The sequence below is a fragment of the Adiantum capillus-veneris genome, chromosome 18 (assembly GCF_014529385.1).
Source record: "Adiantum capillus-veneris isolate H3 chromosome 18, ASM1452938v2, whole genome shotgun sequence".
Taxonomy (NCBI): Eukaryota; Viridiplantae; Streptophyta; class Polypodiopsida; order Polypodiales; family Pteridaceae; genus Adiantum; species Adiantum capillus-veneris.
The window spans coordinates 18,639,148-18,783,326 of NC_140948.1; the positions used below are offsets into that span (position 1 = coordinate 18,639,148).

Below are 144,179 nucleotides of genomic sequence, written 5' to 3' on the forward strand. Positions count from 1 at the left end.
TGGTTTGAAACGAATTTGGCAAGGGGAACGCAATTTCAAGAAATATTAAAATTAACCTTTAAAAGACATCATTAGATGGCCACAATAAAAAGTAAAAACACGATAGGGAGGCAAAGCAACCTTTCTCCGATGGCCACTTGGAACGACTGTGTGTGCACGTGTGCAACGGACGGACGGAGAGAGAGAGAGAGAGAGAGGAGACTGCAGGCAACATGGGAGAGACGGGCTTGGTTTGAGCCTTGGTGCAGTGTGAGTGTGTTCTAAGGGCCAACATGCGAGTGTGTGTGTGTGTGTGAGAGAGAGAGAGAGAGAGAGAGAGGAGACTGAGAAGTCCCAAGGCCGGAGGCTTCTTGAGCCTAACCCATGCCTTCAAGATGCAAGCATATGTCATTGCGTTTGGAGAGATGGCCTCTCTCAGCATATGTTGAAAACAGTCTAACCCTGACCCTTGCCTTCAAAGATGCAAGCGTATGTGAGTGCATCTAGGGAGACACCCTCGCTTTGCATCCTCTCAAAACAACCCACGGCTTCTTGGGCTTGTCCTGCAAAGTTGGGCATATCCTGCACTGCAAATTTGCTAGAGACGACATCCATAACAGAAAGCTCCCGAAGCACTTTTTGTGCTCTATGAAGTGCACCATGGGCATACATGTCGAACAAGGCAGTGCCAAGCACGAAGTTTTCTTTCAACAACCCTTGACTAACAATATCATCGTGTATTCTTTTCTTTCAGAAACCCTTGGCTTACAATATCATCGTGTATTCTTATGCACATATTAGCATCTTGCAATGCCACATGCCTTCAGGTGCAATTGTACGTGATTGCATTTAGAGAGATGCACTCTCTTTGCATCAGCTAAAAACAACTCAGAGCCTAGTGACCCTAACCATGTTGGACATATGTAATCAATGCACTCCACGAGAAAACATTGTGGACATGAACCTTGTCAAGGACCTATTGCACTCTAAGAAGTGCACCGCACTTGACGTACATATTGTCCATCCTGCAATCAATGCACTCCATGAAAAAGCATTGCTGACGGGAAGCTTTTCGAGGATCTGTTGCACTTTGAGAAGTGCACCACCTTCTCTACATCTGTTGAAAACAGTCTAGAGCTTCCCGACCCTAGCCCTATTGGACATATCTTGCAATCAATGCACTCCATGAGGAAACATTGTGGACAGGAAGCTCGACCATGACCTGTCGTTTTGAGAAGAACACCGCGAATGACATACATACTGACTAACGTGTTACCGAAGTATGTGCTCGTATCAAGTAACCCACTATAACAAATATCGGCATGTGTCCTATTGTCTTGGTACAAATCGTTCTTCTTACCACAGGTTTAAGTGAGCTTACAAAAGAAAGACTTATTCTCTTCCCCTCCATGTCTGCTTGTGTGGCGGAATTGCTTCTCTCTCTCTCTCTCTCTCTCTCTCTCTCTCTCTCTCTCTCTCTCTCTCTCTCTCTCTCTCACACACACACACACACACACACACAAAAGAAAGACTTATTATTTTCCCCTCCATGTTTGCTTTGTGTAGCAGACATTGCTACTCTCTCTCTCTCTCTCTCTCTCTCTCTCTCTCTCTCTCTCTCACACACACACACAATGGCTCCACTCATAGTCTACGCAAGAAGTTGGTCTCTCCCATTGAGTAACTCCACTCATACATGACCTGACTCTCTCTCTCTCTCTCTCTCTCTCTCTCTCTCTCTCTCTCTCTCTCTCTCTCTCTCTCTCTCTCTCTCTCTCACACACACACACACACAATGGCTCCACTCATAGTCTACGCAAGAAGTTGGTCTCTCTCATTGAGTAACTCCACTCATACATGACCTGATCTCTCTCTCTCTCTCTCTCTCTCTCTCTCTCTCTCTCTCTCTCTCTCTCTCTCTCTCCGTGTTGTAAGCAAGAACGTCGATATCTCTCTGTTTCCCTCTCAATGTTGCAAGAACCATTCGCATCGACAGGTACTAAGGTATTATCAATTCGAATCTTAGCTCACCTTCAACGTGCAACAGTGAAAAAATATATTCTGATCTTCAGCGTCAAGTTGGCTACCAGTATTCCAACTCTCTCTCTAGTCCTTCCTTCCAAATGTTCGTAACTCCAGTTTCCCCCACAAACAAAGAGACAAAAAATACATATACACCTCGGCTCCACCTCACGCGCATCAAGGCCAAGACAGGTGAGTGTGATAAGGGTGACTGATCTAGACTTGCTGGCAGAATTTCTCGAACTTGCACTTGCTGCAGACCGTGACCTAAGAAAGAGAGAGAGAGAGAGAGAGAGTTAAGCTCCTTCGTCTACTGCCCCCATATGTCGTTGTCGCCTACAACAAACCAACAACATCGCTTCTCAACGTGCTAATCCGATAGCCCAGCCAAGGTAGAGCCAGTTCATGTGAGCACCAGGTTTGCAACCTGTTGGCAAGTTCCTGGGAACGGTTTCCCAAAAAGAATGGGCAATACGTTGCCAACAAGTGCACCCCTTAGAATCTAGGAAAAAGCAAACATTTTTTGACTTTCTCTCTCCTCTCTCACTTACCTTTTCCCTTCAATGCTCTTAAAAAAGAACACTCTCTCATGTGTTGCTAAATTTCCATGGAAACTTGGCATGGCAAGTTGCTAGTTGCCAACCTCATCTCAAGTGAACTGGCTCGTAGTGGGTAGCGGGCCTGAGTTCGTGCCAAGGGCCCAAGGGCCTGAGTTCGTGCCGAAAAGAACCTCTCGAGTTCAAAATCTGGAATCCAAAAAGTGAGGGACCAGGGTCGTCCGCAAATCAAAGCGGAAAAACTATAGTGCAAGCTGCAGTAGAGGAAGGGCTCGATGTGTAGAGGCAGTGGCATGTGTAGTGCAACTCTATCTCAGGCTCGATGTCACACAGGGGGCATGTCCTGGCCTCTATTGGTACTCCGCTGTATCTCCCAGTCTCGATCCGCAGCTGGTGTGAGGATGTGCGTATCTGGACAATAGCACATCGTATCCCATGAGACAAGTGGGTGTCCATGTATCTGGGCCTCGTCACAAAACCATCCTCCGTAAGCTGGGGGAGATGCTCTCTGTAGAAAGCCATCTTCGTGCCCAGCTCCTGTGCTGGCTGTATCCATGTCCTCTTGGTGTCTAGCTGAGTCAAGTCCTGGCGAATGAGCCTGGTGATCTCGGACTGTGTAAGAGTCAGAGAGGGCGCATCCAGTGAGTACTGGAAGGGAGGCAATCTGTCTATGCTGAACCCATGCACCTGAAACCATGATGTCATCTCCCCATACCACCATGTTGTATCTCCCTGCATGGCTAACTGTCGAGAGGACTCAAGTGCAAGGCGTGCATATCTGTCTCTGGGAAGTTCCTACATGCGGTGTATGAAGGAGACAGATCTGGTGAGCGCCTCAACCACTAGTGGGGGGACAGCTAGCTCTGCTCGTACAATAGCACGTGGTACTGAAGCCTTGGCTCTAATGAGCCGCGAGATCATAGAGACCAGAGGCTTCTCCATGTCCCCCCATCCATCACTACGGCCTGTCCTCCCGTGATGATCTAGTGAAGGTCCCCAAATCTCAGCTCCATAAAGCAATGCAGAAGCCACCAAAGTGTCAAAGAGCCAGAGCTTCGTCCGAGGCTCCTGAAATTGAACCTATGAACACATCCTTTCCAATCTACCCAATGCTGCATGGGCTCTGATCAATCTAGTCTCTGTTGCCCTCCTCAATGAAAATGATGGCCCACTAAAAACCACTCCAAGGTAAGTATAAGCATCTGTATACTCCACCTTCTAATGGCCGTATGTGAATGCTGGCGCTGACCTCTTGATCCGTTGTGGGGTGATATTAAATACCATGACCTTGGTTTTACCAAGGTTGACAGACAAACCACTTTCCTGGTCAAACCTATGCAAAGCGTCCAAGTGACGTTGCATCCCCTCCGGAGAGTCGAAGATCAACACAATATCATCAGCATATAACAATACTGGAATCCATGTCCCTGCCAGCTCTGCACCTCTATCACCATCTCTCTCAATGCAGTCAGAAACCTCATCCACATACATACCAAATAGAGTAGGAGAGAGCGGGCAGCCCTGCTTCACCCCAATAGGGAGTAAACCGGTGTGGATAGACCCTCTGGGGTGCGTACATGCCCTACTACTGACCTGTATAATGCCATGACCCCCCAAATGAGCTCTCTGGGTACTCCCATCTGTTGTAATCTGTGCATCAATCTAGCTCTGGGCAATGTCAAATGCTTTGCGGAAATCCACAAAGCTACAATAGATCCGTCTTCCACGCGATCTGCCCTCCTCAATGATGGCTCTGAGTGTCAAGATATGGTCAAGAGTAGAAAAACCCCTCCAAAAACCTGCCTGCCCGGCTGTGTGTATCCCCTCCCTCTCTGCCCATCTACTCAGCTGTTGCTCAAGAATAGATGCGTACAACCGGGCCAATGTGTGTCCAATCATGATAGTGCGATAATTCCCAAGCTCCATAGGGTCTCCCGACTTGAAGATAGGTATAATAGTAGGTAGGCTCCAAGTATCAGGCAAGCCCTCACATATGGCACGGTTAAACATAACTGCTAGAAGCTCTCCTAGTAAATCTCTAGCATGCGTGAAATGCTCAGCCACTAAGCCATCATGATCATATGCTCTCCCAGTCCTCATCCTGTCAATGGCCTTCCTCACCATCTCAGCGGTGAAAAAAGCACATGACTGTCCTCTGGGTGGTACATAAACTGACGTATTCGGGGGAAAGTAGCAAATAGCAATGTAAAGATATCTGCCTGTCTCTCCTCTCAATCTCACCCACATGTACCTAGCTTGCTCATCCCTGCGGACTATATGTACCAATGGCTGCAACTCCTCCCTGAATAACACTGCCACTCCTGAGCCCCGCCCTCTGTGCTCTGATCGTGTCTCCTGTCTACAGGCTGTCTCCCATCTATATCCACTAATGTGAGGCATAGATTGCCCCGGGGCCTGATGTGTCTCAGAGTAGAAGACAATGTCCCTTCCCGTAAAACTATCCTCAAAAGCACCCACATCAAGGCGCATAGATCCATTACAATTCCAGGTGGCAACTTTGAGTGTGGTCCCATAGGTCTCGCACCGTCATGTGGAGCGCCGCTCTACAATCACCACCCGGCCATCTCTGTAGAAGGCCGTCTTTCCCTTCTCCCTTGTCGCTTGAATCTCTGGCATTACCTCCGTCATATGCGCAAGCTGTGTGAGAGTGAGGTCATCTCCAAGGAATAAGCCCATTTTCTTTAGTGTAGGGCGCTTCTTCAAGAAGTCCTTTGCCTCCATGGATGGGAAACGGATGATTAAAGCTCTCCCTTTTGAAGTCTCCCCATTGCCTTGTGTCTTCTTCCCTACCCTCCATGCCTTTGTATAAGTAGCCTCACTACCCATCATGCAGAGAAGTTCTTTGACTTCTCCTTTCCCATCATCTCGGTCTTTTAGACCAGTTACTCTTATATGCAAGGCTCTAGTTTGCTAAAGCCACAAAGGTGTCAAAAAGCCAGAGCTTCGTCCGGGGCTCCTGAAACTGAACCTGCGAACACATCCTCTCCAATCTACCCAATGCTGCGTGCGCTCTAGTAAGTCAGGTCTCTGCTGCTCTTCTGAGTGAGAATGCAGGTTCGCTAAAAACCACTCCAAGGAAAGTGTAAGCGTCTGTGTACTCCACAGTCTCCTGGCCGTATGTGAATGTAGGTGCTGACCTCCTGATCCACTGTGGGGTGGTATTAAACACCATAACCTTGGTTTTACCCAGGTTGACAGACAAACCACTTTCGTGGGCAAACGTATGCAAAGCATCCAATTGACGTTGCATTCCCTCTGGGGATTCGGAGATCAACACTATGTCATCAGCATTTAACAAAAGTGGAATCCATGTCCTTGCCAACTGTGCACCTTTATCCCCATCGCTGTCAATGTAGTCAAAAACCTCATCCACATACATACCGAAAAGAGTAGGAGAGAGAGGGCAGCCCTGCTTCACCCCAATAGTGGAGTGAACCGGTGTAGAAAGTCCCTCCGGGGTGCGTACATGCCCTACTACTGATCTGTACAATGCCATGATCCCCCAAATGAGCTCTGTGGGTACTCCCATTTCCTGTAATCTGCGCATCAGTCTAGCTCTGGGTACTGTGTCGAAAGCTTTGCGGAAGTCCACAAAGCTACAATAGATCTGTCTCCCATGAGATCTGCATTGCTCGATGATGGCCCTGAGTGTCAGGATATGGTCAAGAGTAGAGAAGCCTCTCCTGAATCCTGCCTGCCCAGTTGCACGTATTCCTTCCCCCTCTGCCCATCTACTCAGCTGTTGCTCAAGAATGGATGCATACAACCGTGCCAGTGTGTGCCCAATCATAATAGTGCGATAATTCCAAGGCTCCATGGGGTCTCCTGACTTGATGATAGGTACGATCGTAGATAGGCTCCAAGTGTCGGGTAGGCCCTCACACATGGCACGGTTAAACATAACTGCTAGAAGCTCTGCTAGTAGGTCTTTGGCATGCATGAAGTGCTCAGCGACTAGGCCATCGTGATCATATGCTCTCCCAGTCTTCATCCTGTCAATAGCTTTCTTCACCATCTCAGCGGTGAAAAAAACACATGCGTGTGGGCATGGATCGGGGGGGTTGGGGAGGGGCGGCTGTCCAAGTACTGTGTACAAAGATGATGCGGACTGACCCCAGGCCTCTGTGGAGGAAATAGCAAGGGGGGGGGGGGGGGGACTGCTCATGAAAGAGCCGCCACCTCTCACGCGAGTCCTGACTCAAGAATAGCTGATATAGATCCTGCTCGAGTCGAGCCAAAAAAGACCTCCGCACCCGGCGTCGGAAGTCAATCTGTGACTGTCTGTGAGAGTGACATCCCCCAACAACACCTCCCTCTGAAGTCTGGCTCTAGTCTGGCGGCACTCCTCATCATACCAGCTGTTCTGAGGCATGCTCCCTGATCAGCGGCTCTGCTCAGGCTGGGTGTGTGGGTATGCTTCTGCTGCTGCCTCATGTAATGTTTGTGTCAGTATAGTAGTTAGCTCCTCCAGAGGTCGCCCCGAGTCCTCAGTGCATAGGCGTCTGTAGATCCCGTCCATGTATACAGAATCCGTCTCCCGTGTGAATGTGTAGCAAGTAGGGGCTGCTACCCGTGGCTTGTGTGCTACACTGAACTGGAAGGAGATGGTCATCGACACCAGAGCATGATCCACTGCCACCCAATCGGTCTGGGCCCAACTGTGAGATCCTGGATACTAGAGATGAGATTCGGCTGTGCCATGCAATAAGCACAAAAAGTATTTTGACTTTCCACTTCCATGGGTCTTCTAATCTCACCCGTCACTTATTCCCTTTTGATGTCTTGAAAGGCTGTTTAATTTGTTGAGATTGGGGAGACCTAAAGATTGGGGAGACCTAATGGCTTCAAATAAATATAAATCGATTAACTACCAAGATTCCCCTGGATATCCCCCACCCCTTCCACGTCCCACTAGCATCCGACCAGAGACCTGTGTGCTCCCCCTTGCACCTATCACTCCCTTCCTCCCTCGGCAACACACAAAGAGACAACACTGACCTCGCCCCTGAGCAACAGCATGTTCCTCTCTGTGAGCTACCCCTTCTGCAGCCCTCCCTCACATCCCCTCGCCTTGCCTCGCCTCACCTACCCTACCCTCACACGTCCCCCTACCTCTGAGGTCACCCTGCTGCTGCTCCTCGTTGCAGACAACACACACCCACACACCCATATATATATATATATATATATATATATATATATATATATATATATATATATATATATATATATATATATATATATATATATATATATATATATATATATAGAGAGAGAGAGAGAGAGAGAGAGAGAGAGAGAGCACCCGATCCCATCCCTATACCAGCCACGAGGCTTGGCCTTGCTCCTCCTATGTAGACCCAAGCAAAGGCAGTTGCCAAGGGCCCGGCTAGTTCTAGATTTTTATAGATGAATACCTAAGAATTTGATGTATTGATGCTTATGATCAGCTAAACCATTAATCTCATGCTTGTCTATCACTAAAGCTAAGGGGATCATCTTCCGATGAGACTATATACACAACTGTAAGCTAAGGCCAGTTGGAGTGCCAAACGTATAAGTTATCATACTTGCGTAACCGTTCCCTGAGTCTGCAGAAAGTACCCCAATCATGATATATCCAATTTGGCTTATAGAAGGATAAGCTAGCATACGTTTTACGCTTCTCTGAGTAACGGCAATTAAATTTCCCAATATCATGCTAAAGGTAGCTAATAATCCCACCGCGACATGCCACTCATTAGAGAAGTATGGGTTCCTCTAAAGCAAAGAAAGGAACAGCGCCGCTGTATAGCCCGCGCCGCAAGATTCAATAACCAGAAACAGTTATTTCTGTTTCTGGATTCAGCGGCATGTCTTGCTCAACAAAAACTACTTCTGGAGTCGAAGGCAAGAGCTCAAACAGGGCTTTATACATGTCAATCAAAGGTTGCGCCTGGGAGACTATTTGCGCGGCATAATGCGCTATCACTTCCTGGGAGAAGGGGACCTTCAAGAGGAGTTCTATGCCCTCTTCCGGGGACATGCTTAAAGGGAGAGATACCCCAGAGATGAGCATCAAGCCAGGAATAAGGTCCTTATGGAACGACGTGAACAGACGGGAGTTTGCCCACTTCGTACTTCTGAGATTGGGATTCATTTGTAACAATATCACAGCTACCAAGGTTGCAACATCTCTAATTGGCACGAGGTCCGTGAGCAGGGTAAGTAGCAATGTGCACTACTTACAAAGCAATCAAAGCAATGTCGGTATATCAAAGCAATGATAGACACTGAGGAGTCTCAACTTCTAAGATACAACAGGAAGCAAGCCAACTTGTCTAATAACTATAGCATATTGAGCAATTAATACTGTGTGGGTTCAAGGACATAATGCAAATGAAAAATGGACTTTTTGAACCCAGCCCTCGGTAAAACTATAATTTTGTCCTGACAACTACGTATCAGACCATCCCACCACTCTGCACCTCAAGAGGCATTCTCTGTGAACTTGATTACACAATCAAAAAGCCGTCCTCCTAAAAATTCTGCAACCTCTGGGTGTTTCACCTACACACATTCAATCAACTTTATGATTCAAGTTCATGATGCTGGAAAATTGCTTCGGAATCCAATGGAAAAGATGGCGCCCTTAAAACAGTACTATACCATTCCAATCTTGAGAGAATCGCACTTGAACAAAGCATAAAGGTTTGTTTCAATGGCACGTCCCTGTCAAATGCAATTCCCAATAAATCGACAGACCACAATCCACGTACTCCATTCAAAGGATTTGAAAGCGCAAATGCAAACACAATTGAAGCCTTACCATTCCTTCTAGTATGACCAAGTCTGCATCCGCTGCGATGAATGCAAGCTCAGAAGAGACTCTCGAAAGGTCAATTACCTAGAAGACATTTATTCAGTGGAAAAGAATATGCACTGACATTAACATTCAATCAAGCAATTGCCAAGAATAGCCATCATGCTCAACCATATAGCTTTTGAAAAGAGTATGCACAGTTGGCGAAAAAAAGTACCGGTAAGCCATTTCCAGAATTCACCACCAGCAAATTTTGCGCGTCCACACCATAGAACACCTCCTTTCCATTTTCTATTTCTTTCACCTACAGCAGCTTGACATCATGGGCGTTCACATGGAAGTGAATATTGGACGCATATACAATCTTCTTTTCACACACATTCAAGCACCTTTGTAGGTTGCAAACGACAACAACTCATACACATACTCGAGATATTCTGCTACTTTATTCCCTTACTCCCCTGCTCCTAGCTTTTGTAGTATCACCCATCGTCTGAAACTCTGTATCGCTGGTAGTTTTTCCCCTGTGGTTTATGGTTTTTTTTTTTTTTTTTCGCTATCACATCCATTATATTGTGTGCCTATGGGTTGATGTAATGCCTTCGGGCCTGTAATTTTTAATACATAATATAAAAGGGTACCAAGCACCCCTTCTTTTGCAAAATAAAAGAAAAAAAGAAATGTTGGAGGACAAAATCCTCCTCGCACTTGAGGAAGTAAGTTTTCAATGACATCCCTATCTGATAGAGCTAGCGTGCTGCTCTCATTCTTTAACATGTTATTTCAAGACAACTGACTACAGCATACTTAAGCCCTCATTATGTACTCTATTTGACATCTGTCATAAAATTGGAGACAACATGATAATAACCAATAAATTTACCAATTTGAACAAGTCTCTAATTTTACAGTTGTCCTTACCCATTCAACATCTGTGAACTGTAGACATGCCACTATCAGCATAAGTTGTTGATATTTGATATGTTGCTTTATTAATTGCGGCATGTCATTGAGTATTTAATGAAAGCATGAGAGTCAAATGATTAAAAGATTCTGCATATACTACAGGTCCACACCCAAATGCAAACTACTCACTGCTTGAAGTAACTCTTATGCAACTAACCTTTGAGATAATGTCCACCAGCTCCACGTACGTGATATCATTGAGAGCTGGCAAATCATTGGCAGCTAGTATCACCTGTAGCATAAAGAACTCTCTCTCTCTCTCTCTCTCTCTCTCTCTCTCTCTCTCTCTCTCTCTCTCTCTCTCTCTCTCTCTCTCTCTCTCTCTCTCTCTCTCTCTCTCTCTCGCAGCCCCTCCTCGCTCCCCATCACGCAGCCATCTACGTAGGTCAGCCAGCAAACACCTGCATTATCCTACGCCCAGCACCTGGCAGCCTGCGTTAGGCTCAACTTGTACCAGCATTTGCTGCTCCAGACTTAGAGTTTTCAGCAGGGGCTTCGGCGTGTCAACAGACCAGACATCGCAGAGGTCTCCCTTCCCTCATCGCCATCTCCTGGAGTCAGCAGCCTGCAGTACCCATTCAGTACTCAGCCATCCAGTAGTTTCAACACCAGTTCAGTAGCATCTGCCAGCAGCATCAGCATTCATTCAGCGCGTATTGAGCCCGGTATAGCTTTCAGCGACTATCTTACCTGCATGGATTTATTTGCAAGGAATTTGGAAACTGCAGAGTTCACAGAAATTGCAAATTGACACATACAGAAAGCAAACATATGCCATGTAGGCTGAATGGGGAAACATATGTATGCATAATGCGGTGCGTATAGGTTGCTCTCTCCTCTCTCTCAGAAAGTGAAACAAATAAGGCAAGACAAATGGCGGCGCACTACATGGTCACAAGCAAGAGGATGACAGCCATTGAAAAGGATTTGAAAGAATGCAAAGCCCACATGGATGAGTGGAAGAAAGAGAAGAATTTAATTCTCGAATGGAAAAAGAGGGAGGAACAGGCGAGGGAACTAGAACGCAAGGAGTTCCGGGATGAAATTCAAGCTTTAAAAAGTAGCATCTCAGCCCTTCGGGAGGAACTCGACGAAACCAAAGAGGGAAGACACCTTGAAGATGGGGAAATTCAGCCATCAATGATTGACGAGCTGAATAGTATACGAGCACAAGTCAAAGAAATAAAGGAGGAAGGAGGAACGAAGACCTCATGGGTGGAGGTTCTCTCCAAAACACAAAAGAAAATGGACGAGGCTGAAAAATGGATTGAAGTTGTCAAGAAGGGAAAGGGCAAAGAAATTCCGACTACACCCGACATCATCAACAAAACACTAGAAGAGGAACAACGAAGAAGGGTACGCGCTCTACACGTGAGAGTGACCGGCCTAAAAGATTCAGATAAGGTGGACCAAGAGGTGAAGAGCCTCATGTCCATGATGGGGGTGGAGAAGCCCTCGCACACACAAGCTTGGAGAGTGGGCAAGAAGAGTGAAGGTAATGGGGAGAGTTCAAAAGGACCGGCTCTCATTTTGCGCTTTCCCTCCATGGAAGAAAAGAAAGACTTTTTAAAGAAGAGGCCAACCCTCAAGAAAACAGGCATCTTTTTAGGAGATGATCTTACGCTCTCACAGCTTGCACATATGAGAGAGGTCATGCCAGAGATTATAGCAGCAAGGGAGAAGGGGAAGTTAGCTTTCTACAGAAATGGACGAGTAGTGATTACAGAGCACCGCTCTACATGACGGTGCGAGACCTATGGGACCACTCTCAGGATGGCAGTTTGGAACTGTAATGGTTCGTATAGACTTGATGTGGGGGCCTTTGAGGATAGCTTTAGAGACAGAGACATTGTTTTCTACTCACAGACTCATCAGGCTCCAGGACAGTTGATGCCGCACATATCAGGATACAGATGGGAGACAGCTTGTAGGACATGCACCAGAACTGCACATGGGACTAGAGGATCAGGAGGTGTAGCAGTTCTTTTCAGAGAGGAGCTCCAACCACTATTGCACATAGTTCGGAGAGATGATCAGGCCAGATACTTGTGGGTGAGGCTGAGGGCAGAGACTGGACGTTTCTTGTACATCGCCATATGCTATTTTCCTCCTAGCACTTCAGTATATGCTTCACCCAGAGGACAGTCTCCTTACTCTATACTTGATGATGATATCTGGGAGTTCTCCAGAGATGGAGACATCATACTCCTGGGGGATTTCAATGCCCGTACAGGCAGCTCACAGACAGTCTTCTATGACACATCAGAGGAGATGCTTAGAGAGCTAGAGCCAGAGGAGTTGGGACTTGAGAGATGCTCACACGACAGAGAGCATACAGAGTATGGGAGATACCTGAGAGAGATGACGACTACTCACAGTTTAGCCATACTGAATGGCTTAACGACTTTCCCATTGTCTACAGGTTTTACTTGTTTTCCACATAGACATGGGTCCAGCATTGTAGACTATGTTCTGACACATCCGAGCTTTATCTCTCACATTCAGGATTTCACAGTGGGGCCCAGGCCAGTTGGGATAGCAGTAGATCATGCACTTTTAACATTATCAGTCTCCTTTGAGTACAATACATCTCAGGCCTCACGGGATGGTGGACATACACGCTATACTTTTACACCAGAGACTGACTCAGTCTATGTAGAGGAGATACGTAGGCTTTTATGCACATCAGAGCCAGTATACACAGTGGAGGAGATCACATCTATGCTGACAGTGACATTACATGGGGCAGCGACAGAGGCATATCCACACACTCAACCTGGGCAGAGACGTCGTTCTGGGCACATGCCTCAGAACAACTGGTATGATGAGGAGTGTCGACAGAGGAGAGCTCAGATACAGCGGGACCTTGCATTGGGAGTGATCACCTATAGACAGTCTCGCATTGCTACACGACGACTAGTGCGGCGGAAGAAGCGAGCTTTCTTGGTCCAGATGGAGCAAGATTTATATCAGCTCTTCCTTAGTAGAGATTCAGGAGAGGCTTGGCGTCTATTCCATGAGAAGTCTCCCCCACCAGTGATTACTTCTACAGAGATATGGGGGCAATATGCAACATCTTTATACAATGTACCTGGACAACCACCATTACCAGACCCACCACAACCATGTCCGGCTACGAGCACCTTCTTTACCACTGAGATGGTAAAGGAGGCCATTGACAGGATGAAGACCAGACGGGCACAGGATCATGAGGGTTTGGTAGCAGAGCACATTATACATGCTGGGGATTTGTTGGCAGAGATGCTTGCACGGATATTCAACCGTGTCATGTGTGAGGGTCTCCCTGAGTCTTGGAGATTATCTACTATTGTACCTATCTTCAAGACAGGTGACCCCACAGTGCCGGGGAATTACCGTACTATCATGGTAGGACACACATTGGCACGGTTATATGCATCCATCCTCGAGCATAGGCTGAGCAGTTGGGCAGAGATTATGGGCATACGAGCACCTGGGCAGGCTGGTTTCAGAAGGGGTTTCTCCACACTAGATCATGTCTTTACACTCAGAGCTATCATTGAGGAGGGTCGAGCACATGGTAGACGGATATACTGCAGCTTTGTGGATTTTCGCAAAGCCTTTGACACAGTGCCGAGGGCCAGATTGATGCACCGGCTTATGGAATTGGGGGTACCCACAGAGCTGATGTGGGGGATCATGGCATTGTACAGTTCAGTGATGGCTCATGTACGCACATCAGAGGGGATATCCGACATAGTTCACTCCACCATCGGAGTGAAACAGGGATGCCCACTGTCCTCTACTTTATTTGGTATGTATGTTGATGGGGTCTCTGATTATATTGACAGAGGAGGTGATAGAGGTGCTCAGCTTGCAGGGACATGGATCCCTCTTTTATTGTATGCTGACGATATCGTGTTGATATCAGAATCGCCAGAGGGTATGCAGAGACATTTGGACGCATTGCATAGTTTTGCAGAGGATAGTGGATTGTCTGTCAACCTTGGTAAAACCAAGGTCATGGTATTTAATACCACGCCACAGTGGGTTAGGAGATCAGCACCTACTTTCACATATGGACAGGACAGTATGGAGTACACTGATGCATACACATATCTTGGGGTGGTCTTTAGTGGACCGAGGTTCACACTGAAAGTAGCAGCAGACACTAGATTGACTCGTGCCTATGCAGCCCTAGGTGGTTTAGAGAGGATTTGCTCGCAAGTTCAGTTCCAGGAACCTCGAACAAAGCTCTGGCTTTTCGATACTTTGGTCGCTTCAGTTATGCACTACGCGGTTCAGGTTTGGGGACCGTCTATTGACAGTGCTGGATGGACTAATATGGAGAGACCCCTGATATCTATGATTTCTAGGCTGATTAGAGCCAAGGCCTCAGTCCCACATGACATCATTCAAGCGGAGCTGGCTGCCCCACCTATGGAGGTTGAGGCACTCACCAGATCAGTATCATTTGTACACAGCTTATGGGACACCACCAGGGACAGGTATGCCAGGCTTGCTCTCGAGTCATCCAGACAGCTGGCATTACAGGGAGATACATCATGTTGGTATGCACAGATGAACTCATGGTTTCAGAGGCATGGTTTCAGCATGGACAGGCTGCCCCCTTTCCAGTATTCTCTTGATGCACCATCCTTGGCTCTTACACGGATGGAGACTACTAGACTCATTCGGCAGGATCTTATCCAGCTTGATAGCAAGAGGACATGGATAGAACCAACACGGGAGTTGGGTACGAAGAGGGTTTTCTATAGAGAACATCTTCTTGAACTCACGACAGACGGATTTGTCACACGGCCCAGTTACATGGACACACATCTATCTCATAGGTTACGATGTGCTATTGGCCAGATTTGCACATCTTCACACCAGCTTGGGATTGAGACAGGTAGATTCAAAGGCATACCAGCAGACAGTAGGATATGTCAGTTATGCCATGCAGAGCCAGAGACAGAGTTTCACTACATATGTCGCTGCACAGTCTACTATGAGATACGGGGACGCTTTCATTGTCTATTCAGAGATGGTTTTGACTCGTTAGACAGAGTCATGAGATATCAGGATCAAAGATGTCTCGGATTATTCCTACTTGAGATTCAGAGACATAGAGACGCTCTATTGAATGGGCAAAGACAGAGACAGTCCTAGAGACGCATCTCAGATTTCTTCAGTCTGAGTACCACAGAGTCAGAGGGGACACCACCACCAGAGAGCTCGGTTCCCACCCATACACACATCAGCGGTACTCTCATTGATCGAGCTATAGAGTTAGGGAGATCGAGACGACCGCGACTGAGAAGGGGAGCCACGCAGCACCGGCGGAGATTGCGGCAGAGGATCCACAGGATTCTAGCACGCCACCCAGAATGTCGATCGGGATAGGCTTCATGCTATTGCTATATTGTATCATGGTGACACTTATCCCCACTTTGTACCTTTATGGCATGATACCATTGCTCAGCCTACCAGCCACCCATAGGAGTCGGTAGCACTCCTATCAGTTCTTTGTTTGTAGTTTTCTTGTTTGTACCCAGACTTGGTACTAGACTCATCATTGTAATCAGTTGGTCTCATAGGTCATTTTGGCCTCTTGTAGACGTTAATATATCATTTCATTTCTCTCTCTCTCTCTCTCAAAAGGACAAAGAGGATAGGATGCAACTGCTACGGAAATCTCGACTCCTCAAAGGGACAAAGGTTTGGATTAGCGAGGAGGTGACCACAAATCAACTAAAGATTAAAAAAAGCGAGCTCAAGAAGATGCACGAAGCCCGCAAGCAAGGTAAATAGGCAGTTTATCAAGGTGGTAAAGCCCATCATCAAGGAGTTCCAAGCCCCTAAAAAGGCTCTACCTAACCCTTCTCAGGTCTTGTTTCTTTTTCTTCTCTTTTTCACCCTCCCTAGCTGATATGTATCTGATGGCTTCACTTAGAAGCAGCGAGCCGTCGTAATGTTTTTGTGATGGTCCCATGGGTCATATTTGACTTCCGTGGATGATAATTCAATCTGTTAAAATCTCTCTCTCTCTCTCTCTCTCTCTCTCTCTCTCTCTCTCTCTCTCTCTCTCTCTCTCTCTCTCTCTCTCTCGTCCACCACATTGTAACTTTCTAGTCTCATAGGTCACTTTGGCCTTTTGAAGACGTTAATATAACATTTCATTTCATTTCTCTCTCTCTCTCTCTCTCTCTCTCTCTCTCTCTCTCTCTCTCTCTCTCTCTCTCTCTCTCTCTCTCATCTTCTTCTTCTATTAAAATAAACATCTCAAGAGCACAGCCTCAAAATCCCAAAAAATAAATCCACAAATTTACAATGAATGACCAAGTCAATTTCTTGGTTTTCAAAAAAAAATTCACATTTTCCAACATATACATTCTTCTGTGATGCAAGGGGGGGAAGATTCTCCTCATTGTGTCCCGCGCACAAAGAGGAACATCATCAGGATATATCTCTCCTTCCTCTAACTCAGTTCCAGATGTTCGAGGAAAGTTCAAACACAAGTGAAGAGAAAGAAAAACGACAATTCCTCAAAAGGCCGTGGAAGCATTACCAGGAAACGAATCTTGATCCTATATGATCCAGGCTCAATAGACAACGTCAACACATCCAAGGACAGCTTGATCTTCGGTTTGAGAAGCATGCGATAAAGAATCTTTTCTCCTAGCACCTATTCATGGATGTGATGTCATCCTAGGAATGCCGTGGCATTACAGAATCCAATCCCTGATTATGTAAATAAGATAATGACTTTCCAGTTTCATGTAAAGCGATATAATGTAATTGCAAATGTACATAACTGGCCTATTCCTATGATCAGTCACATATTTGTTAACTGAAAAAATGTATTTTTGCTGACTTGATCTTTGCAAGAGAGCAGGATGTTTGTAATGAAAAGTCTTGGATTAAATCAAGCTAGCTTTTCTTGAGCAATATAAAGATTGCTTCACTGATTCCACTCCTGACATAATACCCGTAGAATTGCCACATAATACTCCTGACATAATACCCGTAGAATTGCCGCAACATCAAAAATATTTTTTTCCTCCGGTTAGCTCTCCTTCGAATCAGCCATGGCAGCCCCCAAAATCTGAGTAACTGGCAAGCAATGGGCGAGGCAGTAAATCCACAACACACACGAACGGAACTGAAAATAGATAATTAACAGGATGGGCACCAGGTGCCAACCAAAAGAACAGACTTTAACAAACGTCAAACACTTCAAAACAACTAAACTAGAAGAAAGAGAGAATCCACACAAGCCACGGAGTGGCGGAGTTCCACTCACAGACTGCAATGGCCCCAAACGATGGCGCCCCTTTCAGAGTTTCTTTTTATTGCTTCAACAAGGTACAACTCTAAGGCTCTGCTCTGCATCTCCCACGGGTAGACTCCACAGAGAGAGCCCACATCATATATTTAAAGACCTAGGCCCATCCAAAAGCAGTTACATAAAAAGCAGCAGGTTCTCAAAGCATCTAGGTCCAAAAGTTAGGCCCTCAGGGGCTGTCCATACAGCACGTCCATGTCAGCAATCATCTGTACAAAACGCGAAAATTCCATACAGCTTCCCACGTCATCAGTTTCTACACAATTTTGGGTATGAGAGTGTGTCCTGCTTTATTTTAGGGTTTTAGGCCCCTCGGTCAGTTCTTGCAAAATTAGCCATCGCACCCAGACCGCGTTGATATGAAGGGGTGTCTCGATGCACTAAAGTTACATACCCATGCAATCTCACCCAATTAGGAATATTCACTGGTTGACACATCACGGTGCAATATAAATGCTTACAAAATGCATGTTACAAGACAGAAATTTGCAAAACAAACAGTGCCGTTGAACACTCCTCCCACACAAACGGTCTTAGGCATGAAGGTATTCAACAACTACCTCCTCACTCACTCCCCAAATAGACTAAAAAGGTCCGGGCCATGAGATTAGACGATTGACACAACCAAACGCTCCCCACACCATAGCCTACTTTCTTGGAGGCTCCACGTACAACTAAAAGTTCCCCAGATCACCGGTCTACGTCGTTCAAATGTTTCCAACTTACAACTAAACGCTCCTCAGATCACCAATCTACCTCCTTCAGAGGTTCTACAACTAACATGAACACTCCTCTCAAGAAAGCCCAAGCCGAAGATATTCAAACATTATTCAAAGTAGCATCAAAACCAAGCAATCTCAAATCAAAACCAAAATAGGTTCAAACCAACTAATTTCTTTTTCGAACAATTTTCCAAACAGTATTGTCAATCAAGGTTCATAGCATAGCCTAATACAAATCAGACTTCAAATCATTTGGAGTTGGTTTCTATCAGTCAAACTTTTAGGGACAACTAGCTTGTCTTTTTGCTACGAAGTGATGGTGCATTTCGAAATCTGGATGGTCGCATCGTTCTTACCGTGCAAAGGCATCCCCAAAAGAGAATCACAATTGCACAACTACATGATGTGAAAATTTGCTTTGCCATGATACCCTTGGATCGCGACCAAAAGAGCACCAATGAGAAGTACAACCTTTTGAGTTTGCCCTGCAGCTAGCTCGGTTTCAAGTTCTCCTGAAAGTTGATCGTACTCGGAGTCCATCTGTTTCACGCATTCTGGATGAATAAATTTCTTGGTGGCTCCTAGCATGAAGCCATTTATCTTTCCATAAGCTGTCATAATCTGATGACGTGGAAAGCTGTACGGATTTTCGGCTTTTATGTTCCCAGCTTTTAGACCTCAAATGTCACAAACTGCTGACGTGTCAAAGCCTAAAGAATGGAGCCAACTTACAGATGTCGGCCGAGGGGCCTAAACCCTAAGAAGAACAAGTAACAGAAGAAGAAATCCTACCAACTTATGGGGACCCCGTCCGATGGGGCCGCAAGTGACATCAAGATTTAAAATAATGCAGGACTCACACACACACACACACACACACACACACACACACACACACACACACACACACACACACGAAAATTGTGTAGCAGCTGATGACGTGGCAGATTTCCAAAAATTGCATTGGCATGATGACGTGGCAGGCCGTACGGATTTCCACGTTTTGCGCTGGCTGATGATATGGTAGGCTATACGGATTTCCGTAAATTACGCTGACACCTTTTTGGCATTGCTTTCGAACCAGATGCTTTTGAGTTTCATTGTAATTGCTTTTTAGACCAAGGGCCTTTAAATATGAGGTTAGGGCTCATTCTCTGGCATGCTTCTTGGAGAAGGTGCAGAGTCTCAAGTACCAGCTTGTATTGTGTTGATGCAATATAAAGAAATACCGAAAGGGGCGCCAAGGTTTGGGGCCAATACTCTTGGGGTGGAATCCCGCGACTCTATGTCACATGTTGTCTCTCTCTCTCTCTCAGTTCAGTTGTTAATGAAGTGCTAAAAGTCTTTTCAATCTGTTCTTTTCTATTGGCACGTGGTTCCCGTCTTGTGACAATGGTATCAGAGCATCGGGCGTGTGCTTTTCTGAAAGCATACCGATCCTACGAAAGAGCAGACAGAGCTATTGGAATTTTATTCGAGGTACCTTCGCCCACCAACCCATTGGAATTTTATTCGAGGTTGATGCAATATAAAGAAATACCGAGAGGGGTGCCAAGGTTTGGGGCTAATACTCTCTAGGGTGGAATTCCGCCACTCCGTGTCGTGTGTTGTCTCTCTCTCTCTCTCTCTCTCAGTTCAGTTGTTCATGAAGTGCTAAAAGTATGTTCAGTCTGTTCTTTTCTATTGGCACGTGGTTCCCGACTTGTTTTCAGAAAGCATACCGGTCCTACAAAAGAGCAGACAGAGCTATTGGAATTTTATTCGAGGTATCCTCGCCCTCCAACCCATTGGGATTTTATTCGAGGTTGATGCAATATAAAGAAATACCGAAAGGGGTGCCAAGGTTTGGGGCCAATACTCTCTGGGGTGGAATTCCGCCACTCCGTGTCGCGTGTTGTCTCTGTCTCTCTCTCAGTTCAGTTGTTAATGAATCCCTGAAGTCTGTTCAATCTATTCTTTTCTATTGGCACATGGTGCCCGTCTTGTGACAGTGGTATCAGAGCATCAGGCGTGTGCTTTTCTGAAAGCATACCGGTCCTACAGAAGAGCAAACAAACCTATTGGTATTTTATTCGAGGTAACTTCGCCCTCCAACCCATTGGAATTTTATTCGAGGTTGATGCAATATATAGAAATACCGAGAGGGACGCCAAGGTTTGGGGCCAATACTCTCTAGGGTGGAATTCCGCCACGTGTTGTCTCTCTCTCTCTCAATTCAGTTGTTAATAAGGTGCTAAAAGTCTGTTCAGTCTCTTCTTTTCTATTGGCGCATGGTGCCCGTCTTGTGACAGTGGTATCAGAGCATCAGGCGTGTTCTTTTCAGAAAGCATATCGGTCCTACAAAAGAGCAAACAGACCTATTTGAATTTATTTCGAGGTATCTTCGCCCTCCAACCCATTGGAATTTTATTCGAGGTTGATGCAATATAAAGAAATAATGAAAGGGGCGCCAAGGTTTGGGGACAATATTCTCAGGGGCCGAATTCCGCCACTCCCTGTCGCGTCTTCTCTCTCTCTTTCTCCGTTCAGTTGTTAATGAAGTGCTAAAAGTCTGTTCAATCTGTTCTTTTCTATTGGCACGTGGTGCCCGGCTTGTGAGAATGGTATCAGAGCATCAAGCGTGTGCTTTTCTGAAAGCATAACGGTCCTACAAAAAGGTAGACAGAGCTATTGGAATTTTATTCGAGGTATCTTCGCCCTCCAACCCATTGAAACTTTATCGAGAAGGTTGATGGAATATAAAGAAATATTGAAAGGGGCGCCAAGGTTTGGGGCCAATACTCTCTAGGGTGGAATTCCGCCACTCTGTCGCGTGTTGTCTCTCTCTCTCTGAGTTCAGTTGTTAATGAGTGCTAAAAGTCTGTTCAATCTGTTCTTTTCTATTGGCACGTGGTGCCCGTCTTGTGATAGTGGTATCAGAGCATCAGGCGTGTGCTTTTCTAAAAGTATAAAGGTCCTACAAAAGAGCAGACAGAGCTATTGGAATTTTATTCAAGGTATCTTCGCCATCCAACCCATTTACATTTTAAAGGACCTTGATGCAATATACAGAAATGCCGAAAGGGGCGCCAAGGTTTGGGGCCAATACTCTCTGAGTGGAATTTTGTCTCTCTCTCTCTCTATTTAGTTGTTAATGAAGTGCTAAAAGTCCGTTCAGTCTATTCTTTTCTATTGGCACACGGTGCCCATCTTGTGACAGTGGTATCAGAGCATCTGGCATGTGCTTTTCTGAAGGCATACCAGTCCTACAAAACAGCAGACCGAGCCATTGGAATTTTATTCGAGGTATCTTCGCCCTCCAATCCATTGGAATTTTAATCGAAGAGGTTGATGCAATATAAAGAAATACCGAAAGGGGCGCCAAGGTTTGGGGCGAATACTCTGTGGGGTGGAATTCCGCCACTCCGTGTCAAGTGTTGTCTCTCTCTCTCTCTCAATTCAGTTGTTAATGAAGTGCTAAAAGTCTGTTCAATCTGCTCTTTTCTATTGGCACGTGGTGCCCGTCTTGTGACAGTGGTATCAGAGCATCAGGTGTGTGATTTTCTGAAAGCATACCCATCCTACAAAAGAGCATACAGAGCTATTGGATTTTTATTCGAGGTATCTTCGCCCTCCAACCCATTGGAAGTTTATTCGAGGTTGATGCAATATAAGAAAATACTGAAAGGGGAGCCAAGGTTTGGGGCCAATACTCTCTGGCGTGGAATTCCGCCACTCCGTGTCGGATGTTCTCTCTCTCTCTCTCTCTCTCTCTCTCTCTCTCTCTCTCTCTCTCTCTCTCTCTCTCTCTCTCTCTCTCTCTCTCTCTCTCTCTCAGTTGTTAATGAAGTGTTAAAAGTCTGTTCAAAGTGTTCTTTTCTATTGGCACCTGGTGCCTGTCTTGTGACACTCGTATCAAAGCATCAAGCCTGTGCTTTTCTGAAAGCATACCAGTCCTACAAAAGAGCAGACAAAGCTATTGGAATTTTATTCGAGGTATGTTCGCCCTCCAACCCATTGGAATTCTATTCGAGGTTGATGCAATATAAAGAAATACCGAAAGGGGCGCCAAGGTTTGGGGCCAATACTCTCTGGGTGGAATTCTGCCACTCCTTGTCGCGTGTTATCTCTCTCTCTCTCTCTCTCTCTCTCTCTCTCTCTCTCTCTCTCTCTCTCTCTCTCTCTCTCTCTCTCTCTCTCTCTCTCTCTCTCAATTCAGTTGTTAATGAAGTGCTAAAAGTCTGTTCAGTCTGTTCTTTTCTATTGGCACGTGGTGCCCGTCTTGTGACAGTGGTATCAGAGCATCAGGCGTGTGCTTTTCTGAAAGCATACAGGTCAAAGAAAACAGCAGACAAAGCTATTGGAATTTTATTCGAGGTATCTTCGCCCTCCAACCCATTGGAATTTTTTTCCAAGAGGTGGATGCAATAAAAAGAATTACCGAAAGGGGCACCAAGGTTTAGGGCCAATACTATCTGGGGTGAAATTCCGCCACTTCGTGTCGCGTGTTCTCGCTCTCTCTCTCTCAGTTCCGTTGTTAATGAAGTGCTAAAAGTCTGTTCAGTCTGTTCTTTTCTATTGGCACGTGGTGCCCGTCTTCTGACAGTGGTATCAAAGCATCAGGCGTGTGCTTTTCTGAAAGCCTACCGGTCCTACAAAAGAGCATACAGAGCTATTGGAATTTTGTTCGAGGTATCTTCGTCCTCCAACCCATTGAAAGTTTATTCCAGGTTGATGCAATATAAAAAAATACCGAAAGGGAAGATAACCTTTGGGGCCAATACACTCTGGGGTGGAATTCCGCCACTTCGTGTCGGGTGTTGTCTCTGTCTCTCTCTCTCTCTCTCTCTCTCTCTCTCTCTCTCTCTCTCTCTCTCTCTCTCTCTCTCTCTCTCTCTCTCTCTCTCTCTCTCTCTCTCTCTCTCTCTCTCAGTTCAGTTGTTAATGCAGTGCTAAAAGTCTGTTCAGTCTGTTCTTTTCTATTGGCACGTGGTGCCCGTCTTGTGACAGTGGTATCAGAGCATCTGGCGTGTGCTCTTCTGAAAGCATACCGGTCCTACAAAAGAGCGCACAGAGCTATTGGAATTTTATCGAGGTATCTTCGCCCTCCAACCCATTGGAATTTTATTCGAGGTTGATGCAATATAAAGAAATACTGAAAGGGGCGCCAAGGTTTGGGGCCAATACTCTCTGGGGTGATATTCCGCAACTCCGTGTCGCGTGTTCTCTCTCTCTCTCTCTCTCTCTCTCTCTCTCTCTCTCTCTCTCTCTCTCTCTCTCTCTCTCTCTCTCTCAGTTCAATTGTTAATGAAGTGCCAAAAGTTTGTTCATTCTGTTCTTTTCTATTGGCACATGGTACCCGTCTTGTGACAGTGGTATCAGAGCATCAGCCGTGTGCTTTTCTGAAAGCATACCAGTCCTACAAAAGAGCAGACAAAGCTATTGGAATTTTATTCGAGGTAATCTTCGCCCTCCAACCCATTGGAATTTTATTCAACGTTGATGCAATATAAAGAAATACCGAAAGGAGCGCCAAGGTTTGGGGCCAATACTCTCTGGGGTGGAATTCCGCCACTCCGTGTCGCGTGTTCTCTCTCTCTCTCTCTCTCTCTCTCTCTCTCTCTCTCTCTCTCTCTCTCTCTCTCTCTCTCTCTCTCTCTCTCTCTCTCTCTCTCTCTCTCTCTCAATTCAGTTGTTAATGAATCCCTAAAGTATGTTCAGTCTCTTCTTTTCTATTGGCGCGTGGTGCCTGTCTTGTGACAGTGGTATCAGAGCATCACGCGTGTGCTTTTCTGAAAGCATACCAGTCCTACAAAAGAGCAGACAGAGCTATTGGAATTTCTATTCGAGGTATCTTTGCCCTCCAACCCATTATTTTATTCGAGGAGGTTGATGCAATATAAAGAAATACCGAAAGGGGCACCAAGATTTGGGGCCAATACTCTCTGGGGTGGAATTCCGCCACTTCGTGTCGCATGTTGTCTCTCTCTCTATTCAGTTGTTAATGAAGTGCTAAAAGTCTGTTCAGTCTGTTCTTTTCTATTGGCACATGGTGCCCTTCTTGTGACAGTGGTATCAGAGCATCAAGCATGTGCTTTTCTAAAAGCATACCGGTCCTACAAAAGAGCAGACAAAGCTATTGGAATTTTATTCGAGGTATCTTCGCCATAGTTACAGGGGACGGGGGGGACGGGCCCTAGGGCCGAGGGACACCCGAAACTAGACCGGGGACTACCGAAGAGAGCCTGGGACGGACGGTTTTTCGGCCGGAGAAAGGGATCATAGGCTGTCGGACCTGGGACGGCAAGAAACGACCATGAACAGAATTTTTCAGGCGAGCTAAAAAATTCAAATTTTGAAAAAATTGATCGTTTAAAACGGCCAGTTGCAGCCAACGACCATATTTTTGGGGGAGGGGGGGGGGGGGGGGGGGGGGGGTTGGCCCTTGGGAGGCTATAAAAGCCTCCTTGGGCCTCTTATTCCCTCAAGCTCTCCTCTCTACTCAAGCTTTACGACTACGCGCCGTACGATCTACGATGTACCTTCTAGAGGCTTCTAAGCCTTCTACACTCTACACTCTACCCTTGAGTCTCCACTCTCTCCCTCTTCTACCCACTTTGAAGCTCTCCTCTACTCTCTCTCCACACAAGCTCTCCTCTAACTTCTAAGCTATTAGCTCCTCCAGCTCCTCTAACTTCTAAGCTCTACTCTCTCAAGTCTCTCCACCATCATGTCATCTCAAGCCAACTCCACTTCTCAAGCCGGCTCTTCTCGAAGGAGGCCCGCCGTGCAAACATGGTCGTGGTGGGATGAAGTCGACTTTAGCACGCGTGGCAAAGGTGGCGGTGCAAGACCATGGACATGCAACCTATACCCGTACAAGAGAACAGGTGGTTCAAACAAAGTGCGAGCCCATCTTCTTCATGAATCCGGTCACGAGGTGAAGTTTTGCCCTCGAAGAAGAGGTTGAATCTTCCTGAGAAGCTCACGGTGTATGAGGTCACGGGAGCAACCAAGAGGGGCCGTTTTGTTGCCGTTGATCCCTCCTCCACGGCGACACCGTGAGAGCGAAGGGAAGCCAACCTTGACGACATCTCTCGAGCCTTCAAGACAAATGCATCTACACCGTCCTCTTCCATTGCGCATCGCCGAAGCACCCTCAACAAAAATTGGAATCCTAAATTGAAGGAAGAGGTGGATAGCTCGGTTGCCCGATTCTTCTTCCACGACCACATTGCCTTCCATGCTTCGCGGTGAGTTTCCCTTGGCATATGCACATTGCAATCTTCCATTTTGTATTCATAATGGGTTCTAACTTCTCGACTCTCGACTCTCCATACTAACACAACATGCTCTATTTTGTTTGGATAGGTCTCCATACTTTCGAACCATGGTTACGAAAATAGGGGAATATGCCTCCTCTTTTGTGCCACCTTCATCGGAGAGGCTTCGCACCACCCTCCTTGACAAAGAGAAGCTTGCCGTGGAGCAAGCGGCCCAGGCAACAAAGGATTTGTGGGAGACCAATGGCGTCTCTCTCCTTGTAGATGGATGGAGTGACATCGCAAGCGGTCCATCCACGGAGTGGTGGCCTACTCTCGGAGGGAGATGTACTTTGTGGAGTCACATGATGCATCCGGTAGTGGCAAGGCCGCGGAGATGCTTGCTGCGGAGTGGACAAGCACCATAGAGATCACTGGCCCGGAGAATGTCCTTTGTATGGTTGCAGATGGAGAGGCGTCAAATAGGGCACCGGGGCTATCATTGAGGGCATGTGTCCCAGCATCAATGTCACATTGTGCATGGCGCATTGCCTTAATAACCTCCTCAAGGACATAGGGAACTTGTCATGGATTTCACCCACCATTGGTGATGCCTCTCGAATTGTCTCCTTTGTGCTCAACCATCAAAAAGTGCGCCAAGAATTCTCAAAGAGGAGCCACTTGTCCTTGCTCAAATATTCAGAGACAAGATTTGCATTCAATTGGCTTATGCTAGGCCACTTGTCTACATGTGGCGGAGCCTTAAGGGGCCTCTTTCTCAGTGATGAGTTCCAGGCCATGCCGGAGTCTACATCAGCAACAGGATTGAAATGCCGAGAATGGGCCGACGACGCAGCTTGGTGGGAGGAGGTTAAGACTCTCGACTCCATGGTCAAGCCTATTCTACACCTACTTCGAGTTGTGGATGGCTTGCAACCATGCATTGGCAAAGTCTACCAAGCCATGGATCGGATGATAGAGGCACTTGAGAAGCTTGTGTCTGACCCTGCTCAGTATGCGGAGATTCATGGCTTGTGTGAGTCGAGGTGGAATGGATACTACTCTCCACTTCATGCGGCAGCTTATGTGCTTGACCCTGAGTTTCAGGGAAGGCGTCAAGAGACCGACAAGGAGGTGAGCAAAGGATGGCGGCTTGCATTGGAGCGCCTTGAGCCTAGCAGTGACACTAGGCGCAAGATTACAGACGAGCTACTCAACTACAGGCAAAAGAAGCGCTCCTATGGATGTGTAGATGCACAGCTTGATCGCAACAAGATTGGCTCGGTTTTGTGGTGGGAGGACTATGGAGGAGATGGCCCACATTTGCAGCGCTTGGTTGTTCGTGTCCTTAGCCAAGCATGTACCACTAGTTGCTTGGAGCAACTATGGAGTGCGTACAACCACATTGCCTCTAAGAAGAGGAATCGCCTTGGGGTCGAGAGGGCCAATAATTTGGTGTTTGTGGGCGCTAACTTGCGCATGCTTGCCAAGAGCGTCACACACAAGGCAGATCCCTTCACTCAATGGGAAATGGCACAAGAGAATCCATCTATGGCCGATACACTTTTAGAGGAGCTAGAGGAGGACTTCGAGCCTCAATGCGAGCCTCCCAAGCCCTCATACGTCGCTGACGACCTCGACTACGACGACGATATGGAGATTCAGCAAGCGAGCACTGCTTGAGTTTGATGATCATTGATCACTCTCGAGTCTAGACTCTTGAGTCTACGACTCTACCGACTACATAGCCCTTTGTACTTTTTGTTATCCTTGAGGCTTGTCCTAAGTCCTTTAGGTTTTTTGACTCTTGAGCCCTTGTTGCATGCACTTCTCATTTTGTCCATCGATGTTTTATTAGCACATTTCCGCCTATATGACTCGTGTTCTTTGGTTTATTTAGTGTAAATTTGTGGTCAAAGTGATGCTCTATGTGTGTGGCATGTGTGTGGGTCAAAAAATGCCAAAAAAACTCTTTTTTTTGCCGTTCCGACCCCCGTCCCCGTTTCCTGACTTTTGTCGTCCCGTCCCCGACCCGCCGTCCCATGTAACTACGATCTTCACCCTCCAACCCATTGGAATTTTATTCGAGGTTGACGCAATATAAAGAAATACCGAAACGGGCGCCAAGTTTTGGGGCCAATACTCTCTGGGGTAGGATTCGGCCACTCCGTGTCCCATGTTGTCTCTATCTCTCAGTGCAATTGTTAATGAATCCCTAAAGTTTGTTCAGTCTATTCTTTTCTATTGGCACGTGGTGCCCGTCTTGTGACAGTGGTATCAGAGCATCAGGGGTGTGCTTTTTCTGAAAGCATACCGGTCCTACAAAGAGCAGACAAAGCTATTTGAATTTTATTCGAGGTATCTTCGCCCTCCAACGCATTGGAATTTTATTCGAGGTTGATGCAATATAAAGAAATACCGAAAGGGGCGCCAACGTTTGGGACCAATACTCTCCAGGGTGGAATTCCACCAGTCCCTGTCGTGTGTTGTCTCTCTCTCTCATTTCAGTTGTTAATGAAGTGCTAAAAGTCTGTTCAGTCTGTTCTTTAATATTGGCACGTGGTGCCCGTCTTGTGACAATGGTATCTGAGCATCAGGCGTGTGCTTTTCTGAAAGCATACTGGTCCGACAAAAGAGAAGACAGACCTATTGGAATTTTATTCGAGGTATCTTTGCCATCCAACCCATTGGAATTTTATTCGAGGAGGTTGATGCAATATAAAGAAATACCGAAAGGAGCACCAAGGTTTGGGGCCAATACTCTCTCGGGTGGAATTCCGCAACTCCGTGTCGCATGTTCTCTCTCTCTCTCTCTCTCTCTCTCTCTCTCTCTCTCTCTCTCTCTCTCTCTCTCTCTCTCTCTCTCTCTCTCTCTCTCTCTCTCTCTCTCTCTCTCTCTCTCTCTCTCTCTCTCTCTCTCTCTCTCTCTCTCTCTCTCTCTCAGTACAGTTGTTAATGAAGTGCTAAAAGTCTATTCAGTCTGTTCTTTTCTATTGGCACGTGGTGCCCGTCTTGTGACAGTGGTATCAAAGCATCATGCATGTGCTTTTCTGAAAGCATGCCGGTCCTACAAAAGAGCAGACAAAGCTATTGGAATTTTATTCGAGGTATCTTAGCCCTCCAACCCATTGGAATTTTATTGAAGGAGGTTGATGCAATATAAAGAAATACCAAAAGGGGCGCCAAGGTTTGGGGCCAATACTCTGTGGGGTGGAATTCCGCCACTCCGTGTCGCGTGTTGTCTCTCTCTCTCTCAGTTCAGTTGTTAATAAGGTGCTAAAAGTCTGTTCAGTCTCTTCTTTTCTATTTGCACGTGGTTCCCGTCTTGTGACAGTGGTATCAGAGCATCAGGCATGTGCTTTTCTGAAAGCATACAGGTCCTACAAAAGAGCAGACAAAGCTATTGGAATTTTATTCGAGGTATTTTTGCCCTCCAAAGCATTGGAATTTTATTGGAGGTTGATGCAATATAAAGAAATACCAAAAGGGGTGCCAAGGTTTGGGGCCAATACTCTCTGGGGTGGAATTCCGCAACTCCGTGTTGCGTGTTGTCTCTCTCTCTCTCTCTTACTTCAATTGTTAATGAATCCCTAAAGTCTGTTAAGTTTGTTCTTTTCTATTGGCACGTGGTGCCCGTCTTGTGACAGTGGTATCAGAGCATCAGGCGTGTGCTTTTCTGAAAGCATACAAAGCTATTGGAATTTTATCCAAGGTATCTTCGCCCTCCAACCCATTGGAATTTTATTCCAAGAGCTTGATGCAATATAAAGAAATACCGAAAGGGACGCCAAGTTTTGGGGCCAATACTCGCTGGGGTGGAATTCCGCCACTCCGTGTCACGTGTTGTCTCTCCCTCTCTCAGTTCAGTTGTTAATGAAGTGCTAAAAGTCTGTTCAGTCTGTTGTTTTCTATTGGCACGTGGTGCCCGTCTTTTCTATTGGCACGTGGTGCCCGGACCTATTAGCCACTCCCACCCTTCCTTCATCACGCATCAGGCGCACTCTCATCTTCATCGTTGTGTTATAGGGCATAAGCCATTAAGAACCCAAGACTTGGAATTCATGGATCAAGTAGAATATTTGCAGTTTCTGCTCAACGAGCTCCACGACATTCTTTTGCGGCATCCTCAAAAATCTTCCGATGCTGCAAAGTTTTTAACAATTTTTGAACTACATGTTACCCCTCTGATGCCCCAGGTGGTACCTCCTCCTACGGCATCAAAACATACGAGAGCTTCCAATGGGCAACCTTCTCAGCCGTGTTTTCCGATCGAGGAGTTTTCAGGAATATGGTGCAGCCATCTGACCTCGATCCTTTGCCACCGCCATTGCCCCTACCTCCACCACCACCACCGCCACCAGGCTACAATGGTTGGAGCCCATATGGATGCCTTTATTATCCTTACCCTAGATATGCGCCTAACCAAGCCAAAGATTTCAAAGATGGCGGCAAGACAGTCAAGTTTTTCACTTTTTTGGGATGAAAGATCGTAAGAAAGCATTGCAGTTTCTACAACAATTCGACAACATGTATGCTTTGGGAAACTATACAGAAGAATCCAAATTTCTCAAGCAGCGGAATTTGTTAAAGATAGTGCTATGCACTGGTGGAGTTCGATCGCGACACAACCGCATGCTCGAAGGACCTGGCAAGCTTTCAAGACAGTTTTTGCACGTAGTTACATTACTTCTATGTTTCAATTACGGATTTTGGAAGAGTAGGGCAACTTGAAAATGCTTGCCACCGAGACCATGGACGAGAAACCGCCACCATGGACAAATATAACCAAAGGTTTCTCGACGTGTACCTCTCGGTGTGTTTCTTTAGATCTCTTCCCTTGGAGGCCCAATGCGAGCGATGTACCATTGGACTACCATCACTATTGCAGGAATATTGTCTATCCAAGCAAGTCTCCACCATGCAAGAACTTATGGACCATGCCACATTAGCTTACAAACTGATGAAGGGAAACCTAAAGTTTATCACAGAAGCATCTCCGGCCACTAACCACAACTCTCGACAACAACGAACAAATTCTCGAGAGTCTCGTGAAAGTCAACCACAAAGGCCTCGCTTAACACCTCAAAAACGAGACACCTTACTACAAGAAGGCCGATGTTTTGGATGCTTTCAAACATGACATGACTATTTTGTGTGTCCCCAACGCACTGACTCCTGCGTCGACAATCGACAGAAACCCAGCACCATCTCCAGCCAAACAAGCTAAACTGGCCATTGGATTAGTACCTGACATCTATGGCATACACCTTGAAAGTACAAATGAATTGTGTCGAGCATATGGCAAAGTCAACGGTTTGAAATCCCTAATTTTCTTTGACCCAGGACCTACATAGAACTTTATCCATCCACAATTCTTGAAGCAGATGGAAATTGATTATGATGCGGAGGGTGGAGAAATTGAAGCTGAGCAGCCACAGGGCAAGCTCAGAAAGTGGTACCACTGGGCAATTGTGACGTTGTATTAGGCATGCCTTGGCATGACAAGAATGATGCGATTGTCCAAGTTCAGAACGAACCATCACCGTGATGCAAAATGGAAAGCCAGTCGTCCTCAAAGTTCGGTTGTCCGAACAAAACCCTAAATGAACTCTCTAGTTATTCTATAGTTAGATACTTTTGAATTTGTTTGAGAAAGTATTGTTTGAAGCTTTGTTTAAAATTTGTTTGAAATGGATGGAATCTGTTTTGAACCTGTCTTGGTGCCGATTTGAAATGTTTGACTCTGGTTTTAATACTGGTTTCAACGATTGGTGATTATACTCCTGGGTAGAGAATGAGAAAAGATGTTTGAGAATGCTTGTTCATACTCGTGGCCCGGACCCTTGTGGTTCTTTGCGGGGGGAGTATTGAATGATTCAAAAGTGTTGTTTTTACTCATTGCCCGGACCTACATGGTTATTTACAGGCGGAGTATTTTGTTGTTACTCATGGCCCGGACCTGCATGGTTATTTACGGGGGGAGTATTAAGAAGTTTGAGCAGTGGTTACTCTTAGCACCTCCAAACGACGCAGGCGGTCTGGGGGGTGTTTGGTTGTAAAAGGCCTCTATATCTCATGGCTCGAACCTTTTTAGGTAATTTACGGGAGGAGTGATGAGGGAGTCGTTGAATATCTCCCGGCCCAGACCTTGTTAGGTTATGCGGGAGGAGTGTTCATCGGCGACTTTATGTTTCTATGTCTTGTAACATATGTGCATATGTGAGCATTTGTGTTGCATTGTGATGTGCCAACCACTGAATATTCCTAATTGGATGAGATTGCCTTAGTATGTAATTTTAGTGCATCAAGACACCCATCGAAGATCAGTACGATCTGGGTAACGAGTTTCGATCTGGACGAAAGGAGAAGCTAACTCCTTGATCAAAAGAGCAGAAAGGAGAAGCTAACTCCTTAACAAAAAGAGCAAACTGATTGTCCCTCGGAATGACCCTCGGAAATTTTTGAGCTAACTTGAGTTGTTTTGCAGATATGCTGTAATCGCGGACGGTTACTCTCTTTCAAGAAGGGGAGATGTCACAAACTGCTGACGTGTCAAAGCCTAAAGAATGGAGCCAACTTACAGATGTCGGCCGAGGGGCCTAAACCCTAAGAAGACCAAGTAACAGAAGAAGAAGTCCTACCAACTTATGGAGACCCCGTCCGATCGGACGGTCCAAGTGACATAAAGAATTAAAATAAAGCAGGACTCACACACACACAAAATAGCGTAGCTGCTCATGACGTGGCAAATTTCCAAAAATTACATTGGCATGATGACGTGACAAGCTGTACGGATTTCCGCGTTTTGCGCTGGCTAATGACGTGGCAAGCTGTACGGATTTTCATAAATTACGTTGGCAGCTTTTTGGCATTGCTTTTGGACCAGATGCTTTTGAGTTTGAAGGTTTTTCACTGTAACTGCTTTTTAGGCCAAGGGCCTTTAAATATGAGGTTAGGGCTCATTCTCTGGCATGCTTTCTGGAGAAGGTGCAGAGTCTGGAGTACCGGCTTGTACTATGTTGATGCAATATAAAGAAATACCGAAAGAGACGCCAAGGTTTGGGGCCAATACTCTCTGGAGTGGAATTCCGCCACTCCGTGTCGCGTGCTCTCTCTCTCTCTCTCTCTCTCTCTCTCTCTCTCTCTCTCTCTCTCTCTCTCTCTCTCTCTCTCTCTCTCTCTCTCTCTCTCTCTCTCTCTCTCTCTCTCTCAGTTCGTTATTAATGAAGTGCTAAAAGTCTCTTCAGTCTGTTCTTTTCTATTGGCACGTGGTGCCCGTCTTGTGACATGAAAGCTTTCGAGTTTGCACCTTTTCATGTACTTGCTTTTGATTTTGGAAGGCCATGGGCCTATAAATAAGAACTTGAGGGCCTCTTGAGCTCAAACTTGTTGACAAGCAGTTGAGCTGAGAGAACTGTAACAGGCTTGGACACTCCAAGCAAGAAAACAATAGCAACACACAAACAGAAACTTCAAAATCACTAAACTTTAATAGAGAGAGAGAGAGAGAGAGTCGACATAGCCCGGCGTGGTTTCGTGCCCAGAGATATTGACACCAAAGTTTGGCACCCCTTTCTGTATTTCTTTATCATTAATCATTGCAAAGTACAACTCCCGAGCGACCTCTGCTCTCAAACCCTGCGTCCATATGCTCTCCAGATTGAGGCCCCAAGGGCTCTTTATATACACAACATGGGATGCCCAAAAGCAAAGCCCCAACAGTAATCAATTCAAAAGCACTTTCACCCAAAAGCTATGGGACCCTAAAGCTAGTGCTAGAGATTCCCAAAAACAACCAACGTAATTTGCGAAAATCCGTACGGTCTGCCATGTGGCACCTGCAATGCAAATCACAAAAATTCCATACGGCCCTGCCACGTTAGCATCTGTATGATCTGCCATGTTAGCATGTCAATGCATTTTATGAAAATCCCTTTGAAGGTTCAAGCTTTTGTATTTTAGGGTTTCTGACCCGACCGCCGGTGCTTCATAAGTTCTTCAAGTTAATCCGTTTAGTTTCTCTTGTCCACTTGGCCATTTCTCTGTCGTATGGCCATGCCACGTCATCACTGTGTGACATACCCCCTCTTGAAAGAATTGCAATCGTCCTCGATTACGCCTGCAAAATCAGACATAAGCCATAAACCAGTTCGATAGACACTGATTCTAAGTACCGACGCACTAGACGACACAAATCTAGCACTTGCACAAAGACGACAGTCACTGAACATCAAATCACATTCATATTAAATCACATAGAATCCATCTAGGATTGGGACCTATGGGTGGCTTCGCTAGCTTCCTTTGTCCATTGGCACGTCGGCTTCAATCATCCGAACCCTGAGACGTACTATCATCTTATCCTCTTTCTCCAGAATCCTCTGATGAACTTCCATCTAGTTCCCTTAGTTCGTCAGAAACTTCAGATGTGCTACTACCTGATTTTTTTTCCAGAATCTTGTGATAAGCTATCATCCGGTTCCCTTGATTCATTCCTTTCACTCTTGCCCTGTTGAGGTGGATACTATGTTGTCCATAGGATAAGTCAATGAGCCGGCATGCATTCGAAAATCGTTGCTTATCATGTCCAATGAGTCTCTAAATGGAGTGAGACTTCTGGTTTAGACAATAGTCTCGAATCTCTTTTAGCAAACCTTAGCAAAACCACTCAATCTAGTTTCTTTGGCAAATAAGTATCCCAAAACCTCTGGTAGTAGTCATCCAATGTATCTTTCTTAGTCATTCTCAAGTGATGCCAAGCCATGATGACATCTCTTCCATATTCATTTGATATCCAAGTTGACTTGAAAATTTTCTTGAATTTTAACCACGTCGCACGTGCTTCTGTGCCTACAACAGAGTCGACCCCCCCATGTCTATGCAGTTCCCTTCAAGTAAGTTGCCACCCTTCCCACCTTGGAGTGTTTTTTTAACTGACCTCCAGAGAAGGAGACGTCAAACTGTTGTACGAAGTCAAGGGCTCGATGGGTGTCCTAGTAGCCTAAAAACATCTCAAACCTGACTGCTTGACTCCCTTCCTTGAACTCCGTGGTCTTCTTGCTTATCTGGTCATTGTAAGAAAAGGACAATCTCTCCTCCTCTAAACTGCTAGATGGCCTTCCGTGCCATCTAGACTTTCTCAAAAATCTGCTTTTCTTGCTTTTTCTCCACTTCAAAAATCTTGTCTTCGATGCTCAGAAATGGTGTGACCTTCTTAGCACCCTCGAGTCTCGACTACCTCAAATGGCGGCTTCCCCATCCATAAATTAACTATGTTGTTGTAGGCAAACCCCACCAAGGGCAAATACTTTTCCCATTGAGTCTTTTGATCCGAAATATAAGACTTCAACAAATCCAAAACCACTAAAATGGCTATCTCAAATTGCCCATATGTCTGCGGGTGGAACGAGGACAAGAACTGCGGGTGTATCAATGTTCTCCCATATTGCCCTCCAAAATTAACTAGTAAATTGGGAATCTCTATCCGAAGCAATGGACTCAGGCATGCCATGTAATCGGAAAATCTCTGAGAAACAGTTTCATTGTCTTCTTTACCGGAATAAAGTGGGTCTGCTTGCTAAATCTGTCAATGACTGTCCAAATTTCATCATACCCACTTTGGGTCTTGGGAAGATAAAAAATGAAATCCAAAGCAATGCTTTCCCAAGGGCGGGAGGGTATGGGTAAAGGTTGTAGAAGTCCCGGTGCCTTATGCCTGTCAAACTTGACCTTTTGGCATACTAAGCAACTGCGAACAAACTCGTCCACATCCTTTTTGAGCCTCACCTAGCCAGATTTTGGAGCCAATACCTCTGGGCACGGAACTACATCAGGCCGTCTCAACTCTAATTTTTAAGTGTGATAAAGTTGTGAAGTATTTTAAGTGATCCTCTCGTGTGTCATGCCAGATTTCCGACGTGGGGTGTCCAAGTCTGCTACATAAGCTCTGCATAATTCATTGGAACCTTCAAGAGCGATGCCATAAATGTCAAGTCCCACCGCAATTTTGGCTCTCTTTGCAGGTGGTTATCCTGGAGGCGTATCCCCTTTAGTAGAACAATTGTTGTATGTGTGTCTTGTCTGGAAACATTCAAAGCATCAGCCTTCTTGTAGTAGGGTGTCTGTAACAAACTTGGGCACCCCAAGTTTAGAATTGGTCGCGACATGAGACAGATTCACTTAAAACACTTAACCGAATCAAATCACAAGTAAATTGAGTCGATCCGGCCCAACGTAATTCCGTGCTAAGAGAGATTGGCCCCGATATTTCTTTTTGTAATAAACTTTGAGCAAAATACAACTCCCGCGGGTCCTCAACTCTCAAACTCTGCGTCCAAATGCTCTGCAGAGTGAGTCCCTAGGGTTCCTTTCATTCTTACAAAGGGATGCCAAAAGAAGAGCCCCAAAAGCAGTAACTCAAAAGCTTCTAACTCAAAGGAGTAGTAAGCCCAAAAGCTGCAAACGCTTTTCTTGGAAGTCAGTACAGTTGTGCCACGTCAACGTTGTCAGTGCAAATCACAGAAATCCGTATGGTCTCCCACGTCAGCAGCCAAACGCGATTTCCGTCCGTACAGCAAGCAGCCAATCGATTTTTTTGTCCTTTGTGTCCCTTGGCCCCGCCTCGACTAATGCCCGTACTCCCCTCTTGTGCAGTCCCGTCTGCACCAAATTCAACCCTGTTGATCCATGGGACCTTTCGGAGTAGACGCAGCTAAACTAAAAGCCTCAAGGTAAAGTTCCAAAATCAGAGGAGTATCTGCTAGATCCTCCTCCTCCATCCACTTCGCATCCAATGCCGGATAGTTCTTAAATTTCGCTAAGAACCGCCGAATCACTTTACCTTTCACTTTTCATTCCTTATGTGCCAAAATCTGTTCTGGAACGAGTATCTCCTCGCTCTCTTGCACTTCGGGTTGCTCATCAGGCCCCCCACAAACTGGCACCTCACCCATAAAGGGTTTCAATAGACTCACATGAAATGCATTGTGAATCTTCTAAGTATGTGGCAACTTGAGTCAGAAGGATACATCATTTATCTTTTCTTCAATCTAAAAAGGGCCTTAATACCTCATGCTAAGCTTTGGAAAAAGCCGCTCTTTTCCCTTTCGTTTCCTTAGGCGTGTCTTCTCAAAACGTAAGAGCACCCAATCATCTTCCTTCAACTTCAAGTCGTGTCGATGACGATTCGTTGCCTTCTTGTGTCGTGCTTGAGACTTCTCTAGAGCCTCTCGAACCCTGGCAAAAGCAGTGTCCAAGTCCCTCGTATACTGATCGGCTTCAAAAACCTTGTCTTTAGTGCTTAGAAAGGGAGGAACCATTTTAGCACCTTTGATTATCTCAAATAGCGCCTTCCCCGTCGAGGAGTGAACCGTGTTATTGTAGGCAAATTCCACCAAGGGCAAAAAAAATTCCTATTGAGTCTTTTGATTCGAAATGTAAGACTTCAATAAATCCAATACAACTAAATTTGCAATCTCAGATTGCCCATCTGTCGGCGGGTGGAATGATGACGAGAATTGCAACCGTGTGCCAATGTTCTCCCAAATAGCCCTCCAAAACAAACTCTTGAATCGGGGATCTCTGTCGGAGACTACTGTCTCAGGCATGCCCATTGCCATGTAGTCGGAAAATCTGTGCAATGAACTGTCTCGCTAAATGATCGAGCTTGACTGTTTTCTTTACTACAATGAAGTGAGCTTGTTTGCTAAATCTATCAAAGACACTCCAAATGCCATTGTGCCCACTTTGAGTCTTCGGGAGATCAAAGATGAAATCCATAGAAATGCTTTCCCATGGGCGGGTGGGAATGGGTAAAGGCTGTAGTAATCCTTGTGCCCTATGGTTTTCAAACTTGACCTTTTGGCATACTAAACAACTGCGAACAAAGTCATCCACATCCTTTTTAAAGTCTCGGCCAATAGAAGTAACACTCCACACCCTTCAAGGTGGTATCGATGCCGCGGTGACCCGTAAAAGGTGGACAATGGCGCTCCGTCAAGACCTTTTCCCTCGAAGGCTCTGTAACACATAACATCATTTTCTTCATCAAGTAGCAATCCCGTATGGAATACCCCGGACCTGTCTCCCCATTCTGCATGCAAGTAAAAATGTCCGCAAAGTCAGGATTGGTGGCATACTAGTCGATCATATCCTCGAAGGTTCTGTGATGAATCGCGGGAATAGCCAAGGCTAGGGGCTTCCGAGACAATGCCTCTGCCACTAAATTTTTATGTCCCTAAACATGGACAATCTAGAAGTGAAACTCTAACAAGATGTTAGCCCATCGCATCTGCTTTTTTGAAAGCTGCTTCTGTGACAAGAAGTAGCGTAGACTCTGATAATCTGAAAAACTGTGAAATCGGCTCCGATTAAATAGTGTCGCCATGTGTAAGAGCATGGATCACTGCCAATAGCTCTTCCTCATAAACCTGTGCTACTAATTCTGGTCATGAAAACATTCTGCTTTCAAAAGCAATCACATGGCCTTCTTGCATCAAGACCGCTCCCAGACTACGACCACAAGCATCACAATAAACTTTGAATGGCTTTTCCAAATCTAGCAAAGACTACACTGGTCAAATAGTCAATTTTACCTGAAGTGTCTGAAAAGCAATCACCCTTGTCGGTGCCCACGAGAAAGGGCCTGTCAATACATGCAAAGGTGAAGCTATCTCTGCAAACTTCCGAATGAACCGCCATTAGAAGAGCACAAGCCCAAAAAGCTTCAAACTTCAAGAACATTCTTTAAACAAGCCAATCGTGGATAGTCTCATTTTTTGGTCGGGTCCATCTGTACTCCTGTTACGGAGACGATGTGTCTCAAGAAATGTATCCCCCAGCAAGAAAAACTCTCTTTTTGGCATTTATAACCAATCTATGCTCGAGCGATACCTGAAAGACTTGTAAGATGGTGTTGGTGCTCAGCCAAAGTCTACCGCCTGACAAACCGGTTTCATGGTTCCGTCGCCGGGACAGAATCACTTTTTCCTCAAGAAGTGAGCCTCGGTTGGTTTGCGGCAAAGACACAGAGTACGGGAACACGGGATTACACTATGGCCGACGAAGCAAAAGGCATCATAGAAGAGGGTTCCTCTTCACAGGACAGGCAAGCAATTCCTACAGCGTTCGAGGTTAGCGAGAGTTCACGGCCACGTCTGTCTGTACCTCTTGTTGATGTGAATGCTCCACCAGTGCAGGGCTTTATGACTAGGCAACTTGAAGATGATGCGTTCAAGACTCAATTGGTTGCCGCTGTGAATGTGTTTTCTCGACTGGTGCAAAACCCAAGGTTTATGGAGTTTTTGCAAGCGCCAGTGCCACTGAAGACAAGGCAACTCACACAACCAGTAGAGCCCCATGAGGCTTAAGCCCAAGTACTTCATGCATCCCAACAAGATAGGGAGCACTCTCACGTTGAGGAGTCAGGGACTCCAAGACAAGTTCCTTTCGTCCATGAACACGTGGTTAGGACGCCAATTCCACAGGTTTTGGCAGTTCATCCCGCCACCTTTCAGAGTCCACATGTTGCATTAAATGGACAGGGAACCAGTTTCCAAGCAATGCATCAGGTTTTTCCACCACTCACGGTACATCCTCGATATTGCGGGGGTGGATCTATTCCAAAGTATGGCTAGTCATGCGCCTAGAAACCAGCAATATATGCCAGGAACAATGTTTGGGGGTATGCAAGGCATGATGTTGAACCCCATGTATGGTAATATCAGCATGCAGCAAGGCTTTCAGAGAAATCAGGGCCAGTTTGGGGTGCCACATGGCAATTATGGCATGGCTGGTTTTTCTAGACAGCAGCCAGATACGGCACTTATGACAAAATGTCAATGGCCAAGGAATGTCAATGACCCCTGCCCATGTTGCAGACAATTCCTTATGACAATTTGGGGGCACTAGAAAAGCCAAAAGCTTACAAAGAAGGTGGTGCAACTGTAAAGTTTAGCACTTCAGCGGCTTTGAGGATAAGGCAAATGCTCTTACTTTCCTCCAGCAATTTGATACAACTTATGCAGAGGGAATTTTATAGAGGCCTCTAAGGTTAGGAAAGCTACCACTTTCTAGAAAGACAATGCGCTTACATGGTGGACGACCCTGTTGATGCAAGGACACGCACCCGCCACATGGATATACTTCAAGCAAATGTTTGCATCTGCATGGCTTCCAAATAAATTTAAAGCCGATGTTCATGACGGATTGGCACCAACTCACTGCGGCTACTTGCAAGAGCCTACAGGAGTACAATCGGAGGTTTTGTGAAGCGTTGCTCTCAACAACCTCCTACAAGTTTGTGCCACTGACGGAGCAGATCGAGAAGTATTGTTGTGGGCTGCCTAAAGGGCTTTGAGATTACTATACAAAGAACAGAGTGGCTACCCTCACTCAGCTTATGGAAGTTGCCAACACTGGTCATGCCTTGTTGAAGGGAGAGGACAATGGGTTTTCGGGCAATGTGAAAGGGGGGCACCAAAAGAAAAATTCAGCAAAGAAGCCCTTTGTGAAAATGGCTCTTGAAGCGTCACAAGTGTCAGAAAAGGTCAACAAGGACAAGGACTCAGCCAGGACTTCTGGAGTGCACGCAAAGAAACAGAAAAGGAAGCCTTTTGTACCTAAGTCGCTTGAGGAAAAGAAGGTCTTGACGGTTGAGAATAAATACTTTATATGCGAGCAGCCTGGTCATTTTTCTACAGATTTTCCACAAAGGAAAAGACCAGCTGACTCAGATGATAAAAAGGACAAGAAAGGAAAGGAGCCCAAGCCCACGGCAGGTTTAGTGCCAGACATGGTGGATGACAGGATAAGCACGGATGCCAACAAGTTATGTAGAGCATGGGGTAAAGTCAGAGACCAGATGGCACTTCTTTTCTTTGATCCACGTGCCAAAGCGAGCTTTATCTCACCAAAGTTAGCTATGAAGCTCGGCATCAAAGCTAAGGAGATAGGGTACACGACAGATGCAGCCTTGGCATGTCCCGGCCACTTAGAATGTGTTACTCCCATCATTCGAAAGCTGGGTCTGCATATTCAATCATATGTGGACACAGAACAGTTCTATATCATTGCCATTGGAAGGGTGCGATGCGCTGTTGGGAATTCCGTGGATGCTCCGAACACATGGCGTGCTCGATGTCTTTGACAAAAAGATCACCCTTCAACATAGGGGCAAAACTCATGTTTTGGATGTAAAGCTCAAAGGGAGTCTATCGCTATTGTATCTGCTTCGGCTATCACTTCTGTAATTAAAATCGTCTTTCTACGTACTTGATTTTTGCACGTGATGTTTCAGATATAGTTGTCACTCAAATTTATCTATGTTAGATAAAGAAGGTCAGCATTTTTGTGAGAGTCTAACGACTGTTTTTCTGACTCATTACCGTCACAATTGCCGTCCGAGAGGCTTGAGGACCATGCGATAGATTTGGTGCGAGGCTGTACCCCACCAAACAGACCTCCCTACACGGTTAGTGCAGCTCAGCAGAAAGAGATTATGGGTCAGGTTGAGGAGCTTTTACCTTTTTGCTCCCCAGTGCTCCTAGTGCAAAAGAAGGATGGCTCTTGGCGCATTTGTATTGACTACCATGCGTTGAATAAGAATACCATCAAGAACAACTTTCCTATCGCAAGGATTGATGATATTCTTGACCGTTTAGAGGGTGCTGCAATTTTCCGCAAGATAGCCCTTAAGAGTGGGTACCATCAGATTCGTATAAGGCCAGAGATGTGCACAAGGCTACATTTAGAACGACGTTTGGTCTTTATGAGTTTCTAGATGCCATTGGGTCTTCAAATGCTCCTGCTACATTCCATAGGATGATGGACCGGATTTTCCACTCGCATCTAAAATTTGTTGGCACATTCTTTCATGACATGATAGTCTATTCGAAGAATGAAGAGGACCATAGGCGTCACTTGACCATTGTGTTCGAAGAATTACGCAATCATAGGTTACTTGTCAATCCTAAGAAAAGTGAATTCTTTTTGGAAGAGATCCACTTTCTTGGCCACATAGTGTCAAAGGATGGTGTCCGAATGGATCCCGCAAAGGTTGACACTATTAAGATATGGCCAGACTGTGCATGATGTCCAAAGCTTCTTGGGATTGTGCTCATATTATAGAAGGTTTATCAGTAATTTCAGAGATAGCTTCACCTCTTCACGCTTTGCAAAAGAAAGAGGTCACTTTCAGATGGACCCAGAGAGAGATTTCAGCTTTCAGTCTCCTAAAGGAAAAGTTGACTTCAGATCCCGTGATTGTTTTACCAGATCTTAGGAAGTACTGCTAATGCAAGATGGACAGGTAGTAGCTTATGAAAGCACAATTTTGCAAGGGCCAGAGAAAACTATGCAAATCTACAAGAAAGAGCTTTTGCTCGTGATTCATGCGCTTTCTAGTTGGAAGCACTACCTCTTAGGTGCTGATTTTGTTGTCAAGACAGATCATCAGACCTTGCGGTACTTCTTGACACAATCAAAGCTATCTGAAAAGCATATGCGATGGGCAAACATTCTTTCTATGTTCCACCTCTAGATTATGCATGTGGAAGGCAAGAAGAATGTTGTGACTGATGCGTTACCAAGAAAGCCACAAATTTCAGCTATATCAATTCCTTATCATCATGAGCTTGATGACATGAAGGAACAACATGCTTCAGACGAAGATTTTGCAAGGATCTTTGAATAGTTGCAAGATAGGCAACGCCATGAGCACTACCTCCTCAAGGATGGTTTTATGATGATGCAGGGCAGACTATGCGTCACCAGGCCATTGCGACATAAGGTTATGGTAGAAAGCCATGTCCCACCGTATGCAGGGCATCGTGGTATAGATGCGACAAAGAAAGCGGTCGAGACATTGTTTTACTGGCCTACTTTCAGGAGAGATGTGGATGCCTTTGTGCGAGCATGCGTGATTTTCCAAAAGGTCAAGTTTGACAAGCAAAAGGCACCACGGTTATTACAACCACTGCCGATTCCAGTAAGCCATGGGAAAGCATTACTATGGATTTTGTCTTTGATCTTCCAAGAACGCCGACAGGGAATGATGGTATATGGACCATTATTTGCAGGTTCAACAAGCAGGCCCATTTTATTCCTGTCAAGAAGAAAAGAAGATCTGACCCGATGGCACGGTTGTTCATATATAATGTGTTTAAGTACCATGGTATGCCGCAGTCGATTGTCAGTGATCGCGATCTTCGCATGACAAGTTTGTTTTGGAGAGAATTGATTGAAAACATGGGAACCACGCTCAAATTTTCCTCCTCATTTCATCTACAAACTGATGGACAGTCACAAGAGCTAACTCTACTGTCTTGGATCTGTTGAAGTGTTATGTGTCAGATAATATGGGCAAGTAGAAACAGTATTTGCCTATGCTTGAGTATGCGTACAACAATACGGTGCATTCGTCCACAAGCAAGCCACCTTTTGAGATTGTTGAAGGTGGCAAAAAGGTTCCTCCCATTTTGCATAGGAGAAGATCTTTCAGGCAGATCGATATGTTGAGAACATAGATGACATGTATAAGAAGATTAAGCTTGCATTGGAGAAGACTCGGGCAAAGCAGAAAAGGGCTGTTGATCGTCACCGTCGTGAATTACTATTTTCACTTGGTGACTGGATACTTTTACGGTTTGAAAAGGCAAGGTTAAAGAAGATTAAGGGCAAGGAAAAGTTGTTTCCGAAGCTCACGATGCGTTACTATGGGCCTTTTCAGGTCCTTGATAAGATCAGCGATGTTGCTTATAGGCTGAAATTGCCTAACACTTGGAAGATTCATAATGCGTTTCACGTGTGTCTTCCAAGACCCTTTGTGGGTGATGTGCCAGAAGATATGCCACAGGAGGATTAGCCAGAAGTCGATGAACTTGATGAGATCTTGGTACCTTAGCAAATTTTGGCACATAAAGAAATAAAAGTTAAGGGACACGTTGCAAGACGCTATTTGGTGAAGTTCAAGAACTATCCACCTATGGATACAAAGTGGATGGAAGAGCATGAGCTGTCAGTCTCACCAAATGTATTGCAGCTTTACCTTGAGGCCTTTGGGTTACAGCCTAGGTGCGGCAGCTCGAGGACTTGCTACGAATGCGACCGGCTCGCGAAACAGACAGGGAAATACCCTAAACCCTAAACATGGAAATACAGCTTGCTGTGCATTTTGCAGGTTTAGGGTTTCCGCTCTAAACGGTCCCTAATACCCCAGGAGGTCCGAGGGCATGAGAGGACCGTTGTGCGGGGCGAATTTTCAGGGCAGAAAACAGAGAATTCAGCGTGCTGCAGATTCTCGTCAGGTTTTGTATAGTGTCTGTAGGGCCGGGAAAGTCACTTATTGCGTGGGGATACTGTCTGTGAAGCCTCCTAGTACACTTATGCTACCGAAAGGGGGCCAGAACAGGTCATTTTAAGCCCGGATTATGCGAGACAGCTCGTAGGAAATCGCAAGTTTTATTCCCTCTTTGAATACAATAAAGAAATACCGAACAAGCGCCCGTCTTTGGGGCCAATGGGTGTCCACGACTGCTTGGTAGCGCTCTAGCTTCCAAGCAGTGTGTGTTTGAAGTGTCGATTCTCGTTGCAAGTTTTTATTTGCAAAGTTTCTCTGCGTCCTAAAGTCTAAAGTAAAGTTTCGGGTGAAACCCAAAGTCTACCGCCCTACGAGCCGGTTCCACTGGAGCTAGCACATCATATGTACACACGGATTCAGTGCAATAGAAGTGTAGATTGCTTAATAAGTGTTAAAAAGGTATAATGCTCACTTCTATGATTGACAAAAATGACAAAAGTATGACGGTTTCAATAAATCATTTATATCTATGTTTCATGACCTTTTCTGCGGACACATGTGATGATAAAAGGATGCTAGTCACACTAAATCATCCGTGACATGTATATCTAGCATGCAATCGAGGAGGTTTGCGATTTCGAGAGGGGGGTATGTCACGAGGCTATGATAATCACTGACTTTAGTTCTTGGTTTCCTTCCCTTGATTTTTATTTCATTTTTGGGACCCTCTTTTTGAAGTCACAAATGGCCAGACATTGTATGGCCAATGGCCGAGAATTTCACTCGCAGCAATGAAGGCCACACCGCCACAAGATGGTTGGACAGATCGGCACTGAAATCCAAGTAGTAAAAGGGTGGCTAGGCTCAATTAAATTCATTTACGCCCGTTGCCAAGACTTCAGAACTTGGTGGGTGTACTAGGAATTTAAACCAAAAGGGCAAAATGGACACTTGGCACCTTCAGAGCAAATCTGCAAGGCACCTCAGCTGCAAGGTGTAACAAACTTGGACACTCCAAGTCAAGATTCTACCACGACACGACAAGAATTCACTTCAAAACAGTTCACAGTTCACAATTGATTCGACACGGCCCGGCGGAGTTCTGTGCTTAGAGATATTGGCCCCAAAGACCGGCGCCCCTTTCGGTATTTCTTCTTTTATTAATCTACAACTCAAAGTACAAGGGAGTGGGAGGGTCTCACTCTCAGACTCTGCGTCCAGATGCTCTGAGTTGTGAGTGCCCAACCCACCTATTATTGATTACAAGGGATGCCCATAAGCAGAGCCTAATAGCTGTCTTTTAAAAACTTGTAAAATAAAGCAATTTTATCCAAAAAGCTTCTTAACAAATTGCGTAGAATCAGCCTGCTTTTACCTCACAAATTCAGCACAAAAAGCAGAATTCCGTATGCTCAGCCACGTAAGCAAGTCAGCGGAATCTGCGCCACAAATCACGCCGCATTTCCGAGAATCCGTACCAACCTGTCGACGCATTTGGTGGGGGTTCCGTATAACATGCCACGTGTCATTGTCCGCGGATTTTCCGGGACTGCCAGCCGGGGGGTGTGAGTGTGCTCTACTGCCCCATGTCCAGGGCCATGCCATGTCACCAGTTTGTGACACAAGGGGGCGACCAAATCGATTTGGGATTATTTGGGGCTGCTTTTCACTTCATTGTGAAGCTACAGTGTGTGTGTGTGTGTGTGTGTGTAGGTTTACAGCTTTAATGGACAACCTGCACGATGATTCGGCTCTCATGCACACTTCTCCCCTTTTGAATACAGAATCGTGATGTGCAGCTCAAGGGCTATTCATTTGTAGGTACAGATGTGGGTTTATGCACGATTGCCAAGACAAGAGCCACTTGCACACGTACAAGATTAGCTAATTGTTAATCCCAAGTAGGTACAGGTTGATTTAGAGAGATTTCTCGCAAAAATCTCGTCTAAATCAAAGGGCAAGTAGCCCTACACGTGGGGAACTCAAGGACTATCTACAGATGCCTTCGGCACACAAAACGGAGCCCAAAACAGAGAATTACGGCTTGCTGTAATTTTTTGTAAGTTAAGGGTTTTGACCCTTTCTGATGCCTAAAGGTGCCAGGAGCTTCAGGGAAGCTAGGGAACTGCTAAACAGGTGTTCTAGAGACGAAAAACAGAGAGTTCAGCGTGCTTTATTTTCTCGCCAGGTTTGTAAAAGTGCTCTACTGCACATGGAAAGTCACCTATTACGTGGGGATTTTGTCTGTGAAGCCTTCTACTATCGTTATGCTGCCAAATATGGGCTAGAGTATGCACTTTTCAGCCCAATAGAACTGGGACAGCTCGTAGCTGTTTACAGGTTTTCTCCAAGTTTAATTGAGATAACAGATACCGAAAGGGGCGCCACTCTCTAGGGCCTATAGGGTGTCGCTGTCTACTTGGGAACACTCTAGCTACCAAGTCGTGGATTGTTTAAAGTGGTGAATTCCAATCACAAATTTACTCGTGAAGTTAATTTGTGTCATAATGTACAGCTAAAGTTAAACAGAATATACAATACGGTGAAAGCCAAAGTTTACCACCCTTTAGTAAGCCTACAGGCCGGTTTCACTGAGGCTTTGATAAACAAGTCTTTTTTATTAACCATCATGAATGATTCATTGGCACTCCATTGGGGCATGAACTCCCCTCACAACGGTTTGAACTCCGGTCCATAGCAGTGACTTTCGAAATTTCAGCATACGAAAGGATTTCTTTCTCCTACCAACAGACAGATAGTCTACATCCTCTCAGTAAAATAACACTCCGGACGGAGGAGAACGGTAGCGCTCTCTCTTGCCCGTACTTGCGCTTGTAAAAAGACTTTTCCCCACTTAATAAAGATTGTGTTTAGGAGGGGGACCAGCCTATCTTTTTGGTCCCCAATGTCATGTTGATTTGTCTCTCTTTATGCACATAATTGAAGTGGCAGTGGACGCGGGTGCTTTTTTAGCTAAATGTTGTTGGAAGCAGTTGAATTTTTGAGGGCGCCATTGCCAACTTTTTGTATCAGTTTCTTTTCCGCCTAGTTTCTTTATAAGTGAGGCCTAGGGGGACACTTTGTCAGATCAGTGCACGGTCCCACATTTGCAGAATTACTCCCCAGCAATTGTACTCTTATGACTTATCAATATAAAACAGAGTACCATTTGGGGGGCAGTGCATCTCAGTAGAGAACTCCGCCCTACAGTGTCTTGTCTGCGGTGTTTGTCAAGTAAAAGTTCTGTGGTACGTCTATTGTGGATTCACTACCTCGCCAGTGGCTGGCAGGATATGAGGCAATAATGAGGTGATCCAATCTCTTCTCAGCTTGCAACCACGCTTTCTACAGTTTGAGTCAGAGGGTAGAGCTCACCCAGCTTTACTGTTCATTGCTCCTTAATCAATTGTTGCCCTGCAGCATAGCTGTTCCCTTATGCAGCCGCTGACAATCATGCCACTCTATACGCCTGGTGTGACTGTGTGCTGCTCAATGGGCTTATGCAAGCTGTGAACACCTGGCCATGCTCAACCATATCAGCAATGGCTGGTGGTCACATCAGACAAGCACCCATAGACCTCCTTGGAGAAGGATGGATGTAGGGCTGACAACAGGCATCACAACCCAAAAATTTGGCACCGTCTGCTGCACCCTAATCTTAAAACAACATAGTTTTCACAGCCAACGCCTACACCGTAGCCCTCTATACTTTGCTCACCCGACAGCTATAGTCTTGATAGTTTCATCTCTGAATTCATGAAGAACAGAAAGTGCTTTATTGACACAAATATTTCAAACCCTGTCATTTCGTGCTTTAGCCTTACAAAGGTATTTCAGATTCTCTTATGCTGCATTTACATTATTGAGAAGGATAGATAATTAAAATTCAGACCTGTGTACCTCCTCGTAGTAACTCCCTTGCAAAGGGTAAAATTCCAAGCACAACATCTGACCCGGCATTGTCCACAAAAATCACAACCTGCATTTGAAAAGCATTAAGTCTTCAGTAGCACTATGCTCCTTGAAAAAGTAACATGCACGAGTATCCTTTTAGAGAGAGAGAGAGAGAGAGAGAGAGAGAGATGAAGTGAAATGATATATTAATGCCTACAAAAGACCAAAATGACCTATGAGACCAACAAGTTACAAACTGGTGACTCTAATACCAAGTCTGTGTGCTGAGAGAAAGACTTAACATCCTAAACAAAATGTTCTAGTGAAAGTGAAAGTGAGAGAAATACTAGGGACTCTCTAGTCAATACAAAGCTATAAAATAATGAGGGATGCAAGAAACTTAAGCTACTAAGAGGGGGATAATCCTCCAGCTCAGAGCAAATCCAGCATCAGTCGGTGTCGGATCTCCTCGATGTCCTCCATCGTCAAAAACCTGACTAGGCATCGTGCGTGACACGCCAAAATAATATGAATCCTCTTCTATAATCTCCGTCTATGCTGGGATGCCCTCCTCTGTAATCGTGAACGCATAGATCTCCCTAAGTCCATCGCACGGTCAATCAGTGTGCCTCTAGTGGAGATGTGATCCGAACTCTGCTGCAGAACCTGCCTTTCTAGCTGTCTAGTGGTAATGGCTGGCATGAAATAGTCCAAAAACCTGCTGTTGAGTCTGTCTCTCCAGTCGCCTCAACAAGCAATCTCTATGTCTCCTCAACTCAAGCAAGAACAAACCCAAGCATCTCTGATCCTGGTATTTCATAACTCTTAAAAGTGGTCCAAAACCCTCCCTGAATAAGCAATGGAATCGCCCGCGAATCCCATAGTATGCGAAGCAATGACATATGTAGTGCAGCTCTCTCTTTGGCTCCCTATGGCATACACGACATATACCCTGGCCTCAGCCAGAACAACTCTATATCTGCCACTCTCAATCTCAAGCTAGTGTGAGGATGTGTATATGGCCAATAGCACACCGCACCTCATATGATAAATGTGTATCCATATAGTTGGGCTTGACTACAAAGCCATCTGTCGTGAGTTGAAAAAATGTTTCTGTAAAAAGCCATCTTCGTGGCCAGCTCCTAAGTAGGCTCTTTTCAAGTCCTCCTGGTGTCCATCTGAATCAAATCCTGGCGGATAAGTGTCACAGTGAGAGAGGGGGCCTCCAAAGAGTACTGGAGGGGAGGCAATCTGTCCGTGCCAAAACCGTGCATTTGGAACCAAGAAGTCATCTGTCCATACCAGCAGGCCGTGTCTCTGTGTAAGGCCGACTGCCAGGAAGACTCAAGAGCAAGCCGAACATATCTGTTTCTGGGAAGGTCCCACAAGCTATGTATGGAAGAGACTGATCTAGTAAGTGCCTCAATCACCACCGGAGCGGCAGCTAACTCTACTCTAATAATCTCATGAGGTATTGACGCCATGGCTCTAATCATCCAGGAAATCATAGATACGAAGGGCCTCTCCATACCTTTCCATCCATTAGTGTCACCAAAGTAGTTTGGATCGAGGTTCCTGAAACTGAACTTGCAAACACATCCTCTAAAATCTGCCCAAGGCTTTTCACACACACACACACACACACAGTTGATTCCTAATCGTGTTTTTGAAGAGTGACAAGAAACCCAAGAAAGAAGGTCTTGTCCAGTCCCCTTGTTTCGCTTTTCACTCATTGAGAGCCGACCGTGCTCTTAGTGGTCGGCCAATCGACATGAGGTGGGAAAAAGCAAAATGTCACAAAAGTGACTGCCCTTTCGCCGAAAGGCACAATACTCTTTGGTCTAGAGCGGTTGTTCCAAAGTTAAAACTTTAAACACACTAAGAAAGGGGTGCGCCCGTGGGAAAGAGAGGAGCTCGGGTAAGAGAAGATCCTTCTCTAACACAGATTGCAAGCTAAAGAAAGAACCTCAAGAACCCCAAGAACCCAAGTTCCTCGTGAACTTAAGAACCCAAGACCTCAGTGTATGGTCATCACCCGAAGCAGAATGGATACTTCGCCTAGAGGTGATGAGCATGGAAGTGGCGAAGAAGAATTTTCCCCACCAGGAGGTTTTTCCGACCCTCCCCCTTCCCCCTCTACGCCAAGGATTGCACCAAATCCTAAGGAGGCTTTGGTCAAGACGATGATGGACATGATGTTACAACAAGAAGCGCAACGCGCAGCCTTCGAGCGCGAGCGCGAAGAAAGAAAGGCAATCTTGCATTGCGAGCGCGAAGAAAGAAAAGCAAAATTGTATCGTGAGCGCGAAGAAAGAAAAGCAAAAAGAAAGGCAGACTTGGAGCGTGAGTACGAGCAAGCGCGCTTGGTGGCCGAAGAGAAAAGGGTAGCCTTGGAGCGTGAGCGTGAGCAAGCGCGCTTGGCTGCCAAAGAAAGAAAGGCAACTATTGAGCTTGAGTGAGAGCAAGCAAAAGAAGCCCAACGAGTAGCGGCTGAAGACAGACGAGCGGCCTTGGAGTTAGAGCATGAAGCGCAGAGAGACCAACGCATATAAGAGTTGGTCCTACAAGTACTCACCTCGAAACCCGGGCCGGCCAAAGATGTTGGTGGTTCAGCAAGTGGCGCAAGCCGAGATTCGGACTCGAACCACCCCGTCACCGAGAAGTTGACGTTCAATGAGTATGACGGTAAGATGGATGCTACTATTATTCATTCTTGGTTGCATCAATTTAATGCTTACTTTGCGACAACTAAGAAGATAGGAAATAGCAAGGTTTTAATAGCAGCCATGTACCTTGCCGGTGATGCCATTAATTGGTACCACGCATGGTAAGAGGCACAGTTGGCCGTGCACCTAGAGGCAGTCGACGAAGACGCGCGCCTTTCCTTCAATTAGGCCGACTTCCAAGACAAGCTCAAGGCGCGGTTTATGCCACCCGAGTACCTAGCACGATTGAAGGACGATTGGCGCGGTCTCAAGCAAAATGGTATGCCATTTATGTCTTTCTCTAATCGTGTTTTGCAGCTCGGCACCCAATTACGCAAATCGGATGATGAGCGCAAGGAGGCATTCCTTTATGGATTGAACGAGTATATCAAGTATGATGTCGAGGTACTCGATCCAATCGATCTCAACAAGGCGGTAGCGATTGCTCTCGCACAAGAGATAAAGCACAATAAGGGAAAGCCGAAGGAAAACAAGACTTCTCCAAGTACCACTCAGAATTCTAAGAACCCTCAGAATAGTAAGAATAGTAAGAATGGTAAGAACGGTAACTCTTCTAGCCAATCTTCCAATAGTCTCTCGAAAAAGAACACTCAAAATGAATCTAAGGGTAAAGCTAACACACCTTCTAAACCTAAGCTAATCCCATATGATCATAGGAGGATACATCACAGCAGAAGAACAAGTCATTTATTCTAAGGAAGGTCGATGTTATCATTGTCACGTCAAGGGTCCTATAAAGAAAACATGTCCTAAGATTGAATCTAACGAATCTAAAGAACCCACAGAACCCACATCCTTTGTTAATGCCATAAATAAGAACACTCGTGTGTCCCAAGTTTCTCATGATCCTGTCATTGGATGAGTCTCTCATGAAGTGTTATGGTCATGTGAATGGTCAACACATGGTGGTCTTGTTTGATTCTGGTAGTATGCATGATGTGATTAGTCCCTCTTGTCGAAAGAGACCCCTTGGAGGTTCGCAAGAAATCTCCTTTCGAGGTGTCAGGCTTCGCTCCTGATATGGACTCTCATTACAGGAGAATGCCTTGGTGTGTTGTTCACTGTTCAACAAGCATCCTTCTGCAGAAAATTTGTAGTGTCTTCTCTTTCACGATGTGATATGCTTCTTGGCATTCGATGGTTTCGTGAGCATAACCCTCTCATTGATTGGGCAGCCAATACTTTCACTTTCAATGCCAAAAGTGACTCTCCCATTGTCATCCGTAGGAAGTTGTTCATTCTTCATCTCTCATTTCTAATGTGCAGGCGAAGATTGAAAAGAATCAGGAGAAGGAGACTCTCTCAGTCTTCTCTTCCCCAAAGCACGACACACATGATTTGCAGGATAAAGATGTGATTGTTTACAAGGATGATGGTTTAGTTGATGCTTTTTCTAGTGAAGCTAACCTCATTGCACATTTGAACAATCACGAAGAACCAATCTTGGCCCTCGAGTCAAGATCCAAAGAACCCCCACAAGAAGTATTTGGTGCGCATGATTAGTCAGTACGCATTGTTCGAGTGTTTTGTTCGTGACGGTTTCTTGTATTTTCGTTATCGTCTTTACGTGTTTCCTTTTCATAGGCATGCCGTAGATGTACAATGCACCTCATTCACTCATGAATGAGCACGAATGTATGCAGATTACTCATGAAAAGATGAAATGTTAGCATTCAAGGAACTCACATTCCATCTCTCTTTCTTGGCATGACACAGTATCCGAAAGAGCACAAGAAGGATTGAGTATCAAGCATGGGCATTTTTATTGTGATTTGCCACAGTTGATAGATTTAGATCAGAAAGTCAAGATTCGACCCCATTGTTTTCGTGTGTTTGGTGAACAATTTGGCACTCCGTCACTTGTTTCATCTCAATTGCATGCACAGTCATTTATCTCAATTGTATGCACAGTCATTTAAGAAGACTAGTATTTTTCCAGTCACTTTACATGGAATGGGTATGTTCATGTTTTTGTGTTGGAAGTGGTTTCACGAATTTTCCTCCTCGGAGATTCTTGAAGAAGGTGGACCTACGTCCATAGACGCAGTTGGACCATTGAAGCAGCCTCAGATGACTGTGTTGCTTTCAGCGTGGCTCAAAGAAGCAAGCGTTGCAGACCTTTATGAAGTTCAAGTATTGCACGACCCACGGAGCAGAGTGGGCCGGCGAAGAGTCCTTTCCAAGATTCCTGACACTGTTGGCGATCTCCCTCGACGCCATACAGTGCAGTGCTAGTACCTCACTTTAAAAAGGAGGGGATGTCAGGTGCACATCTAACCCTATGTGTACGTAGACAAGCTACTTCATCTCTAGGGTTCAGTCAGCTTAAGAAGTGTTCTGGCATCTTTGTGAGTTTGCTCGCAGGCCGTGCATGTCCAGACACTTAGAGTAGATGCATATCCTCTTGTTGCACACAACATGACCATCAACATTACCATCAGATTCCATCAAGTACAGTGCACAGAACCTGATTTCCCTATTTTAGCCATTTTTCACTTATTATTAATAAGCGACTTTGTTGGGAAACTGGGTAGGGCAATTTGGCCAGGTCAGTATATAAGAAATGTTGGCGCTAGTACTTTGTGGCAGAAGAGGCAGCAGGTACCAAGTGTCTAGTAGTGCACCTTCTCTGCAAGACCCCCGGCGGAACAACCTAGCGTTTTCAGCCATCAAGAACAGCCTGACGTTTTTAGCATTTGCAGATCAGCCCCATCGTTTTGCAACTTGCAGATCAGCCTAGCGTTTTGCAGATTCACAACAAATTGTCTAGCGTTTTTTGCAGCAACAGCCCTAGCATTTTTGCAGATTGCAAATCACCTAGCGTTTTACAAATTCCCCGCGAAAGAACATCCATGTGCATCAACGTTTTGCAATTTCAGCAGTTAGTATCCGTACCACAACCCCCAAACCTCACAGATCTCACCTTTCCGTAGCAGATCCTCGCCGCACGGTCAGATGAGCCAGAGTTTGCAGATTCAGCCCGCTATTCGCAGATTTCAGCATCTACATTTTTAGCGCGTCATCGTCACGTCATCATCATCGCCGTCGTCGCCGACATAGAGTCAAAATTCAGCAAATACAGGATTTGTAGATTTCAGCCCTTAGCGTTTTCAGTTTTCAGCACGTCTCGTGGTGGTCGTCATCGTCGTCGACATCGTCAGCAAGTCCATTGCATTGTAGAGATTGTGCAATCAATAGTAGACCGCTCTCGCCATAGAGAGTGGGGCCCTTATAGGAGGGTTTGACACATTTTGGTGTCGTATTCTTCTCTCTCTATCTCTCAATCTCAGCACCTTCATGCACAATGTTTTCCCACTTTGTTTGTGATCATTTGCATTCTCTCACTAAAGGAACCAAAGGCTCTCGCTTCCATAAGTAAAAGGAACCCTTGAGCACAATTCGGAGCACTCATCTTGAGCAAAGTTCAACATTCACTTCCGCTGCACCTTACATTGGTATCAGAGCTTTGGCAGTGTTTTGTATCACTCAAGGAAAGGACCACAAGAAAAAAAATTTGTTGCAGTCGCACGTAATCCAAGTCCACTTTGGCGTGTCGATTCCTAATCGTGTTTTTGAAGAGTGACAGGAAACCCAAGAAAGAAGGGCTTGTCCCACCTCCCCTTGTTTCTCTTTTCACTCATTGAGAGCGGACCGTGCACTTAGCCGCCGGCCAATCGACGTGAGGTGGGAAAAAGCAACCTTGGTGTGAGCGCAAACTATCTAGCCTTTTCAGTTTTCAGCGTCGTCGTCGTCGTCGACACCATCGTCATCGTTGACATCATCATCGTCATCGCAGATCCCTATCTTGACAAAGACACCTTCGTCGCCATCATCGCAGATCCCGGACTTGACGACGACACCTTCGTCGTCATCGTCACATTCTCCATCGTCGTCTTCAACATAGTCGTCATCAACACCACAGCATCTAGAAGCATTGTACCATACTTTGTGCAATCTAAAGCAAATACCTCTCTAGCAATAGAGAGAGGGGCCCTTGGAGGAGGGGTTGAAAACCCATTTGGTGTCGTATCTTCTCTCTCTCTCTCTCTCTCCTTAGCACTCTCATTCACTTGCACTCTCAATGTTCACCCACTTTGTTTGGTCATTGCACATTCTCTGATTAAGTCAAGGAAGGCTCTCCCTTCCCGTCAGTAAAAGGAACCTTGAGCACTTACTGTTCACTCATCCTGAGCCATACACCATCATTCACTTCCGATGCACATTACAAAGCATTCGGCACTCACAAGAGATTCTCCAAGTTGTTGATTACGGCAAAGGAATTCGTATCTCAAGATTCAAGCACAAAGATTGGCTTTTGGCAAGCTCTCCACGCTTTCAACACCGTAATTCGGTCATCACGCAAAGCAACCTCGGAGCATTGAAGCTCACACAGCTTCACTTTTGCAACCGGCAATAAAATTATGCGTTTGTAATTGCTCTCGACATCGGAAGTGATCTCTGCAAGGTAGTTCGGCATAGGAACTTGGTTTGGCAAGGCCAATCAGATTCCAAAGCTTGCTTTTTCTCATTGGCAAGCACTCCAAAGATTCGACAAAGCTTCACACAATGTTTTCTTTTACAAGGTACAATTTTTTTCCTATTAACATTACCACTGCACCATGGATTCATACATAAACATGCATCACACTTTTGATTTTGAGCATCCATCGCCCGTAAGGCCTACCATTGCCCCGCAATAGGATACTCTCATGGAGAATACCTAGACGGCAACTAGCACGGGCAGTCAAATAGAATTCCTTCACATTCAGGAATTCAGGACATTGCAATCACGCACGTCTGTCTTAGAAAAGAATTTTGTACACCTGAATGAGAATGTCACTAAAAATTCTGATCTAGTAACGCAATTCATGAACCACTAAGCCAAGGACTGCAAGTGAGTCGCCTAGGACTTTTTCCCAACTCCAAACCTGAAAATTCGATCCGTGGCGTAGCAGAGCAAGGGTCCAAATTCTCACTCACAAAGAGGTGGCTGAGCTGTTAGACAACACGAAACCACCGGTCTTTCAGGGGGAGGATAAAAAACGCAACAAAAATATAGTAAATAGGACGATATTCACCAACTTTATCAGACTCCGGATGGGGTCAAGGCACTACAAATTAGCTTGACACTGGAAGGCAAAGCCTAACTGTCACAAAGTGATGACGTGGCGGACAGCAGAAACCCTAATTTCTGCCAAAAACCCTAAAATTCCTGCAAACCCTAATTTTTGCCAAAAACCCTAAATTCCGGAAATCGCGGAGGCGGATTATTTTTTATTTTTATTTTTTTTAAAAAAAAAATTTTGGAAAATGATGAGCGACGCGAATTTTGCTTTTGCTTTTTTTTATATAAAAAAAAAAGAGAAAAGACTCTCTAAGAGAGAGAGAGAACTGATGCTTTTGATTTTAAAAGCTTTTGGGGCTCTGCTTTTGGGCATCCCTTGTAACCTTTAAATTAGTGGTGAGGGCCTCACTTCTCAGAGCATCTGGACGCAGAGTCTGAGAGTGAAACCCTAACCGCTCTCTTGTACTTTGATGATTGATTAATACAAAAAGAAATACCGAAAGGGGCGCCAGTCTTTGGGGCCAATATCTCTAGGCACGGAACTCCGCCGGGCCAGTGCAAATCTATTGTGATCTGTGAATTGTTTTGAAGTGGTTATTTGGTGCTGTCGCGGTTGATTCTTGACTTGGAGTGTCCAAGTTTGTTACAGTGGTATCAGAGCACGGCCGATTTCTCTTCTACGGGAAATCCGATCCCCGAAATTTTTTTTCCGCGGCACCTATGGCTTCAGGCAATGATCAGTCGACTCCCTCTGCATCTGGAGATGCGGGCTGGGATCACAACGAAGATTCAGACAGAGAGTATGGCCCGCCTCGGCCTACTCAGGCGGAGCAAACAGAGATGAAGCGTCGTCAATTGATTGGCGATGCAACAAAGATGATGCTAAATTTTGCCAAGGACCCGTAGATGGTAAAATATATGAACCAGACCTCTTTGAAAGAGGTACAGATGGAGTGGCAGAGAACCACAACACCACTCCCGAAACCCGCTCTCAAGAAACCTTCTACCTCCAAGAAATATACGGAGAAGGAACTGGAGAACGTGGTTGATGCACGGATTGCTCAGCTTTTCGACGTGCAAAAGAAAGGCAAAAAGCACGGCAAAAAGCAGAAGAAAGGCACTGACTTCCCGGGATATTTGGGTCGTCAGTCGACATTCGACAAAGCAAAGAAACGGAAGAAGCGTGTTCGATTTGAAGGAGTACCCAGTTCTTCTTCTTCTTCTTCTGACAGTTCTTCTAGCTCCTCGGATTAGAGCGAAGAAGACAGAAAAAAAGCAAAAAGCGAAGCAAGACACAAAGCTTCGGAACAGGCAAGAAAAAGGCAAAGAAGGCTACATCTCGCCTAGAGACTGACAGTTCTACTGAGGACTCGTCTACAGACAGCTCAGATTCCGATGACGGAAAGTTTTATGCGAACAAGAAGAATTTTTACAAAGCCAACCAGTATGACTTTCTCGAAGATAACAGCAAGAAAGTCCGAGAGTTTAAGGAAGGTGGCCACTCGATCAAGTTTGATACTTTTCAGGATACTCAGATGCTTCGAAGGCTTTGTCTCTTATACAGCAGTTTGACATCGCTTTCGCGGGAGGACGCTATTCAGAGCACTCCAAGATTCGGAGAGCTGCCTCTTACTCTGAGTAGAATGCTCGTACTTGGTGGTCCACGCTTCTATTAAGCAAGACTGTGCCAGTTACATGGCTGAAATTCTAGAGGCTTTTTATTTCTTCTTGGTTGACTCAAGAGTTTGAGCGAGATATACGAGCTGCTTGGAACCATCTCCGGATGACCAAGAGCGATACAGTGAATTCTTATTGTGAAAGATTCTGGAGCTCTTTTCTACCCGCCTCTTCATTCAAGAAGATCTCGTTCAGAGAACAAATTGAGCGGTTTACCTTGGGTCTACCTACAGAGATCCGAGATCACTGCTTGGAACAGAAGTCAGCTTCTATTCAGGAGTTCATGAGTCATGCGAAGCGGGGCTTTGCCATTCACTCTGGCAGTCTGACCTACCCCACAGATGAGGCCATGACACAACGAGCCAAACAGACTTCTGGGAATGAAAGTAGAATGAAAAAGAGCAACCCAGAGAAAAAAAAAGGATGCACGACCCAAGCTTACTCCTGAGGAGAGAGCTCACTTCATCAGAGAGGGGAAGTGCTTTGGATGCGGGAAACATGGACATATTTCCGCAAAGTGCCCTGATAAGGCACAGAAAGAACAGAATGATAAAGACGACGACAGGTCTGAGAGTTCGAGGGCAGCTGAGGAATGTGGCAGAAAAGGCAGATAGAAAAGCAGAACTGGTACCACATGGCGTGGGACTTGCACCGAATCAAATGAATGAAAGTACAAACTTTGCCGTTTTTTTTTGGGGCAAAGTGAAGGATCAAGAAGCTCTTTTGAAGGAGCCAAGGCCACCTTCTTTTCACTTGGAATTGGCGGCTCGATTTGGAACTGCGCCCGACAGACTGACGCCACTGGCGGAGATAGTTCGACTGGCACCCGGATGGGATGTGCCATTACACCGAGCATTGGCAAACTTCGTTTGCAATGACAGGGGTGTTCAGGGCACGTGAGTGACGTTCTACTCGGGATCCCTTGGTACCACAAGAACTACGCCGTGGTTGACTACCGGGCCGAGAAAGCGACTTTGATAAATGAAGGGCTTAGAGATTGTACTTGATGAACTTCAGTTTTCTTACTCATTCTTTTGGGAGAACTGAACCATGGATAAAAGTTGAATATGTTTTGACCTGAAGAAAAGAACGCCAAGATTTTTTTTTCTCCACGCTCATGCCGATTGCTTTTGAGAGGGCCTGAAGATCATACCATTGATCTGATATCTGGAAGCACACCACCGAATCGGCCACCTTATTGTGTGAGCCGAGTACAGAATGAAAAGATTATGAACTCAGTGAAAGACCTCTTGGAAAAGGGTCTTGTCCAGCTTAGTACTTCACCGTATTGCTCTCCAGTGTTGTTGATTTTGAAGAAAGACAGATCTTGGAGAATGTGCATCGATTATAGCACTCTCAACGAAATCACCATCAAGAACAGATTTCCGATTCCTAGGATCGATGATATACTCGACAGGTTACAGGGATCCTCGTGCTTTAGCAGGATTGACTTGAAGAGTGGATATCATCAGATCAAGATAGCACCAGGAGATGTCTACAAGACAGCTTTTCGGACGACTTTTGGGTTATTTGAGTTTTTGGTGATGCCTTTTGGCTTAACCAATGCTCTTGCGACATTTAACCAGATGATGGACAGGATTTTTCGAGAGTACAGGCTATTTGTTGGCACTTCCTTTGACGACATCATTGTTTTCTCCAAAAATGAGGCAGAACACAGAGATCATCTGCTTCAAGTCTTTCAGGCATTACGAGATCACACGTTAGTGATTAATGCAAAGAAAAGTGAATTTTTCCTACTAGAGATACACTTTTTGGGACACATTGTGTCAGCAGCAGGAGTGCGAATGGACCCGGCCAAGATAGAGACTATCCGTGATTGGCCCGGTTTGAGGAATGTCCATGAAGTTAGAAGCTTCTTGGGACTGTGTTCGTACTACAAGCGGTTCATACGAAAGTTTGCAGAGGTTGCTTTCCCTTTGCATACCTTGACACAGAAAGGAGTACCTTTTTCGTGGGGACCCACAGAGGTGACTGCCTTTCAGACATTGAAAGAGAAATTGACTACGGGACCTATTTTGACTTTGTCGGACTTGCAGAAGTCATTCGAAGTATATTGTGATGCTTGTGGTCGTAGTCTGGGTGCGGTCTTGATGCAAGAAGGCCATGTCATAGCTTACGAGAGCCGTTTGTTCTCTAGGCCAGAGATGACAGCACAGATTTATGAGAAAGAGCTTTTGGCGGTTATCCATGCTCTTACTCAGTGGCGGCATTACCTACTCGGAGCGGATTTTATTGTCTTTACAGACCATCAGAGTTTGCGCTACTTCTTGTCACAGAAGCAGCTTTCGGAAAAGGAGATGCGGTGGGCGAACATCTTGTCACAGTTTCACTTCCAGATTGTCCATGTGCAGGGACAGAAGAATGTGGTGGCAGATGCTTTGTCTCGGAAACCGTTGGTTCTGGCTATTTCCGCGATACATTATAGGAGCTTCGAGGATATGGTCGATCAGTGTGCCACAGATACAGATTTTGCAGATATTTTCACACGGATACGGGATGGGGAGACAGTAGCTGGATACTCCCTTCGGGAAGGCTACTTGATGAAAAAGACTATGTTGTGCGTTACACAGCCGTTGAGGGAAAAGGTTATGACTGATTGCCACTGTCCACCTTTTACGGGTCACCGCAGCATTGCTACCACCATGAAAGGGGTAGAGAGAGATTTCTTTTGGCGGAGACTGATGAAGGATGTGGAAGAGTTTGTGCGCAGTTGCTTGGTATGCTAGAAGGTCAAGTTTGACAGGCATAAGGCACAGGGATTGTTACAGCCTTTACCCATACCCACCCACCCGCCCCTGGGAAAATATTGAAATGGATTTCATTTTTTTTTATCTCCCGAGAATACAGAATGATCACGATGATTTTCCGATTACATGGCACGCCTGAGACGATTGTCTCCGACAGAGACCCCAGATTTATGAGTTTGTTTTGGAAGGCAATTTGGGAGAACATTGGGACGCGGTTGCAGTTCTCGTCATCGTTCCACTTGCAGACTGACGGGCAATTTGAGATTGCCAATTCAGTGATTTTAGATTTATTGAAGTCTTGTATCTCGCATCAGAAGACTCAATGGGAAAAGAACTTACCTTTGGTGGAATTTGCCTACAATAACACGATACACTCTTCGACGGGGAAGACGCCATGAGAGATTGTTGAAACTGCTGCGAAGGTTCCATCCTTCCTGAGCACGAAAGATTAGAAATTTGAAGCGGATGAATATTCGCGAGATTTGGATACGGCTTTTGCCAAGGTTCACGAGACTTTACAGAAGTCTCAAGAACGACAGAAAAAGGCAGCGGATCGCCATCGTCGCGACTGGAAACTGAAGGAGGATGATTGGGTGCTCTTACTTTTGAGAAGGCACGCCTAAGGAAAAAAAAAGGGAAAGGAGAGGCTTTTTCCAAAGCTTAGTATGTGATACTACGGACCTTTCCAGATTACTGACAAGATAAATGATGTCTCCTTCCGATTGGACCTGCCAGATACTTGGAGGATTCATAATGCATTGCATGTGACTCTCTTGAACCCTGTTAAGGGTGATGTGCCTGATGATGGGGAGCCTGATGAGCAACCCGAAGTGGAAGAAAACGAGGAGATCCTTGTTCCTGAACAAATTTTGGCACATAATGATACGAAGAAAGGTAAAGTCCGAAGGCGGTTCTTGGTTAAGTTCAAGAACTTTCCTGCATTTGATGCGAAGTGGATGGAGGAGGAGGACCTAGCAGATACTCCTCGGATTGTGAAACTTTACCTCGATGTTTTGGTTTAGCATAGTCTACTCCAAACGGAACCCAGAAACTCAGCTTGGCCGAAGATCTGGTGCAGTGGGATGCACAAGAGGGGAGTCGCTCCACTCCTTTGTCAACAGATGCCTCAATTTTGATACTAAAGTCACTGATGTCTCTTTGAGCTTCAGGGATACTGAGAGCTGACAGTATTCTGCTGGATGACTTTATGAAATGGAATTCCTGATTATGATACTGATTTGTTCTTGACTTCTTGTGAGTGCAGGAACTGATAGCCGAAATGACTGCAGCATTTTGGTCTGATTGATCTCGAATAGACATGGTTGCAATAGAGGTTAGTCAATCGGACATCGATGAGGTCCCGATTGGACCTAGATGTGATTGCTAGCTACATTGCCGATAAATCATGGTCTAAGATCCGAATGAATGTTGAATGTCATGTGATGTCCTGTGATGTCTGGTGATGTCCTGTGATGTCGTGTGATGTGACTGTCGATTTTGTACATGTGCTAGATGTGTGTTCCTAGTACGTAGGTACTAACAGTCAGTGTCTGCTAAGACGGTTTATGGCTTTTGTGTTTTGTAGGCGTAATCGCGGTCGATTACAATGCTTTCAAGAGGGGGGTATGTCACAAAGTGATGACGTGGCGGACAGCAGAAACCCTAATTTCTGCCAGAAACCCTAAAATTCCTGCAAACCCTAATTTTTGCCAAAAACCCTAAATTCCGGAAATCGCGGAGGCGGATTATTTTTTATTTTTATTTTTTTTTTCAAAAAAATTTTGGAAAATGATGAGCGACGCGAATTTTGCTTTTGCTTTTTTTTATATTAAAAAAAAAGAGAAAAGACTCTCTAAGAGAGAGAGAGAACTGATGCTTTTGATTTTAAAAGCTTTTGGGGCTCTGCTTTTGGGCATCCCTTGTAACCTTTATATTAGTGGTGAGGGCCTCACTTCTCAGAGCATCTGGACGCAGAGTCTGAGAGTGAAACCCTAACCGCTCTCTTGTACTTTGATGATTGATTAATACAAAAAGAAATACCGAAAGGGGCGCCAGTCTTTGGGGCCAATATCTCTAGGCACGGAACTCCGCCGGGCCAGTGCAAATCTATTGTGATCTGTGAATTGTTTTGAAGTGGTTATTTGGTGCTGTCGCGGTTGATTCTTGACTTGGAGTGTCCAAGTTTGTTACACTTACTATTAGGTGCAGCGGAATGAATGTTTGAACTTTGCTCAAGATGAGTGCTCCGAACTGTGCTCACAGTTCCTTTTGTTCTTAAGGCAGAGAGAGCCTTCCGTTCTTAATGAGAGAGTGCAATGAACACAAACAAAGTGAATGGACATGTGCGTGAAAGTGCATGAGACCGAGAGAGAGATAGAGAAGAGAATACAACACCAGAGACATTGTAGAACCCCTCCTCCGAAGGCCCCACTCTCTATGGCAAGAGCGGTCTACTTATGATTGCACAAATCTCTACAACGTTTGGACTTGCCGACGATGTCGACGACGATGAGACTGGCTGAAACCTGAAAACGCTAAGGGCTGAAATTTGCAATCTTCTATCTGCTAAATTTTGACTCTATGTCGGTGACGATGTCGATGACGACAGTACGACGACGACGCGCTGGAAACGCAGATGCTGAAATCTGCGTTTTCCGGGCTGAATCTGCAAACTATTCTGGATCTGATCGTGCGGCGAGAAACTGCTGCGGGAAGGTGAGATCTGCGAGGTTTGGGGCTTGATCTATGATGTTTGACTGCTGAAAATTGAAAACGCTGGTCCTATGGCTGATTCTGTCGCGATGATCTGCAAAAACGCTGAGGTTGATCTGCAAACCAAAAACGCTAGGGCTGAAACCTGACCTTGCAGGGAAATCTGCTAATGCTAGGAAATCTGTTGTGTTGCTGTGGGAATCTGCTAACGCTAGGGCTGATCTGCTGTCTACTGTCGCTGGGAATCTGCAAGTTCAAAAACGCTGGCTGATCTGGTGCAAAAACGCTAGGCCTTCTGTTGAGAGAAAACGCCAGAGTTGTCGCGGGGGTTGGTCTTGCTCAGAAGTTGCCTATTGAGCAAGGTGCTCTTGCTACCAGGTGCTCCTGCTGCCTCTTCTGCCAATTAGTGCTAGCCTAGGTTTGCTTATATACAAACTTACTCAATTTGCCCTACCTACTTTCCAACAAAAGTCACTTAAAAATAATAATTTGCCCTACCTACTTTCCAACAAAAGTCACTTAAAAATAATAAGTGAAAAATGTCAAAAATAGGGAAAATAGGTTTAATGCACTGGAAAATTCTCCTAATGGATTTTGATGAATTCTGATGGGAATGCTGATGATCCTGCTATGTGCAACCGAAGGATATGCATCTAATCTAAGTGCCTGGACATGCACGGTCTGCGAACAGGCTCACAAAAGTGCCAGATCACTTCCTATTCTAGACTGACTCGACTGACTGAACCCTGGTCATGTTGTAGCTTGTCCACGGACACATAGAGTTGGATGTGTCACGTGACATCCCCTCCTTTTCAAAGTGAGGTACTGGTACCGAACTGTATGGCGTCAAGGGAGATCGCCAACAACATCCAAAATCCTCGAAAGGACTCTTCGCCGGCCCACTGTGAGGTGTGGGTCGTGCGATACTTGAACTTCATAAAGGTCTGCAAAGTCTTCTTCTTTGGGCCGCACCGAAAGCGACACAAAATCTTCTGTGGCTTCTTCCATGCTTCAAGTTTGTCTTTAGTCATGCGTCTTTCTTCTTCAAGAATCTCCATGGCTGAAAATTCTTGAAACCACTTCCAACACAAAAACATGAACATACCTATTCCATGTAAAGTGACTGGAAAAAATATTGTCTTCCTCAAAGACTGTGCATGCAATGTAGATGAACAAAGAGACGCAGTGCCAAACTGTCCACCACACACACGCAAACAATGAGATTGAATCTTTCTCTTTTGATCTAAAGCAATCAATTGTGGCAATTCACAACAGAAATGTCCATGCTTGGTGCTCATACTTGCTTGTGCTCTTTCTACGACTCTGTCACGCCAAGGAAGAAACATGGAATGTGACTTTCTTAAATGCAAACATTTCAGCTTTTCATGAGAAATCCGCATACATCCGTGCTCATTCATGAACGAAACGTGCTCCACATACAATATGTCATGCCTAAGAAAAGGGATCACATAAAGACGCTGACTAAAATACAAGAAACGATCACGAATGAAACACTCGAGAAATGCCTGCCGACTAATCGTGCGAGCACATAATACTTTCTGTGAGGGTTCTTGAGACCTAGGCTCGAGAGCCAAGATCGGTTCTTCGGAATCTATCGAATCTTCCTGTGGGGGTTCTTTGGACCTCGAGTCGAGAGCCAAGATCCGTTCTTCGTGATTGATCGAATTTGCAATGAGGTTAGCTTCACTAGAGAAAGTATCAACTAACACATCATCCTTGTGAAAAATCACAACATCTTTATCTTGCAAATGATCATGCTCGTGAGAAATCACATCTTGATCATCATGCTTGTGAGAAATCACAACTTGATCATCATGCAAATCATCATCCTTGTCATTGTCATCCAAATCATCATGCTCATCATTATCATTCAACTCATCATGCTTATCATCATGCAAATCTTGTGTATCATGCTTTGGAGAAGAAGAGACTAAGAGAGTCTCCTTTTCCCGAATCTCTTGCATTTGTGCCTGCACTTAATAAAAGAGTCGCAACAACTCTTGCATTTGTCGCGCTTGCTCATGCTCACGATCTATGGTTGCCTTTCTTTCTGCTTCTCTTTCTGATTTTCTTTCTGCGTGTCTGCGATCCATTTCTGCTTTTCTTTCTTTGCATTCACGGTCAAATTCTGTCATTCTTTCTGCTTTTCTTGCTTTGCGTTCTAACTTCCTGTTGCTAAATGGACTATTTTCTTATTTTCTCGAGTAATTTCTTTTTATTGAAATTAGGATATTTAAAGATGTGCACTTGAACCGTAAGATTAGGAACTGTAGATCTACTGGAATTATTAAAAGCCATCAGGAACAGAAAACTCTGATGCGTCATATGATGGGTGACATTAAGCATCGCGAAGAGGTTTTACCGTTAGTTCGGTGGGAGAGACCGGGAAACGAATATTCCTGATGCGTCACGTGATGGGGTGACGGGAGCATCGGAAAGGGATTATCTCGTGGGTCTCGCAGGAAACCTGAACTGGAAAGAGGAATACGCGTAAAGACGCAAGCACAAGAATAAAGATGGGTTCTGAGAAGCTTTTCTTAAAAAGCGGAATATTTTAACGAGTTTTCCAGGAAGAGCAGACGCTTTCCCGCGAGGAATCTATGTTTGCATTGCATTCGTGCATGTGGTTGCATCCAGGGACGCCTGGGAAATGTTGTGAAAGGCATTGTTTTTAACTTATAAGGTTTAATTGAGTTTTTAAGCAGGTTCATACCAATTTTAAAATATGCAGGCCGCCCACTTAATAAGTGGACAGCCACTTAGAAAATAAAGCAACAAAACCAGCCAGCGAATTCTCTCTCCCTATTTCGGGTAAAGCAGCGCAAAAAAAAAAAAAAAAAAAAACCCGGCCGCGATCTCTACGCGAGCAGCTATTCGTGCCGTGGCCAAGGAGCTATAAAAGCACCACATGCCCTCGTTGAAAGAGGGTTACCAACGTCAGCAAGAGAAGACTCTACCGCAAGCGATCGCGAGACTACGAAGCACGGAAGTCGCTTTTCCCGCGCGAGAGCGACAGGTATCAATTGTGGATTCGCCATACGAATTGTTGTCGCGTGTTTGTGTGTGTGTTTGCAGGTACTTCATCGCGAACGAGAAGCGAGAAGGCTTCGGCCTACGCTCGGGAATTCCGGAAACGGAATTTGGAAATTGTCTGCGGAGTCTCGACTCCGAGTACAGACGGAAAAAGGATTGAGAGCTCGTCTCTCGGATTTCCCTTATGAGAAGGAACGACCATTGAGTCAGAGATTTAGAGCCGAGGGGTTTTCTCCGGTTCTTGTGCTTGTAAAAAGATTCTCCCTAATAAAGAATTCTCTTTAAGGGGGGGGGACCAACCCATCTTCTGGTCCCAAATACTATGTCGAACTTCTCCCTCAACTGTGTTTAGTTGAAAGATTATTTATTTTCCTCTTGTTGATTATTCGTGTGCGCTCCCGTTTGTGACAATGGTATCAGAGCTCGGATTCCTCTCTTTCTCTGCAAAGAAGGACGATTCCGGGAAGGAACGGGAAGAACCATGACAAGCCACGCAAGAACCGCTGAAGACGAACTTCAGCAAGTGCGAGCCCAACTTGCAGAATTGCAACAACTCATTTCGTTGCCGGCTGTCCAAAAGGCTTTGGACGGAATCAAGAAGCCACAAGGAACGGATGCCGATGGGCGTCAAGAAAATCCTGTTAATGGAAGCAACCAGCAGGTGGATGGTGCGGAAAAAGGTGTTGAAACGCACAAGGGATCTGCGGATCAGGACAAACGGCCTTCTAAGAGCAAGGGCCAAGAAAAAGAACTCTCTCTGCTTAATGAAAGCAAGGATATCTCTATCTCTTCTCCATCATACTCTCCTGATTATACTACTACATCTACTTCTCATACAGTATCTAAATCTTCTCCCAAGAAGAAAACTCCTACAACTTCCCTACATGCTACTAAAGAGAAGCCCCAGTTCAAGAGGGATAACCGCAGACGTCATTGCAAGATGCGGATTTTCAAATCCGGTGACAAGGATGTGAAGTTTGATAACTACACAGGACGGAGAGATATCTCCAAGGCACTATCTCTCATCAGGCAGTTTGAAGTTGCTTTTGCCAACGGAAACTTCACAGAAAAATCCAAGTTGCGTCATGTTGGGATGCATCTCAAAGAGACTGCAAGCAACTGGTGGCTAGCCAAAATTCTGGAAGGTACTCAAGCTAGAACCTAAGCTCAATTCAAAGCTGAATTCTATGAACAATTTCTTCCACCAGATTTCGAGAAGGACATTCGAAAGGAATGGGACTGGCTCGCCCAGAAGGAACAAGAGAAAGTCACGGCTTATGTCGACAAGTTTTGGTCGGTTCTTCTAAAAGTTACACCTTTTATGAAGATTTCCGACGAAGAAAAGATGCGAAAGTTTGAAGCAGGTCTTCAACAACCGCTTCGGAAGAGCATGAAGGTGTACCCACATAACACCCTTCAACGGATGATGGAGTCGGCAATCATTGCCGAGGATTTACATTCCACTGGTACCCCCAGACGGATGGAACCTAGCACATACCGTGCAAGGCAAAGAGCGGTCTATGATGACCATGGAAACCAAGGCAAAAAGCGTTCCCCAGAGGATCCGGATGAGCCTAAGAAGCGAGAGGGTACTGGAAAACGGCTTAAGTATCTCACACCAAACCAAGTACAAACCTTCAAAGAGCAAGGAAGGTGCTTCTACTGTGGTGAAAAAGGACATATGAAGCCCAACTGCCCTGTTCGGTAGCAAAACGACAAGAACAAGCATCTTCGAAGAGGGAACAATCGAAGAAGGAACCCGCTCCACCGAGCTTGAATTCCATTCCTGATGTGCAAGGGAATACAGAAACCGAGAAAGGGAAGCGCCAGCTCCTTAAAGGCTGGGGATCTATGAATAACCAACGGGTGTTGATCCTCTACGACCCTGGATCGACGGACAACTTCATTTCACTCGAAACTGCAGAACGTTTGGGCCTTACACCGGCTCAGCTTGGAACTCCAGTCACTTCCGGATCGGCATTTGAGGGGTTGACACCAATGCAACTCCCGTGCAAGGACAACTCAATCTCCGGATTGGTGAATACAAGGACCGCGAATGCTTTTTGATGGCACCTATCGAGGGATGTGATATCATCTTGGGTATGCCATGGCATTACCATATGCAACCGGTCCCAGATTATGTAGAAAAGACCCTTGCTTTTGAGCATGAGGGCAAGAAAATTAAAATTGTTGCTGATGCAGGGGATTGGCTATTCCCTATTGTAAGCCATATCTCCATTAAGAAGGAAATAAAGAAGTGCGTTTCTGCTTACTTGATTTTCGCACGTGAAAGAGATAAAACTAATGAGGGTTCGCTCTCTAGTTTGAAAATTAAACGTTTTCAATTTCTTGAAAAGTATAAAGATTGTTTCACGGATACTCTACCAGACAAGCTACCTCTGGAACGCCCGGAAGATCATCGCATTGATCTCATACTAGGTAGCTCTCCCCCAAACCTACCCCCTTATCGGGTTAGTCTTGCCCAGCAAGAGGAAATTTTGAAGCAAGTCAACAAGCTTCTGGAAAAAGGTCTAGTACGACCAAGTACTTCGCCGTACTGCTCTCCAGTTCAACCGGTGCAGAAGAAAGACGGCACGTTTCGAATGTGCATAGATTATCGATCTCTAAACAAGATCACTATCAAGAATCGCTTTCCGATACCCCGGATTGATGATATTCTCGATAAGCTGCAAGGAGCAAGCATCTTTAGTCGCATTGACTTAAAAAGCGGGTATCATCAGATACGCATAGCCCCTGAAGATGTCCATAAGACTGCCTTTCGCACAACTTTTGGACTTTATGACTTTTTGGTAATGCCGTTTGGCTTGACCAATGCTCCTGCCACATTCAATCGAATGATGGACCGAATTTTCAGCCCACACCGAGCTTTCACAAGAGTGTTCTTTGATGACATACTCGTCTTTTCAAAGACAGAGGAGGAACATCGGAAGCACTTGGATATAGTGTTTCAAGAATTGCGAAAGCATGAGTTGCATGTGAATGCAAAGAAGAGTGAGTTCTTCCTCACTGAGATACACTATCTCGACCATATAGTCTCACACAACCAAGTGAAAATGGATCCCGCAAAGATCCAAGTCGTGCAAGATTGGCCAACTCCCACTACGGTACATGATGTACGAAGTTTTCTGGGATTGTGTTCTTACTATCGGAGGTTTATCCGAGGCTTTGCTCAAGTAGCAGGACCACTCCATGACCTAACAAGGAAAAAGATCCCTTTCATGTGGGGATCGAGACAACAAGGTGCCTTTGGTAGGCTAAAGTACCTATTAAGCCATGGACCTATTTTGATAGTGCCAGATTAATGATGCGATCTGGACTATCGTGGACAGATTTAGCAAGCAAGCTCACTTTATTCCAGTTAAGAAAACAATCAAAGCAGACCATATGGCTAGAATTTTTCTAGCACAGGTCTTTAAGCATCATGGACTGCCCAAGTCTATTGTGAGTGATCGAGATCCTCGCATGACCGGCAACTTTTGGCATGCCTTGTTTGATAACCTTGGCACAAAGTTGAATTTTTCTTCTGCATATCATCCTCAGATGGATAGGCAGAGTGAGATCGCTAATTCCACAATATTCTTATGTGTCAGAGAGACAATCTGACTGGGAGAAGTATTTGCCCCTTGTTGAGTACGCGTATAACAATACCGTGCATTCGTCTACGGGGAAAGCACCTTTTGAGATTCTCTATGGTAAGACTTTGCTTTCACCGATCCTTGTCACTAACGATAAGATTTTCGCAGCAGATGAGTTTGTCTGGGATTTGGACACGGCCTACGAGCAAGTTAAGAGAGCAATTTTGCGCTCTTAGGAAAAACATAAGAAAGCTGCGGACAAGCACAGAAGGAATCTGGACTTAACAGTCGGTCAATTAGTCTTACTCAAGTTTGAGAAGGCAAGACTAAAGAAACAAGCGACTCATAAAGGGAAAGTAGTAAAACTTTCCAATCGCTATTATGGGCCGTTTAAGATAATTGACCAAGTGAACGATGTGACGTTCCGATTAGACTTACCACCTAATTGGAAGATCCACAATGCTTTCCATGTTAGTTTACTCCAGCCATATGTGGGACCACCTCCAAGTCAGCCCATTGCTGAGGACCCTCTTGAGGTTGAGGAAACGGAAGAAATACTCCAACCGGAACAGATCATTCATCATAAGGAGCGGCCACTTAAGTCCCGGAAGATAACACGGAAGTATTTGGTAAAGTTTAAGAATTATTCTACTCTAGATCCTCAGTGGATGACCGAGGAGGAATTAGCACCCTATCCCGAGATTCTGGAAGGATATGTACAAGCACTACAATTGAGGACAACTGTTTAGAAGCCAGAGGGATGTTGCTAAATGGACTATTTTCTTATTTTCTTATTTTCTCGAGTAATTTCTTTTTATTGAAATTAGGATATTTAAAGATGTGCACTTGAACCGTAAGGTTAGGAACTGTAGATCTACTGGAATTATTAAAAGCCATCAGGAACGGAAAACTTTGATGCGTCATATGATGGGTGACATTAAGCATCGCGAAGGGGTTTTACCGTTAGTTCGGTGGAAGAGACCGGGAAACGAATATTCCTGATGCGTCACGTGATGGGGTGACAGGAGCATCGGAAAGGGATTATCTCGTGGGTCTGGCAGGAAACCCGAACTGGAAAGAGGAATACGCGTAAAGACGCAAGCACAAGAATAAAGATGGGTTCTAAGAAGCTTTTCTTAAAAAGCGGAATATGTTAACGAGTTTTCCGAAAAGAGCAGACGCTTTCCCGCGAGGAATCTATGTTTGCATTGCATTCGTGCATGTGGTTGCATCCAAGGACGCCTGGGAAATGTTGTGAAAGGCATTGTTTTTAACTTATAAGGTTTTATTGAGTTTTTAAGCAGGTTCATACCAATTTTAAAATATGCCGGCCGCCCACTTAATAAGTGGGCAGCCACTTAGAAAATAAAGCAACAAAACCAACCAGCGAATTCTCTCTTCCTATTTCGGGTAAAGCAGCGCAAAAAAAAAAACCCGACCGCAATCTCTACGCGAGCAGCTATTCGTGTCGTGGCCAAGGAGCTATAAAAGCACCACATGCCCTCGCTGAAAGAGGGTTACCAACGTCAGCAAGAGAAGACTCTACCGCAAGAGATCGCGAGACTACGAAGCACGGAGGTCGCTTTTCCCGCCCAAGAGCGACAGGTATCAATTGTGGATTCGCCATACGAATTGTTGTCGCGTGTTTGTGTGTGTGTGTTTGCAGGTACTTCATCGCAAAGGAGAAGCGAGAAGGCTTCAGCCTACGCTTTGGAATTCCGAGAGCAGAATTCGGAAATTGTCTGCGGAGTCTCGACTCCGAGTACAGACGGAAAAAGTATTGAGAGCTCGTCTCTCGGATTTCCCTTACGAGAAGGAACGACTATTGAGTCTGAGATTTAGAACGCAGGGGTTTTCTCCGGTTCTTGTGCTTGTAAAAAGATTCTCCCTAATAAAGGATTCTCTTTAAGGGGGGGGACCAGCCCATCTTCTGCTCCCAAATACTGTGTCGAACTTCTCCCTCAACTGTGTTTAGTTGAAAGATTATTTATTTTCCTCTTGTTAATTATTCGTGTGCGCTCCCGTTTGTGACACTTCGTGTCCATAAACATTTGCTCCAACTCCTCCATAGAAGTTAGTGCAATCCTTGGCGTAGATAGGGCAAGGAGAGGAAACCTCCTGATAGGAAAAATTCTTCTTCGCCTCTCTCGTGCTCATCACCTCCAAGCGAAGTAACCATTCCGCTTCGAGTGATGACCCTCCACTAAAGTCTTGGGTTCTTAAGTTCACAAGGAACTTGGGTTCTTGCTGGTCTTGGGTTCTTAAGTTCACGAGGAACTTGGATTCTTGGAGGTCTTGGGTTCTTGCGGTGCTTGAGTTCTTGAGGTTCTCGAGGGTCTTGAGGTTCTTGAGGTTCTTAGGGTTCTTGAGGTTCTTGAGTTTCTTCTTTCGCTTGCAATCTGTGTTAGAGAAGGATCTTCTCTTCACCCGAGTTATGCTCTTTTCCGCGGACGCACCCCTTGGCGGCCTTGCACTCACACCAAGGTAGCTTTTTCCCACCTCACGTTGATTGGCCGGCCGCTAAGTGCACGGTCCGCTCCCAATGAGTGAAAAGAGGCCCAAGGGGAGGCTGACAAGCCCTTCTTTCTTGGGTTTCCTGTCACTCTTCAAAAACACGATTAGGATCGACACGCCCAAGCGAACTTGGGTTCGTGCGACCTCAACAAGCAAAAAAAAATTATGTGGTTCTTTCATTCAGTGATACAGAACACTGCCAAAGCTCTGATACCAATGTTAGGTGCAGCGGAATGAATGTTTGAACTTATGAGTGCTCCGAACTGTGCTCAAGGTTCCTTTTGTTCTTAAGGAAGGGAGAGTCTTCCGTTCTTAATGAGAGAGTGCAATGGACACAAACAAAGTGAATGGACACTGTGCGTGAAAGTGCATGAGACTGAGAGATAGATAGAGAAGAGAATACGACACCAAAGATGTTGTAAAACCCTCCTCCGAAGGCCCCACTCTCTATGGCGAGAGCGGTCTACTTATGATTGCACAAATCTCTATAACACTTGGACTTGTCGACAACGATGAAGACGACCACGAGACGGACTGAAATTTGAAAACGCTAAGGGTTGAAATCTGCAATCTTCTATCTGTTGAATTCTGACTCTATCTCGATGACGATGTCGATGACGACGGTACGACGATGATGTTAGGGAATAAAGGCCTAAGTGCCTTGTACTTAAAACTTATGAGTACAAAAGACTTATAAGTGAGGGGGCCCAAGTGTGAATGGCCCCCTAGTCACTTACTCATATACTCAAAGGTGAAGCCCAAATAAAATAGCGTGGCTTTTTCCCAAAAATTCAACGAGCTCTCTCTCTCTCTCTCACGTTTTCTCTGCGTGAGCTTCTTCAGCGCCTCTCTTCTCTTCTCCTTCACTCTCATTGCATAGGACAGCAAGTGGGCTCTCTCTCCTGCTCCCCCACACATGGTATCAGAGCTTTAGGGTTTCCAAGAGAGCCATCTTCGCAACACAGATCAGAATTCTGTTTTTGTTCACTGCGGGAACGATATTCAACCGTTTTCGATCAACTCTGTCGCGAAGGGATCCTCTCACCGTGTAGAATCGACCTCCGGTGACAGTTTCCCCAAAATTAGGGTTTCAAAAATTGGCGAACAGCAGCCTATTTCTGCTGAAACTGACCAATTTCGGGGTCAATTTGATGCAATTTCATTAGGGCAAGGCTCACAGGTCAATCTTACAGGTGTTTCCACCAACGAGGTTCTGAAAATTCAGCAAAATAGGTGTTTACAGGTCTGATTTTTGCCCTAAAACAGGGAATTTCAGCAAGCAAATGATGTATACACCTTGTGGAAACCTTTGGTAAGGGCTTGGCAGTGAATGTACGCCGTTTTGGGGTGATTTCGCGTGAAATTTGCTCGCTGTTTTTCTGTAACAGCAAGCTGTTTTTTCCCCGATTGCGCACATTTGGGCGTGTTTAGGTCGGCAAAACAGGGTTTCAATGTTTGCAATCACTCAGAATGGCTTCTAGCAGTGAAAGTGGCAATTTGTTGCACATTCGCAAGCTTGAAGGTGCCCATAACTTTGCTATATGGAAGAAGCAATGTTATAATGTGATGTTGCAGAAGAAACAGGCGAAACCTATTAAGTTACAGGGTGTGAAACCGGTTGATATGGAGGTTGAAGAATGGGAAGAAGTGGACGAGTTGGCTCGCTCTACGATCATGCTTTCGGTGTCTGACAATTTGCTCTTCAATGTAGAGAATGAGCAGACAGCATGGGGCATGTGGAAGCGTTTAAACGAGTTGTATGCACAGCAAAGTGCTGCCAGTAAAGTGTATTGGCTTAAGAAGCTTATGGATCTCCGCATGAAGGAGGGTACGCACATGTCAGTGCACCTCAATGAATTCAATTCTATTTTCAGCCAACTGACAGAGCTGAAATTCACGATTGATGAGGAGTTCAAAGCTACTTTTCTGCTATGCACATTGCCCGAGAGTTGGGATGTATTCCGGACAGCTCTTAGTAACTCAAGTGCGTCACTTAAGTATGCAGATGTAGAGAGTTCTCTCTTGATGGAAGAGATGAACAGGAAGAACACCACAGGCGGGTCTTCTAATGCATTGCACTTGAGAGGCAGGTCTCAACAGAGGGAGAAATCTGACAGTAAGGACAGGGCACGCAGCAAATCTCGTAGGAAAGATGTTGTGTGTCATCATTGTGGAAAGAAAGGGCATTACAAACGGGAATGCTATGAGTGGAAGAAAGAGAAGAACAAGGGTGCTGAAACTGATGCAAAGGACAAGGGAAATGCCAAGAAGAGCACTGTGTTGATTGAGGAAATCAATGTTGCTAGTAGTTGTGACAGTGACAGCAGCACTGACGTACTCAATGCCTCTTCTGTGGATGCACATACCCTTGCTATGGGTTCTGATGTAGACATGCATACTTGGATTCTTGATTCAGGTGCCTCCTTTCATGTAACACCTCATAGGGATTGGTTTACACAGTACTCAGGTGAGGTGCAGGGCACTGTTTATTTGGGAGATAACTATGCATGTGACATTGCAGGTATTGGCAGTGTCCAGTTTTCCTTTGCTAATGGTATGACTTTTGTTTTGCACAAAGTGCGCCATGTGCCACAACTCAAGAAGAGTTTGATTAGTACAGGGCAACTAGATGATGCAGGCTATCACACCACTTTTGGTGATAGCAAGTGGAAAATTTGTAAAGGGGCCCGGATTGTAGCCAAGGGTTGTAAATCGGACACTTTGTATCCTTTGCATGTATCTAGTGTGCGTGACCATGTTGTCGCCGTAACCGAGCAGCCAAGTGTTTCTTTGTGGCATGGCCGGTTGGGACACATGAGTAAAAGAGGAATGGAAACTCTGTCTCGTTATTTGCCGTGTTTGAAGTATGCTGATTTTTCTCATTGTGAGCACTGTATTTACGGAAAGCACAGTCAATCACCGCACAAAAGGTCACATTCTTTGAAGTCTGACAGGTTAGACTTAGTGCATTCCGATGTATGTGAAATGCCACAGTTATCTTTAGGGGGAAAGAAATATTTTGTCTCGTTTATCGATGATGCTACACGTAAGGTGTGGGTGTAACCAATACGTGCTAAAAGCGATGTTTTGGATATTTTCAAGAAGTTTCTTGCGTTTGTTGAGAATCAAACTGACAAGAGTATATATCAAAAGCATTTATTGACTTTTGTGCTACTAAAGGTATTAAAAGAGAGCTCACGGCTCCTTTTAATCCCTCTCAGAATGGAGTTGCAGAGAGATTGAACCGGACTATCCAAGAGAAAGTTCGGAGTATGCTGTCACATGCTGCATTACCTCATGGTTTTTGGGCAGAAGCTGTGCAAACAGCTATTCACTTGATTAATCGCTCACCTAGCAAGGCTTTGGGTGGAAAGGTGCCTGAGGAGGTGTGGTCTGGCAAGCCACCCTCATATGCACATTTAAGAGTGTTTGGTTGTGAGGCCTATGTTCACATCCGGAGTGAACTGCGCATCAAACTAGAACCAAAGTCTCATAAATGCATTTTCCTAGGATATGGTGAGGATGGTGAAATGGGGTATAGATTATGGGATCCCGCATTACGGAAAATCATACGCAGCAATGATGTCATCTTCAATGAGAATTGCATGCACAAACAGCCCACAAAGGTCGAGGAAGTGCGCCGGGTTGTTTTTCGTGAAGATGTTACATATGGACAGCCAAGAAGGCCCAATGTTCAGCAGCCTTTACATGCTGAAAATGGTGCTGAAAATCAGCCCCAACAAGTTGCCATTGATGCACCACAGGTAGAGGAACAGGTTGATGCTCCTAGACCGCCCGTTGTTGCGATGCAACCGGCTGAACAGCCTGCTGTTTTTGATGGTTTACAGGCTGAAAATCCACCTGTTATGGATCATTGGGTGTGTAGGTCTACTCGGGTGACAAGGGCCCCCGATAGATATGAACCGTCTTTGGACTATGTCATGCTTACTGATTGTGGTGAGCCGTCTTGCTATAAAGAGGCTATGCAACGGGAAGACAGTAAGAAATGGTTCAAAGCAATGGTTTCGGAAATGCAGTCTTTGGAGAAAAACCATACATGGAACTTGGTTGATTTGCCTAAAGGGCATAAGGCTCTGCCATGTAAATGGGTTTACAAGACCAAGGTCACATCTGATGCTTCTTCTAAGTACAAGGCACGTTTGGTTGCTAAAGGGTACAAGCAAAAGCATGGTGTGGATTTTGATGAGATTTTTTCTCCTGTTGTAAAGCTTGCCACATTACGTCTTGTTTTAGGCCTGGTTGCTTCTGAAGATATGGAGTTAAAGCAAATGGATGTCAAAACAGCGTTTTTGCATGGCGATTTGCTTGAGATGATCTATATGATGCAGCCAGAAGGTTTTGTGTCAAAGGGGCAAGAGAAGAAAGTATGTAGACTCTTGAAGAGCTTGTATGGTTTGAAACAGTCTCCCCGTGCATGGTATCACAAGTTTGATACATTCATGAGGTCTCAAGGATACAAAAGAAGTAATTCTGATCACTGTTTGTATATAAAAACGGCAAGTGATGGATCTCTTCTATTGCTGATTTTGTATGTTGATGACATGCTTATTGCGGGTAACAATGTCACGGAGTTGGATGCATTACAACAAAGCTTAAAGAATCGCTTTGACATGAAGGATCTTGGTGATGCTAATCATATTTTGGACATGCGTATCTCTCGAGATAGACCTAACAGGCGTCTGTATCTATCTCAACGAGATTATGTTAATAAGGTGCTACATCGTTTTCATATGGATGGGGGAAAGGCACTTGGTACTCCGCTGCCTCCATATGTAAAACTGACTGCACATGACTGCCCAAACACAGATGATATGCGGGCTGAAATGGCCAAGATTCCTTATGCATCAGCCGTTGGCAGTTTGATGTATGCTATGGTTGCTACACGTCCGGACATTGCATTTGCGGTGGGAGTAGTAAGCAGGTACATGAGCAATCCTGGCAAAAAGCATTGGGAAGCAGTGAAGTGTATCTTGAGATACTTGAAAGGCACTAAAGACTTGTGCATTTGTTTTGGGAAGAGTGAGACATCTGTGCATGGCTTTACAGATGCAGATTTTGCTGGACATCCAGATTGCAGGAAGTCTACCTCTGGATATGTGTTTACTTTCACAGGAGGTGCAGTTTCTTGGATTTCCAGACTGCAAAAATGTGTTGCTTTGTCTACCACTGAGGCTGAGTATGTGGCTGCCACTGAGGCATGCAAAGAAGCTTTGTGGCTCATGCGTTTGGTAGAAGAGCTTGGCATTAAGTCACCGGTTCCTGTGCTACACTGTGATAGTCAGAGTGCTATTATGCTTGCAAGGAATCCTGTTTTTCATGCCAAGACAAAGCACATAGAGGTGAAGTATCATTTTATCAGAAGTGTGCTTGATGACAAGAGCATTACACTTGTCAAGGTGCACACAGATGACAACCCTGCAGATCTTTTGACCAAGAGTCTTCCAGCAGAGCGGTTTGCATATTGCCGTCAGATGATGGGTGTTGGATGAGTAAGTGCATGATCAGCTGTTGTATCATAGTTAGCTGATTCTTTGATCTCCCAAGGTACATTGCCTTTAGGTGGGAGGTTGTTAGGGAATAAAGGCCTAAGTGCCTTGTACTTATAACTTATAAGTACAAAAGACTTATAAGTGAGGGGGCCCAAGTGTGAATGGCCCCCTAGTCACTTACTCATATACTCAAAGGTGAAGCCCAAATAAAATAGCGTGGCTTTTTCCCAAAAATTCAACGAGCTCTCTCTCTCTCTCTCTCGTTTTCTCTATGTGAGCTTCTTCAGCGCCTCTCTTCTCTTCTCCTTCACTCTCATTGCATAGGACAGCAAGTGGGCTCTCTCTCCTGCTCCCCCACAGATGACGCACTGAAAACGGAGATGTTGAAATCTGCGTTGTCTGGGCTGAATCTGCAAACTACGCTGGATCTGACCATGCTCAATTTGCCCTATCTACTTTCCAATAAAAGTCACTTAAAAATAATGAGTGAAAAATGTCAAAAATAGGAAAAATAGGTTTAATGCACTGGAAAATTCCCCTAATGGATTCTGATGAATTCTGATGGGAATGTTGAAGATCCTATTGTGTGCAACCGGAGCATATGCATCTAATCTAAGTGTCTAGACATGCACGGTCTACGAACAAACTCACAAAAGTGCCAGATCACTTCCTATTCTAGACTGACTTGACTGACTGAACCCTGGTCATGTTGTAGCTTGTCCACGGACACATAGGGTTGGATATGTCACGTGACACTAACAATAGTGGATGTCTCTCAAGGAAAAGGGCATACCACGCACATGGTCTACTTTCGAGGATGTGTTCAGAAGAGAATTTCTTCCTACTAATGAAAAGAAAAGAAATTTGACAACATGGGATAAGTGCTTGATGTGACAACATAAGACACTGCTTAAATATATCACGCATTATAGAGATGTTATCCTCAAGCTAGAGGGTTCACATGGTTTCCAACAGGTATGAGGGTTTATCCGTTTGTTAACTCTTGAGCTTAAAAAGCATGTTAAAACCCAAGATCCCAAAACACTTGAGGAATCTATAGTGCAAGCACATATTCATGATGATCCTGATGATAAATCATTGCATACCATGCATATGCTTGATAGTTCGCATGCACGTCCATCTCATGGTAATCATCAAGCACACAATAAAAGAAAATTTATGGTCACCTCATCTGATGCGTCCAAGAAGCCCCAAGGGCCTGGAGGCCATCTTTTAACTGAGAATTTGAAAAGGCAAAGAAAAAGAAATTATGTTTTACTTGCATAGGAAGTATGCATGGCAAAAAGGATGGCCCCAAGAAGAAATTCGTTGTTCAAGGTAATGAGAAGCGGTGCACATGGTGCAATTGCTTCCTCTTGAATCCTCTCATTATTCCAATGTGGAGGTGACACACATACAAAAGCGGTTTATGAGTTTTGTATCACTGCCTCTATGTAGTAACTATAGTAACTGACATTTGGCCTGTACAAACTTGTGAGAATACATGGCTATATCCAAGGTCACAAGGTGAGAATTCAGGTAGATGGTGGAGTCTCTCATAATTTCATTAACTATAAGTTAGTGAAACATCTCAATCCGCCTGACATACCTAGTTCCCACCACTACAACGTAGCTATGATAAATGGCCATGATGTTGAAGTATGGGATACCCAAGTAACAGGTGTACCTCTTGAGATCCAAGATATTAGACAACCTTAGATTGTCACATAATGAACATGGATAGAGCAAACCTGGTGTTGAATCCAAGGTGGTTGCATGGGTTAGTACCATCATTGCATCATAGCGATGAGCATAACAATTTTATGTTTGAATCCAATGGTCCACACGTGTTGTTGCTGGGGGGACAAGATGTACTTCCCTCACCACTCATTTGCATAGCAGAGCTTATGAAGCTCTCTGCTAATGATAAAATAGAATAACTCTTTTTGTGTTACTTTTGTGTCATTCGTTATCAAATGTCGATAGTGATTCTGTTATGATTGAATATTCTTGAATGCCGCTTACTTCTCTTTTTCCTCTTCCTTCTCTTACTTCTTTGCGACCACAACAAGCAAATGTTGCTAAAAATTTGAAGAAACTCTTAATGGAATACAAAGATGTTTTTCCACAACGGTTCTTCCTCCCAAGATGAAATCAGCCAGCGATCAACATTCAGCCAGGCAAGCGAAGGTCCTTGTAGAGTTTCTGTCGCAGAGATTCACCCTCCACCTGCGTTTTCTGCTGTTCAAGATGGCAATCACCACATTTTCAGCCAGTGCTGGCCTTCCCACGCATTTTCATCCCCCCCCCCCTTCCACTTGAGTTTTCAGCCAGCCCTTGCATTTTGGGCAGGGCTGATCTACCTGCGTTTTTTGCAGATGAGGGGGAGCATTGGGCTTTCCACCCACTTGGTCTTGCCCCCATTTACCAGGCTTGGCATCCGGTGCCTTGCCAGCCTTGCTCCTCTTCATTCCCATCAAATTATAGCCCTTCCCCACTGCTGTTTTCTCTGTTTTCAGCCTATCAGAGGCTGTGACCTTGATTCACCACCCTCCCCAAACCCCCTGCACCGCTCCGGACCCTGCTAGGAGGACAGCGGCATTTTCATCACCTCGCAGTTGCGTTTTTGGGTGGACAGCAGCCACATGGTTTGAGTTTTTTACAGAGGATGAGTTTACCTCCTGCCAGGACACCATCCAATGGTGGTCCATGCGGTCTCTCAGTGACTACTGCAGTACACGGTATCTTCGACATCGGCTTGATCATCTACGGGCGTACGATCCTTGAGAGATCCATTCATTCCAGCCATCATACGGCGGTTGCGCACTCCAGAAGGGGTGGTGACTTGTGGTTTGCTATGGACACACCTATGCACCCATCAGAGGAGTTCACACGAGATATGGCCATGCTCATGGCATATGGGATCACGACATTCCCACAAAAGACACCACCATCTTGGGTGGACAGACACTTACCACTTGACCTCGACACATCAGATCACTTGCTTACACAGGAGCATCTACATGGACTTAGGGAGAGGATCTTGGATCTCTTCTTGGAGAGGTTCATTGCTTGGATCTACATACTGGAGTAGGACCTCAGTGCTTTGGACTCTCTTGGAGAGTTTACCTGCAGACAGCTTGGTTTGACCACACCTCTTCTCAGAGGCCCTTCACAACGCAGACTGTTGAGTCTGGCTTTCCCCTCATCTTGGATTACCCTACCTACTGACAGGACACCATCCAGTGGTGGTCCATGCGATCTCCCGGTGACTGTTGCAGCTTACGGTAGCTTCTACAGTGTAGACTGCTTAGTCTAGCTTTCCTTGTTTTGGAGTAGTTTACAATGCAAACTGCTACACCTAGTTTATTCCCTGGAGTTTTACACAACTTTAGCCACCTGGCCACACTGGGTTACAAGTTCATGCATTGACAGGCTTTCGATCATTCTCATGACGGTTCCTAGGCTTCACTCTCCATATGGTTTGACTACAGACACCACAAATCCTATTGCGAAGGACACTTGCAGGTCTATTGGCACTTCTTTTACGATAAGGAGTTGTTTTCACACTCAGTTCGTGTAACAAACTTGGCCACCCCAAGTCCGTGACACAACAGAGATTCACTTCAAAACAGTTCACAAAGACGACACGGCCCGGCGTAGTTCCGTGCCAAGAGGTATTGGCCCCAAAGACTGGCGCCCCTTGCGGTATTTCTTTTTATATTAATCTTGGTGCAAAAGTACAAGGGAGTCGGCGGGGACTCACATCTAGACTACGTCCAGATGCTCTGAGTAATGAGGCCCAACCAACTTATTTATTGGTACAAGGGATGCCCAGGAGCAGAGTCCTAAAGCATTTAACTTGAAAGCTCCTCACTCAAAAGCAGAGGGCCCAAAAGCATCTCAACACAATTTCCGGTAATCCGTACAGCTGTCAGCGTGAAAAGCGGAATGTCTGTACAGCTGTCCGTACGGCCTGCCACGTCAGCATGTCAACACAACTTGCGGCGGATTCCGCTGGCTGCCACGTCAGCCTGTCAACGCATCTCACGGGTCCGTACACTAGGGGCCTGCCATGTCACTGGTTTGTGACAGTTCGGACCTTCATGCAGTACATTTACACTGCATTAGCCGAGTACAACAGTTTGCTACACTGCTTGTGACAGCATCACATCATGGAGATTTCTTGGCGGTTGAGATACCCCACACTGCTGCTACACTCGCGGAGTATTCTCCTTCAATGGACATCGCAACAAACATCTTCATCATTTGCCTCACATCTTCGGCTTCATGCGGTTCGTTCAACATCCGGTGCTGAGAGGGGGTGTTGGAGTTCACATACACCATTTTACTGCTTCACTCAGGTCTAGGCCATACATGTATGGCTAGTATGTCTCCGGGCTGGCCACTCACTGCATTTCATGTTAGGTCACATTATTGGATGGTGGCCATTCTGGTCCAGCCTCCAGTTATCTGAGCCCCCATTGGGGGGACGCCCTATTTTTCACTTGTCTAAGATTAGGCCAGTACCCTCTATATATGGGGGGTCTGCCACGCATCTCATACATACACTGACATTGTATTGACAAGTCTTTGATGCTCTGGTAGTCAGGGGGGCTGATCACCCCTCTTCCCCTACACCAGCGTTTTGTGTTCTCTCTCTCTCTCTCTCTCTCTCTCTCTCTCTCTCTCTCTCTCTCTCTCTCTCTCTCTCTCTCTCTCTCTCTCTCTCTCTCTCTCTCTCTCTCTCTCTTCCGCACACGCGCACTTTTGACAGATGAAACAAGGACAAGAATTTAAGGCGTGTGCCTATATTCTCCCATATTTCTCTTCAAAACAAACTCGTAAATTGGGGATCTCTATTTGACACGATAGATTCATGCATATCATGTAATCTCAAAATCTCTGAGACAAACACCTTGGTTAAATTTACTGTCTTCTTTAACGGAAAAAAGTGAGCGTGTGAAATGCCGTCGTACCCACTCTAAGTCTTTGGAAGATCAAAGATGAAGTCCATTGTTGTCACATGCACATGGCTTTGTGTGCCACGTGCATATGCACCATCGACTTCCAGAGCCACCTATTCCTAAAAAAATAAAGAAAATAGACTTGTCACAAAGATGGCGCAGTAGATGTATAAGAGGAAAGCTTTGCCAAAGAAATTTGTGGCTCGACGCTGGCATGTGTGCCACCTTTGTAAGGAACATGTATCCCACAAAAGCTTTACTCTTTATGATGTTTGGCATGGTAGAGAGCCATCCATTGGAAATTTGTGTGTTTTCTCATTGTCTGACCTGTGCACTAGTGTCTCAGCAACATCGCAAAAATAAGGTATTGAAATGGTATTGTATTGGTCACAATTCTAAGAGAAAAGATCACAAGTTGTATCCTCCATGAACTATGGAATGATTTGAGCCTTAGCGGGTGTCTGATTTAAGCTTAAATCAACATCTTGGCAGCGACCCCCATGTCATAATTTCCTTACATCGCTGCTTTAGAAGGAGGTAGTTTTACTCCTATACCTTTTTTTGTATTTTATAATTCGCACGTTTCCTCGTGGTCCTCAGACCCTTGTACATTGTTTTGACCGGTTGATTGAATATGCACAAAACTTTTGCGATCAAGAAAATTAAACACTAAAGGAAAAAGAGAATTGCCCTACCTTTTTCCAAGATTTGCGCAACCAACGCAGCTTGAATTGCTCTAAGTCATCTATCACCCAAGGTCGTGATAGCAGCTTCTCATAACTTCCCAAGAAGGGCATACCACTGCTGGCAAAAAGTTCTGCAAGCTTTCAAAGGCAGATGGCACAAACAAGACATGTTGGAGCCTTTGAAGGAATAAAAGCAAAACAAAATATGCTGATTTATCATGCAAACAAGATTAGGCACTTGATTTGACCATGCAACCAATGAAACCCAGAAGCAAACCTGAGTAACTCCTAGGTCGAAAATATTTCCTGCAAAGACTCCTTTTAGTAGGTGTTCCATTCGGTCTCCCTTATCCTCTATGCTATCTGCTAATCTTATGACATCACCAAGCAGGCTTATGGCCTTCTTGTTTTCTTCATCCTGCAATTTGGAAAATCCAAAATGTTAAGACAATAAGTTTTAGCGTCAGAGGTCTTTCCCTGTTTTGAGCAGTAAAGCTCTACCTTGACTCTTCTGAATATATCCCTAAAACCACATTCTATCAAGCAAAGCTCTCGAAGCCTGCATAGAAGCTGAAAATTGGCTCCCACACCAAAAAAAGCTACTGATTTAGCAACCCATTATATGTGCAATGCTGTTATGAATGAAAAGATATGTGCAGCTCCTACAATGCAATCAGGAGGGCCACCATGCCTTTGAGGATCATCCTGCAGCTCATCCAAGATGGTACTATACCTGTTTGGGGCATAAACTCATGATAAGTATAAGATTCGTAGCCCCTTTGTCACTACTAAAAGTAGTAATAATAATTGACATGTTCTAAACAACTTCAAAACAACGAGATCCATAGATACAACTCCAAAAGCCAGTGAAAAACAAGAGTTATCCTCTGTGCTAAGATTAAAAACTAACCTTTGTGCAAATTTGGCAGCTCTACTTGAAGCATCTGTAACGGTATCATCTGCGTCTGCCTGCTTCCTGAAATTTGCAAACAAATCCATAGCAGGTGAGAGCTCTTATTACTTGGGTAAAAATGTTTCATTATGTTGCAAACATGATGCACAAAAGAAGGAAGGCTCAAGGTGGATGAGTAGTTAAAAAACAATAATGACAATATATCATAAAACACAGATTGCACAACCATCACAAGAAATTCCTGTAGTACAGGAATCCAGAGATATAAACAAAGAGATCCAAAAATATAAACAAATACACAAGGAGTTGAAAGATAAACACATATAAGTGAGTATGAGTGAAAGTTATGACATTGGCTGGCACCTAATAGACAGGAAGTAGAGAACTGCACACAGAAACACTTAAAATAAAGAACAATTGCAAGAGACAAGAGAGGTAGAGTTCTGCTATGAGATGCATTGGCCCTGAAGGTAGGCGCCCCTGCCATATTTCTTTCTTTGTTGCTTCTGCAAGATAGTACAACTGCTCGTTGCTGGAAGAGACCACTCTCTGTAACATAGTTACAACTGGCAGGTAGGCCACAATGAAATAGCTTTTGCAGACACCAAAAGCAAATTACTAAAAGCACTTCAACTTCCGAAATAACACATGATTCCAAAAAGCAGACTCGTACAGGGCTGCTAAAATCAGCCAGTGTTCAGCACACCATGTCAACAGCATCCATACAGTGTGCCACATCAGCATCCGTATGCTGCCACATCAACACCCCTCCGAACAATCATACACTTTTCAGCACAAACATAACACAGGGAATCAGTAGCCATTGACATCATGCAAACATGCTCCACACTATCCATCCAAGAAGTCCACAATGGCACACACTTTAAAGCAAGCATAAAATCATAACCTGGTTCAACATTTCACATTCAAACCCACATCCTTGTCCAAATTTTAGATTGGACTAACTCAGATGTGCAAAGTAGATACTAACATCATGCAGCCATGCTCACACTATTCATGACATACATGGCTCAATGGCCTCATGCGGATACGTCTACTTCACATATGGCCAGGCTCAGCCACAACACAGCCCTCCCTAATCTGCTCTTCAGATACCTGAGCCACTAGCCGACAGGAGATGAAACTCTCAACCAAAAAAATCAGCATATTTTCCCACAACTCTATCTTATGTGAACAATCAAGACAATATACACCAAGAATGGCTTCCAAAGCACTCAAATATGTGCATTGAAATGGGGCAACAGGAATTCCACTGAAGGCCCGAGTTGATGAGACAACTTTTAAAAAAAACTCCAAACATGGGAAAACTTGCATGTATATAGAAGTAGGGTTTTGAATTATAAACCCTACCCTTGAAGACTGCACTATAGTGAGCTATGTGCAACATACCTTCCTACTTTCAAATAAGATGAGGAGACATATTGCAGAGATGAAAACCCATTTTCATAAGAGGCACATCCTTGACTCAAGCAACAAGGCCCTCGCCTAGCAACACATGCACCACTACTACAAAACCCCCGCCCTTCACCACGCATTGCAGCAAGGTGTCCTTCCTTGTTCGCAGATGAAAACCCCAACTAACTCACAACCAAAACTAACAATAAGACCTCTTTTATTCAGGTTATAAAACAATTCTTACGCACACCCGCTTGCAAGTACAAAAACAGCCACAACTATCACCCATACTTAGGGATGTCTATCTTCAATTGGCATGAGCACGATGGACATACATGATTTTGTGTACACATAGAACTCAAGCAACATCGCATATATCCTGCCAAGCAACTTTAGGGTGGTCTGCATCATCAAAAACACGTCACAAAAGATCAATGCAACCCATAGAGCCTAGTGGTATAAGCTCACCCTTTGTTTGCTACCCCAACGCTAAAAGTCTCCAGCAAGGATGGAAGCCACAGACACGCAATCTAGAGTGGGCCAACAGCTCCGCCAATGATTGATACCCACTATGGTTTTCGATCAACCCATTACTAAAATTGCAAAACGTGTGAAGGATATGGCTCATTTGATGCATTTATGGTTGCTTGATCAGGCTTTGAATAATTAATAGTGATAAAGCTGAGATCTCCACCTTGACCAATGATCGCTTGGAAGGGCTGAGATCCAACGCGTCCTTGCTATGTTTGATTGAGGCACTTATGTACTGGTATGGCTAGATAAAAATCCTACGCCATATTTGCTGGCAGCCCATTCCAAATCAGTTCAGCGTAAGCCTACATTGGGTTGTGCTGATTGTGTAATATCTCTCTCTCTCTCTCTCTCTCTCTCTCTCTCTCTCAAACACACGAGTCCAAACCCCGTTCTGATGCATAACATTGACGCAGAAAGACAAAACTTACTTGAGTGATGGGATAGATTTGCGGAAGAGGTCGATCCAGAGGAGCTCTGTGTGGGTGGGCTGGTGAGGAGGGTCCGAAGGGAAGCGGTAGGGAATGGTACACGGCTTGTATGTGTAGTCGATCCATGTGGACAACAATGGAAAGGCAACTGGAGGAGAGTCGCTCTCCATGATTCTCTGTCTCTCTTCTGCTGCTGAGCTCGCGCTTACCGGGGGGGGGGAGGGGGGGGGTCTTCGTGCAAGAGCAGGGGAGAGATTGTAATTGGTTCACCAGGCTAGTGTGTCCGAAATACTAGGCTGCAAAACTGGCGGCTTCAAATGACGTCCCTAGGCTAGCCTCAGCTCTATGTAACACGGGATCTTGAATGACTTATAAGCGGTGGGGCACTGAAGTGAAGCAGATTTTCTCTGAAACTCGAATGCCGTCCAATTTGTCTTTGTTTTTTTTTTTTTCATGTTTTTTTTTTTTAGTCTGTGTTTACTTTTGCTCCTATCCGAGTTTACTTTATTAGCCAGTGGTTTCGCCTTGGGGACAAACAACCTCATGCAAGCTTGTGGTTAGGGCATTGGGCTCTCAAACGAGAGGTCTCAAGTTTGAGTTGCTGTCGGGAGGTATCGTCGGTCAATGCTTTGACTTTTTTCATATGTCGTTCATCCTCCTCGAGATTCTTACAACAAGGTCCACCACCGTTGATCTCACCGCTTTGGGGTCAATAAGACCCCGTATTAGATGGTGTTGAGACTAGGCTAGCCTCAGGACTAAAGAACACAGGGTCTTGAATGACCCCCCAATGATGGGATCCATAGAGGAGAAGTCCATGCACAAAAGCAGAGACGCGCGGCGCCGTCTAATTTGGGAAAAGTAAACTCAAACAAATTTTGTAAGCTCGTACATCGAGAGAGTAAACTTAGACAAGCAGAAGTAAATGTAAACACACCCACTTTTTTAACGAAATGCAAGTGCACGCCCGGTTAGGGCATTGGGCTGCCACAGTACCTGTCTGAGTTCGAATCTGGGGGGGACTTGTCACCAATTTTTTGTTTGCCGTCCGATCTCCTCGAGATCCACACGCTCAGTTGTCTGACGTCGATCCCATGACGGGGTCTTCATTAAAGACTTCATGCCATTTAGTCATGAGGCTAGGCTAGTAGTAGGCAGCCCTCGTCACTATCTCACACGAGCTCCTTCGACGGGGATCTATGTCTCTTGATATCCGGCGTGATGCCTGAACAATCTACACCATTCCATCATCGAGTGAACTAGGATCGAGGGGAAAAAATGTGCGATTCGCCCCATGATGACCCCCATGTTGTAGGGCTGGGGACTTACCATCACACTATCACGCGCATCATGCCATGACATGTGTGGCTTACACACATCATCCACCCTCCCTAGTTTACCCTAGGAACATAAAACGGCCAAGATTTTCTCCGCCATGTGTGAGTGATGGAAGCCATAGATCTCTCCCCCTAGGGAGAGAACCCCTGCCATATAGTGATGAGGGCATGCCGGGTTGACGAGAGGAGAAAACTTCATGTGCAAGTGAATCATGATTGTAACAAGAGTGATTACACAAGCAACAAACACCAAAAAAGATGACTGTCGTAATATCAATCGATACTAGCTATTCTTAAAAAATATATATATATATATATATTAAGATGACTAGCCTAATATAGACTCGATACTTGCTATTCTTTAAAGAAATTCATTAACCAAAGACATTCCCTTCTCTACAAATCACATACGTCTCCTTCACGAATAACACGCCTTTTGCACCCTACCCTTTGCGCCCACCCCCTACAATCACTCCCTCACGACATTGTTCTTCAACTAGCAATCTCGGTGTGGACTCTCTCACCCTTGCGTACGTCTTCATGAAGACATAAAACCAGTGATGCTTGCACCTAGTTATGCAGCCATGGCAGAAGGAAGAGGTGGAGAAGCAATTAGGACGTACATGCAAGAAGAGGGGGCTTAGATGTCGGGGTGTGTGAGTGTGCTTTGCTGCCTCATGTCCGGGGCCATGCCACATTACTAGTTTGTGGCATACCCCCGACTGTACAAAGACCATTGCATCATTAAAAAAAAAACTATAAAAATGTGTGATGCCACTCCCTAACATAAAAAGCAATATGTTTCAAATTTATGTAGAAAGATCATGACCTCGGCAGATTACTTCAAAGCAAACTGTACAAAGATCATTACATCCAAAATGTACAATAGCATATTTGGTACAACTATGCACATAGAATCCTATAAAAAATATTTCCTTGTGGATCGAAAGCTCCTCACATGAAGTGTGCTCACTATAAATCTGCAAGGAAACAAAAACCATCCCTTCACTCTCTGCTTACTTGAAACCTTAGACAATGGCCATCAGCTTAAAGACAATTGACCACACTTTTTTTTATAAATCCATTTCTTTGCGAGACGACACACACACCCACACATGCACACCCACATGTCCTCCCATGGTGGAATCTACCAGGGTAGACTGCTTTGACTCAAACCATTTTGTTTTACACACCATGGTAAAATTAACATCCCGGGGCGGTCACTTTTCAAAAATGTCCAAAAATATATACTTTATATATACATTAGGGGTGGAGAGGGTTTTTATATGAGACCCACAATGATGTATAAAGAAATATTAATAATAATCTCTTGAACACACATGATATGTGGAACTTTTGAAGAGTGACTACCCCAGGATTAACATATACATCAAAGGCAAGCCTTTGGGCAAGATGAGTCATTTCTTTTACATGCAATATGCACACATCATGCAAATTTAACGTACACATCAAAGGCATGCCAACTCATGCCAAAAGATTATTTCAAGTTTTTCCAAATAGTTGGGGTACCACATTTAGGCATGTCCCTCAATGCCACGGCCATGTCATAAAATGTTGAAATGTGTCCTCCTTTTGCATTGAGAAATGGTGAGGTTGTATATCGACTATTATTTGTATTGCATGCAATTGTATGTAATGTAATGAGAGAGAGAGAGAGACTTATAGCAAGTAAAAAAGAAGCACTCATGCTAGCTATTGGGAAGTCTAAAAGGATGTTAGTACCAACCTAGTCAGGAGTAAGTGAATGACTTTTGCGGAGCCACATTCTGTCGGTGGTAGTTGACACAGGTGTTGATTGACGTAGCTTAGGAGTAAACATTATGTTGAGAAAATCAATGTTGACCTAAATATAAAGAAAATCCCTCCTTTTTCTCTTCAATTAACTGTGAAAAGAATATATGTAAGGATTTACTAAAGATTATTTCCCGATCTATATGCATGCAGTAGAAAAATTTTGAACACTAAGACATTGTTTGCAAACCTTTTATTTCATGGAGATTATGAGCTTGTGCCAGGGATAAGAACATCTCTAGATGAAAGTGTGGATACCAACCTATGCAATGTGTGCATGTGTGCATCTACCTACACACGCACACACGATGCTCTCTCTACTGCCACACAATCCACAAAAAACAAGTTAAAAAAACTCCCCTTATATTTTTGCTAAGTGTCTTATTAGCACCAAGCCTATAAGAGACCATTCCCCCTGATCTTTGATAGTTCTATCCCCCCCCCTCGGTGCCCTCTTAAATATTCAAGTAGTCATGCTGGCATAAAACTACTTGAGATATCTCAATCCTATGGCAAACTTGAATGTATCAAGTTTTTCCTCATGAAGTGTCTTTGTGACACTCTCTAACTCTGTGTATGCATACTTGGGTGTCCCACTTTTGGACACGTGCATTAGACACGTTTCTTGGCATGGTTTTGCACTTCAATTCTTGGGTGTCCCACTTTTGGACACATGCATTAGACACATTTCTTGGCATGGTTTTGCACTTCCATTCTTCTTTACTTCTGCAACACGTTTTTTTTCTCTTGTAAAGGTATTTTTTCAATCCCTTGTACATCATCAAGTGACTTTGTATCATCATTTTCTTTAAAAGGGTCATGAACAATATCCATATCAAGAGTTTCCAACTCATTAAAGATTTCACCCTTCAAATTTTGAATCCCATTCTACTAGAGCTAATCTTGCGAAGAAATGTATTCTTTGTGTTCCCATCATAGAGTCAATAACCTTTCTTGGGCGTATAACCAACCTCATCGAGCTTTTCCCTCCTTTGAGCTTGAGGGGTGCACTTGTAAAAATCCTACCTATCACATGCGTTCAAGGGGTATTAAAAAACTCCTTATTTTTAAATTTTGAGCTAATAAAATGTCCCCTTCAATTCTTACGAATTTTTTTCTAAAAGTGCAAACCCCTCTTGTAAATGTAACTCTATTTATTTTCTTGATTAAAAAAACCCTCTTGATGAATTCATTTGCTAGAGTTACATGTGCATCCTCTGAGCCATTGACCATGTACACATATGTGCATATGTCGATGCATCTTTCCCTTCATACAACCATTACATGGTTTTTCTCTAACACTAGTATGCATGGTTTACTTGGTCAACATTATCACTGTGCGTGAACTCTCTGTTGCACCCCTATGTCTCCCTTTCTCTCATGCCTCCTCTCTTGTCCTCTACCCATCATCCTCTCTCTCTCTCTCTCTCTCTCTCTCTCTCTCTCTCTCTCTCTCTCTCTCTCTCTCTCTCTCTCTCTCTCTCTCTCTCTCTCTCTCTCTACACTTCCCCTCTTTTTTCCTCTCTTACAGTCTGTAGGTGGAGATATGGAGAACTCAAGATCTTTGGGAATACCTAATTTTGTTGGCATTGGCTCTCCTTCTAGAGAAATTGATACAAGAGTATATGCTACTCCCCCGCCATGTATCATCGTGTCAACAACAATCGGTGTGAGGTTTTCTTTAGAGTCTATATGCACCATGTACAATGTAGTAAGAAGCCTGGAATCTTGTTTGCTTGTTTGCAAGGTAGTAGGAGCTTATTTTTCTAGAAGATTGGTACATGACTATTTGTAGGTGCGGCTATTGGATATCACGTTTTAGATTTGTGCATGTCTCCCATCTAGATAGAGGGGGTTTTAGGGTTTGATTTGCGCCAACACAATAGGCCAGCACAGTCTTGGCAAGAGGCCTTGTGAACTTTCGCACAACAATGGGCTATTTTGATAGATGGATGGAGGGTATGGACTTAGCATGTATGGATACTAGACTTGTGATTACAACAAGATTTCCAGGACTTTTCCCAGAGTTTACGGCATATTTGCAAAAAATTGGGGGCAGTCTTGGCTACATAGTGGGTGATAGCATGGTGACAGATGAGAACATGACTATTTTGATGAGACTGGTGTTGGGACCCTCAACAATTTGTCTCCATTCCGTGTATCTATCGAGGAGACATTTTGTAGAGAGTTTTCTTCATAGGACTCCTTAGACATTGCTTTGTATTTGGCAGAGAGGTCATATGGCTATGGAGTGCACTAGAAAAGTTCCCTCTCGAGGATAGGTTATAGATCAGGTTAGGGAGACACATCCTCAACCAAGTACAAAGATAGTGTGCAGTAAAGGTAAGAATAGATCAAAGACATAGAAGGCGAGAGGCAAAGAAGAGGGGAAGACTTGCTCGGAGATCAGAGGTACTGAGTTTTGTTCAAGTTTACAGATGGAAGACCTCTTTGGAGATGATCTCTGTTTTTGCCTGCCTACCTTCCTCAAGCTTGGATCCAAAAGCTTGGATCCAGTGCAGGAGCAGATTAGTACTAGTAAACATGGAGGTACCTCCTCTTATGAGGAGTCGTTTCCTACTCTATTAGAATCTTGTAATGTACCTCTTAATAAAGATTTTAGAAGACCTGCAAGGATTAAATGTAAAATCTAAGTCTTTAATTAGGTAGTCCCTTCAGAGCTTTGAGCCCGGGACTATCTAAGCCTCTTTTATTTTGGTGATACCTTTTGATATCTCTATACTTGTGACCTTGGGTCTTGTCCCTAAGGCGTCTTTTAATAAAATCTCTTTTCTCCATAAAGGTTTACTTGGTCATATACCTATTGAAATGAATATGAAGCATCCTCAAAAAATAATACCAACACACACAAAAATTAAAGAACTAAAGTTAAGATGAAGAAAAAGATCAATACTACATTTACTTAAATATGTTTGCATACAACTATATATATATACACACACACACACGAATCTAGACAACATAACTCTACAATTTATTAGGGAAGTTCTTATGTTGATTATTCCTTAGTTTACAAGAGAAGCCATAAAACATCTTATGTAATTATTGGCCCTTGTGTCTTCTTTAATCAAACTATCAAAATACCTGGCATGGAAGCTATGGGCCACACGCTATGGGGGCACATATATATATGACACATAATTTGGTCCCAATTTGTGCCCCCATAGCATGTGGCCCATAGCTTCCATGCCACACAATTTGATGGTTTGATTAAAGAAGCCACAAGGACCAATAATTGCACAGGATATTTTATGGTTTCTCTTGTAAACTAAGGAATAATCAACATAAGAACTTCCCTAACAAGTTATGATGTCTAAAGTCGTGTTGTTCCGAAGTTGGTAGCAACTTGTTTGGGCAAACTCTGAAGCGTGTCATCCTAGTACTCAAAAGAACCATAACAAGTATGGTCTGCATTTCATCATGGAAAAAACTGTGAAATTATGTGTTGATTAGGCGTAAACATGACTTTTGTAAAAGCAAGACTTGTACCACTTTCAAATAAGTTCTTCCATGCATTCAAATACACTAAAAATCATAATTAATATATTAGAGCTCAATATCACCCATTAAAAACCTTCTCAGATAATCTAAGTCCTTGAATTGCGGCTCTCTTTTACTATCTAAACCTTAAGGTTGCGATTAAACAAGCATGTATAAAAAAATAAATAATTCCAATAGCATAACACCTATGACATATCAAGTTTTTGCAAGTACAAGAGATCATCACAATTCATAATCTAAATTGAGCATGCCATAGTGTTAATACATCATTATTAGCGGTGGCTATTGTACCATCTACATAACCTTTAAGATCCAAGTAGAACATACCAATGTTACATAGGTGTATTGATGCACCTTTCCCTTTACACAACGATCACATGGTTTTGCATAATACTAGCATGTAGATATGACCATAGCACCACTATGCACATACCACATCTTACATGTTGCCATAAGACATGCATCTACATCGAATGCCTAGAATGCAAGGAGAGAGCACTTCTCATCCTCATCTTTGGCAACATTAGACTCCACCACCTTACTTTCTTCCACAACATGACCATGATCTTCTTAACGTTTTCCCTTTTCTTTCTATACTCATTTTCCAATGTCTTGGTTTGCCACAATAATTACAAAAACCCCTCTTCTGATTGCTATTTTCCCACTCTCTTTCACATTCTTCAATACATACTTTTGTTCATATGATTTTCCCTATTGTTTTACTTTATGATTGTGTCTATTAGCATAGGCTTGTTCCTCCCAATAGTTACAAGAGCCCCTCTTCTTATTGCTATTTTCCCACTTTCTTTCACATTCTTCAATACATACTTTTGTTCATTTGATTTTCCCTATTGTTTCCCTTTATGATTGTGTCTATTAGCATAGGCTTGTTCTATTACCATATACATGCGGTAGTGATGTGTGTGAACAAACTAGGACCTTCGGGGCAATTTTTCCCTCTTTAGGAGGTTTTTCCCCCCGTGCATGCTATCTATCTCTTTCCATTGCACACTAAGTAACACACTCTCTATTGTGTGCTTTGAGCTTCCTTCGTCTTCTCCAAGCTATGTGCGTTTCTCTGCAACCTTAATTCCAACAATTGGTATCAGAGCAGGTGTCGTCCTCTCGGGCTTAGTCACAGTAGCTCCAGCATACGCCTCTCCACTTTCTCCAATTTTTGCGAGCTTTGGCGAGCATTCGCAGGTCTTTCGGGCTAGCTCTTTGAGCTAAGTCTGCTTAGATTTTTGATTCGGGCTCATTTCGGTCTCCGTTTCCACTACAGGCACGTCTGCACAAGCAATTTTGTCATTTTCCGCAAAATTTATATCAGTGCCGTTTTTTGCATAACATGTCCTATACAGTCTACTGTGGGTTGTGTTATATAGCACGTACTAGTCTCACTCAGTTTCTCCTCATTTGGAGCAATTTTCACATCAGGTGCAGACATTTTCCATGGCTGACAACAACACACGTGTTCAAGATGTTTGTTGTCGAGGATAGGTTGGATGGGGACAATTACCCTATATGGGCTTACATAATGCAACATGTTCTTGTGTCCAAGGGTGTCTGGAATATTGTGCAGGGCATTGATGTACGTTCTAATTGTGAGGATATAGGTGATGTTTAGGATGTTGCAGGTCTTGCTGCAAGAATTGCTGCTATTAGAGTTGTTTTGCCTATGACAGAACAAGCTTGTTGGGATGTAAAGGATGCACAGGCTCATGCATTGATTGTGTTGTCTATGAAGCGCACCATTACTCCTCATATTTGTTCAGTGAAATCTGCAAAACAGGCTTGGGATATTATAGTAGGTCTTTATGCAAGCCGCAATGAGGCTAAAATTTCTTTGCTGCGTAAAGAGCTGGAATCGAAGATTATGCATGAGGGAGATGATATGGACACTTTCCTTGCTGGTGTCAAGGATATCAATGAGCAACTTATTTTTCAGGTGAAGTCATTTCAGACAGTTCCCTTGTGCAGACTGTTCTTGATACCTTACCAGATTCTTGCGAGACTTTTGCTAGTACTTGGAGACTTATGACCCAAGGAAATCCTGAAGTTGTCAAGTTTGATGCATTATGCACATTGCTGTTGCAAGAGTCACTTTCCAGAAAAACAGGACTAGGCAGCGTGCAGTTGAACTTGCTAGACTTGCACTTGTAGTCAAATTTGTGGATGACAAATGTACAGTTCATGATCTCAGTTTTGGTGATGAAATTGTTGCATTTGGCCTTTTGTGCCGTGGGCTGTATAAGCTCACTTTGTATGACAAGTGTGGACAAAATTTTGCAAATGCACTTGCAGATTCAAGGGTTGTTTCAGATGGAAAACTGTGGCATGCACGTTTTGGGCATCTGAATTTTTCCAGTTTGCTGCTTTTGCAGAAATCTGATATGGTTTCTTCTTTGCCGTCTCTTGAAGCACCTGTCAAACATGTTTGTGAAGGCTGTATTTTGGGTAAAATGCAACGTTCTAAGTTTCCAAAGGATGGTTCAGTTAGGGCCACATGCAGGTTGCAGCTTGTGTATAGTGATGTTTGTGAGCCCATGCAAACTCCATCCTTGGGCAATTACCTGTACTTCATGACTTTCATTGATGATTACTCCAGGCATGCATGGGCATTTCCGCTTAAAGCAAAGTACGAAGTTTTTATGTGCTTCAAACAATTTCTGGGTATAGCTGAAAATGTCTCGAAATGTACTATGGGCACCCTCCGTTCTGATTGAGGGGGGGAGTATATGTCTCATGAACTCAATGCAGTTTTGGCTAGTCATGGGATAAAACACCAATGTACAGTGCCTTATATGCCTCAACAAAATGGTGCAGCTGAGAGGAAAAACAGATCACTTACGGAAATGGCACGATGTATGGTCAAAAGTCAAGCTTTGCCGCATTCTTTTTGGCTTGAGGCCATCATGTATGCCACTTATGTACTTAACAGGTGACCTACAAAAGCTTTGCAGTCTATTACTCCATATGAAGCATGGCATGATAGAAAGCCTTCTATTGAGCACATGCGTGTTTTTGGTTGTTTGGCATATGCTTTGGTGCCACAAACATAGCGAAGAAAATTGGATGATAAGGCTGTCAAATGTATTTTTGGTTGTTATAGTGCTGAAAGCAAAGGTTACAGGTTGTATCATCCGCAAACAAAGCGTATTCTGGTTTCATGGGATGTAGTGTTTGTAGAAGATTCTGTTCAGCCCTTGATGTCATGTACCAGAGACAGTAATGTAAGCTCACACGACATTTATGATACTTTGTTGCCTCTTTTCAGTGGTGGAAAATCGAATGTAAATTTCAATGAGGCAAATGTACAACCTATGGGGGTTTCCAAAAATGTTACAGATCAGCCTATTACTGATGCAAATGTACATGATGTACTTCATGAGGAAAGGGCTGAAAATGAGCAGGCTAGAGGTATGCCAAAATGGACATTGCGTGACAGTAAATTGGATGCACCTTTGTCTAGTCGTACTCGTTCAGGCTCTGGCCATGCATCTTATGCATCAGATTGTTATGCTTTGGCTGTGTCTAGATTACATGATGTTTAGGAACCTCTGTCTTTTGATGAAGCACAGAATTTAGAAAATTGGATGGCTGCCATGCAATCATAATATGATGCACTTATAGAAAAAGACACATGCAATTTATGTGACTTGCCTCATGGCAAAAAGGCCATTGGTACAAAGTGGGTTTACAAGTTGAAACGCAAGCCGGATGGTGAGATCGATCGCCATAAGGCTCTACTTGTTGCAAAGGGTTATGCACATAAAAAAGGCATAGTTTATAAAGAGACTTTTGCTCCCACTTGTTGTATGACTACTGTGCGTTTTCTATGTGCATTGGCAGCTCATTTTGGTTGGGATGTACATCAATCAGACATTGTTACTGCTTTCTTGAATGGTGATATATTTGAGGAAGTTTATGTAACGCAGCCTCGCGGTTTTGTCAAGAAAAAACAAGGGGACAAGTGTGCACATGTAAGAAGGCTTTATGTGGGTTGAAGCAATCTCCTCGTGCCTGGTATGAGAAAGCTGACACTCATTTGGTCAAACGAGGCTTTTGTAACAGTCCTCAAGAAAGCACATTGTATGTAAAGCGTGAGGATGATGTACTTCTCATTGTGGTTCTTTATGTAGATGATTTGTTGATCGCTGGACCAAATGAAAGATATATTGCTGAATTTAAGGCTGATTTGAATGCTACTTTCAAGATGAAAGATTTGGGGCTGTTGCATCATTACTTGGGTATACAGTTTAAGGAGTGTGATGATGGTATTGCCTTGTGTCAGAAAAGCTACATAGAGACATTGCTATGTAAGTTTGGACTTGAGGATTGCAAACCTATTGCCACTCCCATGGAAACAGGTTTGAAGTGGAGTCTACAGGATGATGGCGATCCTGCTGATGTCACTCTTTACCAAATTGTTGTTGGTTGCCTCATTTATGTATGCAACACGAGGTCGGATATTCAGTTTGCAGTCTCATAGGTCAATAGATTTATGCATAGCCCAGGGTCTAAGCACAGGCTGTCAAGAGGATTTTTTGCTACCTTAGTGACACTTCACATCTTGGCTTGTTTTATCCCAAGGGGGGATCATTGCTGCCAGACTTACATGCTTTTTCAGACTCAGATTGGGCTGGTTGTTTTGACATGCGAGTGTCCACAATTGGTTTTTGTCTCATGCTTGACAGTTCATGTATATCATGGTTGAGCAAGAAGAATCTACTGTGGCCATTTCGAGTTGTGAGGCTGAATACAGGGCAATCTTCACAGCTACGGTGTTGTGTGTATTGCTCAGATGCCTTATGGATGATTTGGGTGTTGGACAGGACACTGCCAGCACTATCTACACCGACAGTCAGAGCGCGTTGGCAGTTGCGAGGAGCCCAATTTTTCATGCTTGCACAAAGCACATTGAGGTGCATTAACACTATGTCAGGGAGAGGCTCTCAGTAGGAGAGATCAGCTTGGCTTATGTGCTAACACAAGACAACCTTGCAGATCTTTTCACAAAGGCATTGTCTCGTGAGAAGCTCGAAGCTTTCCGCAAATCTTTGGGCTTACTCCCCTTTGTGGACTGATCATGTCCTCACGGCATGGCACTTCCCTTTACTCATGTGCTAGCTCTTGTTCAACGCATCACTCGAAGGTGGGATTTGTTATCATATACATGTGGTAGTGATGTGTGTGAACACACTAGGACCGTCGAGGTATTTTTTCCCTCTTTAGGAGGTTTTGTCCCTTGTGCATTGTATATACGCCCATCACTCTAGGGCTATCTATCTCTTTCCATTGCACACTAAGTAACACACTCTCTGTTGTGTGCCTTGAGCTTCCTTTGTCTTCTCCAAGTTGTGTGCGTTTCTCTGCAACCCTAATTCCAACATGTTCCTCCCAATAATGGAAACTCACCACATTTTTCATACCTGCAAGATCATACCAAAAATATTATCAAATGCATTATGGTCATCTTTATCAACCATAAAAGAAACAACAATGAGAAAAGTGTCATATTCAAATGATATGTTTGTCAACATAGTCTATACCAAATTTCTCTTATCATTATCTCATCTAGAGCAACCAATTGCTCCATAATACGTGTCACATAATATGTAATTGTATCACTTGATTGCATGTGTGTGCTTTGAAACAATTTGTTTCCCTTGTCATTGTTGGTCACTGAATGGCTATAAAAGTTTCATACTCGCAAGCAATCTCAAAAAAAAATGTAACTTTATAGAATAAGAAGCTCTCCAACTAAAAAATCAAGTTTCAAATGCTTGCATAGTTAAAATTTGAAAACTTGGATTCCATCATTGGCTACGATTCCCCATGTCACAAATAAAATTTGTGGGAGAAGTAATAAATCTTTGAGGGAGATGTTCAAACTTCTTTGAAACAAAGATGTGAATGGTTTTCCAAGTGTTCAAGATGATTCAATGAGTATAGCATTTGAAAGTTTAGTACTTGATGTGCAACATTAAGGAAGTGGGCAGTATTGGTGGATTATGTCCATCAGTCAATTTTTTTTATTCAAGGAGGTTTTCTTCTTTGTAAAATTCAGTGAGGTACAAATTCAGGAAGATATACATGGTCTCAAACTTTGACTCTTTTGTTGGTATCTCTTTCCTGTATACTTATAGAGGAGACTTTCCAAGCATTCTCTACTATTGTAGGTGTCATATCCCCCTTACCCTTTATAGAGGAGACTTTCCAAGGGGGGTATCCATTCTCTACTACTGTAGGTGTCATATCTCCTTACCTAATCTATCCCAAAGAAATTTTGGCTTCCTTTCTTGACTCAAAGGGTGGTTGATTGGATCCTCCATCATCTATTCCATGCCCTCTATTAGGGGTGTCATATAATAATTTGGCCCTCTTATCTCATTCATCCCGTTTCCGTCTTGAAGGGTGGTTATTGCGACTAGCCCCTTCATAAAAAAAAAGTTGAGGTCCTTTCCTTAGGCCCTTTGCACACATGATGGTGCCCTTATTTTATGCCATATGTCTACATCTGCAACAATGCCTGCACTATGTGTAAATATAGTAGACTTAACTTTAGGCATATTTAAATCCAAGGTAAACATTCTACCCACTCTCTTTCCTTTTGCAACCAACCTGTACTTATTTTCAAAGTCTTCCACAAAACGCCCATCACTATTGAGCCGCACCTACAAACCCTGCTCAACCATCTGGCCAACAGAGGGCTAGATTGTTTGTAATTCGGGGAACATGTAATACATCAGCAAGGCACTTCGCCTTGCCATCTTACATCGACAATGGCACATTTCCAATATGGGCAATGGAATGAGCTGTGTTATCTCCTGTCTCAACATATCCTAGTTTCTCTCAGGACTTCTCATTTCCTTGAACCACTCTCCATGACTTGTCGCGTGGTTCAATGCACTTGAATCCACATACCACACATTATCTTTACATGAGGCCACATCATCATACATAGAGTGCAATACATGTTGCATAACAAATAGGCATTCATTATCCTCATAATTTTTGTTGGAGAATGCATAGTCGTTTAGCTGCACTCTCCCATTTCTCATGACATTTCTTTTATTTAAGCAATCAGCATGCACGTGCCCAAACTTTCCATAATAATAACATGTTCTTCCATCACTTTGTAAATATAGTAGACTTAACTTTAGGCATATTTACATCCAAGGTAAACATTCTACCCAATCTCTTTCCTTTTGCAACCAACCTATACTTATTTTCAAAGTCTTCCACAAAACGCCCACCATCACTGTTGAGCCGCACCTACAAACCGTGCTCAACCATCTGGCCAACAGAGGGCTAGATTGTTTGTAATCTGGGGAACATGTAATACATCAACAAGGTACTTTGCCTTGCCATCTTATATCGACAATGGCACATTTCCAATATGGGCAACGGGATGAGCTGTGTTATCTCTTGTCTCAACATATCCTAGTTTCTTTCAGGACTTCTCATTTCCTTGAACCACTCTCCATGACTTGTCATGTGGTTCAATGCACTTGAATCCACATACCACACATTATCTTTTCATGAGGCCACATCATCATACATAGAGTGCAATACATGTTGCATAACAAACAGGCGTTCATTATCCTCCTAATTTTTGTTGGAGGATGCATAGTTGTTAGCTGCACTCTCCCATTTCTCATTACATTTCTAAAGCAATCAGCATGCACGTGCCCAAACTTTCCATAATAATAACATGTTCTTCCATCATTTTGTTGCCTCTGAAAATTTCCTCAACCTCTTTGACTCCACCTGCCTCTAGCTTGACCTCTTCATGTGTATTGTTGTTGTGATTTATTTGATTATTGTTGTTGCTGACCATTATTTTGATTACCTGTTTGGCCACCATATCAGCCATGACCTTGACCTCTACCTCAACTGGTGTAAAAGGCTTGTTGTTCTAAATTACCTGTAGCCTGTGAAGGTGTATCATTACCAATCAAATTCTTCTCTTCCACAATCAGCATAGAACATAGATTCTAAAAGTTTGGAATGTTATCCCTTGTTTGTATAGAAGTCTTGAATTGTTTGTATTATGGCCCAAGGCCACACAGACATACCTCCACCATCATCTGTGGTAACACGAATAGAAGCAAGCGACTCCACAATGTTCTTAATCTTTGATGTATAGTCATTGATAGACATATTCTGCATCTTGATAGTATGTAGTTCGGTCTTCATTGACATACATATTCTGCATCTTAACAGTATGTAGTTCAATCTTCAACTGAATCTTTTGAGCCTTGATGTGAGTTTCATTGTTTTGAACCAAGGTATCCCGTGCTTCCTTTGGAGACTTGGCATCTTGTATATTCCCAATCATGGTGTCTTGGGCATTTTTGCACACAAATTTGGGTCCTAGCACGGAAATTCACAGTCAAAATTGCACACAAAATTGGCATCTTTCAATGCAATGAGTATGGAAGTTGCTTCTCCAATGTCGTTTTCTTTCTTTTGAAGTAAAGTGAACGACCTTGTTGCATAGTCTTGTCCCCGAGTGTGCATCATGCAATGCTCGATTATGGAGTTTATGATTTCATAAAGAAAATAAGATCATCTTAGACATTACTCCACTGGATCTTTGTAGAAATCACATTTGGTGCATACTTGGCACCCTTACCCTAATTAGAGAATAAATCATAGGAAGCAAGAGGAGGAGAAGAAAAGGATGATGCATGCATAGTTAGAGAATAAGAGTACAATAGAGATTGATAATAAAATCATAACAAAGACAAGCAGACTATGGGTGATTTCATGAGAGGAGGAGAACAAGGAGGAGGAACAAGAGCGTTAAACAACGGCATGTGTTACAAAATATAAATAACAAAATTTGAATAACTGGAAGCTAATTATTATTGATGATGGCAAGCTCTTGCGCACTATTGGAACCGCAAGTGCTCTTGGAACTACATGTGCCGGTGTTGCTAGTGTTGCACCATCTCATCCACTCCTTCTCATGAGAGGTATCTTTTTCTATGAAAATAAATAGAATAAAGCTAGAGCTGATGGGGCTCGAAATTGTAGGATTCCTCGACCAAAAGCTTCAACACGAGAAGAAATTGTGTTTGCAAGGGCGGGTGAGAGCTTGTCTTTATATAGGGGCTATATAGAGAGACAAGATCAACAAAAATTAGGAGAGAGAAGGAAAAGAGAAGCAGCCAAAAAAAAATTTATACTCATCCTTTTTTCAACCCTCAACTCACTTTTTTTTTAACAAAAACAAAAATAGCCAATTTTTACCTTGTCCGACTCAATTTGGCTACCTCCCCAACTTTTAGCCACTTTTCCATCCTTATCCTCAATTTAGCTGCTCAATCCTTATCCTCAATTTTATTAATTTTGGGTGCTCAAAACATTAGTTTTCACGAGAATTTCAACCCCTTATAACGCACATACAGCTCAGATTTAAACAAGAAAAAACTTAACAAAAAGATGAAAGACAAGACTCCAAGAGTTGTGGCATGACTTCAAAGAAAACACGTCGACAATCGTTGAAACGGTAGTGCACGATGGGAGAGCCTCTAACTCGCCAGGGTCAGTTCCCACAAATCTCTCTCCAGAATTGACTTGAGACTCCATGCTTAACGCGGGATGAAGCGAGGATAGTGCGAAGAGAGTTGTAGCGGAAGAGGATGGGCATGAGCTATATGATGGAACAACTGGCGAGAGGAAGGTGCAATTCACACTTCTTCTGTGCAAGATTCACGTAGCTTTTTAAGGATACTCGTTGACCCATACACTCAGTGGCAACTGTCTTTTCCTATCACAAACAAAGCAATGCCCAGAAGTGTACCAATAAAGATTGGGAGAACTCTTGGACGTTGTACCAGGAAATGTTTACGAACTTGCTATGTGGTTAGTTCTTGGGTCCTTGCAAAATGCATCCAAGGTTTCAACAAAGCGTGCACATGAATAGGCAATGATGATAAGCTCATCCACAACAACAATTACAAAGTTGCTGGCTTGTTAATAATGAAGCAACAGACAAAAAGGCCAATGGAACAAACCAAAAAGAGTGTGATGCAAAAGAAGCTTGAACATAATACTTTCGAAAAGATGAACTATTTTTGCTACAGAATCACAAAGATTTCCTCCAACCATGCAGGCACGGATTTGCTGTGCGAAGTTTAAACTCACATGCTACAGCTACAAGATGATACAGCAACAGTTAAAGGACATTGCCCTCTTCTCATCAGGGCCCGACATCCATTACATGTCTCTCCTCAATATTCAGTAATTTACATGCAACCTCCAGCAGAAGTCATCACACACTGAGTATATCTGCCTATCTTTAACATACTGAAGTCTGTCATTAGACAGATCAAGGACCTACCACATCAAGTCACCAAAGTCAACGTCAAAGTCATGAGACTACTAATCCCCTATAGTTGTACAGTATCCACAAAAGCAAAACAGCTGCACCAGACATGGAGACAAATTCTAAAAGAAAAAATGCACTGCATGGAACCCGAGCCAAAAGATTGAAATGCACTACAGTCTGCTACTAGTCTCATGTTCACATCCACTCAATAACAGCTACATTAAGGCTTATGTTGGGAGGCCGCCAAAATACAATCAATCAAGAGAATAATTTGTGCACTATAGAGAAACCCAAAAATTGGCCCGCCCGCATTGGGAACAAAAGATAGTAGACTAGCAAAAAACGACAAATAGACCCACAACAACTAGCTACTCATAATACCTTCACACTAACAGCTGAATTGTAAGCATCAGCCAAAGAAAGACAGCCGACATTCCCCAAGTTAGTCACATGTATATGAAGATTAGAGAAACTTGAGATAGAAATGAAATGTAATGTTATATTAGACGTCTTCAAAAGGCCAAAATGACCTGTGAGACTAAACTAGTACAATCTTGATGAATTTGATATAGTGTCAGTGTGTAAAATAAAATGAAATGAAACAAGATAGGGAGTATAAGGCTACTGTCATGAATCTAAGTAGCTCAGCACTGTGCATCACTACAAAGAGTGGGGCGCTGATACCGTAGGTAGTAGAATCTCAGTGTAAGAACATCAATGTCGTAGGATGCCCGACATCCGGGCGCTGTCCGAGGATGTGCTGCATCGATCGTCGGTGTAAGATATCATCGGTGTCCATCATGGGAAGCACTTGTACAAGGCGTCTCATGTGTCAATCTAAAGTGATTCGTATCCTCTGTCCTAGTCTCTGTCGATGATGTGAGGTGCCCCCTTGTCACGGGCGTCTGGTTCTCCCTAGCTCAGTAGCCTAGTCAATCACCGTCCCTCTGGTGTGGGTGAAATCTGAACTCTATCGAGTGGTCGGCCCCTCTATCTGCTTAGTAGGCGGTCTAAAGAAATCTGTAATCTGTCTCTGAGGTTGTCTCTCTGCTGGTCTCCATAGCAGGCTCTCTCTCGATGTCTGCATAGCTCGAGTAAAAATAACTAAAGACATGGCCCTGGATAGTGGTCCAAAACCCTCTCTGAAGAGACAATGAAAATGCCCTCGTATCTCATAATACACCGGACACCGACATATGTAATGTAGCTTTGTCTTAGGCTCCAAATGGCATACATGGCATATCCTAGTATCTGCAAGTATCCCCCTGAATCTGCCAGTCTCGACCTCAAGCTGATGTCAAGAGGTGCGTAACTGACCAATAGCGCATCGTATCCCCCAAGACAAATGTGTATCCATGTAACTAGGTCTAATCACAAACTCGTCCTCTGTCAGTTGGAGAGGATGCACTCAATAGAAAGCCATCTTCGTACCCAACTATTGTGTCGGCTGAATCCAAGTCCTCCTAGTATCAAGCTGGGATACATCCTAAAGAATGAGTCTGGTGACCTCTGTGCGCGTAATATCCAGAGAAGGTGCATCCAAAGAGTACTATAAAGGAGGCAATCTATCCATACTAAAACCATGTGACTGGAACCATGATGTCATCTATCCATACCAACAAGTGGTATCCCCCTGTAGTGCTAGCTGTCAGGAGGACTCAAGAGCAAAGCGAGCATATCTGTGTCTGGGAAGGTCCCATAAACTGTGCATAAAAGAGACTAATATGGTAAGTGCCTCGACCACGAGGGAGGCCGCAGCCAGCTCTGCTCTGATATCTCATGTGGTACTTACGCCTTAGCTCTAATCATTGGAGATATCATAGAAACTAAGGGTCTCTCCATACATCTCCACCCATCAGTGCTACTTGATCTGCTGTGATGGTCTACTGAGGGACCCCATACCTGTACTCCATAAAGCATAGCTGAAGCCACTAAAATATCAAAGAGCCATAGCTTTGTATGAGGTCGTGAAACCGAACCTGCGAACACACCCTCTCTAATCTGCCTACGGCAACATATGCTCGTGTCAGTCTAGTCTCAACTGCTCTTCTCAATGAGAAAACTGGCCTAGTGAAGACTATCCCAAGGTAAGTGTATGCATCTGTGAGAGAGAGAGAGAGAGAGAGAGAGAGAGAGAGAGATCTCTGATATACGGGCATTACAGCCAAAATTGGTCATTATTTCTTTCAAGCTAACAAGCCATGACAAGACTGGTAAAAGCCCACACCACAAATTCATCCCTAGATAATCATGACCATTTGATTCCAAGCCTAGTCAAAATTGTCCTATAGTTACTCTCAAGCACTATTCAGCTTTGTGAATTCATTATACAATTGCATTAGCTGCATTTGTGATTCTCGATTGGGAAGATCTCATCACGCGAGAAGAAACCAAGTTTTTTGTCATCATCCTGCAAAATTTATATACAGCCTTTCCCAGCTTTCCAGTAGTAGCTTCAACATCTTCCCCTGCACAAAATTTGAGAGGCACATGACTACATTATCTCCACTTTTTCAAAACAAAAGTACAAGTAATACAAAACCTTTGTTTTTTTTAAAATAACGTCTTTGATATCAATTGTGCTAGGTTGTTGTTCTTTCGTGCTCCCCTGCAGTATCACAATCTTTAAAGTCAGACTCCAACTAAACCTAAGAGCAAAGCATCTTCTGAACCGAACTGAATCGAACCGAATCTTACCCTTGCTTTTTTTCTTTTTCTTCGAGCATTTTTACGATCTCCACCATTTTCAGCTTCCTTGCGTAGCCCATTGCTGAATATCCGCAACCGTCCTGCTTATGTATATCCAGATGCTCTGCAAAAAAAAAAAAAAAGATTGTCTTAACATAAAACAATATCAAAATGATCCGAAGACAATTAATCATAACTTACTTGTGGCATTGATAATCGTATTAATTATCTGCACTTTTGGAATAGCCTCAACAAGAGCAAGTCTGTCGTTGGGATCGCACTTGGCTCTAATAAGGGCATCCACAGCGTCCTCTCTCCCCCTGTCAAAATAGCTAACAGTAACGCCTCCGGGGTCAGCACACAACCGCCTTCAATAAGGATGTTTATAGCCTCTAGGTTACCCCTGTCAATGGCTAACAATAACGCCTCCGGGGTCAGCACACACCCGCCTCCGATAAGGATGTTTCTAGCCTCTAGGTTACCCCTGTCAATGGCTAACCAGAACGCCTCCGGGGTCAGCACACACCTGCCGCCGATAAGGATGCTTATAGCCTCTAGGTTACCCCTGTCAATGGATAACAGTAACGCCTCCAGGGTCAGCACACACCCGTCCCCGATAAGAATGTTTATAGCCTCTATGTTACCCTTGTGGATTGCCACCAAGAGTGGCTCTCTCCCATGTGCATCCTGACCATTACAATCGCATCCTGCTCTTACAAGGAGAGTGGTAAGCTCCTGATCCTTCTTCAAGACCGCACCAACCCAATCATCCGGCCTCATATTTAAAGATAGTGATGGTATATACTGCTTAAATAAAGAAATGACCGTCAAATCTTGGCCTGCAACAGCTGCAACCAGCGTTGCAGAAATGCATTGTGTATCTGTAAACATAAGCCATTATAAGGTTAAAGATACCCGTACTGAATATGGTTTCAGAGTGAATATTTGCTCTCATGACAAAGCAAGGAAGGAAGAGTCATATTAACTTCATTTGTTACATTGGTGACAACCAATATAACAAGAAGCAAAATGAAAATGTGACTGTAGGTCATACCTTGTGATGGACGAGCTCCATTGTCCAGTAGGTACTCGGCAAATGGAAGAGCCAAGCGAAGCTGCTGATGTGAATGTTCTTCACAGCCTCCAGCAGTGGGCGTTTGTCATCTTGTAGGCACTCCATATAGTTGATGGCATTCTTGGCTAGCTCAAACTCCTCCGCTTTGGTGGCTGCCACCAAATCACTAAGAGCACTAGAAGTGCTTTGTTCATACATGTAATTATTTGGATGTGCAAGGAAGGGCCACCCCTCTGAATGCCTGAGGGGATCCATGTAAAGCCTCAATCCCCTCAACGCTCGGCAATGACGGCCAATGTCAATGTACACCGGGTTGAATTGGCTAGAAAGTAGCCCTGTTGTTGGGCCGTAAATCTCACTAAAGCCCGTCTTGATTAAGACGAGCACCGAGATACAATTCATAAGTGACACCTCCCTTTTGCAAGCATCCCTTATTTCCTCTTCCGTCTGGCTTTGTTTTGAAAGTCGATGGTGACATGCATCGGGACACCCTCAGGTATTGTGCACTTCTGTAAATAGGCAGCATTGATTTTCTACTTGTAACCTGTGAGCTCGAAAATGGTTGAATCAGCACATATCTTCAAGTGTGACTTTGGAGGCGGGGCCTTGAACATGGAGCTGGATGGTCGGGCGTCAAACTGCGAGGTCTTGCGGTATCTCTTCAGATAACAAGTTATCTGAAAATCTAACTTTGATGTCAAATTTGTGGAACTGGCAGATGGCATCTGAAAACACAGTGTTCTGTCTGCCCACTCTATAAGAAGGTCAGGGTGTTTTAGTTGCACCTTTTGGAGGTCATCATTGTTGAAATGGGCTTTTACATCCACCTCTACTAATTTTCCTATGCTGTTGCAGATGACTGAGCTGGGAGGAAGGCACACATACTCTGTGAAGATTTGCAATGGCTTCCATTGTGGAGTGGCACCTTCTATCTCAAGTCCAGAAAGCTCAGGGCAAGGGAGAGAAGCGTTGGCTTGCACTTCATCTTTAGAAATCTTCTGCCGGAAAACGCCCTTGGCAGCCCTGCTATGTCGGCTTCTCCAGGACAGTTGGGACATAGGAAAAAAGCATTGGGTTGCGCTTCATCGCCATAATTCTCCTTCGGGAAAATACCTGTGTGATGATGAGAGAGCTAGAGCTCCATGACAGTGAGGACATGGGAGAAATCTGCTGCCGGGAAATAGGCTGCAGGAAAACAGTGTGGGCTTGCGCTGCATCATCAAAAATCTTTTATCCCTGCGTGGCCCTGCTATCAGCTCCTATTTCCGCTCCATGACAGTCGGGACATGGGAGAAAAGCATGGGCGTGCAATTCATCGCCAAAAATCTGCTGCGGGTGAGCACCAGCGGGTGAACACCAGAAATCTGCTGCTCTGCGGGGGAACATCACAGCATCCTAGGGCTTGTGCTGCATCATCATAAATATCTGTGGCCCTGTATCGGCTGTATGATAGTCGGGACTTGGGAGAATAGCATGGGTTTGCGATTCACAGTTGTGCTCTGCACGAGGAGCCAATGCACACTCTACGAGAGATGCCATCGCATAGAGGGAGAGCCTCAGCTATATCTAACACGGGCATGGGAGCAAGACAGCGAGATTAAGGCTGGTTACAGACCGCGTGCCCAAGCTTGGGCGCGCAGACGTGGAGGCTAGGCGGCGTTTGCTGATACGCAGGGCAGAAAGGGCAGAGGACAAGGTCTTGGACAGGCGATACCCCCTGCCCAAGCTGGGGCGGAGGTTGAGCTTTTGCTAGGTCAGCCAAAATCAGGCGGCGAACCTATGCGATGGATGCAGCTGCTGAAAATGATTTTGCTTTATGATAAAATAATGTAGCCAGTGTGTAATGCATGCCCGCCCATCATCAAAAGTGACGGGCACCCGCATTGGCAGTGTGTATACAGCCTAATTGCTGCTTTCATTTGGCAATTCCTTGATGTGGACCATCCTACTTAGTTTTATGATGGTACTTTTTCAATTTAAATTGCCCTCTTTGGTAAAGCATAGGAGCTGGAGCCTCCTCAGGACTAAGTGACACTGATCATTTAAGAGAGGGGGGGGGGGGGGGGGGGGGGGGGGGGGGGGGTGAGGGGATCAATGGACGAGAACTCCACGCGCGACCGTCGAGGTGTTCTGGGCCGTAGATGGCTTATTAAAACTAAATCCGGCCAAGAACTAAACCCGGCCAAGGGTCCCGTCCGGGTTTAGTTCTAGGCCGTCCAGGTTTATCGTTTATATCATTGTGTAAAACAGCTCTGGTTTCAAATGTGCGCGGGCGGGCGTAGTGGTTAGCCCATGCTTCAAAAAGCATTGAGGGGCGACCTTCTGGGTTCAAACCCCTGCCTCCCAACAGCGCCGCCATTTTTTGGGTGGACTTGCCCGCCTCGAGATCCCCGCCATCGTCCTTCATCGTCGATCCCTTTACCCACCCCCACGTCCCATCCTGTGTCACTTAGTGTCGTGGCTGGAGCCTAGTAGGGAATCTCTAAGGGGGCTAAGGGCCTTGGGGAGAACTTCAATTTGGGCCATCAAAAGGAGTGAACTCGGGCTTGGGTTGAGCTGGCGCTAGAAATAAACACGATTTCTTTTAACATGGCAAAGAATAGATATATGGCCATACAGGGCTTCTTTGCTGGAAGCTATTGCGTTTACTGGTTTTTCTGAGCAAGAAAATGATAATTGATTTATGTTTTTCTCAGTAACAAAGACGGTTTCGGATTAGTCTTTTTGTTGTATGGTATTGCTAAAAAGAGTTAGCAAAGCTTGGGAAACACTTTAATAGTGTTTTCTGTTTGTTTGTTCTAGCATGGTATTGTTAAAAAGTTTTAGCAAGGCTTTGGAAACGCTTTAATAAGTGACCTACGTAGGGATGAACAAACACGTCTTATGTTAGGTAATAAAACACAAGAATAAACTTTGCGATCTGTGATACTAAAACTTTCATTACATAAATGGAAAGATACAATACTTATTGGTCCTTTACAAGCTTATTTATTTTTTTCTTAACATAGTTAGTGTGACATGGATGACAACTAGGGTCACCTAAGTTGCTGTTTGGAAACTAATCAAGTGATTGTTTTCTTACTGTGCATGCAGGTAAGGGTGCTCTCTCTCTCTGGCTTTGCTTAAAGGAAGAAGTTGCCGTTACCTTTTTCTCTACCACTAGCAGGACCCCAGAAACACTCTCTTCTGACATGTTCTTTAAAAAGATGTATCATTTTAGTGTGAATGACGAAATTGATATGTCTACTTTTTATAGAAATTGTAATCTTGTGGTTCTTGTACTTCTGTTGAAGTCTCATGTATTAATTTAGCCTATGTAGTAAAACTCTCTCTCTCTCTCTCTCTCTCTCTCTCTCTCTCTCTTTGAAGAGCACCTTATTTAGATTGATTTTGGATTCAAACCACACACACACACACACACAAAGTTTTGTCTCTTGAAGTCAACATGTTCTCTCTCTCTCTCTCTCTCTCTCTCTCTCTCTCTCTCTCTCTCTCTCTCTCTCTCTCTCTCTCTCTCATCTGTGACCTTAACCTTATAGACCCATTTGCATGGTAATGCATGCTTTCCATTTGGCAAAGATACCAAGTCCCAAGTTTTCAGATAATCCATCTCTGAATGCATAGCCTTCTCCCGCTTAAGCTTATCATCATGTAACATAGCTTGTTTGTAACACGAAGACTCACCGCAATCTATCAACATGACATAATCCATTGATGGAACATATCTATCTAGAGGACATGTTACCCTCATGGACCTTCTTAACACTGGTTGTTCAATGCCATCATTTGTGTTCCGCTCCATCATGATTTCCAACTCAAGGATTTTCAGCTTGCATATGCCTTGTGCTTGTTGCCGATCATTTGGTGCATTTGGCACTCTATTGTGCACAATTCCATCTTCCTGAATCACCACTCTATGTATCTCAACAATAGGTGTAGGCTTCGTATGCATCTTCTCTTCATTGAAAGTGCATTAGTGCATATGCACGTATGCATGTGCATTAGCGCATATGCAAGTGCATATGCACATATACATGTGCATTAACACATATGCATGTGCATTAGAGCATATGCAAGTGCATATGCGCCTATGCATGTGCATTAGCGCATATGCACTTGCATTAGTGCATATGCAAGTGCCCTAGCACCAATGCATCTGCATAAGTGCATATGCACGCATGAGCGCTAATGCAAGTGCATTAGCAAATATACAAGTGCATATGTGCATATGCATGTGCATTAGCGCATATAAAGCGCATATGTGCATATGCATGTGCATTAGTGCTAATGCATCTGCATTAGCACGAATGTTGTGCATTAGCGCATATGCACTTGCATTAGTACGCAAATACACAAAATCTTTTGCCATTAAGGGAGGGATGTGCAATGGATTTTTTGTTGTCTTTGGTTCATTCAAATGGATTTCCACTTCTGAGTCTTTGCACCAATTTTGGAATTATTATCAAATTAGATGGATTGCCACTTTTGTGTCTGTACCAATTTTGGAATTATTGTCAAATTAGATGGATTTGTCTTTAAAACCAAAGCTAGATTTAGGTGAAGGTTTTATAGGCTCTTCTAGCATTTCATAGCCTTATTTTGCACTTAAAAACATCAAAATTTGATATTTGGAGCTAAAACAGGCAATTTCAGGCAAATCAAAAACAACAAATAAGCGACAATGTAACTTTTAGTCCAAATTTAGCTTTTTTTTGTTGCATTTTTGAACATGTGAGTTCATTTATAAGCTCAAAGTAGCCTTAGGCTCAACCTACATGGCCTGAAACCCACTATACGTTCACATCAACTCTCTGGTCATCAAATCAACATAGAAATTTGATAGCTCCAAATGAGGTGATATGCATATCAGAGCAAGTCATTGAGATGCAGATCATGTCCCTTTACTTAGAAATGAGAAATGAGTTTTTCTTCTCCTGATGGAGCAGAAAATGGATAGCTCACTGTCAATTTTCTAACTCGAGAGCAGTGAGACTCAGATTACAGGTCTTGGCATTATTGTGAAGCTTATAGGAGGCCTGAATTTGGAGTTTGCCTTATCAATTACCCCTTTTGCTGCCTAGTTTTTTGGGAGCAAATGGCTTAGACAAGTGTGTTGTATCAAGAAAACACCCCTCTTGTCCAACGGACCTAAGAGGGAGATTCTTGTTAGGTGTCGCTTGCCAAACTGAAGTGGTCTCGCACACTAGTTGCGAGCAGTGTAAAAGCAACTCAACTACCCACCACTAACAATTTAGAGCCATCTGCAGACCTCAACAATGTCAGGCGGGCGGACATATAACATTTTAGCATAAAAGAAATGATCCCTTTTTTAAGGCTCTTACCTCTCCTGCGGTTGTTGCACCTAACCTTGTGAACAATCAACAAAAGCAATGTTAGCACTCACATCAAAATGACTACTTAATGCTACTCATATAATTGAAAAAGGAAACAATCTAAATCTCGAACCATAACTTCCAAACCCATACATCACTTTATCTTAATCTAGCCTATGCAGTCCAATCACCCCAGTGCCCTTGAGTCCAACACCAAGTGAAGCTAAATGATAATGACAACCATATCCATCTAATCACTCAACTAACATATGTTATTGTTTCCTAGCAGTGGCACCAATGAAGAACCATGATTCCCTATCTTTATAGGAATGGGTAGCAAAAGCTACTCACCGGTCATGCCCATGGAGATATTTCTATCTTGGTCATACCAAGAATGGAGCTTTAACCCGGTTAGTGCATGGAGACTTATCCCAAAATGGGAGAGACATAGACTTCAAGCTTGGCAATGATAATTAATCACCTCTCAACCTCTTTAATCACACTAAACAACACAATCCCGAGCACTCACTACACAAGAAGGCAATGCTTAATAGCGCGCGCACACACACACACACACACACACACACACACACACACACACACACTCAATCTATGCTCAATCACCATCAATATACTTCACTTATGCAATGGGAAGCAACCAATGATATCAATCTACTTAAGGCTAACTCTACCACTCATTCACAAACAAGCCAAAAAGTAAAGAGGCATCACCCATGCACTTTCAACTACTTCCTTCAAGAAATGAGGAGAGAATGCACACTCAAAATCTATGAATGCAAGCACACATATAGCAATGGTCAAATAAACTTCACCTAATCTTAATGCTAATCAAACCCACATACACACAACAAGCTCAATCATAATTTTAAACATGCAAACAAACATCCAATGTAAAGAGGCATCACCCATGCACTTTCAACTACTTCCTTCAAGAAATGAGGAGAGAATGCACACTTAAAATCTATGAATGCAAGCACACATATAGCAATGGGCAAATAAACTTCACCTAATCTTAATGCTAATCAAACCCACATACACACAACAAGCTCAATCATAATTTTAAACATGCAAACAAACATCCAATGTGATTAATACAAGAAAGTTAATGTTGCTACTCTTAACCCACAAACACATTCACTAATGCTCAAGCCCGCACACTTAAAGATCAACAGCACTAAGCATAAAGATAAGCCTACTCTACTCAAACCCACAAGCTAAACAAAGCACTCAAACACACATAGAGTAGAGAGTACAGAGTAGAGAGCATTCACTCTATATTCACATATAGAGATAAAATCTTAAACTTCAACCATTAAAATAATCAATGTAGAGATTAGAGAGCAAAGTGAGTAGACATCTTCATTGTATTAGTAGCGAGCTCATGACTAAGAAGCCATAGCTACAAGAGATTACAATGGTTAGGGACAGGGAGGGAGATGTGGAGTGCTAGAATTCTTGGATGCAAGCTCACTCAATAGCTCACTCAACACAATGTGATAATAAGAAGTCCTTAATCCTCCACAAAATTGAGTTATATAGACTTTTTACAAAACTGTCCACACTTGTCTGCCCAGCTACTTAGTGCTAAAATCTAGGCAAGATGACTAAATAGCTCATTTTTGGGGATGGATAAATACTCAAAAAATTCCACATATATGGTGAACACTTAAGAGCCCAAAATTCACAAAAAATGAATAATTACATTTCCCATAGGCGGCTTTAGGAAAAAAATGGATATATGACATGGATACATGGCTACGTGGGTTTTTGTCTTTGTCTTCGTATGCCTTCAATCTTGCTCTTCAAACCTGTACTTGTTCCTATTCTGCTAATAGTGGATATAAGCCTAGCGTACTATCCCCATTTGCTATATTTTCTTAAAATATTTCCAATCCTCCCTATAACCTCCCTCACAAAATGATCAACCTTCTCCTCCGTAAGGTTAAACATCATAGCATCCCACCATTTGTGGTATACCTTGTGTAGCTTTTCGTCTTCTTCTAGATCAATGACTCACATTGGAGGAAGTTGTATCTGGTGTCATGCATCTAGGTTTAAAGCTTCATGGTGGAGAACCTTTGAGGATCTTCTTCCCTCTATTGGCATAGCCACATACTTTCTCTTAGGAGGTGGTGGTAGTAGTCACAACAAGGCACGCCACTCTCTTGAGGATACTCTAGTTTGGGAGGCATTAGAAGCACTTATGCCATATATGCTTCATTATCTCCTTGCATAGATCCATCATATTTTTCATAATCACTTTCTTCAAAGACTTCAATTGTACTACATGAGGTTGTTGTCCTCGTGGATGCTCTTCTACATTATATGCAAAGGTGTTAGTTTAGATATCCTAATCTTCTACGTTAGAAGCACTTATGTCATATATGCTTCCTTATCTCCTTTCATAGATCCATCATAATTTTCATAATCACTTTCTTCAAATACTTCAATTGTACTACATGAAGTTCTTGTCCTTGTGGATGCTCTTCCACATTAGATGCAAATGTATTAGTTTGGCTATCTCGCTATTCTTTTGAATCCTCATATTTGAATTTTAAAGGGGTAAGTGAACTTTCTTTAACTATATTCCTTGACTTCATTTTTACTTCTCCCCTAGTTTGCATCTTTTTATGGCTAATTTCTATTGTCTTTCCCTCCTCAGGCACCTTCTCTTCGCTTTATTGGTCTCTATCTTTCTTAGAACAATCTTGTTTGAGTAGCTACCCCCTCTTTAGAATAAGAATAATCAAATACTATAACAGTGGTAGTGCTAGCTTATCAATAGCTCCCAAAGCATAGTGGTAAAAACCAAGTGTGCTTCAAGATGTAGCTCTTTTGAACTCCTTGCCTTTGAAGTATTGTAGGTCTCCATGCTTGTTGACTTCCTATGGAGGGACTATGTGAATATTATGTCAATGGTAGGAATCTCCATCATGTCTTCCCTTCCTACAATATAAATACTCCAAGTTACCCTGAATTACGGCCATGCAAATTGATAAATATATGGTAAAATAAAGTGCTAAGAGAAGATTTCAAGTGGCAAAAAAATCTTCTTGTAATTAAGGAAATCAAAGGAGATAAAATTTCCTATGTACATTGGTTCTTTTTGTTCAAAATTTAGATGGCAGTAGTATGTTCCTACTATCTCTATTTGTAAAGATTTTCTCTCTAGATCTAGGGTAATGGTAATGGACACATGATCTCCATCCAAGTCTGTGATGAGGCATTGATTGTTTTCATCAATGGTTGTCGAGATTTTCCACGCTTCTATGGTAATCCAATCCCCATGGTGTTTAGTTTGAAAAAGAATTGATACCAATCTTTTGAATATTTCCATAGAGTAAGGATAGTGAGTGTGCATCTTGAATAAATCCACAATCAGAACATACACTAGTACCTATTAACCCTCTTCTATTAAGAAGTGTCCCCGCATAATATGAGCTTTTATTGGCTTCACATAGGCATGGTCAGCATACCCCTTTGGTGCATGCCCTCCAACCATTAAAGTGTAAGTTGGAGAGCCTTGCATTCTCTCGACACAGATGAAGAAGCCATGCTTACTCCTCTTCTCACAAGAAAACCCATAATTTTCTAAAAAAGAGAACGATCTTTCTCCAAAACTAAACCCTGCTCCTTTCTATATCAAGAAAAGAATCTAAGTGTGGAATTTCTAGGGAAAATTGAATTTCCCCCCTTTTTCCTTTATGTGCATTTACAAAGTATGTGACATGCACATGTAAGCTTTAATTGATGTGTGTGCACTATTTGTTTTTTCTACATGAGTGCTTGTATTGCTAAAAATCATTTTTATGCTAGTGATAGCTTTTATAACAATTGTTTGTTCCTACTTACCCTTGATGCGATTAAAATTTGGTTTTGTGCTTCGAATCTCAAAACTCTTGTGGTTGAAGAGTGTGTATAACTTAAAATCATTTTTTACAAGCATCTCTTGTGTGTATAACTAAAACTCATTTTTTTACAAGCATCCCTTCCATTGCTAAAATCACTTTTCTGCAAGCATCCCTTCCACTTGCTAAAAATCACTTTTTTGCAAGCATCCCTTCCACTGCTAAAAAATCACTTTTTTGTAAGCATCCCTTCCAATGCTAAAAATAACTTATCATGCTTATCAAACCTTAAGGGCCCAATGCATTGTTCCTTCTTTGTGGAGTGCCAAAAACTACCATGACAGCAACTAGTCCTATCACCTTATGTCTTTAATCAATAGAGTAGATATCAAAAAGTATTATTTTTTAAAATTGAATAGTGGGGTGCACATCGCAATCAAGGTGAGTGAACTCACTCTCTCTCTCTCTCTCTCTCTCTCTCTCTCTCCCCACAATAGGTATGGCCTCTTACTCCATTTCTCTGTCTCTCTCTCACACACATTTTCTCATCTCCCTCAATCTAATTTGCATAATTTTGGTGAGTGTGTGTCACTATTCTCCCTTCCTCATTCTAATCAAGAAATAGGACCTCTTATCCTTCTCTCTCTCTCTCTCTCTCTCTCTCTCTCTCTCTCTCTCTCTCTCTCTCTCTCTCTCTCTCTCTCTCTCTCTCTCGGGGATAACTATCACACTCTCAACATGTGTGCACATTACCTTGCCCATGTTAAAAGTTGAGGGACACTTATGTTGGATTTTATGCAATGTTTAGAGCCCTCTTGGCATGCCTTATTCAATGATGGCATTTATCTTGCTCTCTTCTCTCTCTCTCTCTCTCTCTCTCTCTCCATCATAAGGAATTGAAGACAAGAGAGTTATAAGAGTTGTTTACCTTTTATAATGGGTTGCATATCTTTGGAGGGTGCTTGCACTTTATTTTCCAAATAAATAAATGGAGTATTAAGGAAAAAATTTGCACCAATTTATTTGAGCTTGAAGAACTTTCAAACCATAGGATCTTTTTGTTTTCATTTGCACAAATTAATGTTTCTTTTGCATGAGCTTGAAGAATTGAAACCATAGGATATTTTTCTTTGGGGGATTAAAGAATTTGGAAACTATAGGAGATTTTCTTGCCTTTTAAGCTAAATTTTGAAATCTATTTGAAAGAAGGAGTTTTGCCTACTGAATTATAACCATTCATTAGATATCTTGCAGCAATGGCACCTTGAAATAGCAAGTTTCATAATCAGCACTACTAAAGTAAACAACTCTTATAACTGTCTTGTCTTCAATTCCTTATAATGGGGAGAGAGAGAGAGAGAGAGAGAGAGAGAGAAAAGAGAGCAAGATAAATGCCGTCATTGAACAAGGCATGCCAAGAGGGCTCTAAACATTGCAAAAAATCCAACATAAGTGTTCCTCAACTTTTAACATGGGCAAGGTAATGTGCACACGTGTTGAGAGTGTGATAGTTATCCCCACGAGAGAGAGAGAGAGAGAGAGAGAGGGGGGGGGGTGTAGGTCCTAGGGGTATCATGTGGGCCCCAATGGAAATGCACACCCCTCCTTTTTGTGTAACAAAAATAAGGTGTTAAAAAGGGTTTACAAAAAAACATTCCTTCCCTTCATTGAATAAAAGGGAATGTTGAAATTCTTTGTTTTTTGACCAAAAAACAAAGGATTTGCGATTTTAACACTAAAATGTGTATAAGTTTTTTATTTTTTTTCATGATTCTTAAAATCTAGCGAGGATTCTGGAATTTTTGTTAGTGACAAATACATTAAAGGCCGGTGTTTTTTAAACCCTTGCACTAAGAATGGATGCCCCTCATTGCTCAAAATGTCTTGCTCTATGCGTACCCACAACTAAAATTTGTAAAGCACACTATGTGAGATTTTGTAAAAATTCTTTAACAAATGTTCCAAAATCATTAAAAAATTACCTATGCACCCAAATTTTCTCAATAGATTTTTGTCCCTCTGAATGCATACACTCCTATGAATAGATTCTATCTCTCTCTCTCTCTCTTTTAGATTCTATCTCTTCCCCCCCCCCCCCCCCCCCCCCCCCCCCCCCCCCCCCCCCCCCCCCCCCCACACACACACACACACACACACACAGAGAGAGAGAGAGAGAGAGAGAGAGAAGGTGCAATGCAGGAGTGTGCAAGCGTGGAGTATGGTGGAGCTGAAGTGAAGAAGAAACAGATGTAGTGGACTCACTCACAATGGTGAGCTAGGGTTTGAGTCCGTATTGTTTTCTATAGTATGAATGGTTAGTGTTATTAGTGTTTGGTCGCCCACTTTTACTGAGGGCTAGCACATTGGACTTTACCACCCCAACAACCTCCCACTTAAAGGCCAATTTTCCTTTAAGGTTGGGGTATAAAATATACAAGTATGTACAATCATGTTAGAAAAACCTATCCAACTTACGTCCATAAGTGCTGATTGTGTGCAACTACTCAAAAGCTAAACCTTTAGTGAGAAGATCTTAGATCTCTCTCTCTCTCTCTCTCTCTCTCTCTCTCTCTCTCTCTCTCTCTCTCTCTCTCTCTCTCACACACACACACACACACACACACACACACACATAGTAGTACGTAAGAGCCCCTAGCTCATTTTTGATATTTTAACTCCTAAAGCTTCACTTTATTAGGGTCCACACAATGGGACTTGGCCCCTCTGTAACACAGGTAATACGTTTTTTTGTTTTGGGTGGTTTACTACCCTATGGCAAAACTGGCTGTGAAGGTGCTAGGGTATTTTCCTCTGCAACATAGGCGGCCTCGCTGTCTCAGAAGGGGGTCCCTCCACTGATGCCGATTCTAATCATTACAAGGGATTGGCGGCCCACCTTCCTCCTCTATATAAAGAGGTGAGGGCGCATCTCTGCCCCTCACTTAGCTTTGTTTGTTGTTCTGCTTAAAAAGAATTGCGTATCTTTTTTACACTGAAGTATGGAGCTTGCTACAATAGTCACTCAGGTTGGCCAGTCTGCCCTTGTATATTTCTTTGTAGAGTTTTTAAAGAAAAGGGGGCAATTTCACGATGTTAATGCTATTGTAGCTAGTGTTTGATATTGTGGGTTTGCATGAGGTTTTCGCTCTGAACCTGGTTATGGTCCTTCATGGACGGTGAGTATATACGATAATGGTATTGTGGCATGGCTTTTTACCCCTCCACTAGGTTTCAAGTTATTGTTATACTTCGTGGTTACTGAGAAAGGAAAGGGTTTTTGGGTGTGTAATACCAAAAGCCGCCATTCATAAATCTTCGTTTTTTAATGGCTGCTCTATGTTTACATTGGCTTTTGAAAGCAATTTTGTTGTCGCTTTTACCGAGCTTGGCAATAACCGGGCCTACCTTGATGGCTTAATGAGCATCAGAATGTTGCGCGGTTTACTTTGATACTATCACTTTTTTACTTAAATTTCATAACACCATCAATGAGAAGACTTGACAGGCCTTGTATATGGATAGTTGTGGATACTTACATAGGTTGGAGGTGTTTACTGTGCACTAATTGTGATTGGGTGGTTACATACATGGGTGGTGATGTTTTTCTGTCCTAATGCGCACTGCTTTTTATGTATTTAAAAAAAAAACACATATGGATCATTACGGTGTTGTACTCGACTGCACACTATGGCAACTCTTGGCCTTTACTTTGATAAGGTTAGGATATACATTACAATTTTTGCATTCACTTGGCCAGATGTTGCTCCGGTTATATCTTTGGTTATTGTTATGGTGCTAGCACTTTAAACATGGTAAATCTTTTCCCTAAAAAAACTTTATGGTTGGGAGTAAGGCTTGGCTTTTAGCAGCGCTCCTTGTTACTTGGATGGCTTAAGAGAAGTATATGGTAAATGATGTACAAAATTAAGGGATGATTTGGAGGCCATTCACTATGATGGGTATCTAACCTAATAGCAAGTTTAAACGAGCTTGATATATATTTTTTAAACTGTAAATAGAACTTTTTATAAACTTCATTTGGTGGAGCTTTCATAACTGATAAAATTGTTGAAAATATATGGAAAGGGCAATTCTAACACTTGGATTAGAAGGGGTGATGGCCTTGTAATCAAAATGGTACTCTTTGACTAGAAACTCTGGGATTCTTTTAAGAAAATTAGAGAAAATATATTTTTTGTTTATTTTGGACTTAGCTTGTAAAGTTTTTTAAAAAAGTTTGTAAGATGGACATGGATAACAACTGGTATAGTCCACTGATACCTGTAAAACACAACCAAGGCTAACTGAATTGTTGTCTTGTTCGGATGGATGCAGGTAAGGACTCTATCTTATTTTGGAAGGTTTTTTTACTTTGGCAAGCTGTCATACACTGGATTACACATTCGCTTACTGCTTGCGAAGTTCACCTGTTATTTGTATACTTGAATGAGACCTCATTCTTACAAACATTGTACAAAAATAATTTTAAGATTGATTTGTTTTTGTACTTATCATTCCTTTTTCTAAAGCCAGCTGTCTTTTGAATGTAAAAAGTCCAGCTATGTCATATTATTTATGGTAAATAGCTACACGCACATCCTATACATAAGGTTTTTCTTTCTAGAAAAATCGGGATGCTGGCTTTGGAAACTAATTCGAAATTTAGCTCTAGGATGGACCCACAGTCTGTAATTCCTTGACTGGCTGACTGGTGTTAGGTGGTCCTTCGTATACTATTTTTCTGGTCTTCTACTCACGGCTATTACAGTCTTTGAGTTTGCCGATTTAAGGTTTGCAGGCCCAATCTACAGTAAGTGATCATATTCATGTTTAATTTTTCCTTTTTAGGACCACAAACCCTTTAAAATGACAATCCGCATGATTGTTAAACACAACCTTGAGAATCATACAAAGATACTCGAACAAATTAAGTTGTACCTTAAAGAGTGTAAACCAAAAAATGCTTTGGCAGTTAGAACCAGACCCTTCCTTGCTAGAAAGGCCAAGGATTGTATTACTTACTACTGTAAGTAAATGTAGCCTCACTATACTTTTTTGAAATATTGCAGACTCTTGCTCTTGACCTCTGAGCCCCTCTCTGTGGCCACCTCTCTTGTCTTCAGATGTATTGACAGCTTGGATGCCTCTCAACTAATATATGACTCGACTCTTATCTCAGATAAGAAAATGTCTATCTTGCACATGTTATCTTTTAATGATTGGGTTAAAGTTTTGGCTACCTTGGACAAGGACTCTAAGGAAGGGGTAAATTTGATTGCCCAATACATAGCCCAACTTCCCATACTTTCTTCAGAATATCAACAAGAGCTTGCCCTATTCTCTTCCTCTAGGGCTGATCTGTCTAACTTTTTAAGGAAGCTGTGCGGCCTCGATCCATCTTTTGTTTGTACACCGGCTACCCAAACTATCACTCAAACTGGTGGTATCTTTTGTAGGGATAGTGCAGCTCTTGAAGCCATCAAAGAATTTCAGAGTAATCTTTGTTCCCTCAATGACTCTAACCTCTTGGAAACGGTGCCAAAAATCTCTAAAGTTTTTCATGTCTTACCTGTTAGACAGATTGAAATTGAATCTTTTGGGGTCGACCATCAGCTTTGGGTCCTGCCCAACAAGGCGTTCTAAGCACCCATTTTGAGTGAAACTTGGGTGTACCTTGCCAACCTCCCTGTCTCTACTATTGAAGACTGCAGACTCAAGATCTTAAAAGGTGGACAATTTCTTGACAAAGTGAAGCTCATCAAAGCACCCTTCAATCTCAATCTCATTGACCATTTCAAATGCGCTTCCAATACTAGCCTCTACATCTGTACTAAAGGGAACATGGAATTTGCTAAAAGTAACCCAGACTTGTACACAAAAACCATTTGGAATGTTTTTCGGCCCTATGTAAAACGTGCCTGCAGATTTCTTGACCCTAAAGCCTCTTGTGAATCCAACATCATGTGGTTTGATCATGCCATTTGGTTCATTCTCAACCACCTTGACCCAGTCTTCCAAAAAAAAAACAGTGGATTTTCACCTCTCCCTTATTTGCTCTTGGTTGGGTGGCCAAGCTAAACAGATAGTAATTGCTCAGATTGCCTTTAACATCTTTCGTGGATTAATGTTGGATATCTTAAAAGAACTGAAATCTGATGAACCAGGAATCTACCTAACTACGTATGCTAACTACAAAGGTGTAAAGATCATCACTAGCTTACTCAAGCCATGTATTGATGAGAATGATTTCCCTGCTCTGAAAAGACCCAACTCTCTTACTACCCCCAACTCCTTTACTTCTTTTTTAACTCCTAGCTCTTCCTCTAACCGGGGGAAGGCTCGTAGCTGCACTAGGCAAAGAGGCAGAAGCTCCCCATCATGAATTTTCTTGAATTGTAATCCTTGGTGGTATTGCAGGTTACTACAAGCCCTTGCGGACGAAGATCTCTCAACAAGGGTGCTCCAAACCAAGGTTATATCTACATACACTGTCTCGTCCACAATGTACTTCTCAATTGGATACAACCTAAAGCCCTTTTTTGTGAGTGCTTTGACCTACTTTTTGGCAATCACAAATTACTCGATAATATACTCATTGGATGGATGTATCAACAACCCATAAAAAACTTGGTCTATAGTAATGATTTTCTTCGGCATGAATCTGTTCCAAAATGTACATGTTATCAATTTATCACATTCTGCAAGAACTTTGATACATATGGTATGCACGTTTGTACTTGTGATCTTAGAATTTTTGAGAATATTAAAGTATGTAGAATCTTAGCCAATGGGCTCAATCACATACCTAACTCTCCCAAAAACCTTTACCTTCCTCTATCAGTTGTACTAAGCTGCCTAACTGACCTTGTCAGTTCTCTCTGATTGGAGAAGACAGTCCTACTGGACTTAACTAAAGTGGTGAAAGAACACTTCTTTCAAAAAATATCACAAATTCCTAGAAAATGGTTATCCGCTAATAACTCCTGGCTTACATCACAGCTTGCTCTTGATTTACAAAATATTTCTAATAAATGGTTCATATTTGGGCTTGACAAAAGCTCTAAATGTGCCACTTTTATTTGCAAAAACCTAGCTTGGAATGCTGCCCGTGATCGGGTGTCTGGGAAAGAATTCTTTAGAATTAACTCTTCAGTACAGAAAATTACTGGTAACATCTCAAAACACTTAGGGAATCTAGGCTATTTTGTACAAGACACTAAACTACCAATATTGTTTCCTACCTATAAGATACATAAGCATAAGTTCAGATGGATACCTGACGCTCCAATGGTATCTTTACTGATATCACCAAGGATATCACTCTTTGCCTTGACCTAGTACTACCTGAGTTAGAACTTATTTGTGCCACTAAACAGAATATCTGCCACGACTTCCTACAAATACATTACAACCCCTTCTGGCTAACAAAAAACTCTACTGAGGTCTCGCTTAACCTCCCTAAGCAAATCTTCCACATTTTTTCAGCAGATATCACACATTGCTATGAAAACATCCCCCTTGATGGGGATATTGGCCTTAAGAATGTTCTAGCCAAGGTGATTAAAATGGCTTTCTCCAATGTAAAGAAGAAGATTCTTTTCTACATTTCACTTTCCAAAAAACCTAGGTGATTAAAATAGACTTACTCCGTACACCCCTTACACTTCAATGAAGAGAAGCTTTGTCTCTACATCTCATGGTTGCTTAATAATTGTACTATAGTTTCTAGTGGACTTTGTTTCAACCAATTCCTAGGCATCCCCATGGGGTTCTCATGCTCTCCACTTATGTGTAATATTTACCTGGCCTTCTTCGAATATAAATGGTTTCTCCAAGCCATGGAATATAGAAGGGATAAACTTTCACTGTTCAGACATACTTACAGATATATGGATGACATACTAAGCATCAACAATAAGGCTTTCCTCAAGGAAATCTGCATGATTTATCCTCACTATCTAAAGATTGAACCTACTTCTTTACACGAGTTCATAACACCCAACGGGGCTTTTTGCACTTCGGTACAATTCCTTAACCTTTCTATCTCCCTTCATATTCCTTATGTTGGAGGATATGACCTAAGGTATGTGTGGAAAAGAGATCTCCTTAAACTGCCACCTTTGGAGTTCATTAAGAGGAATAGTAATAGGCCTCACAAAGCAACGATTAGCACTTGTATCAGCTTGATGTATTTAATCGTCTACTCCTCTTACAACTATCTCCTTGCTTGGGAAGATATAAAACTACCAATAGGGAAATATTGCCATAACAGCTTTAGTAGAAAACAAATAGTCAACAAAATTTTACAAACTATTACTCAGCATGACTGGCATGGGTTACACTTAAAACAAGAAAATCTCATTTCTCTAATAAGGTAGTAGGCCTATTCACAATGGGCCTACTAGCGACTCATTGTGTTTGGTGCCTGGGATAGGACGGGGGCACGCACACACACACACACACACACACACACACTTTGTAGTACTTAAGATCCCCTAGCTTATTTTTGACATTTTAACTCCTAAAGCTTCACTTTATTAGGGTCCACACCATGGGACTTGGCTCGTCTGTAACATAGGTAATATGTTTTTTTCTTTTGAGTGGTGTACTACCCTATGGCAAAATTTGCCGCGAAGGTGCTAGGGTATTTTCCTCTGCAACATAGGCGGCCTCGCTGTCTCATAAGGGGTCACTCCACTCATGCCGATTATGATCATTACAAGGGATTGGCAGCCCACCTCCCTCCTCTATATAAAGAGGTGAGGGCGCAAACTCTACCTCTCACTTAGCTTTGTTTGTTGTTCTGCTTAAAAAGAATTGCGTATCTCTTTTACACTAAAGTATGGAGCTCTACAACAGTCTCTTAGGTTGGCCACTTTGCCCATGCATATTTCTTTGTAGAGTTTTTAAAGAAAAGGGGGCAATTTCACTATGTTAATGTTGTTGAAGCTAGTGTTTGATATTGTGGGTTTGCATGAGGTTTTCGCTTTGAACCTGGTTATGGTTCTTCATGGACGGTGAATATATATGATAATGGTATTGTGGCATGGCTTTTTACCCCTCCACTGGGTTTCGGGTTACTATTATACTTCGTGGTTACTGAGAAAGGAAAGGGTTTTCGGGTATGTAATACCAAAAGCTGCCATTCATAAATCTCTGTATTTTAATGGCTGCTCTATGTTTACATTGGCTTTTGAAAGCGATTTTGTTGCCACTTTTACTGAGATTGGCAATACTCTGTTGGCAGTAACCGGGCCTACCTTGGTGGCTTAATGAGCATCAGAATGCTGCGTGGTTTACTTGATACTGTCGCTTGTTAACTTAAGTTTTATAACATCATCAATGAGAAGCCTTGACTGTCCTTGTATACTGCATAGCTATGGATACTTACATAGGTTGGAGGTGTTTACTGCGCACTAATTGTGATTGGGCGGTTACATACATGGGTGATGATGTTTTTGTGTCCTACTGTGCACTGTTTTTTATGAATTAAAAAAAGAAGAAGCACACGGATCATTAGGGTGTTGTACTCGGCTGCACACTATGGTAACTCTTTGCCTTTACTTTGATAAGGTTAGGATATACATTACAATTTTTGCATTCACTCGGCCATATGTTGCTCTGGTTATAGCTTTGGTTATTGTTATGGTGCTAGCACTTTAAACATGGTATATCTTTTCCCTAAAAAAACTTCATGGTTCGGAGTAAGGCCTGGCTTTTAGCAGCGCTCCTTGTTACTTAGATGGCTTAAGAGAAGTATATGGTAAATGATGTACAAATTAAGGGATGATTTGGAGTCCATTCACTATGATGGGTATCTAACCTAATAGCAAGTTTAAACGAGCTTAATATTTATTTATTTTTAACAGTAAATAATTTTTTTTATAAACTTCATTTGGTGGAGTTTTCATAATTGGATAAAACTGTTGAAAGGGGAATTTTGACACTTGAATTAGAAGGGGTGATGGCCTTGTAATCAAAATGGTACTCTTTGACTAGAAACTCTGGGATTATTTTAAGAAAATGAGACAAAATATAATTTTTTGTTTTACTTTGGACTTCGCTTGTAAAGTTTTTTTTTAAAGTTTGTAAGATGGACATGGATAACAACTGGTATAGTCCACTGATACCTGTAAAACACATCCAAGGCTAATTGGATTGTTGTCTTATTTGGATGGATGCAGGTAAGGACTCTATCTTATCTTGGAAGGTTTTTTTGACTTTGGCAAGCTGTCCTACACTAGATTACACATTCACTTACTACTTGCGAAGTTCATCTGTTATTTGTATACTGGAATGAGACCTCATTCTTACAAACATTGTACAAAAATAATTCTAAGACTGAGTTGTTTTTGTACTTATCATTTCCTTTTTCTAAAGCCAACTGTCTTTTGAATATAAAAAGTTCAATTATGTCTTATTATTTATGGTAAAACACGTGCGCACACACACACACACACACACACACACACACACACGGCACAGATTAATGAAGAGAGGTGATGTCATTGTTTTGAATTTTTAAAGGGAAAACAAGGTTCTTAACCAATTACAATCCAAAAAATTTCAAATTTGAATAACATCTTCTTCTTCTCCAAAACAAAGTGTCTAAAGTACATAAGAAAACTTATTCACATAAGTAGTACAAAACGAAGAAGGGCAGTCGGGAGTGTGAAACCACTAAGTAGCTATGTTAACTAGATAGGTATATAGCAAATGTAGAATCTACGACAAATATATGCAATGTCAGTCATCAATTGTGTTGGTGGTGACATAAAAGTCTACAAAACGGTCACCAAGGCCCATCATGAAGGCCAACTCATGGAGATCTTGACATCTCAATATTCCCCCTCAAGCTGGATAGATGCATCTCAAGGACTCCAAGCCTAGTCTACAATCTACAAAGCTTCTCAACTCCCATGGCCTTGGTGAATATGTATGCACCTTGCTCCTTTGTCCTGATGTAAACCAAGTCAATGTCTCTAGCTATGACCTGCTCTTAAAAAATGGTAATGGACCTCCATGTATTTGGTCCACGCATGAAACATTGGGATCCTGGCCAACTGGATGCTACTAAGTTTGTCACAATATACGATAACCTCCCTATCCACTTGAAGTCCCAAATCCATGAGTAGCTTGTGCAACCAAGCTACCTCACATGCTGCTATAGCAACGTCTCTATACTCAGTCTGTGCACTTGACAAGACAACCGTGGTTTGCATCTTGCTATTCCAAGTGATAGCAACACTCCCAAGTAAAAACATAAAACCACTAGTAGATATCTTGTCTATGATACTACCAGTCCAACCTACGTCCATGTAACCATATAGCTCCGATGGCACACATGCTATATAAAACAATGCATAATATAATGTGGCCCTCACATATAGCGCAAAGTACATTGCACTACATCCAAAAGTGGCTTCTTTGGAAGCTACATAAAGTGGATCTCTAAGCTCAACTAGATCAAGCTGTCCACAATCTTTTGATACATAGCACTTGACATTCTTGAGCGCATTGCCAACATGTGCACTGAACTTCACATTAACATCAAAGGGCATAGAAATTGGCTTGCAACTAGCCATACCATACTTAGACAACATGTTCAAAGCATATTGTCTCTATGATAACCATATGCTATGAATGGTGAAAATCACCTTAATGCCAAGAAAGGAGCACAACGCTCCTAAATTGTTCATTTCAAACTCTTGCTTGAGAAGACCCTTAACATGCTCTATCTGTGGCTCAATGTCAACCACAATTATTAAGTCATCCACATAAATGGTAATAATCACAATCCCAACATCACTCTTACATACATAAAGTGAATAATCTACATAAATGGTAATAGGCACAATCCCAACATCACTCTTACATACATAAAGTGAATGATCCGCATGTGACATATGAAAACCAATATGCTCTAGGTGCTTGCTTTAACCCATACAAGGTCCTACAAAGCCGGCATACATGATCTGGGTGATCAACATCTACATTACCAGGTGGCTGCTCCACATACACTTCTTCTTGCAAACCACCATGCAACTTTACATCCATTTGATGAATATACCAACCTTTTTCTATAGCCACTACAATGATAGTATGTACTATAGCCATCTTAGCTATAGGAGCAAAGGTATCCTCCTAATCAATGTCGTATGTCTGCGCATAGCCTTTTTTACTAGTCTTGCCTTGTACCTTTCTATGCTTCCATCAGCCTTGTGCTTTATCTTGTATAACCATTTGCAGCCAATAGCCTTCTTGCCATTTGGTAGTGGCACCAAATCCCAAGTATGATTCACATCCAACACATCCATTTCCTCATCCATGGCATTCTCCCAATGCACATTTCAACAATATCCTCATAACAAGTGGTTTGTGTAACCTTAGCTATGTATGCATAGTGATGAGACATATATAGCCATTGTAAGTCAATCGTTGTATAATATTTATGACTTCAATAGTCTTGCATGGTCGTAGATCACTGTTTGGTGTCCTTGTAGCCTCCTTTTATTTCCTCATACCTACTATCTTGACAACTAGAATACCAAACTCCTCATCAAGAATCTGCTCCAAACCATCAGATTTTACATCAACGTGAGATGAACCAGAAGTCACATTGGTCATATATGGGGCTTCACAAACTTTCTCTTTCCCTTTAAGAGAAACTTGTGATAAATTTGGTGGTATAAAATGTGTGCATAATCTGCCACTCAATGACCTATCAAGAGAAACACTAGAAGAGGTCCACTAAGTTTATTTGACTCTTGCTTTTCTTATACATCAGCCCCAATACTATATTTTACATCACTGTACTAGCTTGCCATCTCATCAAATATCACATTTCTACTTACATGTAGCTCATGTGTAACGGGGTTATATTACTTGTGTAACCTTTTTACTGAACAAAATAGCCCACAAATATACATATTTTTTAGCCTTGGGATCAAATTTGTTGCATAACACATCTAGAATATGCACATATATAATATAGCTAAACACTTTAAGGTGTGACAAATCTAGTCTCTTCCTAGTATATCTTTCCTCAAAGTGTAAACTCATGCATAATAGCAGTGAAGTCCTATACATAATGTATACAACTGTATTCATAGGCTCAATCCAATAATGATGAGGCATAGCCATCAATGCATATGCCACTTCTGCAATATGCCTATTTTTTCGCTCAACAACTCCATTTTACTACAAAGTGTATCTACATGAAAATTGCCTATGTATCCCATTTTTTTGCAAGAAATCGGAGAACCCATTTGAGGAATATTATGCCCCTCCATTAGACCTTAGCGTCTTAATAAGTTCATATGTTTCCTTTCTAACAATATCTTTAAATATTTTAAAGTGCCTAAACACTTCACTTTTCTGCTTCATTAAATAGACCCACACTTTCCTTGTATAGTTATCAATGAATAATACATAATACCTGTAACCTTCAATACTAGTAGTATTTGTTGGGCCCCATACATCTGTGTGTACCACCTCAAGTGGCACCTTACACACACATTGTGCTCTTGTGGAAATGTACTATGTGACTGCTTTCCAAACCGAGACACTGCACATACCTTCTGCATGCCATCCCATAATCATTGCTCATTAACATGGCCAATGCACTTATGTCACATGTCTACATCAGCCACAACTCTTGTACCTTGTGCAAATATAGCTGCTTCCACCTCAAGCATATTTACATCTAAAGTAAATATCTTACCCACACGTTTGCCTTTTGTAACAAGCTTACGTCCCTTTTTGTAGTCTTCCACATAACAACCATTTGGATTAAAATGAACCTGCAATCCCTATTCTATCATTTGCCTAATCAAACCTATATTCTTTGTAATATTAGGCACATGAAGCATATCAGCCAAGTACTTCATCTTGCCATACTACATATTCAAGGGCACTCTCACAACATGAGCAATTGGGTGAACTATACCAACACTTGTTTCAACATAACCTGGTGCTTTCAATTTCTTCATCTCTCTAAACCATTCCCCATAAGATGTCATATGGTTAGAGGCACCACGGTCCACATACAACACATCTTCATTGGCATGTACATCAGTAATCATAGCCTTCATCATAACAAACTCTAATCATCATCATTATTCCTGCTTGACTATGCATTAATAGTTATTTTTCTACTTCTTCCTTTACCATTGTTAGCCCTCTTCTTTGTATAGACTTTAGACATGTGACCCTTCTCTCTACAATTCCAACATTCTACATCATAACTTGTGCTAGAATCTAAATTCTGATTTCCACGTCTCCCCCTACCTCGAGAACTATATATATATATATATATATATATATATATATATATATACACACACACACACACACACACACACACACACACACACACACACACATATGTGAGAGGGTCAATACGAGGAGAGGGCGAGAGTGGGTGAGAGGGGCAAGGAAACACGGTGGCGACAATGGGGGAAGTGGTGGAATGGCCTCCCTCTGCCTCCCCCTGTAGGTCGACTAGACGAGGCGCCCTTCAAGGAGTCCCCTGTTGGCTCCTCTTAAGGACACTAAACCGGTTGCATGTGGAAACCCACTGGTGCTACGGGGCCTATTGCCCCCATGGAACCACTGTCTCTCCCCCAACAAGAGGATGACACCGTCGAGTAACCTGCTACCAACCAGGGTGATCCCGTGCTACCTTTGGGTCGATCACCTAGCTCCTACGGGGTCCTGCCCTAACATCGGGGCATTTGTAGTCGCAAAACCCCTTGATGTTTGTTGTGGGCTAGAAGCCTTCTGTGGTGTTGCTCTATCCTATTTTCATCTTTGTGTGCATCGAGGGCAAGCCTTCACAAGGTGTCCTATCTGGCAACACATGAAGCACTGGTTTGGAAGGCTAGAATATTCAACCTTCTGAACCAGCCATTCACTTGCCAAGGTGGGAAGATGAATCACCTTCGACAACTGTGTTCGGTCCAAAACAAGTACCCTCACTGTGGGGAGGCCAGCTACCTAGGTGGCAACTACAGAGGTTGCCGTGTGGGGTGTCTCAATGTATGTCCCAAGGGCCTTCTCAATCTGATTCAAGAGGTGTAAATACTCCCTTTGAAGTCTTGACAGACATGCTGTCACTGAAAACCTCTCTCCTCCTTCTTTGGGATGGAGGAGGAAGAGGCCTCTGTGTTGGATCAAAGCCATGAACCCACTATCAAAAGTGAGCCCTAGAGGAGTGCAATGCCAATGGGGACATCTATAGAATGCATGTGGCTGATCAATGATTTTACCCACATACGGAGAAACAAAGGAAAAAGAAAGAAAAACCTCTCTACAATAGTAGCAAGGCTGCGCACAGTAAAGGGGAGGAAAGAGAGAAGGGGCGAACAATAGTTTCATCATAGTTTGGGTGGTCGTAGTCACCCAAAAACTAAGAGACTATGCTCATTGTTGGAAAAGGTTATAAAAAATGTAAATCTTTAATGAGAAATGGCATGGAAAGCATCAAATTTCATGCATCAAATGCAACAATGTCATTGTGCATGGAGAAGTATGGACAAGCGATGAGTGTTGCACTAGGTAAGAGCTCTTTTATGTTGTTTTATACATTCCTTATCTTTTTGTATGCTAAGTTATATTATGTAATTATAAATCATTATTTAAAAGACCTATATAAATCTCTTAAAACTCACTTTAAAAAGTCATTTCTAACTCATTCTTCTTATTTCTCTCATTGATGAATGGCAACGACTAAATAAACGACATAGAAGACTAACAAGCTTGGGGAAACCATCTCAACGCACTCTGTTTTGAGGGATGTTGCTGCAACATAGCCTTTTACACAACTGTAAGAAAGGTTGAATAACCTTGTAGAACATATGGAGAAACCCCAAGGCAACAAAGAGGGTAGATGAGCCAACCCAAGTGCACAGAGTGAAGAAAACATCTAGAAAGGCCAAGAGAATCTCATCATTTAGACTGTGCAAGGTGGATCAGGTTCTTTCTTGGCAATAAGGACATCGATGCCAAAAAATTTCCCACCAAGAGTTTTAAGTGAGGAGGAGGTGCAATAAAGAATGCTCAAGGAGGGGAAAAAACAGATGCGGGAAGAGGAGAGAAAAGACGCATGTAAGAAAGTAGATTTTATGTTAGTAGTGTGATACAAGAGGAGCTACACATGGCATATAAGGAAGAGAAAATATGGCTGATCATCCACTAAGAGGAACATGTTTAGTGGGATTGAGAGTGGGCTGAAGATTAGGAACAAATCCACCAAACCACCATGCAAAGAAATATTGAAGTAGAGATGTAGCAGGTTGAGCAGGAAGTAGACAGTCAATACATAGAGGAGGAAGTGAAAAGGCAGCAAGCTAGGGACGAAGAAGAGAGGTAGAGGGACGTGGAAGAAGAAGAGAGGCAGGGGCCTAAGGAAGAAGACCCGATTGGTTACAGGGGCACTCCATTGTGTGCTAAAGCTAAGGAAAAAACAGATGCGGGAAGAGGAGAGAAAAGACGCATGTAAGAAAGTAGATTTTATGTTAGTAGTGTGATACAAGAGGAGCTACACATGGCATATAAGGAAGAGAAAATATGGCTAATCATCCACTAAGAGGAACATGTTTAGTGGGATTGAGAGTGGGCTGAAGATTAGGAACAAATCCACCAAACCACCATGCAAAGAAATATTGAAGTAGAGATGTAGCAGGTTGAGCAGGAAGTAGACAGTCAATACATAGAGGAGGAAGTGAAAAGGCAGCAAGCTGGGGACGAAGAAGAGAGGTAGAGGGACGTGGAAGAAGAAGAGAGGCAGGGGCCTAAGGAAGAAGACCCGATTGGTTACAGGGGCACTCCATTGTGTGCTAAAGCTAAGGACTCTAAAGAAGATGCATGTAAAGATGTGCCTCAACCAAAACAAGCACAAGAGAAGGATCTGGAGCCAGAACCAAAATAGCAACGAGAAGAAAGAAGATTTTTTATAAGAACGATAAAGCCCCTTGGGAAAGTTGCACCACTACCAACCCCACCTGCAAAGAAGAAGAGAAAGTGGAGGCCAAGGGCTATTGGGTATCGCCTTGCAGATATCCATAAATATAAAAATAGCATTGATTAACTTTTGCTCATGTGGTACGTGAAATAATGAACGATATGAGTGACAAGTTTGAAATAATCCAAAGTGTCACTCTACGTACACTTCAAGAGACTTCAAAGGATATCATAATCTCCGTCATGTAGGACACTGCTTGCTCATATCTATGCCAAGAGGTTCATAGCTATGCCTGAAAAAAATGGCACTCACACTAACTTTTCACCAAGATCCCACACTACAAAGCATGGGCACAATACCTAGGTTCCCTGTTTTTTTATAAAATTAACCTTCTATTAGCTTACTCTTAATGTAATAATCATTTTAATGAAAAATAGTTATTTTTGTGCCAAATATTTATACTTTGTATCAATTTTGTTAGCCAAAGACTAATTAGTGATGCTGTCTTGTTTAATTAAGTGTCTTCGTCTTGTTACTACTATTTTGAAAAAAAGTCATGTAGGGATGTCATGTGTGTAGAACAAAGCATTTCACCACTCAAAGAGGTAGTTCATGGGGAAAAAAATTTCACCAAGCGCAAAAGGGGATCAAGGACATGCCAATGAAGCCGCGGAGTGCATTGGGGGTGATTGGTGGGGCCGAAAGTGGCAAAAAAGGGGCGTGCCTAGTCAAAATGCTCTTGGTCACATCGTGGCACACATGCCCCTTTTTTTCCACTTTTGGCCCTGCCACTAGTCCCTTTGTGCTCAGCAAATGTTTTTTTTTTTGGTCAAACACGTGTTCTAAGCGGCAAAACGCTCTATTCTTCGCAATCAATGGTCGTAGTGCTCACAGGAAGCTGCCACTATATTCTTCTAAATTGCTTTGATAGCTATGCTATTTTTAGAAGTATCCATCAATTCTTAAACTTGCACAACACAAGTTTTTCAATGCATTCATGTGTATGCATGTAGACATCCCACCATTGTGACGGGATTGGGATCGTGCTAGCTAAGGTGGGTGATAGACAAACATTGTGTGCACGCGTGAGTGTGTGTAGGTTAGATTGTTACTCAAGTTCCAAGATAGATTATCTTGGACTCATAAACACGATCCTAGTAGTTGGTTAGCCCATCACAAGCTCATCATAGACAAGAGACATGTAATGAAAAACCTTGGAATGATTGTTTATTCATGAAAGGAGCTTTAAGTAACTCTACAATCTCACACCTTTACATGAGGGATAATTCCACCTCTTCTGATCTCATTCACTCGCACTCTACTGACTCTAGGACAAAGCCCATACCCTACAATCCTTCCCTTGGTGGTTGGGCTAGGACAATACATTGAAGATTCCTTATCCACTAAGGATGACACATGGTATCCACACGAGATGTCAATACATATCTACAAAGGATGACAAAATAAGTCCTCCCCTTGAAGTAGAGAGGCTACAATATTCAGATTATGCCCTCGTAGTAGGCAAGGTTGTTCTTGCCTTTGTCTTCGCCTTCTTGTTCATCCTCCACCACATGAGCTGATCCTCTTACAGGTTTCTTGCCTTTGTAGCTTTTGTTGTTGCCGATTTTCCCTCCCATCGAAGTGAATTCTTGAATTTTCCCATGGTGCCTTGGAGCGGTCTTTGCACTTGGAGACTCTCTAAGGCCAGTGTCTGGAACTCCGTTCATCATAGAAGCTCCTTTTATTTTGCCTTGAGTGCATGCAAATATGGATGCAAGAATTTGTACAAGATGCAAAAATAAAATTTGTGCAAAATCATGTAAATTAAATGCATAACACATGGAAACTTCATGATAATCCTTTGCTCCTCCCCTTGAGCTTGATCTCATCATCCATGCCTTAATAGGCACGGCATACATAACATAAAGTTGTGATTGTTGAATCCTTGTAGATGCCTTTGAAAGTGGCCTTGATTTTCTTTTAATGCGTTGAAAATCCTTTGTATTATAGCTAACTATGGGTGGGAATACCCCCTTTGCAAGAGGTTGCAACTCACTCTTTTGCAGTGGGAAGAGCCCCTTAGCAAGGCGGGAGTTGGGGTGTTTACTTGCCTTGGTGCAACAGGGCCTTTGGTGGGAATGCTATCTTAGGAGGCTTGGTTGATCCCCTAAGAGCCAAGGTCAGGGTGCAGGAGCTGTTGCTTACATAGCCGACCTAATCATAGGGTGAGTTGAGACCTGGTTGGCATCTGCCCGTGGAGAAAAAAAAAAGTAGCTCGTGAGTCACCACTAGAGGACCCGATTGGGGATTTTTGCTACAGTTTACTTCTTCGATTTAGATCCACCTGTGAGCCCGTTTGGCTAAAATTAGGCAATGTGAAGCTTGAGCACATGACCCACATGCAAACACTCTATGTTTGGTGCCCTAACCACTTGTCTCACTGAGCCACATTATGGGAGTAGCCCGAATTATGGAACTTAAACACTACTTTGCAGGAAGTCACACACAAATGCACACATCTAAGTTTAGAAAGTTGATTAGGGTGCTTAATCTTGCCCAAATGAAGTGCTTAAGGAGGCTATGGAAAGTTGGAACCGAGGAGATTCTTGTAAAACTAATCAATGCAAAGGAAAAATGTTCTCAAGAATAAATGCAAAACCATGCAATCTAGACAATGCAAATCCTAAATCCATTTAAGCAATGCCCAAGAAATCAACTCTATCTCTTGCCTAACCACCATGGGTAGTGGAGCATGCTCATATCCCAGGTGGTGATTAGGGGGAGAGTTTATTAATGAAATAATATGCTATGCAAACAATCAAAGGCTATAATGATGAATCAAATAGAGAGACTAATAGCCCAAGGTATGAACCATAGGCTCTGAGATAAGAGAAACCTAATGGAGATGCTAATTACATTAGCACACAAATGCATTGCAATAAACCTAGCTAGCATACCATAGCTCTGATACCACTTGTTGGGATTGGGATCGTGCTAGCTAAGTGGGTGATAGAAAAACATTGTGTGCACATGTGAGTGTGTGTAGGCTAGATTGTTACTCAAGCGAATTAGGTTCCAAGATAGATTAGCTTGGACTCAAAAAAACGATCTTCAGTAGTTGATTAGCCCATCACAACCTCATCATTGACAAGAGACATGTAATACAAAACCTTGGAATGATTGCTTATTCATGAAAGGAGCTTTAAGTAGCTCTACAGCGTCACACATTTACATGTGGGAGAATTCCACCTCTTCTGTCATTCACGCACACTCTAGTGACTCTAGGACAAAGCCCATATCTTACACATTGGACATATGCATTATATAATCTTTTTGTTACATCCGTGCACTCACCTTGCAGTACGGCTCAACCATAATAACAGTAAACCTTTGGCCCATCTGCAAAGCTATTAACTACCTTTTCTATTTCAATACTCTCACCAGTCAATGCCCCATAACGAAGAACTTAGTAGCTAGCTCCATATAGCAACGATTCCCTAACCATTGAAAGCCTATTAACTACTCATTCAATCTTACAATTACAGCCCTTCTTTCAATTAATATCCACTAGCATAGCCTACTCTACCTTCTCTATAAGTACTTTATCACTGCCTTGAGGGATTCACCCTTAGTCAAAGGGAGATGTCACCTACGTGCTCCAAATTCGCCTTTTTACCGCTATATATGGGAATATCCTCTTTTTTTTTGCCTTAACCTTGGGATCATTGCCAAATCCCTTCTAATTGAGTCAAGTACACACAAGAACATGGTGCGCATATGCCAAGGGCATTTTTTCCTTGTTCATTCAAGTATTCAAACCTTAGCTTGGAAAAAATAAACCTTTTGTTTTGTTTCTTGCTAAGCCAAGTATCTCCAACAATGCCATGGTATCCCCGCTTCAAAATAACTTGACACCTCTCAATTGCTATTACCTTTATATGTTTTTGAAAAGCTACTGAGGAGCTACTACCATCAAGATAACTTCCAAATGTCACCTTTCAATGATAAACAACCTCATATTTCTTCTTCTGCAATACCCCTACTCAAGCAACAAGTATTAGCAAACTCTCAATGCTCAAATCAACAAAATTCTTCAACCATTGTGACAGCATACCTCGACATGTGGCACCTTGCAAAGAGTGTCCAAGGACGAAAACTTAGTATAGGAAGGGGGTTCGTGTTCAACGTTATTTGCATGCTTAGACCGCAATCGTGTGAAGAAGTGTCGATAGGAGCAATGGGAGCAAGGTGTGTGCAGTGAAGTTAACAAGTGAAGTGGACACCTAAATGCAATAAAGAAGCAAATTTTTGCACTTAAATATTTCCAATGTAACTTTTTGCAATTGCGGTGATGTATAATTAATGTATCTTTTTCAATGCTTGAGTGTATGTGTGTTAAATAACGTGTGTGGTTTGAGTAGCGAGAGGCACATATAGGTGTGTGTATGTGTGGCTAAATTGTAGAGAGTGGCTGTGAGAGGGAAGTAGAAAAGGGATCCATCCATGGCCCTTTTCTAACTTAAAATCTCCTATAGTCATTTTCATTAATCTCCATTAGAAAAGCTCTCTCACATTGTGAGACGAATCAAATATGCCCTTGCTGCATCATGCTCTCAACCGAATTGACAACAACACGACCATTTGAAAATTATACTTTCAAAATCTAAGCCAAAGTGGGAGCTTCTAATGCTCAAGTTCCAGATTTCAAGATGGTATAATATGAAGTTTTATATAGAATTAGGCTACTTTGTGCTTGTTTCATTTAGGGCTTAGATCAGAATGTTGAGGAGAGTTCTTTATGTGAGGCTACCTTGTACAAGTGAGGAGAGCAAATGTAGTCCATTTTTCTTTAATTTTGGCATAGCTTATGGACAATATTTGCATTACCTATTATTGAAATGGTAAGAGACTAGCTTTCCATTTTTTAATTTCAAAAAACAGTATGCTTTTAAAGGCAATAGGTAGCAAAGAAGCTAGTATCCAAGGCCGCCAACTTGTCATCGATAGTTGAAATTTGCGAGTGTAATTTTGATCTTTGATTTTCTTTTCTATTAGACGGGACCTTGTGGTTTACTTTGAACACTATATTGTACATTAATGGGCCTTATATTTTGATTAGGAATTCTATGAATTTCTCCAAAGAGAGGAGGTTCAACCACATGAATATGGTGCATAAATTTGTACATGATAAGGATGCTTTGGCATTTTATTTATATGTGGTTTATAGCTTTCGATATGTCTACTATTTTTAGCAAGTGTGGAGATCCTTTGGTAGAATTGTCTCCCTATGCAATGCTCCAAACATTCTTTCGTTTTTTTTAGCTTTATGATATAGAATAGGCATATGAAAAGCAAAACCTACTAGCCACACCATTGTCAACGCTTATGGATCAACAATAAGACCATTTTTGGTTTGGTTCACCATATAAGGTTAATCGTTTCTATTTGATATGTGCTCATTAGGACATGTGGACATAAGTTACCCCCCTTGCAATGTTTAAATAGCCATTGGAGCCTCTTCAAATCCACCTTATCTATTTGAAGCAGTATGTGTGTGTGTGTGTGTGTGTGTGTGGGGGGGGGGGGGGGGGGGGAGAGAGAGAGAGAGAGAGAGAGAGAGAGAGAGAGAGAGATTTCATTATCCTCCTTGGAGGTCAAATATGACCTATGGGACCAAAGATACATGTGATGTGCTATGTATGGGTCTCATAAGTGATTCTTGATGCTCCAATATCATGGTGATGAGAATTGCAATGAATATCCCACTCTATGGCTCAAAGAAGTTATGGCTAAAAATGTGAGGGAATCAAGTTCGAATGTGAGAAACAACTGAGCACTCTAGTAGCATGTGGTACGCAAATATTATGCATAGTCAATGTGACTCTTGTCCATTGCCTCGATGCCCCATCTTGCATTGATGGGAGTGGGAGGTACACAAAATGGCTACAAGAGTGCATAACGTTGATAAGGAGATAGGCTCAAGCATATAAAGGTGAGTTCATTTCTCTTTAGGTGAAGAACATGGTTTTGTAGTTGGAGGCAATATGGGTGGTGTAATGTATGAAGTGCCATCCATTGGATTCTGCCCAAGTCGTAATACATTGGTGTTGTAGAAAAGCTTCATACAATTGCGATTCTATTGAGGCATCATGTAGCAGGTGTAATGTATCTCATCTCCCAAACCACTTCTTTATGTCTTGCATCCATCCCATGCTTAAGATCTCGCTTTTATGCATCTTTGACCTTTTTTGCTTGCTTCCCATGCAATTTTTAGGAAGTGAATGTAAGGGGTTTTGACCCATCTTTATCATGTACTCCGCAACTCCTTTCATGTTCATAACCTCAATTGGAAGAGATCCGTGCTCAAGAAGTAGGATTATATATAGTGTTTGTGACTTAAATTGGCAAAAACACTTTTGGACATTTTCAAACTCTTTTCATGTAGACTTTGAGATTCTCTCTCCACACACTTCAACTATATAAGAAGAATTAGTGTCACCAATGTGTCAAGAAGGTACTTCATGAGAACCCAACATAAGACATCTCCCACATTCTCAAATGCAATCATGGTAAGGCTTTTGCTTGAGATACCTTGTGTTGTTACACCTCTAGTGATCTTCATTATCCCTCATGTACCTTGACAATTGTCATCCAATCCTGGTGCCAAAAGCTTATTTAGCAAAGCTTATAGAGCTAGTCAATGATAAGTTAGCATGGGTATTTTGGAGCCTTCTTGCACAACCGTATTCAAACAAGTGGTTCATTCTACCCAAGAAGAGCAGACTTTTGTATCTTGTACCAATTATGCAGCTCATAAATAAAGTTACTATTAGGAATGTGGATACAATCCAATTGTGGATGAATTTGTAGAGGCATTTGTAGCCAGGGAAATTTACTAAGTGGGAGATTTCCATAACAATTGATTGCCAAATTTATAAGCTAGATAGAATTGGCACATGCCTTTGGCAGTGCCAACAATGAGAGAGAGGGTGTGTGTTCTCATAGTGTTTGAAAGCTTGGAATATCACTCTACTTAATGTCATTAAACCATTGACATCTTGAACACATGTCTTGTTTAGGTTAAACTTTTTGTAATAAAAAGCACTTACCCACTATGTTTTGGTGCACCCCTACAACAAAAATTAAATGCCTCCACCAAAAAAGTGCCAAAAGGACTGAGCACCTTACTACTTACACAAAACATCCTCTAACAAGCAAAAAAAAGACATTCTATCCTCCACCTAATCTCTAAAAGTTTGTGCCTCTTACCTTCTCTTTACTACTCTCTCTCTCTCTCTCTCTCTCTCTCTCTCTCTCTCTCTCTCTCTCTCTCTCTCTCTCTCTCTCTCACACACACACACACACACACACACGATTGTGTTGTGTAACACCATATACAAGTGGATTTATCAATTACCTCCAAACTCTAGGGTGCACACATGTATAACAGCATGCACTCTTGCAAATTTCACTTTTCTCCATCTAGTTGTGCCTCCAAATTTAATGATGCAAATGGAACCTTGGCTACAACTATTTCACAGGCTTTTGATCATGAAGTTACTTGACATTGATGATAACAAGCAATCCATGGAAACATTTTTAGTGCTTTCATTTGTTTAATAATCCTGTTTTCGACAATGGTCGAGATTGATTGGCATACACGATATCCATTGCATGAGTGGTGGGTCTTTCCAAGACATCACACATTTTGGTATAAATTCAATATTTGAGACATCAATACTCACGACGTCACCTTTTGCAAGCAGTATAGAATTTCGTATGACACATTCCAACACCTTTTACAACAAATACTTCCATTTTAGTAGAGTCAAGGCAAGGGAAATCCAGTTTGAAACCCCATTGAACTAGAGAGAGCATTGAGTTGCATCGTGCTTGGGCTCGCTCATAACAATTCCACATTTCATATTGCAAACACTTTTGACATTGGTGAATCAACCGTCAAGAAGTACAACCACCTTATTGTGGACATCCTCACAACCAATGTTTGTCTGCAGTACATTGCCATAGGGTCTCATGAGCATATCTGCAATATTATTGTGGGATTCCAAACTCTTATGCTTCTACCTAATGTGTGTAAATCTATCAACGACTTACACATCAAGCTAGCTAGGAAGCTACACATGGAGCACATATGTGCTCAATGTTGGTGCCAACATTTCCACTCCGTTCTATTGCACGCATGTGATTCCTAGAAACGTATATGGGATGTTTGCATTTTTGCCTTGGTGACACCAATGATGTAGATCACTAGAAGGGTTTCTCTATTTATAGTCACTTTAGGGACCACCAAGTTTTGTAGGAACCAACTAAGCAATAGGACAATGTTTGTGTCCTCACATAACCATCTCATCACACCATATAGAGAAGGTTTCTTAAATCATTGCATGCCAAACAATTTCACTTTGAATTCTCTATAACCTGCCCTTCAAATTTTGTGCAGCGTTCTAAGATATACGAGGATCATTGTCAGCTAAATTGTCAAATTTTGTCAAGATTTCGCAATCAAACGTGCATTACTTTGTGTCAATCCACTCAACCATAAAGTGGTGACCTTTACACCATGGTGCCGAATACAACTTGTACTATGAAAAAACATAGAAACGAGCATCAACGTCAAAAAACGCCACACCACACGTCAAAGATTAGAGAATTATCTTGAAGCTACAAGCCCAAAAATACTCTCCCTCTTCTTTTATAACATGCTCACCTTGTTGTGTGGCCCTTTCCATGGCATTGTGCAACCATTTTATACTCATGAATGATGGAAAGATCTCGAGATCTTCAAGATAACACACTGATGCTCAATTTCCCATGTTAAAGGCGTGTCATACAATGAGTCACTCCTCTTTTGTATTATCATATCGAGCAAGCCACTTTTGCATCACTTGATTATGAAGCATGCAGAATCGATTGATCTTTGCTTCCAAGTCCATGGTCATTTTCTTCTCCACACCTGAGCGTACCATCCCAACCTCAGTCCAGTGCTCATTGTCAATTGTTTTCCAAAGCATGTCATGTGCACAATCCATCCTAGAGCTCCACTCACCAATGTATACTAATGACTTTGAAACCAACCAGCCCTCTGGATACACCCTTTGATGCATATCTCCCTTAAGCATTTTCATGAAGCACTCTCAGAAGAACATCCATATAAAATACACAGGGCCTCCGATTTCCACATCAACTATGTGCACAAGGAGATGCACTTAAATAGTAAGCATGGTGGTGGTAAAAATATGTCTCAAACATGCCAAAAAACATTCAAACATGTATTGAAAGAAATGTTTCATGCGAGGTAAAAGAGAAAAATGTATCAGCACCATTGCACCACTTTCTGTCCTTGAAGATCTTTCCTATATGTGTCTGCTTCACACTTAAAATATTTCTCCATATCTACATACTCCCCTCCAAACAAAATGGAATCATTAGAGCAAGCATCAATGGATTTATAGTTCATCTCTAAATTTTGTAGGATCTTTTTTGCATCAACTCTGCAAGTGCCTCGCAAATAAAGATATTTAAAGATTGGAACCAGCGAGAGCTCGAAAGGTAATGTACTAGCTTTTTGTGAGTGTGCAAAACACCATGATTAGGCACATACAAGATGCTTACACCCCTAAGGAGTCTTGGGACACCTTTATGTCGTTGGAAGTGACCAACACAAAGGCAAGGAAGCTACAGTGGAAGAATGAGTTGAATACAATGTAGAAGAAACACATGTCTATCAACGACTGTTCATTAAAGATTAAAAAAACATATGTGAGTCACTTGCATCGATTGGTGTTAAAGTCTATGATAATGGTAAACTGGAAGTATGTCTGCAGGGTTTGGGTCCAGAATACAAACAGCTTAAAACTGGTATCCATTTTGAGAGAAGATTTTCTCACTTATGGATTTGGTGTCCTTATTGATTGTGGAAGAGAAGGAACTTGAGAAAGATTCCTCTACGCATGGTAGAAACAACTCTGAACAGGTCCTTTTCAACAACAGAGGAAGAGGACGTGATATAGGTCATGGGGGAGGTTGAGGAAGAGGCAACCACCAAGAACAACAATAGAGAGATGAACTACAGGTGGTTGAGAAAACTTTTGAGGCAAGGAGAGTCCAAGAGGTCGTGGAAATGTGCAGTGTAACAATGCAAGTCAGCTTGGAGATGTAGTATGCTAGGGTTGTGGAAGACATGGTCACTTTGAACGTGACTGTCTAGATAGGATGAACTTGAGAGACTATTTGTGGTGCAGCACATGCTGAATACTGTCTACAAATGTGGCAAAATCTCGTGATAATGTTTGGTATGCGGATACTGGTGCATCAAATCACATGACTAGTCATGGTGAGCGGTTTAAGGAAATGTAGACTTTGCAAAGTTCTGGCTATGTAGAGACTGGGGATGATATTGCACATCCCATCATGTATACAGGAAATGTAACATTATCTATGACAAATGGTAAAGTAAAGTACCTAGCTGATATACTGCATGTACTTAATATCACAAAGAATTTGGTTTTTGTTGGTTGAGCAGGGCTTGTAGGCTAGGTTTAAATCTAATGGTCTCTTTGTCAAAGAGCATAAGAAGAATGGAAGGTTGGTTGTGGAAGGAAAGAAGGTGGGAAAAATGCTTACTTTGGATGTAAATGTGCCCAAGGTGAATGATACTATGTTTGCACAAGGTGCAAGATTTGTTCAAGATATTGAGATCAAGCACAAATGTATCGGTCAGGTAAATTTGCAGAGGTTGCCAACATTTAAGTTTTCAAAATGCAAAAAGTTTATGAGTCTTGTCAGTTTGGAAAGCAGGCAGAAGCATCCTTTCCTCATGATAAGC

The 144,179-nt window shown here is 43.2% G+C and overlaps 2 protein-coding genes and 1 long non-coding RNA gene across 3 annotated transcripts; all 3 read right to left on the reverse strand.

The window, feature by feature from the left end:
- Positions 1 to 8,884: 8,884 nt before the first annotated feature.
- Positions 8,885 to 86,669, reverse strand: LOC147435303 (pantothenate kinase). Its single transcript, XM_086488383.1, has 12 exons — positions 86,393 to 86,669; positions 84,012 to 84,077; positions 83,768 to 83,834; positions 83,603 to 83,671; positions 83,379 to 83,519; positions 83,111 to 83,239; positions 47,825 to 47,911; positions 10,505 to 10,579; positions 9,599 to 9,685; positions 9,388 to 9,465; positions 9,228 to 9,290; positions 8,885 to 9,128 (listed from the first exon to the last, which is right to left on the reverse strand). Exons 1-12 carry the CDS (start codon positions 86,560 to 86,562, stop codon positions 9,048 to 9,050), a joined length of 1,113 nt encoding a protein of 370 aa, XP_086344509.1. The 5' UTR covers positions 86,563 to 86,669; the 3' UTR covers positions 8,885 to 9,047.
- Positions 16,526 to 18,431, reverse strand: LOC147435304 (uncharacterized). Its single transcript, XR_015185040.1, has 2 exons — positions 17,354 to 18,431; positions 16,526 to 17,070 (listed from the first exon to the last, which is right to left on the reverse strand). It is a non-coding gene; the product is annotated as an uncharacterized LOC147435304 (long non-coding RNA).
- Positions 86,670 to 105,546: 18,877 nt separating the features above from the next.
- Positions 105,547 to 107,285, reverse strand: LOC147435305 (uncharacterized). Its single transcript, XM_086488384.1, has 7 exons — positions 107,148 to 107,285; positions 106,593 to 106,974; positions 106,295 to 106,413; positions 106,191 to 106,217; positions 106,103 to 106,107; positions 105,948 to 106,013; positions 105,547 to 105,873 (listed from the first exon to the last, which is right to left on the reverse strand). The coding sequence occupies exons 2-7, from the start codon at positions 106,871 to 106,873 to the stop codon at positions 105,811 to 105,813; spliced, it is 561 nt and encodes a 186-aa protein (XP_086344510.1). The 5' UTR covers positions 106,874 to 106,974; positions 107,148 to 107,285; the 3' UTR covers positions 105,547 to 105,810.
- Between the last annotated feature and the right edge of the window lie 36,894 nt (positions 107,286 to 144,179).

Coding starts and splice junctions, on each gene's coding strand:
- LOC147435303 (XM_086488383.1), bottom strand. CDS start 86,562: ATGGAGAGCGACTCTCCTCCAGTTGCCTTTCCATTGTTGTCCACATGG. Junction 84,078..86,392: donor AAATCTATCCCATCACTCAA/GTAAGTTTTGTC, acceptor TGCAAATTTCAG/GAAGCAGGCAGACGCAGATG. Junction 9,466..9,598: donor ATTCTGGAAATGGCTTACCG/GTACTTTTTTTC, acceptor AATGTCTTCTAG/GTAATTGACCTTTCGAGAGT.
- LOC147435305 (XM_086488384.1), bottom strand. CDS start 106,873: ATGAGGCCGGATGATTGGGTTGGTGCGGTCTTGAAGAAGGATCAGGAG. Junction 106,414..106,592: donor CTGACCCCGGAGGCGTTCTG/GTTAGCCATTGA, acceptor CTATTTTGACAG/GGGGAGAGAGGACGCTGTGG. Junction 105,874..105,947: donor TTATTTTAAAAAAAACAAAG/GTTTTGTATTAC, acceptor AATTTTGTGCAG/GGGAAGATGTTGAAGCTACT.